At 45.7% G+C, this 144,179-nt stretch overlaps 4 protein-coding genes across 10 annotated transcripts in view; all 4 read right to left on the bottom strand.

Annotated features, from left to right (window-relative positions):
* Positions 1 to 17,463: 17,463 nt before the first annotated feature.
* Positions 17,464 to 62,716, bottom strand: CAPN15 (calpain 15). Of its 4 annotated transcripts, none has more exons than XM_069982106.1 (12): positions 62,565 to 62,716; positions 32,165 to 33,314; positions 30,212 to 30,411; positions 28,328 to 28,511; positions 28,018 to 28,241; positions 27,647 to 27,775; positions 26,910 to 27,062; positions 25,201 to 25,362; positions 20,459 to 20,691; positions 20,202 to 20,374; positions 19,864 to 20,042; positions 17,464 to 18,586 (listed from the first exon to the last, which is right to left on the bottom strand). In XM_069982106.1, the coding sequence occupies exons 2-12, from the start codon at positions 33,299 to 33,301 to the stop codon at positions 18,409 to 18,411; spliced, it is 2,952 nt and encodes a 983-aa protein (XP_069838207.1). In that variant the 5' UTR covers positions 33,302 to 33,314; positions 62,565 to 62,716; the 3' UTR covers positions 17,464 to 18,408. The 4 variants fall into 4 exon arrangements, with proteins under 4 accessions (XP_069838207.1, XP_069838206.1, XP_069838208.1 ...); XM_069982105.1 differs by lacking the exon at positions 62,565 to 62,716 and adding an exon at positions 59,626 to 59,669; XM_069982107.1 differs by lacking the exon at positions 62,565 to 62,716 and adding an exon at positions 58,761 to 58,819.
* A 2,609-nt stretch (positions 62,717 to 65,325) lies between these two features.
* Positions 65,326 to 115,252, bottom strand: RAB11FIP3 (RAB11 family interacting protein 3). 2 transcript variants are annotated; one of them, XM_069984082.1, is made up of 16 exons: positions 109,791 to 115,252; positions 96,625 to 96,718; positions 93,144 to 93,232; positions 82,316 to 82,470; positions 81,596 to 81,772; positions 80,625 to 80,765; positions 79,120 to 79,155; positions 78,603 to 78,693; positions 77,182 to 77,285; positions 76,944 to 77,084; positions 74,394 to 74,475; positions 73,830 to 73,967; positions 72,338 to 72,493; positions 71,649 to 71,789; positions 71,189 to 71,298; positions 65,326 to 67,350 (listed from the first exon to the last, which is right to left on the bottom strand). In XM_069984082.1, the coding sequence occupies exons 1-16, from the start codon at positions 114,801 to 114,803 to the stop codon at positions 67,341 to 67,343; spliced, it is 6,678 nt and encodes a 2,225-aa protein (XP_069840183.1). In that variant the 5' UTR covers positions 114,804 to 115,252; the 3' UTR covers positions 65,326 to 67,340. The 2 variants fall into 2 exon arrangements, with proteins under 2 accessions (XP_069840183.1, XP_069840184.1); XM_069984083.1 differs by lacking the exon at positions 80,625 to 80,765.
* Positions 115,253 to 130,826: 15,574 nt separating this feature from the next.
* On the bottom strand, positions 130,827 to 137,679 carry DECR2 (2,4-dienoyl-CoA reductase 2). 3 transcript variants are annotated; one of them, XM_069982108.1, is made up of 10 exons: positions 137,572 to 137,679; positions 136,097 to 136,206; positions 134,382 to 134,450; positions 134,230 to 134,281; positions 133,984 to 134,119; positions 133,781 to 133,905; positions 131,935 to 132,028; positions 131,758 to 131,862; positions 131,474 to 131,662; positions 130,827 to 131,149 (listed from the first exon to the last, which is right to left on the bottom strand). In XM_069982108.1, exons 2-10 carry the CDS (start codon positions 136,192 to 136,194, stop codon positions 131,115 to 131,117), a joined length of 903 nt encoding a protein of 300 aa, XP_069838209.1. In that variant the 5' UTR covers positions 136,195 to 136,206; positions 137,572 to 137,679; the 3' UTR covers positions 130,827 to 131,114. The 3 variants fall into 3 exon arrangements, with proteins under 3 accessions (XP_069838209.1, XP_069838211.1, XP_069838210.1); XM_069982110.1 differs by having other exon boundaries at positions 131,448 to 131,662; XM_069982109.1 differs by lacking the exon at positions 137,572 to 137,679 and adding an exon at positions 136,903 to 137,062.
* Positions 137,680 to 142,479: 4,800 nt separating this feature from the next.
* NME4 (NME/NM23 nucleoside diphosphate kinase 4) overlaps positions 142,480 to 144,179 on the bottom strand; it is an 8,737-nt gene continuing 7,037 nt past the window's right edge. Inside the window, exons 4-5 of the mRNA XM_069982111.1 lie at positions 143,346 to 143,458; positions 142,480 to 142,769 (exon numbers count right to left, since the gene is read on the bottom strand). Of these exons, the coding sequence (XP_069838212.1) occupies positions 142,649 to 142,769; positions 143,346 to 143,458 (234 nt within the window). The 3' untranslated portion in view covers positions 142,480 to 142,648. The remainder of the gene's footprint in view (positions 142,770 to 143,345; positions 143,459 to 144,179) is intronic.

Raw genomic sequence — 144,179 nt, forward strand, 5'->3', positions numbered from 1 at the left:
AATGAAGACTATGACTGACCCTGCAGGAACCCAGGTGTATACACTGGGGCTTCATCTGTGGAGTCACCAGCTATGAGTTACTGCATGCACACAGCATAATAATGATATTAATATACGGCTATGGTGTGCGCAGCAACTTCCCATGTCCTAGCCTGGCCGGCTCCAGCTGGACGTCTTTCGCACTAATCATAATTGAAGATGACAGAGGCTTCTGACGGGAAATCTGTTTTCTCAGAGAGACAACATGGGAAGAAGTTGCTTTAAGACAGACAGGACATAGCTCCGTCTGCTGAACCCCGCAAGCATTCCCAGGATGGACCCCATCTTATCCCGCCATCCTCTCTTTTTTACTATTACTTTCGCCTCTGTCTATCTTCTCTTTTTCTCTGTAAATTCCTCTTCCCTTACTACCTTCCCATATTCTTTATGTGCGGTGAACATTTTCTACTTAAAGGGGTCTTCCACATTCCCTTTTAGTTAAAATATTGATAGATAAACAGAATGCCCTACTGTTGGGACCTCCGGCGATCAGCTGTTATCTGTGGAGGAGGCCAGCAGAAAGCATTCAGTTATTCTGCAGCGCCGCCACAGGGGACATTAAGCATTACACACTTCCAACTGAAATCAATGTACTGTGTGGGCAATACATGGACGTGCCAGGTCCTCCAGGGTGAGGGACACTCTTTGTGGCTACCTTACTGCTATTCCAGGTAATATATATCAAGCTTAGCCTCCATTCACATGCGTGTCAAGGCTTCTCCTTATAACGGAAATCACAACAGATACTAACAATGCCTGATGGATTCTGTCGACTTACTAGGTGGTCCACCGGGGGTTCTGTTGTGGTAGCCAGGGGGTAATGAAGGCCTCTAGGTCATAGTGCTCCTATTAGGCCTAACAGGATGCCAGTCTGCATTAGCTGACACACATAATACACTGCAATACGGAATTATTGCAGTGTATTATAACAGTGATTAGACAATCAAATGGTCAGGTCCCCTTGTAGCACTAAAAGGTAAAATAAAATAAAAAACGGAGTTCAACATTTTTTTTTCCTGTTTAACATATTATGTTTGTCTCACTAGAATAAAAATATCAAGATCAATTAATTGAAAAAATAAAGTACTAAAAACTATATAAATTTGGTATTAATGTCACTGTGCTGACCTACTAAGAAGAAAAAATTATATTAATATATTAAAAAAATGGCGGGGTTTCCCCAGAAACTGTTAAAGGTGTATCCTGAAAAGGTGTCACGAAAATTATAACTTGTCCCACATAAAAAATAAAACAAAAAAACTTTCTACGCCTACATGCCCTAGCCAGGCAGTAATAGTAGATTGTAGGTATGAGAGTACTCTGGCAGGTTACTGCATAAACAACCAGACTCTTCTAGGGATACTAGAAAAATGTTTTAAAAAATTGCATGATTGGTATTATTACATGCAAAAAGTTATTTTTAAAATTATTTTTAAAAATGTATTTTAAAAAAAAAAGTGAGAATTACAATTTTTGGTCACTGTACATTTTAGAAAACAATGAATAAAAATCATCCAAAAGATTCAATCTACCACAAAGCCCTTCCATTAAAAAATACGGATCCCAGTGCAAGAAAAAACAAGGTCACATGCCACTTATTTTATTAGGGCCTGTTCACACTACGGAATCCACGCCAAATTGTGTGCGGAACCCCTGTGCGCTGACTTCGCTCCGAATCCTGCCTGCTGTCTGTTTGAATAGGAGGGCTCGCAACCTCTGCTCTCCGCGCCTCTCTGCTCAAAGAATTGAGAGGTGCGGAGAGAGGATGCGCGCGAGCCCTCCTATTCAAACAGATTCGGCGCCGAGTCCACACGTGGGGCCCTAAGATGGAAACGTGGAAAAAATTTAAAGAAAGCGCCACTTTTGCACGCAGGTTGTGCCTGGTATTACAGCTCAGCTCCATCCATTAAAGGGGTTATCCAGGCTTAGAAAAACATTGTCACTTTCAGAAGCAGCACTACTCCTGTCCTCAGTTTGGTTGTGGGGGTTTTGCAGCTCTGTTGAAATTAAAATGAATAAAGCTGAACTGTAATACCACACACACCCTGAGGACAGGGGTGGCGCTGTGCTTACGCTAATCCTGGATAAACCCTTATAACTCATATACAAAACAAAAGGGAACTCTAACTCACTATTTCCTCCCTGTCTCTCAGAAGTGAACTTTTCTTCTCTGCGTCTTCGGTTCGCTCCTCTATTTCAGGGTCGTTCAGGGTGATTCTTTTTCATGGAATTATGGAGCGATTTCATCTTCTGATTGATCTTATTTATATAGAATCTCCAGATCCGTACCATTGTATTGTGCTGTATGAATAATTCCTAAGGCCTGACTAACGCATCGATTTGGATCCGCCAGCCAAGTTCCTTACACCGGGCTGTTTGTTAGCAAGTTCCAGGTAAACACTACCGTATACCGCGCGGTTATTTAACCCTTTCCCGCCACACCAATGCTACTCACTTTTTAATCCTAACTTTTGATTTTTCAGTTGATGGAGGGGTATGAGGGTTTATTATATGTGGGACAAGGTGACCTTTTTATTAGTCGTTTACTATATAATGTATTGTGAAACAACAAAACTTAAATGGTCCCTGTACTTTCAAACACCTTCCCTTCATGTGATCCGTAACGTATGTGTAAATCACCGCATTTAAAGGGAAACTTCAGTGAAAATATTTTTCTTTTAAATCAACTGGTGTTAGTAAGTTATATAGATTTGTAATTTACTTCTATTTAAAAATCTCCAGTTTTCCAGTACTTATCAGCTGCTGTATGTTCTGGTGGTGTATTCTTTCTAGTCTGACACAATGCTCTCTGCTGCCACCTCTGTCCATGTCAGGAACTGTCCAGAGCAGGAGAGGTTTTCTATGGGGATTTGCTGCTGCTCTGGACAGTTCCTGACATGGACAGAGGTGGCAGCAGAGAGCACTGTGTCAGACTGGAAAGAAAACACCACTTCCTGCAAGACATGCAGCAGCTGATAAATATGGGAAGACTTGAGATTTTCTAATAGAAGTAAATTACAAATCTATATAACTTTCTGAAACCAGTTAATTTGAAATACTTTCGCCGGGGTACCCCCTTTTTCAAAAATGGCTCCTTACCATAGAAAAACAGCTATACAGGCTTGGCCACTAGGTGTCTCACTTCCCTGCAATCTGCTGTTCACTGCCTCTTGTTAGGCTTAGGCCCCGTTCCCACTGAGGAAAGGTAGCGGAATTCCGCGACGGAATTGTCCGCCGCGGAATGCCGTTAGCCTCCCGCTCATAATGGGAGTCTATGGGAGGCGCGCGCTCCTGCTCTGTACGCGCTGAAGAATGAACATGTTCATTCTTCAGCGTGGACAGGGCAGGAGCGCGCGCCTGCCATAGACTCCCATTATGAGCGGGAGGCTAACGGCATTCCGCGGCGGACAATTCCGTCGCGGAATTCCGCTACCTTTCCTCAGTGGGAACGGGGCCTAAGGGCCCTATTACACCACACGCCGTTATCTTCTATAAGCCACCTGGATGATCCAGGCAGCCCCTGCCACTGATTTAAAGGGGTTATCCAGTGCTACAAAAACATGGCCACTTTTCCCCCTCTCTTGTCTCCAGATTGGGCGGGTTTCAAACTCAGTTCCATTGAAGTAAATGGAGCTTAATTGCAAACCTCACCTGACCTGAAGACAAGAGAGGAAGAAAAGTGACCATGTTTTTGTAGCGCTGGATAACCCCTTTAAGGTCTATTGAAGAGTGAGGTGACCAGCAACAGCAATTCTGTTGCAGATGGTATCAAATTTAATAATTACTTTAATGAATTTTTTTTTTACTAATCTTTTTTTCTTTTAAATGGCAGGGCACAGGGCGGGGGAACAACAATTGGTACTAACTCACCTCCCCCCTTACCTCTTCAGTGCTGGATCACCACTCTGGGACCCCCGCCGAGCTATGGGATCTCTACCAGAGCCGACATCACGACCTGGCTGATGGAGTGGCCGCTGAGCCAGTCAATAACTGGGGCAGGACACTGATTGGCTGAGCAGGCAGTCCATCAGCCATGACAGGCAAATCCCAGCACAGCCAGTGATTGGCTGAGCGGGCTGTGGGGCGTATCAAGGGATCCCGGGGAGGTAAGCATTTACTGTTTATTATTTTTACCAGCCCGGCAGTGAATTAGTTAAATATGGCTCTCAATACATTCTCACAGCGGAATGAAAATACATTGTGAGAAAGCAGGACCATAGGATGTAATTGTACAGAGTATCACAGCAGATTTCACTGGGAAACTTGCAGTGTTAAATCCGCTGAGGATGCAGTACATGTGAACACACCCTAAAATTTTAAGGCCTCATTCACGCGACCGATGACTGCACTACGAATGTAGTCCGCACTAGGAACTGTGCTTTTATTAGTGGCACAGATCACGGACAGAAATGCTGAGCACTCTGTTCAACCATTCTTCTGACATGCTGCTCCACTCCTTCCAGCATCCAGTTATTTGACAGCTCTCTGCCTATATACAGTATAGATAGACAGCAGGCGGTGGGCTGAGTGTGCCGGTGCACATGAATATTGAGGATTACTGAGCGCACGCACATAATGGAGACAACTAGTTTGCCATGTTCAGAGTTGTAATTATTCAGGAGGATATCTCTGAATCAGCTGCACAGGATAATGTAAGTGATACCTCATTCTCTTCAGCTTCTCCTTAGATAGGGCGACATAAACCTGTCTCTTTAACTCCCTCCAACTGACTTTGGTGAAGTTGCCCACAGACATTAGACATTACCACATTGTCTGTGCCAGCCTATGAGAGATGCTCTCTTTTCTCTACCTATTCCTGTTCTTGGTACATACACACACAACCCCTAGGGGACAGTCCAGTCGACAGTCCAGTCTAGTCTAGTGGGGGAGGATAGTGGACAGACACACGTGTATGGAGAACGCAGAGACTTTCTTTTCACAAGCTATACTTACAGACACTATGCAGTGCTAACCACTAGAAGAGGACGAGTAAGAGATCACCCCAGCCCACGCTGAGAACCTCTCTTAAAAGAGCAGGGCGGTATCCTAGACAGAGGAACTGACCCAGATAGAGCAAAGCAACCGTCTAAAGGTCTACGTACTCTATCTCGCAGAACAGGTGACACTGAAAAGATTCAGACACTTATGGTACTTTTACACGGAGCGATAATTCGCCCGATCGCACGATTAACGATTTTGAATGAACAATGTTTTTTTTTACAACGATCAGCGTTTAGACGGAACGATACATCGTACGGAAAAATCGTTATGCAAACGTTTTGCGATCGCTTAAGCCTATCTCACTCATAGGTGAAATCGTTGAAAGACTGTTTACACGGAACCATCTGCGAATTTTTTGCGAACGACCAACGATAATTTGAGAACATGTTGAAAGATCAAAATGAACGATTTCTCGCTCGTCGTTTGATCGTTCGCTGCGTTGACACGTACGATTATCGTTCGAATTCGATCGTTATAGTGCAAAAACGAACGATAAATCGTTCCGTGTAAAAGGACCATTAGGGTGCGTTTACACAGAAAGATTTATCTCACAGATTTTGGAAGCCAAAGCCAGGAATGAATTTGAAAAGAGGATAGATCCCAGTCTTTCCTTTCTGACCTGATCCCTGTTTATAGTCTGTTCCTGGCTTTGGCTTCAAAGATCTGTCAGATAAATCTGTCTGTGTAAACGCACCATATGTTACACTCAGGTAACCAAGACTGGGGTTTGTGTCACCCTCGTAGGATGGGTAACGTGACACTTCAGGGCAGAAGGTGGTTATAGCGACATTCCGATAAACATGGGCACAAGCATTCTTCTCCAAGTATTTTCTTCACAAACTCCGGCAGAACACCAGATTCCTCTTCTCTCCTGACAAACTCCTCTCAACTTCTCTAAGCTGCTCTACTCTTATCAGCACTGAACCAAGCCAGCACTGCTACTCTACCTCAACACTTCGGCATCTCTCAGATGCTGTGAGCTCAAGTTTGTATCTCAGAAGTCACCTGTTGCACCACTATCCTGTATTGTAAGAGACTTTCAGTAAAGATCACTTCATTTATTCCACTTGCACCAGCACCTACACAAGAACCTACACACAGGCTACACCATCTATTTTGTCCATTCTGTGGGTGGCGGTACCGACAGTCCGGGTGGGTCAACATCCCACTCTGGACCACCATGATAAGAGCCCAAGGGACCCATCACAGCCCGGCAGGTCACCGACCATTAGGGATCCGCATAGCCAGCCACTCAACAAAGCAGTTATACCACCACACCTGTGTGCTGACTTAGCACTGGCGTCACAACAGTACCATCACTGGCCGAGCTATACACCAACCACCAGCACAACATCATCCCGGTGGTTGGGCAGCACCACATCTCTCTATTCAGAACACATGAACGCATAGCTAAACTGGGCGTTTGTATGAAGGGAATGGGAGATATAACTGTCAACCAAACTAATATATACACTATGTATGCAGCAGGCCACGCTCCTGGGTCTGCTTCATAGCCCTCCTGACATCATAACTTAAAGGGACATCTTTTTCTTTCAAATCAACTGGTTTTAGAAAATTATATAGATTTGTAATTTACTTCTATTTTTAAAAAAATCTTGTCTTTCCATATTTATCATCTGCTGTATGTCCTGCAGGAAGTAATGTATTCTCTCCAGTGTGACACAGTGCTCTCTGCTGCCCCCTCTGTCCATGGCAGGAACTGTCCAGAGCAGTCACAAATCCCCATAGAAAACCTCTCCTACTCTGGGCAGAACTCCTTTAACATCTTTATAAATTTCTGAAACCAGATGATTTGAAAGAAAAAGATTTTCACCGGAGTACCCCTATAACAGCTAGAGACACAAATTGGAGACCACCTTCCAAATCCGATTCCCTTAAATGTGTCTGAACTGCAATACCATTTACAACCAGTGGATAGGAGTGGCGCTGTTTCCAGAAACAAAAATAGCCAGTTTTTTTTTCTTATTCCAATACCCTATTGTCTATTTCTAAACCTGTCCAGTGAAACTAACTCTGCCCATAGCCGCCACCAAACAACCTGGGTCTTACAGGGTGCCGTGGGCAAAAGATCACATTTCCCGCACACAGACTCATATGGACCTTTTTTTTTATTATTTTTTTTAAGTGTCATAAACAAGTCTGCCCATGTGAATTGCACCCATACCACTCAGTTCTCATTGCAATTATAATCGCGGCTGGACCTGCTGGCGTGCCAGTCTGGCGGTCAGTCCCATGGGCAGCAGACTCCTTAAAATCAATATTTTTGTCCTGCAACCAAACACTGCTGATGGCAAGGAAAGACTGAAAGCCATACATGACACCATGTCCACATATAGGGCATTAACCCTGACTACATCCTGGATCTGTTATAGTCTTTATATATCAGTCCAAGAAGGGGTTAATCTTATCTACCACCAATTCCTCTCCTGTGCTGTAGTCTGTGACTACTCTGGGGAGATCAGTGTTGTATATGGATTGGGAACATTTTCTGTGGTGCAAGTACTCCACCTGCAGGAACGATTTGGAATAACATGACATTGTAAAGCAACATGCCCATTTTTAGCAGTGTGATAAAAATATCTTGGGGGGGAATAAAAATAAAATAAAATAAATATATATATATAATGAAGGAGCAAATATTTTTTCTGTTCACGTCTGAAAGTAGTTGACTGACTGACTGACTTTTTTTTTTATAGTCAAAGGGGTTAGAAAAACATGGCCGTTTACTTCCAAAAAGAGTGCCACCCTTGTCCTCAGGTTGTGTGTGGTATTACAGCTCTGCTCACTTCAATGGAAATGAGCTGCAATACAACGAACTAACTGAGGACAAGAGTGGCACTGTTTGTGGAAGAAAGCGGCCATGTTTACATAATGCTGTGTAACCCCTTTAAGGTTTAGTGCCCCTTAAAGAGGTAATTGCCTACCCACAGCATAGGTTATCTGTTCATAGGGGGTCCAACCACTGGGACCATCACCACTCAAGAGAATGGAGTGCACTTGCCCCAGTGACCCTACACACGTTCCGTACATGGTCCATAAACACAGAGGATACAGAACGGAAGCACAGAACTCCTGGCATCATGTATCATTATGATGCCGGGAGCTCTGAAACAGTTTACATCTTCGTACTACAGTACTGACACAGCTGTGTGGGTGTATCAGTACAGTAGCGCAAAGAGTTAAACTGTTTCAGAGCTCCCGGCATCATAATGACACATGATGTGGTGAGTTCCATGATTCTGGTCCATAGCACATCCTCTGTATTTACGGACCATCTACGAAACGCATGAATGACCCCTAACTGGGCATGGAGAGGGCCCATACTAAAGTTATTTTGTTGCTGTGGAGATTAGATTAGATAGCGATGTACTTAGCTGGGATTATTTTCCTAATAGTTACAAGCCCATTATGTGATGTATTATAGCCGTGACCTGGATGAACCGGTTCCACAACATCCGATGAGAAGCATTCCGGAGAATTTTTTAGAGACTGAAGTGTCCGGCTCAGGAAAAACAATCTTCAAATTTCCAATAAAACACTCCTATAGTAATGAGGTTATATCATGAATCTAGATCCAGGAGCCCATTAAAGGGGTACGCCCGCGAAAAATTATTCCTTTCAAATCAACTGGTGTCAGAAATGTCAATTGTATTGGAATATTTGAAGACTACCAGCCCTTTCTTCTGGATGCCTTGCTTAATCTGGGCTCTACCCATTGACCTCGCACGGGTGACTCCGCCGGCAGTCAGCCCAGGCCCGTGCCAGCCATCGCCATCATCCTTCCCAGCTCGGGCCTGCACCAGCCCCCAAACGCGGACCCTTCCTTTGCCCTTCCCAGACCGGCCCCACCCCAGCCCCCTAACGTGGACACTCTCTTTGCCCTTCCCAGCTCAGGCCCCTCCCGTCACCCTGCCCAGCCCCATAACGCAGGCCCACCGATCGCCCTCCTGGCACCCTTCCCAGCCCGGGCCCACCGGCTCTCCCATCACCCTACCCAGGGTTGCTGTTGGCAACAAAGAGTTAGCATTTTTTACCTGCAAGCAAATAAATTGGGGCAGATTGGTTGCTATGGATTATAAGCAGAGTTCCGTTTTTGAACAGTTTGATAAATGTGTCTTTATTAGTAGAAGACATAGTAATGACGTGGAGGATACTAGTAATGGATGGAGGGCAGGAGGATGAAGGGGGTAGTAGTATAGTAATGGAGGAGCAGGAGGATGAAGGGGGTAGTAGCATGATGATGGAGGAGCAGGAGGATAAAGGGGTAGTAGTTATGATAATGGAGGAGCAGGAGAATGAAGGGGTAGTAGTATGATGATGGACGGGCAGGAGGTTGAAGGGGTAGTAGTATGATCATGGAGGGGCAGGAGGATGAAGGGGGTAGTAGTATGATCATGGAGATACAGGAGGATTAAGGGGGTAGTAGTATGCTTATAGAGGGTCAGGAGGATGAAGGGGGTACTAGTATGATCATGGAGGGGCGGGAGGATGCAGGGGGTAGTAGTATGATGATATGGATGCAGCTGCATCATATGGGCACAAACTACCAGTATGTACAGTCAGTCATTAGCCTGGGTCACAGCCTGTATGCTGCTCTATGGGGTGTGTAATATACTGGGGAGCCGACACTGGGGTGTGTAATATACTGGGGACCTGACACTGAGGTGTGTAATATACTAGGGACCTGACACTGAGGTGTGTAATATACTAGGGACCTGACACTGAGGTGTGTAATATACTAGGGACCTGACACTGGGGTGTGAAATATACTGGGGACCTGACACTGGGGCGTGTAATATACGGGGACCTGATAGTGGGGCGTGTAATGGTCCTTTTGTGTTGTTCTGACTATAAAATTCTAACTGCAAAATTTTGGAAAAAAACCAAACACTGATGACAGTATTCTATAGGTATAGTATAATGTGGGTGTTTATTTACTATTTATAAGCCTATAAAGGGGGGGGGGGATGCATGCTCAGTATGTTTTTCTGGGAAAAAAATAAAAAAGGGGGGGGGGGGTGCTCACATATCAGCTATTCAGCTCCATCCGCACTACACAGTGAATGGGGCTGGAAGCAGTTTATGCCTTTTCCCTGTATAGAGGTCGATACTAGAGATGAGTGTTGCTCGAGAGCGATTGGCATTTGAATACCGGTGGCTGACACAGCCCTAGGGAGTCCTAGAAAACATGGATACAGCCACAGCACTCTGTAGGGCTGCATCCAACTTCTTCAGCCATCGGTATTCAAATGCAAAGCAATCATTCTCAAGCATTGCTTAAATCGCTCTCATCATTTGTAGCGATGTGTAACCACAGATCAGCACCCATTTAAGTGAACAAGAGCTGATAAGTGACTGATGAGCTATCCTGTTGAATACTGAGTTACGAAAGGGTGATCCTTTTTAGTATCCTCATCCCTTTTTCAGATAGGAAAGTGGTTATAAAGAGCGTCTCACTCTCTGGAGGACCCGTCCTGTCCTCTAGTACAGTGTTTCTCAACCTTTTCAAGCCAAGTACCCCCATGCGACGAGTACCCCCAAGGATGCGACCGATTATAAACATTGTTTTAGGGATGAGTCACACGTATGTTTCAAAGCTGAATCCACTGCAATACTCTGTACTGTTATGATCCTACGGCTTTGAATTCTCGCAGCGGATTTTCATTCCGCCGCGAGACTGTAGTCATTGTTGTTTAGCTAGTTAACTGCCGGGCAATCATAGGCCGAGGCTACATTGCCTATTCATTCATTGGAATGAAAATCAGCTGGAAGAATTCAGAGCCATAGGTCATAACAGTACAGAGTATTGCAGTGGATTTCTCTATGATCTCTGTACATCTGAATCTCCCCTCTATTAGGACAGGATCACACTGCTGCCATAGGCTCTGGATGAAACTCTGTCAGCAATTGATTCTCAGATCTGATCCCCCCATAACAATGTGACTGACCCGTAGGACCCAGTAATAATGCTCAAGTAATGTCATATAGTAATGCCTCCTGTGGCCAGTAATAATGCCCACCCTGTAGCTTGATGCCCTGCCTCCTGTAACCTCATATGCCCCCTGCACCCAGATCCACCAATTGCAGTTAGATATACCCCTTTCAGCTAGGTATGTCTCTTGCTGCCAGGTATGATCCATGGAGTCAGATGTGCCCCCGTGGATATGCTGTCTGCAGCTAGGTATGTCCCCTGCAGTCAGATATCTCCCCCCATGTAGTCAGATACCTTATATAGGGGTACAGCAGGAACATTATTACTTTTTACCTTGGGCCCCCTACCAAATAACGTTCTATGAAATAAAAATTTTTTAAAAAACCTCATTCAGTGACCCACAAGTGACGTCTTCTTAGATCTGAGGCATCACTTTTCTTTTCCTCTCCATCCGATTGAGACCACCATGATAATTTCTTGCAGCTATAATTCATCTCCTCAGAACCTGCCAGACAAACATCTTAGGCTCCGCAGTAGTAATAATGTGTCCTGCTGTGCTCTCCATATAGTAATGTCTCCTGCTGTGCTCCCATATAGTAATAATGTGCCTCCATATAGTAATCTCTCCTGCTGTGCCCACCATATAGTAATAATCTCTCCTGCTGTGCCCACCATATAGTAATAATGCTGAGCTCCCATAGTAATATCCCCTGTTGAGCCTCCATAGTAATGTCCCTTACCCTGCCCCCATAGTAATGTCCCCTGCTGATCCCCTATAGTAATGTCCCTTGCCCTGCTCCCATAGCAATGTTGCCTGTCTTTCCCCCATAGTAATGTCCCCTGCTAATCCCCAACCCAAAAAAACCCACAACTTCATACTCACCTAATCCGGGCATGATGTGGATCCCTGTCCTCACTGGGTGCCTGTAACTGCCTGCTGGCACTGGTGGGATGGGGTCGGCGCGGCTTCAGAGGGGAGCTGGAGGGGTCCGCTGGGTTCGGGGGGGCAGCTGACAAAGGGTTGGGGGGGGGGCTGATGCTGGGGGTCCGCAGGATTTGGGGGGGGGGGTCTGCTGATGCTGGGAATCTGGGGGTCCGAGGGAGCTGCCAGCGCGAGTTTTGGGGGATACGGCCCTGAGTGTCTCTTTCCTTCCCCTAGCAGCACGCTGCTGATCTGCTGCTGGGGGAAGGAAGGTGAGAGCAGCAGCGGGGATAGGCGCCAGGACGATGCCGAGTGGTAGCAGTGTCCTGGCACAAAAAATAGTACACAGACACCACACTGATAGGAATGGACACAATGTAATGCTTTATTTCCTTTGTGGTGGCGCTGTAGGAAAAGTATCATCTGCTGCCTACGGATCACATCTGATCACTGGGGGTCTCAGCAGTGGATTGTCTAAAGTGGAGATTCCCTTTAAGCTACTTCATACACACATCAAACCCTCATACACACATCAATACAAACCCACAAGACACGTTTTTAAAAAACAAAATCTTTATTTGGTCCGAAAGAACCTGAGATGGGAGCGTAGGCCACCCAAAATGTATCTATCTATACAATCTGAGTATATAAGTTGATAAAATAGCATTCTGTTTTTATTACAGCTGAACAATATATACAAGTTTCAAATATTTCCCAGTTGTGGCAGACGGAGAGACCAGGGACCCTAATATACAGCTGGCGGGGTGGACATAGGAAGAAGTGGGGGGAGGAGGGTGAACTATGGTGTTCTGTGCTAAGACAACACTCCTATGTACTGCATCTGCCTGCTTGACCTTAGCAACCAATCACCTTCCATTTTCTTAACTGCACTGGAAAGTAGAAAGCTGGATTATGATTGGTTTCTACGAGCAACAAGATTTTTTTTTTCTCTTTGACAATAGACCCTTTAAGTTGTCTTTTTAGCCACTTTGAGTGTGAATTTTAAAAATCTGAAAAAATGTGGCACTGACTCCTCACAGCTACAAGCAGGGGCCGTTTTGGCATCACATTTCCTGTAATGTGCCCTGTAACATTACCAATGGTTTATGTCATTAAGGAAAATAAATAAATGTCATACGGCCCAAAATTATTCAGCAGCTTTGGTAGAAATGACAGGAAAATAAAATAAAAATAAAAAAAACATTGATATCCACTGAATTACACAAGAAATGTCCCATGGTAACACATGTGACCCATGGTAACCAATCAGAGCTCAGCTTTCATTTTCCACACTGCACTGAAGAAATTAAAGCTGCTCTCTGATTGGTTGCTATGGACAAGTTTTATTCTAAAATGAAGCTCATGAAACCCAAAGGAGTGAAAGGCGGCCATTTTGGAGACCGAAACTCTTCAAAGCTCCTGTCCTCAAAATGGCTACTTAAAAAATAGATATATACGTTTCTCTGATTTGTTGCCGCTGGCAACGTGGCCATTTTTTTCTCAGAGAAGTCTAATTACAAATGTCCTCCAATGAATGAAGTATAAAAACATATGGAGATATATAGATTAGCACATGTCATGATATAGTGGGTTTGTACAAATAAATTAAGGAGAAGGAAAAATGAATACACTTTTTTTTCCCAACAAAATATGCGGCAAAGAGGCTGCTGGTGTAAAACAAAATGGCGCTTGGCGTTTAAGGTGCAGTAGGTGTTATGACTGAGAAAAGAAATTATCCTGTTAAAATAATACGAGAGGTATATCTGTTGCTAGGAAAGCTGGGTGGAAATCAGATAGTCGGCCCTTCATTAGACTCCCTATGGTATTCAGCATCTGTCCCAGACCCCTTGCATTTACATAGCTGTAGTTTGGCCCAATATCATGGCCGCACTTTTTTGCAGTAGTGTCAGTCAGAGGATATATGTATCCAAGTATTGCAGCGGCACAATGCAGCATTAGTACCCACTTGCCACCCAGATCTCCCGTAACAGATATAATAGACCTTTTACATGGGCCTTAAAGGGAACCAGTCATTATGAATATGCTGTATAATCTATCGACATTATGTTATAGCGCAGGAAGTGCTGGATAGAACGAATATATATATATATATATATATATATATATATATATATATATATATATATATTAGTATAACCTTGCTTAGGAGTCCTAAGAATAGAACGAGCAGAGATTTCAATCAATAAGGTATAAATTACTCTAAATCTTTTCCTACAAAGATATATATCAATCTGCTCAGCTCTTCTCACTCTAGAACCTCATGAAGATAGCCTTGATGGTATTTTCATGGTGACAGGATCCCTTTAAGAGACAGCTAGGATATTTAGGGTGCGTTCACACGTACAGAATCCGCAGATTTGATGGTGCAGATTTGATGCTGTGTTCAGTTATTTAGATGAAATCGGCTACGGATCTGCAGCAGAAAATCTGCAGCAGATCCGGTACGTGTGAACGTACCCTTAACAATTTGCAGAAGTAGAAGATAACTCAAGGACCTAGATTAGGCTGAGTTCACACCCCAGTTAGACTGTATGTTGTGCCCAAAAGGTACAGTATGCCAAAGTATACCACCATTCACCTGCAGCTGGCCCATAGACTTTAATGGACTAAACATACTCTATTAGTGACTATTCTTGGTCTATTTCCTGTACATAAATTTTAATATTTTTTTACGCTTTTGAGTCCCACAACCAAGTATCCATTTGAGAACGTATGATCTGTCACTAATAGACTACATCTTGTCTATTGAAGGGTTATCCAGGATTTGAAAAAGCACAGCTATAAAAACCCGGCCCCAGGTTGCGTACGGTATTACAATTCAGCTCCATTGACTTAAATGGAACCAAGATGCAAAGCAAAACCACAGCAGGGGAAGGGGGTCCTGTTTTTGGAAGAAAGTGGACATTTTTCTAAGGGCCCTATTACATGGGGCGATAATCTGCTGAATAAGGCCGATCCAGCAAATTGTTGCTCCGTGTAATAAAGACAACTATCATTGGCTGATTGTGTCTGTAGGTCCTGACTAGAGATGAGCGAACCGGGTTCGGGTTCGAGTCCAGCTGAACCCGAACGTTCGGTATTTGATTAGCGGTGGCTGCTGAACTTGGATCAAGCTCTAAGGTTGTCTGGAAAACATGGATACAGCCAATGACTATATCCATGTTTCCACATAGCCTTAGGGCTTTATCCAAGTTCAGCAGCCACCGCTAATCAAATGCCGAAAGTTCGGGTTCGGCTGGACTCGAACCCGAACCCGGTTCGCTCATCTCTAGTCCTGACCTAAAATTGCCATCCGCCGACTATGCATTGCTACGTGTAAAGATCATACATCCCTGACCACACTCCCCACTGCTTCTGCCTGCTCCCCTGTATCTTCCTGGCCCCACAGCTGCTGCTGGAACTTCAGAGCTGGTTTCTGAAGAGACAGACTGCTCAGCCAATAACTAGCTGAGACAGCTGCAGGCAGTGATTGGCTGAGCAGCCTGTCACTCCAGAAGGCAGCTCTGCAGTTCTTGCGGTGGCTGTGGGGCCAGGCAGAAGACAGGAAGATCCCTGGGAGCGGGCAGAAGCATCAGGGAGTGTGGTCAGGTATGTATGAACTTTATCATTTTAGACTAAAAGCAAGGGCTGATATATATATATTATATATATATATACACACACACACACACACACATGTATATCCCTTGCTGCACGACAGTTGTAATAGGCCCAGTAAATCAGTAAGGGGAAAAGTGGCCATGTTTTTGTAGCGCTGGATAGCCTCTTTAAGCCTGGACAACCCCCTTTAAAGTCAATGTGCACAGCCATACCTTGATACCGATATCCCAGCATAAAAAGGTGGCACACAGCTCAAAACTTAAACCCAGCCTAATTCATTACAACTATTTTTTGCTAATTTTAGTACAAAAATGTTCTTGAAGGGTGCATATCTCCCTACGGCTATTTAAAGCCCTTTTATCATGCATAAGAAATGTCCTTCCCCCACCGTGCCAACACCAAGGAGGCATCGGGGTGGTCCAGACATTGTGCATAGTCCTCAATGACCACAGGCTTATTATGGCAAAAGTAAATGGATGGAATTATTAGTAAAATTTGTAGAGAAGAAAAGTAATGGTCCCGGAATGACAGCAATAAGCGCACTGATCCAGTGCCCACAGATGGCAGTCTCTAACCAGGCAGGCGTAGCTGCAGCTATATATATATATATATATATATATATATATATATATATATATATATATATATATATATATATATACACACACACATACATACAGCACGCAACTACACTTCTCTCCAGCATAAATCATAGACATAAACACAACATAGTATAAAAAACACAAGCCAGTGTACGTGAATTCAGCATGTACTAGAGAGCACAAGGTGGGCCCGGGGAGCCTACATGGGATGGGAATGAGTGAGCAGCCCTTCTTTCCCTGAGACTTAAAATGTGAAGCAGCAAACCCCCCATTCCCTGTAAGTCTAGAAATAGTGGGGTTGTATGTGTTGTGAGCCGGCACGTGATGCCTGGGATGTCCAGAGTTTGAAGGGCCTTTATTTTCTATGTTTCTTAATCTTGGCAACTATATGCATACATGATTTTTTGGTTAATATGGGGTATTCTCATCTTAGCAATATGCCAGTGGTGGCCTGACAATTGTGACTCCCAAAATTCTGCCAACGAAGGTATAGCAGAGTCTGTTTTGTGCTGCATCCTTCTTTTAGTGTTTCCTGCCCAGCGTTGCTCTCGACCACCGATTCCTATTCACTTGAATAGAGTTGTGACGCACTGGTGAGGGATGAACGCCACTGTGCAGAGACAACTGTGAATCTAATGCAGCACTGGGGTTGACCCCCATGTTCATATAGTGATGGCAGAGTCTAGCAATAGGCTGTATAATCCTGCGTAAAACTGAGGGTTAGCTACTCAGTAGAGACAAGCGCATCTCAAGTCCATTTGAACCCAAGTGTGCAGCATTTGACTAGCGGCGGCTAAAGTAGTTGGATGCCGTCCTATGGAGCCCTGGAAAACATGGATACAGCTACAGGTCATATCCATGTTTTCCAGGCAGCCCTAGGGTTGCATCCAACTTTTTCAGCCAACGCTTAACAAATGCCGCACGCTTGGGTTCAAATGGACTCTATCAAACTTGAGTTGCGCTCACCTGTACCTAAGCAGTTAGGTTAAGCCTGGTTGTATTTTGTATTCAGATGAACATTGGTATAATGATAAAAGATGGCCAATGTTAATCGATAAGGGGCTATTTAGTAGTCTACACTGATGGGGGAGGGGTTCTGTCTGCTCAGAACAAGCTATGTTAATTCAGACTTAAAGTGACTGTACCACCAGGCCCAGGCAGGAGCACTGGAGGTGGGCCGACCCACCCTTAGTGGAAGGAAACCCCAGCCCCTCTATGATAGGGTTCCATTGATTCTAATGGAGTCACCTCATGGAGGGGCTGGGGTTTCTTCCCACTAAGGGTGGGTGGGCCCGCCTCCAGTGCTTCAGCCTGGGCCTGGTGGTACAGTCACTTTAAAACTTACACGACTTTCTGATAAAAAAGATTTCCTTCCATACTTACCCTGTTTTGCAGATGTGCAGGATTTCGATATCTCCGGTAAAATGGCTGCATTTTCCTTACTGGACTATATAAAAATATGAGATCTTTAATTTATTGCATGACTGTGGGTACGATCGCCCATGTTGTGATGGATGATGGTTAACCTTTATGACTGTGTTCCCCAACCTGCGACTCTTCATCCATGGTACGATGACAACTCCCATCGTACATGTTGGGAGTTGTTGTTGTTGTGTAACAGCTGGGGGGGCCGCAGGTTGGGGGAATCACCGTCCTGGGTGAACATAAAGAATCGGTAAGGCCGTAGGATGCAAATAAAGGAATGTGGCGATTGTTACACTGCGCGTTTCGAGTACAGTCTCTTTACTCTTGTTTCTCCTCCATTGAATTAGTTAAAGCTTGCGTCCATGCATATTCAGGAATGGGGTGTCCTCCGGAGTTATGAAGGGGAAGTAGCAGCCATAGCATCCTGTTTCAGAAATCCAAAACTTATTAAGATGCATTAAAAGAAGAGGCAACAAATCCACATCTTGTAGTAATGTCCAGACTAGGGATGGGACTGGTATCTATTTGAATGCAGCCCACGAAACAACATGGCTGCCTCTATTGTGCGCACTGTGAGATATCAGAGGGGCTGATCTTCAGGATTAGGGGTGTAGGACAGTCCCAATTTTCACTTTTACAGTGTGATACATTAAAAACAAAGATGAGGGAGGGGGATGGGGCAGGATTCCAAGATGGATAGGGTCCCTGTATTACACAGGATAAAAGTCCTGAGTAGATTTCAAGTGTAGTTTTTTTTGGGAATTGTTTATTAGTCAGTAAAGTGCTCCCACTGAACGCAGGCAATCACGCCCCCGCCCCCCCAGGGATATCTCCTGGTGGGTTTGTCAGAGGGGTCGGGGACCATGCAAGCCGGACACCTCTGAAGACAGCGGAGGACTGTGGGTGCCTTTGCTGGACATCCAGTCATTCAAAGAAGCTTGGTTAGCTTTCCGGTGTGCCAGTCGATGAGTAATAGAAAAGCCAGCGTTTCCTTCCAACTGAGACAAAATGACCAGCACCTGCCTGAGGTGGAAAGAGGGGGATACATCCATCAATATAGGGGTATACAGGGTTATATGCTGGATACATACTATAAGGCTATATACACTGTAAGGGCCCTTTAACACCCCCCCGACTAGTGTAGATCAGAGAGATCAATGCTAGAGATGAGCGAACCGGGTTCGGGTTCGAGTCAATCCGAACCCGAATGATCGGCATTTGATTAGCTGGGGCTGCTGAACTTGGATAAAGCTCTAAGGTTGTCTGGAAAACATGGATACAGCCAATGACTATATCCATGTTTTCCACATAGCCTTAGGGCTTTATCCAAGTTCAGCAGCCACCGCTAATCAAATGCTGAAAGTTCGGGTTCGGATCGACTCGAGCATGCTCCAGGTTCGCTCATATCTAATCGACGCTCATTTGTATAGAATTTACAATGCCTCATCGCTGGATTCTTTATGCGCCTTATTAACTTCGTCAAAGTGGCTCACACAATCCAAGTGCGCCTGACTAGGGGAAGATACAACCAGCTGTCTTTCAACAGCTAAGGACCCATTTACACACAGATTTTTGACAGGTTATCTGATAGATTTTTGACGCCAAAGCCAGAAATGGATTTGAAAAGAGGAGAAATCTCAGTCTTTCCTTTATGAACTGTTCTCTGTTTATATAGTCTGTTCCTGACTTTGGCTTCAAAAATCTGTCAGATATCTTTGTGTGTAATTGGGCCCCTAGGGTCCTTTAACACGGCCCCATGCAAGGACACAAATGAGTGCTGATCAGTGAGATCTGTGCTCGCAGTACCTTTAAACATCACGAAAATCGAGTGGCTGCATGAATGATCCTTGTATCGTCTGTGCGGCCATGGAAAATGACAGCACAGATATGTATATACCTGTGCCATCAGTTCCCAGATCACACAAGCAGTGCATACTTACCTTCTGCGCTGCTGTGTGATCCGGCATAGGTAAGTATGCACTGCTTGTGTGATCTGGAAACTGACAGCACAGGTATATACACATCTGTGCTGTCAGTTTCCCTATGCTATTGGCCGCACATCCCCTGTTTACACAAGAAAATGTGCGGCCAATGGAGATACATTTTAAAGCCTCCTCTAAAGGTATACCCATTCTTGGCTGATCGCTGTCGCTTTTACACGGGCAGATTATCATCTGAAGGAGCGCTTCTAGCAACACTCCTGGCCAATAAGCGTGTAAAATGTCCTTAAAGCAGGTCATGGCTGTCATCTATAGGCAATTAAGTGATCTGCCACCTACACTGATGAAGATGAAGCTCACCTGTGAAGAGGGGGAACGCTGTCGCTGGTTTTGAGGCTGCCTCGAGTGGACACCACATTGAAGCTGTCCGTGCAATCGCACTGGATGTGCAGAAAAGACTTGGGATGACGATTTTCTACAACCACAATGAGCCCGGCCCATCCGTGTGTAAGATAATAGCAGGTCATCCCCTCCCGACCCTGTGGGAAGAAGGCAGACACATCTTAACATGAGATCCAGGACTGTCCTTACAGCTCAGAAGAAAGCGGCTGTGAGGTACAAGCCAAATAAAGTCACCGATGTGAGAAATAATGAACTATCGATTTCTGCGGAGAGGCAGTAAATTATCCCGTCTCTACCTCGTGTCGCTCTCCCTTGTCTTCTGTCAGCAGGATAATGGCATCTGCAAGTGTTGTTGGTTGTGCTTCCACTTGTTCAACCATGACAAGCCGGGAACTATAAATGGCCAAGACATATCCCATGGGGTCTGCAGCGGAGCGACGATTATTGCTGCTACCTGTGGGACTGGATGCTGAAATACAAGACAGAACACTTTGATCAGATCTCTCATGAAAGCCCTTAAAATCTACGGATCTGGCAGCGGATCTGTCCTTACCTTGAACTGTAGATGATCCACCCAGGTGTAAGGTCTGCCAGTGGTTGAAGGCACAACACACCACAGCGTACTCTCCAGGTTCCAGCATCACATCGCATCCCACAAATTTTTTTACCGCTCTCTTGCTGTGCACCATCAGACGGCCCAACATGACTTTGCCGGTACTGCTGTGAGATGCCCGGAAAACCATGATGCAGAGGTCCAGGAGGTGACTGTCCACAGTGTCTGATCGTCTGAAGAGACAGAGAAGAAGATTACCACAAGACCATGCAGCAATAAATAAAGTAACAAAAATGGCTACCATCTTAAAGGAACAGCTCCTCACCATTGAAGGGAAAAGGAGCTGATGTGCAATGCCATACACTATCTGTACACAGGGTGGCGCTTTTTATTTTTTAGAAGAAAGATAAGAAGATAGAAGTAATTTCACAACGACTTTCGACATGTCTGTGGTGTCAAGAAGCCACAGGGGGTATGGGGGACAGTCACACGTGAGGTGGGGTCACCTTGGGGTCCAACAGCACGTCAACTATTCATCTGTCCAACTACATAAACTAATGCTGATGATCCACAGCCAAAAGCATACCTGAACAGACTTCTAAAGCAGTGACACCACAAACATAAATTAAAGAGACAGTGCTCTAAATTGTAATTTGAAAGAAAAGGGGTGAGGTGGAAGGGGGGGGGGGGGTAATGTTTGGTGATTAATTTTTCCAAAAATAGTGGTAATATCCACACTTGCAGGATAGGTTTTTTAGCTGCTGCTACAATACAGTGTTGCGGACTTCTACAGCCCTTTGTGCACTTTTTGTGGGAATCTAGTCAACCACAGATTGCCCATATAGGGTCCTCTGGCACAAAAGTAGTAAGATGATTTTCTGATTTACGGTGAATTGATAAAACATCTGCCAGAACCTTTGGATGTGTGTGCAAGACCAAAAACTATGTCTGCCTGAAGTTCATCGCATTTAAGGCATGGATCTGTAGAATAAATGGCCATAAGTTATCCCCTATGCGGGGAAATGTATGCCCTATGTAGTATTTTCAGGTTCATCTCTTGGTATCTGGCACAGGGCAATACCTTATATGCATATTCCAAGGTATGAAGTATAGTTTTAGTATCCAGATCTGGGATGTTGTGGGACCATTGTGCTAGACCACATTCAGTATTTGCATAATCATGATCTGGATGTAAGGGTTTATATAGCCGGATCATATGTCCCTTTGTAGCGCTTGGACTTGTTATGCATTTATGTGATGTGAAAGTGATGGGAGCACTGAAGTGACATAGCTGCGGAGCGGAATTGAGAGTATGTGAAGAGTGGTATACGAATATTTAGGTATATGGATAGTCCGGGGAGCCCATAGGAGATAGTGGTGGTCTGCTGTCACTGCCCCTGCCGCACGGAGCGGCGGCAGCAGATCGTAGCTCTCCACCTGGTTTGCCTTTCAACATGCTAAAGGACAATGAAAGACGACGATCAGACAACATCATTCATGTCAGCTGATCTTTGCCTTTTATTACACAAAGCAATTATTGGCCGATAGTCGGCCAAATACAGCTGATAATTGCTTTGTGTAATAGGGCCTTAAGTGGGCGATAGGTTGTTCTTTTTTCTTAATGTTTGCCAAGCCTACCAAGTGGTCAAGATAAGAGGAAATATTTAGGGGAAAATGCATGTATGATAGTCCACATACTAACAGATTAAGAGCAAACAGTCCCCTACAATTCGAGGTAGATAGGTGGTAATGTTGGGGAGCTTGAGACCCCATGTAAACTGGGAGAATGTGAAGAGCTAACTTGAAAGATTCTTTTCTCCCGTATGAAGGGACGGATGAGGAAACTGATTCGCTTAATGTCCTTTAGGGCCCTATTCCACCGGACGATTATCGTTCACATAATCGTTAACGATTAATGATCTTAAACGACCACTAATGCGAAAGACCTGAAAACGTTCACTCATTTCCATGGAATGATAATCGTTACTTATGATCGCATTTGCGATCGTTTTTCTTCACTATTTCTTCGCTCTTGCGTTCGTATCTACTGCAAACGACCGGACATCTTATTCAATGCGAACGATTTGCGAACGTTTTGTAAAGGAGCAACGATAAAAATAGGTCCAGGTCTTATAAAGCGATCAACGATTTCTCGTTTGGTCGTTAATCGTTAACTGCATTTCAACCAAACGATTATCGTTTAGATTCGAACGATTTAACGATAATCTGAACCATAATCGTCTGGTGGAATAGGGCCCTTAGTCTAAGCCAAATAGGTAGCGTTTGCAAAAAAATATGAGAGCTTTGGTACAGCGATCCTACCTATTTCCAGGTCTCCTGGTGGAAATATAAGGCTCTATGCTAAGGCTATAAAAGGTAGATGGCAGTCTTGGGATGTTGCTCCCCAATACGTGATGGCTTTGGTTTGCCACTTTATAATACTACTCTTTAATTCACCATAAAATGCAATGTTGCCATGAGACGTGAGTAACACCCTGTCAATCAGGTCTGGCATACAGCATCTAAGGCCTAGATGTTGCAGTAGCCATTGACTGCGGTATCTAGATGGTAAATGGCCGGGATCAGAGGCAACTCTGATGTTGCCCACTGATGACAGATGTTTGCTGTACAATCATGTACATGGGTTAAGAAGAGTTTCATTGTTTTCTTTCTTGGGGATGGGGTGGTTGATAATTTGCCCTGGTCATGTGACGGTTGCACAGCTGCACAGCCCATAACAAGGCACAGCTTTGATAACCGTTCTGTACCAAGTCCTGCACCTGTGTGAGCGTCACATGACCAGGACTGAAGAGTGAAAGATGTCATTCAGTGACCACAAGCAGAGATCTGATACCACAAGTGGAAGTTTATCAGAAACTAGTTCTTTGGCTTTCAACACTGGTATGAAGAGTGCAGAGGCCAGGGGAGGTGAATGGTGACCATTAGACACAACCACCTATTACACATACATGCCATACACTATGGGAATACACTACGTATATTTCAGTCAGTATATGTATATTTCAGTCAGTATTGCAACCAAAACCAGGAGTGGATTAAAAACACAGAAAGGATCTGTTCACACAATATTGAAATTGAGTGGATGGCCGCCATATAACAGTAAATAACGGCCATTATTTCAATATAACAGCCGTTGTTCTAAAATAACAGCAAATATTTGCCATTAAATGGCGGCCATCCACTTAATTTCAACATTATGTGAACAGATCCTTTCTGTGTTTTTAATCCACTCCTGGTTTTGGTTGCAATACTGACTGAAATATACTGACTGAAATATACATATACTGACTGAAATATACTGACTGAAATATACATATATTGACTGAAATATACGTAGTGTGAACATAGCCTAAGGCTGCGTTCACACTACGTATATTTCAGTCAGTATATGTATATTTCAGTCAGTATTGCAACCAAAACCAGGAGTGGATAAAAAACACAGAAAGGATCTGTTCACACAATGTTGAAATTGAGTGGATGGCCGCCATTTAATGGCAAATATTTGCTGTTATTTTAGAACAACAGCTGTTATATTGAAATAATGGCCGTTATTTACTGTTATATGGCGGCCATCCACTCAATTACAACATTATGTGAACAGATCCTTTCTGTGTTTTTAATCCACTCCTGGTTTTGGTTGCAATACTGACTGAAATATACGTAGTGTGAACGCAGCCTAAAAGTTCCTTGAAAGGGTCAGGACTTCTTGGATAGTGTACTGTTCCTGTTACCTCCCTGCTGTGTACCATCAGGGAGTGCCTTAGCACACCTATTAGTCAACGCAACGCACTTGGATACCAAGAAGTCGCATTATTAATCTCGTATATGGCTGCAACTACAGGAAAGGGCAGCCATGGAGAAATTATGTTCACTTGTGTAACCCATAGGAGAGTAGGTAAGGGTCTGACACTAAGGGGCAGAGTATCGAGACACCCTGTGATTAAAGCGAATGTACCATCAGGTACATTGCTTTAAGTTTTTTATATGAATAGACCGGATGGGGTCCCTGTGCCGTTGTCCTTTTTTGAATCGTGGCCTGGTTCCCGTGTCTGTTTATTCCTGGGCACCATCCCGAAGCACCGCCCACCCCCAGTGTGACGAAATCATGTCCCCTCCATGACGCGGCTCTATAACAATAAATGGAGCCGTGTCACAAAGAGGGGCGGAAATCATCACACTGGAGGCAGGCGCGCCCGCCCCCAGTGCTTCTGGCCGGGTCGGTACCGTGCATGGGAACCAGGTCACAGTTCAAAAAAAAAAAAAAAAGGCATCACGGCACCGGTCTTTTCTTATTAAAAACTTAAAGTGATGTACCTGATAGTACATGTGCTTTATCATTAGGAGACCCTTTGAACACATTGGGAATTATCCATTAAAGGGACTATCACAAGATTTGAATAATGCCCCATGCACAGGATATGGAATAACTAGCCGATGGGTAAAGGTTTACCACTTTTACGAAAACAGAGGTCAATTGTCTTCCAAGTGAATGGAGCAGCAACGTGCTTGGCCAACCACCACTCTATTCATTTTCCATAGAGTTTAGCAGTCTGTAATGTTCACAAGTTCTATAATGGAGGGGCAGTTGAGCATGCAGGTGCCGCTTTTCTCATTCAGAGGGTATAGGACCTCGATTTTTATGATCAGCAGGAATCCCAGCAATCTGACACCTACTACTCATATCTCCCATTCTGTGGATAGAAGATGACACAGTCTCTTACCTGCTACCCTCCTGGAAAAGTGAGAACTCCACCGCCGTGCGTTCCACCACTGTGAGGGATGTTACAGTCACCGGGGTGGAGGCCTTGTTTGGGAAAGTGCCCTGAACCCTAACTTCATGCCAGTCAGTGTGGATCTTGCAGATATCAACAGAGTCAAAGTACCTGTGGGTGTAACATAGAAATATTAGAAAGGCTAGTATTCCATTATTGCTGGCTGGATACATAGGACTGATGGCTATTTTTCCTGATCCCCCCTCCCTCCTATACACATGAAAGCTCAGCTAAGTGTTCATGTGTCCTCAATGGGGTGAGAGGAGAAAGCGGCTGACAGAATCCTCTGGTGGCGGCTTATCTCCCCAATTAGGATAGGGTGTGTCAGGATACCCTGGCAGTGTTTGTCTACAGGGAATGGGAAGTGGTCTATAAAATTCCTCCAAGACATCCGATCACATGGGATGATGCTGATTTACTGTAGTCACCCAATGCATTAATGGTTGTGGCTACAGCCCAAGCTCATTCCAGCCCATCTGCTATCATGCAGAAAGTCAGAGGAAACCACCTGGGCTTTGAGCACTGTGATTTGTGTTCACATGAAGAACTCACATGGGAACCGCTGCTTTTCTTTACAGAGTAGCAAATTCACTATCATCATCATCATGGAGCTTAATGCACATTACTGTCTGCACAATGAAATAACAGCGCTCCATTAGGCCGCTTACACACAAGTGTATTGCGGCAGCAAGCCTGACAGCTTCATAGGGATGAATGATATGAAGGATACTGTCAAAATGAAGGTACCACTATAACTACTCAATTAAGATTTCTACATCACTTGATTGGACCTTGTAACATTGCTGTCTTTTCCTCCTATAGCCGCCCAGTTTCTGAGATCTACTCTGGTTTGTACTTACACAAATGTCCAGTTTGGTGCCCTGGAGACGGGGCCAGCCTCCCCCCCCCCCCCAGTGCACAGATATCTCCTCCTCAGTGACGTGTCACCTTTCAAATCAAGTCTGTCCCCAGCCTGAAGTACAAACCGGAGGAGATTTCAGGAACCAGATCTCAAGGGGCGGAATGGACGGCACTGCCACAATGTGTGCACCGCCGCTGAACAGGTGATAAGGAAATTAGTGGCACATTCACTTTAAGAACTGCTGTATTTTACATCCTTGTAATATTCTGGGCCGAGCTGGCAAATATATCTTGGAGGGGTCTTCTAATTACAATTCCACATCCAGTGGCATGCTGGGACTAGTTTAGCAACCACTGCCAGCTGCCTTTGGCTCGTCTTGCCCCCTTTTGAGTTGCAGTCTGTTCCTACCGATCCACCTATGGTCCCATGCGACAAGATGTGCTTCTCCATATTACTTCCTGTCTGTAATAGCTAAGTACATGGGACGCATTGGTCTTTCCATTATGAGCATGCTCTATTGGACATTGCTGCCATCTATTTGACCTATGAGGTCTTGTTTGACCTATGGGGTCTTGCCTACCAACGTCACTAGAGCTGACAAAACACTCGCTTTACTTTGGCACTGATTCATTTGTGCCACGTCCCAATTCCTTAGCCGTATATTGGGCTGTGGCTCACCAAAACCATCCATTACATGTTAGAGGCTTTAGGAGCCTACTAGATCATGCTTTGATACATTAGAGATGGAGCAAATTAAATGTGCTTGTCCATGTGGACACAATCAGCGCTCACTTACCGGATAAAGTCGCTGTATTCCATCCAGAAGACGCCTTCACTGCTGCCATGGGGCATGAGTTCATGTTTGAGCGAAGCTGTCCACGTATGCGAATCATCTGACCAGTTTCCATTCCAAGAGAAGCGACCCCAGGGGTTACGGAGACGGAGAAGGCTGCCACGGAAGAGGGGCCGGATTATGACGGGAAAAAGTTCAAGATTCTCCAAACTTGACTCTAATGAATTGGCCATCGATTGACTTATGGCCCTATTACACCAAACGATTATCGGCCCTATTTGGCTGATTACCGGCAATTCCAGCCAATAACTGTTTGGTGTAATAGGTCATGTTAAAAGATTGTGATCAGCCTACATGTAGAATATCGGCGGATCGCGGTCTTTCAACCTGTTGCCGCACACCACTCCGTGTAATACGAGTGGCGGCAGCAGACCACCACTGACTTCATTGGGCAGCCCGGACAGTCTAAGGATCATCTGGGCAGCCCCTCCCGCTGTGTGTGTAATAGTGGGGAATGAGGGGCAAGTGAGCACCGATTTCACAGGTTGGCACTCGTTTCCCACTCACATTGTGCCGTGTAATAGGGCCTTTAGTCTTGAAAAAGCCATTCTGCTTTATCATTACCCAGAGAAGTCAGGAACGGCATAGTCCAGTGTCTCGTTCCAGGAATCGGCGCAACACTTAACAAGACTAAATGGGTCGATGGCCAATCTAGCCTAACACCAACGTCTCATCCTTACCGTTGAGTACCGTTGACATCTCGGACGTCCAGTATGGAGTAGGCATGTCGAGGTCTTAGTCCTACACTTTCGTAGGCTGCATCATCCGCCTTCATGTTCCCACCTCCACAGGATGCCCCCATTAGAAACCTGGAGTAACGTGAAACAAACAAAACTAAGCTCCATGTACCAGATGGAGAGCTGTAAAGCAGCCCCCCGGGCACAGGAAAGCCGATATGTCAGACAATGACAGCGTTCACATGCTACAAAGAGTGCACACTACAATTCAGAAGAAACTGGACTGTCTTTTTGCTGGTCCTGTATAGGGTATGAGCTTAGTGGTAATAGTCGGTATATGGGGAAAGACAATGTGATCATTCTGCTGCTCTCACCCGGCTTCCTTAGAGCTCAGCATTTTGGCCCAGATGAGATCCGTGTCCACCGTCTCCTCTCGGGGGTTAGTGGAGCTGACTTGAAGCATCAGGCTTTCGCAGGGCGCTCCAGTCAGAGTGGCCAGGCCTTCGATAGCACGACCTGCCTGGAGGGCAAAGTAGGAGCCATGAAGCTTTGCCAGAGCCTTTTCGATCAGAGCCACCCAGAGCTGATTCCTTTGGGCCTGTAGGGAAGACACATCACATGCTGCTCAATCAGGTGACTAGCACTAGGATCCTCGGCACTGCAGGGTGTTGGTTTTTTACGCACCTGAGAAAAGAGTAGATACCCAGCTTCATCACATGGCAACATGTCATCCACCAGGACGGTGATCCAGGTGCCATCTTTGCATAGTCGCACCTGGTAAGCTCCTTCTGGGCATATTGTCCTTGTGATCATCACCCTCTCTACCAGCTCAGGTCTTTCTGCCAACACAGCGAGCGCACTGAGAAACCTATATATGTATATAACAAAAGCAAATACGTCAACAGTTACCATCAGCAGAAAGATACCATATTTTATGTTAGATCTCTCCCATACACACACACTCTTGGCTCAGCTAAGTGTAAAAATATTCTGAATGGGGGAAAACCACTGCTAGATTCTTCTGGTGGTGGCTTATCACTCCGAGAACAAAGGGATGAGGCACAAGGAAATCAGCATGGCTGATCCATCTCTACCTTAGAAACAACCCCCCCCCCCATAAACATCATTATATGGTCGACCAATCCTGATGAAAAATCAACAGGTACGGTGATGTGCATGACCAGCTTAATAGTACCACCAAACACCCCTGAACCCCAACAAGGGGATTAGCTATAGTAACTGCAAGGGACTTCTTTTGAGCTATATACCGCAAATCCAATGAGGGTGAGCCACAACATGGCAGGACCCCTATTTTCTGGAAACCATCTGCACTGAAACCCTGATACTCTGCACCTCCAGGACGGGCAAAGTGCCATTTATAAGACTTTACAGACCATTGGGTACGTGAAAGGGGATAAGGGAGCGCCACCCATGGCCATGGGTTGTGTCTGCTATTGCTCCCCCAGGTTCATACATATAACCAGTAAATACCTAATATATAACGTATATCTAGTATAGAGTGTCAGGAAATGTAAAGGGGGTTATTCAGTGTTAGAAAAACATGGCCACTTTCTTCCAGAGACATCACCACTCTTGTCTCTTGCCAGATGTGGTTTGTAATTAAGCTCCATTCACTTCAATGGAACAGAGTTACAAAACCTGCACCCAAACTGGAGACAAGAGTGGTGCTGTTTCTGGAAGAAAGTGGACATGTTTTTGTAACACTGGATAACCCCTTTAAAGGCCCTATCCCAGAATCACAACTTTCTAGCATGAGATCAGGGGTCCCAAGTCCCCCATCTGCATGGAGGAGCCTCTGAGCATGTGCATTGTTGCTGTATTCAAAGTCTACAGAACAGAATCCACGCACCCATCTCTATCAGTCCCATAGAGGAGTAAGGAGTGGTCGAGTGCATGCCTGACCACCATTCTAAATAGGGGACAGTCCTCAGATTCTCTGCGACCCATCATGACCAAAAACTGATCACCTAACAAGCGAATGGGTGATAAGTAGTGATGAGCAAACTTCCCCAACGTAACGGTTTGGGTGGGTTCATACTACGGAATTCTGGTGGATAATGTCTGCGGAATTCCGCAGTATGTCCGCGCGTCTTTCCGCCGGCTCCATAGACACCATTCTATGGGCCGGCGTATTCCGCTATCATGTCACTTCTTTCAGTGGATAGCAGAATACGCCAGCCCATAGAATGGTGTCTATGGAGCCGGCGGAAAGGCGCGCGGTCGTGCGCACGGACATACTGCGGAATTCCGCGGACATTATCCGCGAGAATTCCGTAGTGTGAACCCACCCCAAGTCTGAACCTAAACATGCAGAATTTGACTCCCAGAGACCTATGGCTGTATCCATGTTTTCCAGGACTCCCTAGGGCTGCACCCAACTTCTCAAGCCACGGGTCTAACGCTGAGTGTTTGAGTTCAGATGAACCCGAATGTTCAGTGAGTTTGATCATCAGTAGGGATACGTTGTGATTCTCAAACAACTCCCTCAACTACAGCATTCTGCTCCTCAGAGGATGCGGCCATGTATGATGTGACGTATGCACTTACCAGCAGTTTCCCAGCAGCCCTTGCTGTATGTCGCACGGTCTGGGTGTGCGAAAGACAGACCACTTCACCCCGCTGAGGCTGCAGTTGATCTCTTGCGGTCGCAGCCATTGTTTCACCCTTTGTTGGACGCTATCAGACTCCGGAAAGCCGACAGAACTAGGCCCGGGAGGAAAGCTGTCGTCCACAAAATTCACTCTGTTCTGGGATGGGGACAGCCAAGAGGACAACTGTCAGGAGGGGTATTAGTGTATTGTATCAGGAGGGGACGGAGGAAGCAAAGAACAAGAGATGGTTAGTAGAGGAAGAACCGTACAGCTATGTGCAATGGACGGGGGATAATGCGGGCTGGGAGCACCTGGGTCCACGGCTGCGGTGAAGCAAGGACACGAAGTGCTGCAAAAATAGGAAGGACTGGGGGAATCCAAGGTAAGGATGAGAAGGAAGGTATAAAAGAAAGCACAAACAGTACAATATAACATCACTTAAAGGGGAACTCCTCTTTCATATAAGCCACCAAGATCAGTGTTTTATCGACTCTTCTATAACTCCAAGGGGAGTAGGATGGATCAGTAAAAGATTCAGCGTGGCGCTCATAGGGTTAAGCGCCACACACCACCTCTTTTCGCACGGCAGGTGCACTTTAAATAGAAACCATTGTGTTATTGTGTGCACAACTAGTGTCATGTACTGTATGGCGTTCTAGAACACCGGCAGTGTCAGGTTCGCGTTTGGTGTCAAGTTCACGGTCTAGCGTGCCGACAGCCCTCCCCGGCCACTGCAGGTGCTGCGGCTTTACTGGAACGTGGCCACATTCACAACTGTTACCAAGATCGCTGCTCGCAACAATGGACAAGGGCAGGCCGTGCCAGGGATGAGCTGGAGATCTCACAGAACGGACATTCAGGGCTAGATGAGGGGAGAACAGATGTGGGTATAACCCACCATGACCCACAGCTGACACTGAAAGCGACACGCCACATTTCATAAGACTGGCTACTCGCCATTGGTACGAGCAATTTCTGACATCTCCCCATAGGCAATGATTCACCTTGGGGAGACACAGCTTGTAGAGGTGCAATGCTCCCTGGGAAAAAAGTATGCAAATAGATCCCAACTAAGAAATAGGAAACAGACTCTCTAGCTCCATCTGTAGGTCAATACCCTGTAAGAGCACGTTCAAATGTTGTAGATTTGGGCATAGACTCTGCATCATAATCTGGATGTAAGTGAATGGGGTTTTCACAACCATCTCTGCATCCTAAGGAAGAAAAAAATGCTATATATTTCCATGAATTCAAGCCAGTATATTAGACTCATGGATTTGCGGCACTTCACGCTGCACCACCTCAGCAGAAACCTAAGTGTCAGCATCCTCAGATCCTGTGTACGGCAACGGGGACCACACACTAGATACACCATGTTATCATGTGAGAGAAGAGTGAATGACCCATCATAGAAAGGACTACCATCAGTTCAAAGACCTTGGGCCCAAAGCCAACACATAGTTACTGGCATAGAGAATAATGGATAGAGGATTATGATATGAATCTCTCTTTATTCTAGTGATTGTTAGGGGCCTCCACACCTTTTACCCCACCAATACTAACGTCAATTTTAAAGGGGTTATCCAGGATTAGAAAAACATAGCTATTTCCTTAAAAACAGCGCTGCCCCTGTCCTCAGGTTGTGTGTGGTATTACATCTTGGCTCTATTAACTTCAGTAGAACAGAGTTGCCATACTGCACACAAACTGATGACAAGAGTGGCGCTATTTCTGGAGAAAGCAGTTATCACCTGCATTAAAGTTGCTGTATGAGATTAGAAAAAACATAGTTGCTTCCTTCCGTCTCCAGTATTGCAACTCCATTTACTTAAATGGGGATGAGCTGCAATACCAGAACTAGTCTATTGTCTATGGGTTTATCATAGTAGTCACACATAACAGGGCTCACCTCTCGGCAAAAGCTGACAATGTGTTCCCATAGCTCCTTGGCCTCTCCTTCATCCGTCTGTCTTCTGGTTTCAGCCCTAACGCTCTCCCTGCGACGTAGCATCCGTGCCCCCACGTTCCGGTGCTGGGCCACATAGCCCTGTGCGGTGTGACATGCCACACAGTGAGTGAAGCGAGTCTCATTGATGAGGGTACATGCCGGGCAGGCCCACTCTGTCCTACGAGAAACTGGCATGGGGAGGACTACTGTGCTGGATGGTGATGGCAAGACCTCGGTTCCCGTTGTACTATTGTCACTCTCGCTTGTCCGCGCTGCCCCACAGACACAGCATCGACTGGCACTACCGATGTTACGCAAAGTACATTTCCCACATGACCAACTATTTTCCAGGTTCGGTGGCTCAGCGGGGGATGGAGTCGTCTCAGCTGCCGTTCCTTCCTCTTCCAAGACACCCAGGCGTTTAGGAAGACGACTTGGGACAGAAGGCGGAGAGAGCGGATTATCTGGTGCCACCTCCCTCCGGAATCGTGGAACAGGAATATTATGTGGTCCCGGTGATATTGGTAGTGCAGGTAAGGGCCTGGGAGAGTCCGGCTCACGGAGAGGAGCCGTTACCTGTTCATCTGAGCATGGAAAAGCAGCAGGGGGTGCAGGGACTTCTGGGACTACCAATGCCTCTGGTGGGATTTTGGGCAAGGACAATTTCCGTGGACCACCGCAAGCCGAGCAGGAGGTGGATACGGGAGTGTTATGTAGAGTACAACGAGGACAACTCCAACCTGAATTCAAGGCGGACTGGAGAGTTGGACTGGTTATGTCCTCCGGGTCGGATTCTTGGACTGGGGATCGAGCCTCTTCCTGCGGGCCGCGTGGGATTCCATTGGGAACGGCTGGCGGTGGCAGAAACCCACACAGCTGGCAGCCGGTTGGTGGAGGGGAAGGGTTGGTCGGATTGAGATTGGAAAAGGTGCATCGGCTGCAAGACCAACGCTGTTCTGCCGAGCTCAGTCGTAGGATGTGGTTGAGATCCGGTAGATTGCGAGGAGCTTCACATATAGAGCAATGGCGCTGCCCATGGGGATTCAGAAATGTACAACGGCAGCATGACCACTCCCCACAGGGGGAGGGGGCAGCCATGGGGTCTGGAAGCCTAAGGGTAAGAAAGACAGAAGAAGCATTGGTAACCTATGGACCTCACACATACGCTAGCTCTAACATCTGATAAATCCATAGGCTTTCATTGTAAGTACTGGACATCCGCACATAACACAGAGCAGTCGTAAAGATAAGCGGTGCAATAAATGGCGGAACGGTTACAGATTACTGTAATGCACATAGAGCTGCACAGTCAGCACATGGAATATATAGCTTCTCCGTAATGTAGATTTATTACTGATATTACTCTGGCTCATATCTCTAGTACTCGAAGTGCACAAAGGTGTAAAGGTCCCTATGTATACATTTTAGGGTCCTTTTACACAGCCCAATATGGGGCCGGGCAACTATGCATACAATCAGCTCCTGTACAGGGCACAAATAATAGAGTGGCCAGGCCGCATGAATGATCCATGTATCGTTCGTGCAGTCATGAAAACCTAATGCGCTGCTGCTGTGTGATCTGGCATCTTGCTCTCCGGCTGTCAATGATTCTGGAGGAGGCGGCTGCCGGACAGCGGGATGCCAGGTCACACAGTACGACAACGACAACTCCAACCTGAATTTAACGTGAACTGGAGAGTTAGACTAGTTATGTCCTCAAGTGTCAGATTCCTGGACTGGGGATCGAGACTGCTGTGTGATCCAGCATCCAGCAGGATGGGAGAGCGGGATGCCAGGTCACACATCAGTGCACTAGGCAGGTATACACTACTTGTGTGATCTGGAAACTGGCAGCATGGATATATATATCTACACAGGAAAATGTGCGACCGATAGTGTTAAATTTTAAAGCCTCCGCAAAAGAATGTGATCATCCAAGGTTTAGGCGTTCTCCCGCTTCTCTGCTGTCCCTTTTAAACACATCGATTGTCGTCTGAAGGAGCGTTTCCAGCAACACTCCTGGCTGATAATCAGCCTGTGTAAAGGGACCTTCCAGTATAGAAGTTGGGTGTGATGCACAGCCCCTTTGATCTGGGAGAGATAAGCTGCAGCCAGAGCTATTGCTGCGTCTTAACCTTCCCTGCGTCTTTCTTGCACCCTCACACACCCTCTAAAATGTGACTGAGCTGCAAAATATAAGTAGTAGACCAGGAAACAACCCACACAAGGATCCATCAACAGCAGCTTGTTGACAGCTTCAGTAAAGCAGCAGGATTGTGCACAGTAAGCCTTCCGTGGTCGTGGACCTCCATGAATCATATAGGCAGGGGGCTGTGAGTAAATCCTCAGGATTGTGCGGAAATGTCTACAGCGCACCTCTCGTCTAGAGATTGCCCGGGTAGGATAGGCCTAAAACTGGTCTGGATTAACATCCAATGGCAAAAATTAATGGAAAAAACGGATGCAACTGTGTGCATTTGTTTTTCAATTGACTTCCATTAAAAAAAAAATAAAAAAAAAATGGATCACATGCTTTTTTTTTAGCGTACACAAAAACATGGTCAGCCACGGTTTTGTGTACACTACAAAAAAAAAAAAAAAAAAAAGGATGCATGTAAAGATGTATTTTGATCCTTTTTTTTTCATAATAGAAGTAAACATAAAAACGGATCAAAACGGATCCACTTTTTCACCTGTTTTTTTTTTTTTTTTTGCATAAATCTGATGAAAAAAAAAAACAGATTGCAAAAACACAGTGTGAACGCAGCCTAATCTTGTATGGTGAAGGCATATTGCAGAGATATTTCATCTCGCTTTACTTAACTTAAATGGTTCTGTGCTACAGTTCCCTGCAGGGGGATGACAGGTCACTGTTATGAGACATTACCGTTACTGGGCCTGTGGTTCTCCAGCTGTTGCAAAACTACAACTCCAAGCATACCCAGACAGCCATGCTGGTAGTTGTAGTTTTGCAACAGTTGGAGGCCCAGAAGTTGTGGAACACTGCCCTGGTGATACAAAATGTGAATACCCTTCTATGGGAAGCAGGTCTGCTAGGCGACTTTCTAAGTATCATGTAAATGCCGAAAGGCCATATACATGTACAACCCTATTCCTTAAAAAAAAAATTGCTAAATAGTCCATAATAATCTTATACTGTTTTGTACCTTTATCTCTTAGGCAGAAACTATGTGTCTCCATTAAAGATGAGCGAACCTGGAGCATGCTCGAGTCCATCCGATCCCAAACTTTCGGCATTTGATCATGGATATAGTCATTGGCTGTATCCATGTTTTCCAGACAACCTTAGAGCTTTATCCAAGTTCAGCAGCCCCAGCTAATCAAATGCCATTGGGTTCGGATGGACTCGAACCTGAACCCGGTTCGCTCATCTCTAGTCTCCATGGTTACAGACTACATCAGTGTAGTCTGATCCTGCAATCACCGGCAAATTTTTTTATTAAAGTATTGTATTGCCCCCCCCCCCCCCCCCCCCCCCCCCCCCCAAAGTTATACAGATCACCAATATACACTTATTACGGGAAATGCTTATAAAACACTTTTTTCCCTTCACTTACTACTGCATCAAGGATTCACTTCCTTGTTAAAATGGTGATGTCACGACCCGACTCCCAGAGATGTGTGCTGCTGTGGCTGCTAGAGAGGATGATGGCATGGGAAACACTAAGGGACACAGGGCACTGGAGGGACACTGAGCATCCCTCTGCCATCATCCTCTCCAGCAGCCACAGCAGCACACATCTCTGGGAGTCGGGTCGTGACATCACCATGTTATCCAGGAAGTGAAGCCTTGATGCAGTAGTTAGTGCAGGGAAAAAAGTGTTTTATAAGCATTTCCCGTAATAAGTTTATATTAATGATTTGTATAACTTTTGGGGGCAATACAATACTTTACGCCTGACTTCTCCTTTAAGTAGGGGACAGACGGGAATATAACTTTAGGATCAGAATACACAAGCTTTGTAGTCTGTAGTCATGGAGACTCGTGGGTCAAACGATCACTACCCACCTAACAGTTGTGATTTTTTCGTTCTCAGGTGGCGCGTCTCGCTTGGCATGGTGAGACACGGTCTATAGAAACCAATCTATTTATCTAATTATACTTAATCTACATGTTAACATCCATCCTGTAAGATAAACTGGGTGTGGACGGCGCAGGATTCTGCATAGATTACCTGAGCAAATAGGATTTTACACAGCAAGAAAGGACATTTATTTTTCCCATGAGCTGTCTTGCCAACCTGTCTATATGTCCTTGAGTGGAGTGCGGCTCTGTCCATCACTCATTTAGAGGGAGTACTCCGGAAAAAGTCTTTTCCTTTCAATTCATCTGGTTTCAGTAAGTTATATAGATTTGTAATTTACTTCTATTTAAAAATCTCAAGTTTTCCCATACTTATCAGCTGCTGTATGTCCTACAGGAAGCAGTGTATTCTTTCCAGTCTGACACAGTGCTCTCTGCTGCCACCTCTGTCCATGTCAGGAACTGTCCAGAGCAGGAGAGGTTTTCTATGGGGATTTGCTGCTGCTCTGGACAGTTCCTGACATGGACAGAGGTGGCAACAGAGAGCACTGTGTCACACTGAAGAGAATACACCAGTTCCTGCAGGACATACAGCAGCTGATAAGTATGGGAAAACTTGAGATTTTTAAATAGAAGTAAATTACAAATCTATATAACTTACTGAAAGCAGCTGATAAGTAATGGAAGAATGGAGATTTTTTAAAATACAAATAATGAACAAATTAATATAACTTTCTGAAACCAGTTGATTTGAAAGGAAATCTATTGCACCCCTTTAAATAGCCACATGTAATACCACATTTCTCCTGTAGTGGCCACTGTACAAGAAGTAAGCAGCACTAAATTCTATTTATAAATCTTAAATCTTCCCATACTTATCAGCTGCTGTATGTCCTGCGGTAAATGTTGTTTTCTTTTCAATCTGACACCGTACTCTCTGCTGCCACCTCTGTCCATGTAAGAGACTGTCCAGAGCAGAAGTAAATCTCCTGCTCTGGATCAGACATATATACTGCCGGATGGGAATACCCCTTTAAGAGATTTATATGGAATTTTGTTTATTGCCCCATAATTACTTATTAGCGGGAACTATCTGGCTATTGTCGAGGGTCATAAGGCAAGTTATAGTCTATCAAAAAAAAATAAATGAGGTTTCACTGCTGGGTGGAATTGTTTTCGGATTCTAGGAATGCTGACATGTTATTCCTGGCAGAACCTTCTGATAGCATAATGGAAATCTATGAGACTCTGATATTATTCTTCAGCAACGGAGCAGCGGATAATTACTACTACTGCGGGAGATCTGGGGAAAATAGTCCCTGTGTGCCAAGGGGAACGGTCGTGTGTGAACGTCAATGCACTAATTTTTATTGCTGTGTGCAACCGGTTGCTGCCTAGACGTTGCAAAACTACAACTCCCAGCATGCCTGGACAGCCGGAGGCTGTCCAGGCATGCTGGGAGTTGTAGTTTTGCAACAGCTGGACGGCCCCAGTTTGAATCACTGGTATATGGTGACCATCTGGTTCTGAATGTCCATTTATTACGGAATCTGTGCGCTCACCACATGCACGTCTCGGCCATGACAGCTGTGAGTCCTCGGGGTTAATTTAAAGACACATAAATCCTCCCCTGTCGCAGAACACGTTTTCCTTCCTTAAGCAAAACTGGAAATAGCACCACTGGGATTGTATGAATTCTTGCTTTCTTAAGGTCAGACGTGAATAAGCGGAGGTGTCTTTTTTCATGTGTCGGTGTGTGTGGTATCACTGGATGGGTCATCGCTGATAGAGCAGAGTCAGCGCTTCTTCAGGTGAAGGGCAATGCGGGGGGGGGAGGCAGACAATGGAGCCAGAGCCATTCTGTCTGCTGCATAGCAAGTGACATCACCGAGGCGTGAGGTACCAGGCGCCTCAAGTCTCCAGGATGATACTGGTTCCTAATGACCTTAAACGGGTACTCCAGCAAAAAAAAATAGTAAACTACTTCTAAGAAAATCTTAAGCCGTCCAGTACTTATCAGCTGCTGTATGCCCTGCAGGAAGTGATGTATTCTTTCCAGTCTGACACAGTGCTCTCCGCTGCCACCTCTGTCCGTGTCAGGAACTGTCCAGAGTAGTAGCAAATCCCAATAGAAAACCTCTCCTGCCCTGGACAGTTCCTGACATGGACAGAGGTGGCAGCAGAGAGCATTGTGTCAGACTGGAAAGTATACACTACTTCTTGCAGAACATACAGCAGCTGATGAGTAATGGAAGACTTAAGATTTTTTTAAATATAAGCAATTTACAAGTTTCTGGCACCAAATGATTTAAATGACAGAAAAATTCACTGGTGTACCCCTTTAAAAGCAGGGGTGTCAAACAGCTGTTGAAAAAAACTACAATTCCCTCCATGCCTCCTCTGTTATACCTCCTGGGAATGTATGAATATTAGAGTATGGACAACTGGGTGTTCCCATCATGCCCCTGGGGTCTATGCTAGCTAAGCAGGGACGTGTTCCAATCACAAGTGCAATGGTGGCACCGTACGGGTTACTATTTAAAGGGTTTATCCACGATTTAAGAAAAAAAAACCCCAAAAAAACGCTGCCACTTTGTTGGAACAACAGCGCCACCCCTGTCCTCATTCACTTCAATGGAAATGAGCTACAAAACTATACCCAGGTGTGGCGCTGTGCCTGGAAGAAAGAGGCCAATCCTGTAGAACTCCTTTAAAGGGGGCGTCTGGTTTAGAGAACCCATTTTTGTCTATCCTATTTAAAAAAAAAAAAAAAAGTATGTTATTGAAAAAATTTAATAAAAATACAAAATACAAAAAATAAAAAAATAAAAAAATGTAAAAAGTCCAGAGTGGTTATAAAGAGTGTTCAAACACATCCTGTCCTGCATTCTACTAACAAACCATTGATTGTGTAATACTTCATATCCCCTCTAGAGGCGCTGCAGGGAAATTGTTCACTTACTGCCAGATCTGCCTACAAATACAGATGATCGCTGGAGGTTTCAGTGGAGGGGACCAGTTTATTGTCACGGAACCCTTCTAGTGGAGAACCCCTTTAAGTAATGTTTCAGGAAGAGGCAGAATCATAGCCACTAAGAAGCAGCGGCATAAAGTCACCGCTACGTGCGCACCTGTATATCCCGTGTGTCACGGCTTAGTGTAACTTTCTCCTAGCGTAAGCAATTGTACGGCTCAGAATAATCAGATTACATGGAGGTGGGAAGGGTTAACATGGTGCAGACTGCTGTGTACTGTATAGTGATTATGTAATGCTATATTATATGTGTGCACTGCCCCATAGGTGGGCGCCATACCCCACCATATTACACTCTGTATGGTCCATCTATTACATGGTGACTCTAGAGCAGTAGTCTCCAACCCCTGACTCTACAGATGTTGCAAAACTACAACATTGCCAAACTCTACTAAAACTACAACTCCCAGCATGCTCTGACAGCCGAAGGCTGTCAGAGCATGCTGGGGGTTGTAGTTTTAGTACAGGTTGGACAATTAGACTTATCAAGAATCCAATGTCTATAGGACGCTGGTATGGTCAGTGACTACTGGAGGAGGAGAGGGTGCTTGAATCTTAAAGGGCTGGTTTCAGAAAGTTATGTAGATTTGTAATTTTTAAAAATCATCTCGAGTCTTCCAGCACATATCAGCTGCTGTATGTCCTGCAGGAAGTGGTGTATGCTCTCCAGTCTGACACAGTGCTCTCTGCTCCATGTTCATGTCATGTCATCCCCACAGAAAACCTCTCCTGCTCTGGACAGTTCCTGACATGGACAGAGGTGGCAGCAGAGAGCACTGTGTCAGACTGCAAAGAATACACCACTTCCTGTAGGACCTACAGCAGCTGATAAGTATGGGAAGACTTAAGATTTTTAAATAGAAGTAAATTACAACAAATCTATATAACTTTCTGAAACCAGTTGATTTAAAAAAAAAAAAAGGTTTTTGCTGGATAACCCCTTTAAGGTAGCCATACAGTTTAGTTGAGTGTATATCCAGACCCACTGTTTATATGTACACTCAACTCTGCTAAGCATGCACATACTTTGAATAGAAAGAGAGATGAGTAAGCCCCTGCCAGACTCCTCTGGTGGCAACTTATCTCCCATGAGAGCAAAAGAATCGAGCAGCTGAAACCCATCACGCCTGATCCTACTCTCCTATGACATCTGACATTGGGGACACCCCCATGCACATTAATTCGAAAAAAAGACTGTTCAGTCGAAGTAAAAAAAATAAAAAAATAAAACAAAAAGATGAGCGAACTGCAATCTCTGATGACAGCAGATGTCTGGGAGAAGAGTCGTCAAGCATGCTGAATTTCAACTGCCTGATCTCTTTTGTTCTTTGGGAGACAAGCTGTTTTTAGAGGTGTCTTGTCTGGCAGTGGCTTACCCCCTTTTGTCCATTCATAACACACCAAGTGGATCCAGAACAATAACTGTTTTAATTCTGTCCACAGCTACTGTATGTGTATGGCTACTATAAGCCGCTGCTAGACACCTTTAGTGGCGGCTTATCTTCAGTAAGAGCAAAAGGATCGGCACGCTTAATATTCCGAGTTAAAACACCTTATCTCCTATTGTTCAAAACAAAGTGTTGGGGCCCTGTTCTGAGGATGGTGGTGGTAATGGTGGGGGGTCTTATCCCCTACCCTGTGGAGAAGGTATTTTAAGGCTAGGTTCACGCTGCGTTTTCAGCATCCGTTTAACTGATCCTTTTTTTGCAAAAAACGGATGCATTTGTGTGCATCCGTTTTTGATCCGTTTTTCCATTGACTTCCATTATGGAAAAAAAAACAAAAAAAAAAAAACGGTTCAAAACAGATGCGTTTTTTTATGCACTAAAGTACTGTTGACACTACTTTTTTGACCATCAAAAAAAAACCGGATCCGTTAAACGGATCGCAAAAATGCAGTGTGAACCCACCCTAACTCAGAATATTTCTTTCAAAATTTACATTTGGGAATTTTTTTTTTTTGATGGATGCAATGTTGGCGTCAAAATGCAGCAAATTACGCCTGTAATTTGCTTAAACCAGCGGCATTATGGTGCCAAAATGATGGCCGTCCAAAAAAAAAAAAAAAAACAACGTTGTAGGAGAAACATTACCACACAGCTATCGCACAACTACAACTCCCAGCATGCTCTGACAGACCGCATGCTGGGAGTAGTAGTTTTGCAATAGTTGGTGAACACGGATTGAATGCTTACATCGTTACATGTACATGGGCACTTTTGCATCACAGATCACAGGAGTTAGCTCATGCTGTGTACAGCGCTACAGAACATGTGGGCGCCATACAAGTGAGTCATTAATCCAGCCTAATATTACTTAATAAAGCTGCACCCACAGACAGGCAGACGTGTCAGTCACTTATAAATAGGCCACGGAAAGCATTAGCAGCTGTACGCCTCGATTATTACCAGCCATTAACCCCCGCCACCCATGCCAAGCTCCCCTGGCACATACCACCCACAATTTACACATTACTGTAACATGCTAATAATAAACCATACACACACAGCAGAGGTGCCAAGCGTTCCCATGCACCCGGGTAACACCGGCATCACATCCCAAACCCGGCTATTATACAGACACTACATAGCAAAGCTGCCGGCCTCTTACCTGTGAGTCCTGTACATTGGAATGACTGTGCCCTGCCATAAAGACCCCGGGAGCCCGTTCCTATGCCAGCCCAGCAAGCTGAATCCAGGGTATGCAGTGCCCATGGAGCCATGGTGTGACTTGCCCTCTGCTGCCAGGGAAGAAGCCGAACTCCCCATCCTGACGTGATACAAGTTATCCCGGGCTAGAGCCGAGAGTGTGCCAGGGGGTGACAGAGGGCATCAGAGAGAGACGGGGAGAGAGACTGAGAGCTAACACAGGGAGGGCACAGCTGTCAGGCAGGGAGGGAGGGAGGGACAGACCTTAAGTCGGGGAGGGAGGGCACCAGGCTGAAGGAATCACCTTAAAGGAGGGAGGGAAGGAGAAGAGAGAGAAGTGGGAGAAGTGAGAAGAGAAAACACAGGGCAGAAAATAAGTCAGAGTAGCGGGGAGGACGCTGCCAGGTGACGGTGTGACACTGACGGAAGGCATGCTCCCCACATGTTATGACAGAGGGATGGACGGCCAAGACTCAGAACTCGTCTGTCAGCATTCACATGTAATTACAGGACCCGAGACACAGTAACGTCACACGTGTCAGCAAATAAAGAGACATTAAGAACCCATAAAAAGTGCCGACACCTGCCGGCGACGTGTGAGAAGAAGATTATAGCAGCCACCGCTCTCACAACCTATCATAATGGCGAACGGTTTTCATCCGGGCATCGTCCGGTGTTACATGTCCCCGGGCTCTCCCTGACCTTGGCTGTGTCAGAATAACAGATGTTCATGAACCAGGAGGCTCCGGATGAGCAGTGCTGATGCACTTTTAGGGCCCTATTCCACCGGACGATTATCGTTCAGATTATCGTTAAATCGTTCGAATCTAAACGATAATCGTTCGGTTGAAATGCAATTAACGATTAACGACCGAACGAGGAATCGTTGATCGCTTTATAAGACCTGGACCTATTTTTATAATCGTTCGCATTGAATAAGACATCGTTCAGTCGTTCGCAATAGATACGAACGCAATAGCGAATAAATAGCGAAGAAGAAACGATCGCAATTACGATCATAAGTAACGATTATCGTTCCATGGAAATGAGTGAACGTTTTCAGGTCTTTCGCAATAGTGGTCGTTTGAGATTGTTAATCGTTAACGATTATACAAACGATAATCGTCCGGTGGAATAGGGCCCTTAGGCTAGGTTCACATTTGTGTTGGATCATCCACTTAGAATGGATTTGTTCATGTAGAGTAGGGATGGGGAACCTTCCGCCCTCCAGCTGTTGCAAAACTACAATTCCCATCATGCTTGGACAACCAAAGCTTTATTTAGTTTTGCAGCAGCTGCAGGGCCGAAGGTTCCCTGTCCCTGCTGTAGAGCAAAGGTGGGGTACCAGCGGCCACCCAGCTGGTGTAAAACTACAACTCCCATCATGCCAGAGGCAAAAATTGCTAGGTTAAATCCAGCGATCAGACTGATCGGTCTGTGTGAGATCGGCCCCTTGTAACAGGGCCTTGGGATGTATAATGCTATTTTACATGTAAATTGGATATGCTGCATAATTTCTACATTGACTTGCTTGGTGAAGTAAAAAAAGATGGCCGCCTTCTTTCAGGAACAGCACCACTCTTGTTTGGATGTGGTTCTGCATTTTTTTTTCTAACATTGGATATTCACAGTGTCTGATCTGCCAGCATCTTGTTATACAGGATGAATGGATGAACAGATAAATAGTTATGTAGGAAAAGATTCAGTATATCTTCTCATTTAGACTTTAGGACCGCCTACTGGACTCCTAATCAGTGATGAACAGTCTTCCTTGTATCAATAAGTAGGACTGAGCACCAGACTTCTAAATCCAGAATGAGCAGTGATTCCAGCATCCGATTAGTGGTCCCATTCAATGGCCACCAGCTTTCCCTTTATCAGTATGCAGAGACAGCTGCCTATCCCTAGGACCGCCCACTGGACTCCTAAAACGAGGAGAAGACAGGATCTAAGTCAGACTTATCGTTAAAGGGGTTATCCAGTGCTACAAAAACATGGCCACTTTCTTTCAGAGACAACACGACTCTAGTCTCCAGTTGAGGCGCAGTTTGCAATTAAGATCCATTCACTTCAATGGAACTGAGCAGAAAACCCCGCCCAAGTGGGAGACAAGAGTGGGGCTGTCTCTGGAAGAAAGTGGCCATGTTTATGTAGCGCTGGATAACCCCTTTAAGCTCTTTGCAGACAACATACCACAACCAAGACCGCCATGCTGGAGACCATTCTGGAGGATGGGAGTGCTGGGCCAGTATACACCACTATTATAACCTATGGGAAGTGCTGGAAAAGCCTTTTATGCCTGTATTAAGTGAGTACAACATCCCACGGCTTCCTGTTAATAAATGCCAGTCAGTGCGGATCTAGCAGCTTATGTGTATTGGGGAACACCTCCTATGAAGCTTCTGGCTGGATCACCGCATGTCCATGAATCATGTTCTTAAAGTGCACCTGTCCTAGGAGGTAGGGTCTATACCAGAGATGGGGAACCTACGGCTCTCCAGATGTTGCAAAACTACAATTCCCATCATGCCTGGACAGCCAAAGCGAAGCTTTGGCTGTCCAGGCATGATGGGAATTGTAGTTTTGCAACAGCTGGAGGGCCAAAGGTTCCCCATCTATTGTCTATACAATGACTTTCAGCAATGGTCTTGAGCTACATTGTCTACTATATAGTGTTCCCTAACCAGTGGCTCTCAAGCTTTTGCAGAAGCATATTAGGAGTTGTAGCTTTGCAATAGTTAGAGTGCCGAAATTGGGGGAACATTAATATAGCTGGGATCATTCTACTTCACCACCATGCTTTACACTGCATTGCAGCCATGGTTTAGGGCTATGATCTACAGCAGGGATGGGGAAACTGCGGCCCTCCAGCTATTGCAAAACTGCAATACCCATCACGTCTGGACAGCCAAAGCTAATGGAGAGAATTATCTGACAGATTTTTGAAGACAAAGCCAGGAATAGACTATTAACAAGGAACAAGTCTGAGATTTCTCCTCTTTTCAAATCCATTCTTGACTTTGGCTTCAAAAATCTGTCAGATAAATCTCTCTGTGTAAACGCACCATTAGATTTTAATGAAAATTGTACTTTTACAACAGCTGGGTCGTCCCACCAACCTATGGGGCTCCAGCTATTGCAAAACTACAACTCCCATCATGCCATGGTAGTACTCAACATGATGGGAGTTGTAGTTTTGAAACAGGTAAGGGACCACTGGACTACTCCTCCTATCTGCCATGCTTTACACTCCAGCATCAATCAACCAAATTCAGTCCAAAAAGGCAATTTCTCTTTTAGCAAAGATGGAAACTAGAAAAAAAAAAAAAAAAAAAAAAAAAAAAAAGGTAACAGGGTGCAGTACAGTGCCCCAAATATTTAGAGGTGACATTGGGGCGATGTGTCTTGAGTAGACATCTAAATACATACGGTGAGCAGCCTGCTGACAGATGTCCTAATCCTCTCACACGGTATTTTTTTTCTAACAAGAATGGCCGTTCTTGTCAGAAAAAAAATTACCACCATTGAAATCTATTGAAATAATGGCCGTTGTTCACTGAGTGTATCGAACGACGGCTGTTGTTCAATACGGCCGCACAAATAATTGACCTATCAATTATTTCCGTCCGTTGTTTCATAACAGCAGTCAGAAATGACTGACTGTTCACACAGCGTGTGGCCGTTGAGTGAGTGAGAATCAATGCTTTACTGATTGTCAGTCACACCCATATGGCGGCCGGATCGCAATGATTTTAAAGTAATGTTCAGCCGGTATTGGGTGGATGTACATGTAAAACAGCGGCCGTTGTTTGTCACTGTGTGAACGTAGCCTAAGAGTTCCTTTAAGTCAGGGATGGGGAACCTTCGGGCCTCCAGCTGTTGCAAAATTACAATTCCCATCATGCCGTTGGCTGTCCAGGTATGATGGGAATTGTAGTTTTGCAACAGCTGGAGGCCCAAGGTTCCTCATCCCTGTTTTACGGCTTCAGTAGTCCTTACAGGCAGGAGGAATTGCACTATGGAGGACATTTACCAAGCCTCATGTACACGACCAGTACAGCAGTTGCCCATAGCAACCAATCAGCTTCCATCTTTTATTTTTGAAAAGGCCTCTGCGGATTAAAAGCTGGAATCTGATTGGTTGCTATGGGCAACCGCTCCTCTGTACTAGGCCTGTACACAATCATGTCCGAAAGTGTGGGCGCTGACAGCCAGGCTGCCTGGGGCAGACTTATTATACGGGAATAATACTAAAACCGTGTCGCCGAATAATGCCAACACAAGCAGAATTAGCATTGAGCGCTTGGCATTACCCCCTGACAGACGTATGACAGGCGCTGGCATGGCTGCAGACGCTCCTGCAAGTCTTGGATCTGCAGCCGCCATGCCTCGTACATACAGATTTCGAGGATAAACTGATGTAGAGCAATGAAAAATACATGGCATCCTACTAAAATAAAATATTAACTAACAGCGGGCCCTCAGACGACATACAGACACATGGAAGAGACATATAGAAGAACAGGCATTTAAAGGGCAATACCAGCTATGACAGACGCCTCATTTATGGCACATACAGGGGTTTCCAGAAACAGGATATTTGTTTTTTGTTAGAAACAGCGCCACTCTATTCTGCAGGTCACATCTGGTATTGCAGCTCATTCCTATTTAAGCGAATACTGTAATAACAGACACGGCCACCGAATAGGAGTGGTGCTGTTTGTGTCTAATCCCAGGCGATCCTCCTCCACCGCCATGGGCACTTCAGGTACCTATGGTTGTAGACAGGAGACATTAGTTGGCAGTGCCACCACTTTAGTCAGAAGGTGATGGATCAGGCAGGTTCTTATTGGTCTAATCCTTTGTTCCAGAAGCGTCTGCTTATATTCTTTCCTCAACAGAGCCGAGCGGGCACCTTAAAGGGGTAACCCGGACTATAGCAAATATGGAAAGGTGGTAATACTAGAATGGTGGGGGACTGACTACCAGGATCCCTCACTCAAAAACTTTGAATATAGTGTTCCTTGCAGTGGTTTTGAAGGTGACAAACGCTCCTCTGCCGTAGGGTCCATATTTTACCTGATACATTAAAGGGGTTATCAAATTAACTGATGTCAGAAAGTTATAAAGATTTGTAATTTACTTCTATTAGAAAATATCCAGTACTTATCAGCTGCTGTATGTCCTGCAGTAAGTGGTGTACTCTTTTCAGTCTGACACAGTTCTCTCTGCTGCCACCTCTGTCCATGCCAGGAACTGTCCAGAGCAAGAGAGGTTTTCTATGGGGATTTGCTGCTGCTCTGCACAGTTCCTGGCATGGACAGGTGGCAGCAGAGAGCACTGTGTCATACTGAAAAGAAAATAACACTTCCTGCAGGGCATACAGCAGCTGATAAATATGGGAAGACTTGAGCTTTTAAAATAGAAGTAAATTACAAATCTATATAACTTTCTGAAACCAATTGAAATGAAAAGAAAAGATTTTCGCTGGACAACCCCTTTAATCCTCATACCTTGGCTAGAATGGACACTGGTAACAAAGAGCGTCTCTCCCACAGGAGGACCTGTCCTGTATTACACAGACAACCCAGTGATGTGAATGGACCAATGTAATACCGTATTTCTCCTGTGGTGGCGCTGCAGTGAAAATTAAACACTTAGGGGGACATTTAATAAGTCATGCGTTTTTTACGCCGGACTTATAAATGTCCCCGCATCTCCGGCGCTACAGGGATTTATGTAGAGGCAGACTGCCTCTACATAAATCCCGTGCGTGTTGGTGCGCACAGCCGAAAACCTACGGCAGCTGAGGACTGGAGTAGGTTTTGGGCGTATCTTTTGGCAGAACGGATGGTGAATCGCACGGACTCCGTTCCGCCCCCTTCACACCCCCTCCCCGCCCCCCCGCGTACTCGGCGGAAAGTGCCGATTTGCGAATATTTTATTCGCAAATCGGCCATTTGCGAATAAAAAAAATAAGCAAATCAGCACTTTCCGCCGAAAATCATCCGTACACCGGATGATACATGTCGCCCTTAGGGTGCGTGCATACGCCGCAGGTTATACGTGGCAATTTCGTAGAGTGCACAGACCCTTAGGGGCGGGTTCACACTACAGAATTCTCGCGGACAATGTCCGCGGAATTCCGTCAGCTGTTCGCCCGCACGGGCGCACGCTTTTCCGCCGGCTCCATAGACACCATTCTATGGGCCGCGTATTCCGCAATCCGCTGAAAGAAGTGACATGACACTTCTTTCAGCGTATAGCGGAATACGCCAGCCCATAGAATGGTGTCTATGGAGCCGGCGGAAAGGCGCCCAGATGTGCGGGCGGACAGCTGATGGAATTCCGCGGACATTGTCCGCGAGAATTCCATAGTGTGAACCTGCCCTTACTGCAGAATTCCCACCCCGATCAGCTGATCGCTTAAGTTTCCAGCACAGGGGTACTTTGTGATCAGCTTAAAGGGGTTGTCCAGTGAAAATCTTTTTCTTTCTAATCAATTGGTGTCAGAAAGTTATATAGATTTGTAATTTACTTCTTTTTAAAAATCTCAAGTCTTTCCATACTTATTAGCTGCTGTATGTCCTGCAGGAAGTGGTGTTTTATTTTCAGTCTGACACAGTGCTCTCTGCTGCCACCTCTGGCTGAGACAGGAACTGTCCTGAGCAGGAGAGGTTTTAAATGGGGATTCATAGAAAAACAAGACAGAGTTCCTGTCTCGGCCAGAGATGTCAGCAGAGAGCACTGTGTCAGACTGAAAATAAAACAACATTTCCTGCAGGACATACAGCAGCTGATAAGTATGGGAATACTTGATATTTTTTTTTAATAGAAGTAAATTACAAATCTATATAACTTTCTGACACCGGTTGATTTGAAAGAAAAAGATTTTCGCTGAACAACCCCTTTAATGTTACAGTCTTCCGTCTTACAAGTTTTATTCGTTCGGGGTCTTGGGGCAGAGACCTTCAGCAATCTCTAGATATAGCTGGGAGAAGTGTACAGCTGTGTGCTTCACCCTCTGGCACTCATTCCAGGAGACAGGATGCATTTGCCTATGTCTAATGACTGGTGAGGGTCTCATGTCAAAAGTTGTTTGTTTGTTTTTTTAAAGTGACAGTAATGATTATAAGGGACCCTTTAAGAAGTAGCAGAACGGAATTTTTTTAGTCATCTGAAAGTTGTACATTAACATGAAGAATCCACGGTCCGGACCCTAGAGACGCAGACAGGACTGGCCCCTCTGGTCAGCACATCTGTGCAGGGGCCCATACACTTCTACCTTCTCGAAATGTCATGTAGCCAGAAGACAGGACTCCCCGCATTAACCCCTTGCTGCACTTGGTATCATTTCCTACAATCACCAAGCACAGATGTCTTCCTATAGCTCCGCGAGCCTCAGAGAATGGGGCCCCAGCTTGTGACGGCAGCTGCGAGACCCCACTCCATGCCAAAGTCAGTGTCACAGGGGGATTACAGACACATCTGTACGGGATCTATCTGCTGCTATATACTCCCCTAGGGGCTGCTGTCCTGTAGTGGCACTGCCAACACCTGGCACCATAGGCACATGATCTCATCTGGGGATGCTCCCTGGATCTCTTGGCATCAGCAATAACCATCTTTGCAGTGCTCCATGTAGTCTACTATTCCCAAACCTGGACAACCCCTTTAAGCAGTGCTTTTTCCAAGTGTTCACATGGTTTTCGTTCACTTTACTCTAACTATGGCTTCTATATGTGGTCGGACCGGTTCACTACAATCCTAGTACCCCTTGCCAACAGCGGATGGACTGCTTGCTGATGGTTTCCAGATAACTACAGTGGAACTGTATTGTTTGCTTACAGTATACATATACGATAGGAGACTGAGGTGTTCTCAGGTTGTAAACTAAATATTATATTACTGCAGGGCGTATATTATTCTTTAAAATCAACTGGTGTTGGAACTTGCCAGAAATATGAATTTACTTTTATTTATTTTTTTTAAATCTCCTCTTACGGTAGTTAAAGGGGTTATCCAGCCGAAAATTTATTTTTCTTTCAAATCAACTGGTTTCAGATAGTTTCAGTTTGGTAATTTTACTTTTATTGAAAAATCTCCAGTCTTCCCATACTTATCAGCTGCTGCATGCCCTGCAGGAAGTGGTGTATTCTCTCCAGTCTGACACAGTGCTCTCTGCTGCCACCTCTGTCCAAGCAGGAGAGGTTTTCTATGGGGATTTGCTGCTGCTCTGGACAGTTCCGGTTAGGGACAGAAGTGGCAGCAGAGAGCACTGTCTCTGACTGAAAAGAAAACACCACTTCCTGCAGGGCATACAGCAGTGAAGGCTTGATATTTTTAAATAGAAATAAATTACAAATGTATATAACTTTCTAAAACTAGTTGATTTGAAAGAAAAAGATTTTCACTGGATAACCCCTTTAATGGCTAATGTATGTCCTGCAGGAAGTGGTGTATTCTTTTCAGTCTGACACATTGCTCTCTGCTGCCACCTCTGTCCATGAGCAGTAGCAAATCCCCATAGAAAACCTCTCCTGCTCTCCAGACTGGAAATAATACATGACTTCCTACAGGACATACAGCAGCTGATAAGTACTGGAAGACTTGAGATTTTTTTTAATAGAAGTAAATTACAAATCTCTGGCGCTTTCTAGCAGTACCTGTCCGATAATCCGACATCTAATCATGTGGAAGGTCTGATAATCCTGCATAGATCTGTGATATAATGTGGGACTTCAGAAGAGCCGGGAATAGGCTGTGTGTTCAGACGATCAGGTATCAGGAAGTTTACAGGTTTCATTGAAGTGTGCAAATTAATCATTGACACGAAGGAGGAAACGCAGCAAGGATTCACGGCATGTAAAACTTCACGGATTTTCCCTTCCACTGCCGTAAGTGTGTGAAAATCCAGAAACTGGATATACTGGAAATCCTGTATGTCTGCTACTAGGAAAGCTGGGTGACAGCTGATGACATAGGCGTTACACCCCCCCAGCCAGCCACTATTACATGGAACGATAAGCGGCCGATTATTGTTCTGTGTAATAATGACAACGGTCAGCTGATGATCGTTGTCATCGGCTGATCGTTGATATAGGTTCTGACCTATAATCGTCGGGCGTCGACCGTGCACCCCTACGTGTAATAGCGAAGCACGGCCGGCGCTGATGATTAGCAAAGAAGAATACATTACCTATCCAGGCTGTAGGGCTCCTCTTCCTCTGTGCTTCTCCCCGAGTCCCGCGCGCTCCAGCTTCAGAGCGGCCAATCACAGGCCAGGACCACCACGGCCAGTGATTGGCTGAGCGGCCTGTCAGCTGAGACAGGCCGCTCTAAAGCTGGAGCACGTGGACCTGGGGAGAAGCACAGAGGAAGAGGAGCCCTACAGCCTGGATAGGTAATGTATACAGTTTAAACAAGGGCTGCAAGGACATCGGTAACGATGTCCCTGCAGCCCTTGTTAAACGATTATCGGGCTGTGTAACAGACCCAGTCTAGCAGATCGGCGCTCGTTTACAGGTATTATCGGGCCCCTATCGGCCAGTGTAATAACACCCTTAGTTGTGTCACCCAGCTTTTAATACAGAGCATAACCCTCCAGCTGTTGCAAAACTACAATTCCCAGCATGCCCTGACAGCCTTCGGAATTGTAGTTTTGCAACAACTGGAGGGCCACAAAAGAAAACTTCTCTCTTTCTCCACCATGCTTTAGGGCCCTATTCCACCGGACGATTATCGTTTGCATTAACGATCTCAAACGACCGCTATTGCGTAAGACCTGAAAACGTTCACTCATTTCCATGGAACGATAATCGTTACTTATGATCGTAATTGCGATCGTTTTTTTCTCCGCTATTTATTCGCTATTGCGTTCGTATCTATTGCGAACGACCGAACGATGTCTTATTCAATGCGAACGATTTGAGAACATTTCGCGAACGAGCAACGATAAAAATAGGTCCAGGTCTTATAAAGCGATCAACGATTTCTCGTTCGGTCGTTAATCGTTAACTGCTATTCAACCGAACGATTATTGTTTAGATTCGAACGATTTAACGATAATCTGAAAGATAATCGTCCGGTGGAATAGGGCCCTTACACTGCCATGGAATGGTAGGTTTGAGGTAAACCTGTTAGATCCTTTTCAGACAAAACTGGAGCACTGTTTCATGTCTGAGGGGGTGGGGCATGACACAGGGTTCCATAAGTCATGCTCCGCCCCCTTACCAGACAAACACAGTGGGGGAGATTTATCAAACATGGTGTAAAGTGAAACTGGCTCAGTTGCCCCTAGCAACCAATCAGATTCCACCTTTCATTCCTTACAGACTCTTTGGAAAATGAAAGGTGGAATCTGATTGGTTGCTGGGGGCAACTGAGCCAGTGTCACTTTACACCATGTTTGATAAATCTCCCCCAGTGTATCCATTTCCACATCCTGGCACGGTGACTTTTAATTCCCACCCAAACTGTCTAGACCACGGGCTGAAATACGATAGCGGGACCCTCTGACCTTACAAGTCTTCTCTAGTGTGTACGGTTACCAACAGCTGGTATCTAGAAATAGTTACGTAAGACTTCAGATGGTCTCCGCACCTCTAAAGAGTAACAAGGTGCAATCAGGAAATAAACGGCCTTAATGCTGCGTTTACGCGGAACATTTACCGTTCAAATTTTCGTGATCACAACCGCATTTGAGCGATAATCACCTCGTGTAAACACTGTGCGATCAAGCGATGAGCGAGAAATCGGTCCTTAGGATCTTTCAACATGTTCTCAAATAGTCGTTGGTTAAAAATTCGCAGATCGCTTTGTGTGAACAGTCTTTTACCAATTTACCCTATGTGTCAGATAGGCTTAAGCGATCTTAAAACAATCGCAATAACGATTTTTCCAAACGATATATCGTTCTGTCTAAACGCTGATAGTTACAAAAAAACATTGTTACTTCGAAATCGTTAATCGTTCCATTATCGCTCTGTGTAAACGGACCATTAGATGGAATGATATATCGTTTTAAGATCGCTTAAACCCATCTCACACATAGGTGAATCTTTGAAAGACTGTTTACACAAAGCGATCTGCGAATTTTTAGCGAACGACCAACAACGATTTGAGAACATGTTGAAAGATCACGATGAACAATTTCTCGCTCATCACTTGATAGTTTGCTGTTTACACAAGCAGATTATCGCTCAAATGCGATCGTTATCGCAAAAATTCGAACGATAATTGCTCCGTGCAAACACACCATTAATGCTGCATTTACACGAATTTTTGCAATACCGATCGCATTTGAGCGATAATCGTTCAGTGTAAACACAACGATCAAGCGACAAGCGAGAAATCGTTCATTTTGATCTTTCGACATGTTCTCAAATCGTCGTTCGCTAAAAATTCGCAGATCGCTTCGTGTAAACAGTCTTTCAAAGACTCACCCTATGTGTAAGATGGGCTTAAGCGATCTTCAAAACGATCGCAATAACGATTTTTCATTTTCTAACGATTTATTCATCTAAATGCTGATCGTTATAAAAAACAAATCGTTGCTTCAAAATCGTTAAACGATCGATTGGGCGAATTATTGCTTTTTTTTTTTTTTTTTTACCTCATATTAGAATACCCCTTTAAGTGGTCACAAGGCAAAAAGTTAATATGTCCATATCGCTTTAAAAATACTTTTGACATCTCTGGCCCTGGGTGTTCAGACGTCACCAATCGGTACAATGAGCTGGAAGAAGCTCTTAGCTAAGGGCTTCTCTCTCTCCCTGGATTAATGCCATCTCCATCTTGTTGTAGGAGACAGACTTTATAGGTTTACAATGGAGAGTGTCTGCTGCACAAAGCCAGGGAGTGAAGCGCTTAGCCAGGCACTTCTCTGAACACCCAGACCCTGACAGATCCAAAGTCTCTAGGACATGTCAAAGGTAAAGTGCTCATTTAACCAGTCGGTGGTACAGTTTTGTGACATGATCACTTGCTTGAAAAATGCTTCGGACCACCCTTGTGACCAAGACACAGCCGTATGTTTTCTGAGCCTTCTTATGTTCTGGTCTGGACACCGGCCTATATACACAAGGACTGGGTCACCCTGCACCCTGTAAATCACTCCTCTTCTATTGTAGGCTTCCTGACAGCTGCGTCCACCCTCTGCAGCTTCTGCTCTTTTCCTGTTTGGGTTCCCTTTTTATATTTTTTAGCTTGTGTCATCCATGTTTACTACCTCATTATATGATGGAGGCCCGGACCACTTAAAGGGCTGCTCCACAGGATAGTATCTGGTTTTACAATGTTTTCCAACTTTGTCATTTATCTTTATAAAAAGTGTTAACCTTTTTGACAGCTCTGTGCTACCATACTATCTGTAGTGCAGAGAGGTCTCTGTGCTGCCCCCTCTGGCCATGTTGGGACTCACTGCTAGAGAATCTCCTAAAGAAAACTTGCTGCTATTAAAGTGGTTAACCCGCTAAAAAAATTTCTGTCAAATCAACTGGTTTCAAAAAGTTATATAGATTTGTAATTTACTTCTGTTTAAAAAAACTCCAGTCTTCCCATACTTATCAGCTGCTGTATGTCCTACAGGAAGTGTTTTTTTTCTTTCCAGTCTGACACAGTGCTCCCTGCCACCGCCTCTGTCCATGTGAGGAACTTTCCAGAGCCGGAGATGTTTTCTATGGGAATTTGCTGCTGCTCTGGACAGTTCCTGACATGGACAGAGGTGGCAGCAGAGAGCACCATGTGAGATTGGAAAGAAAACAACATTTCCCGCAGAGCATACAGCAGCTGATAAGAATGGGAAGGCTTGAGATTTTTAAATAGGAGTAAATTACAAATCTACATAACTTTTTTTTTTTCATAAGATTTTTGCTGGAGTACCCCTTTAACCATGCATCATGCCGATTCCTACACAGTAACCATGTCTACAGGAAGGGAGTCGGCATGTAGCAAAGCTGAATAGCAGCAGGGAGATTCTCTAGCAGTGAGTCCCAACACTGCCAGAGGGGGCAGCACAGAGACACCCCAGTACTACAGATAATATGGTAGCATGAAGCTGCCAAAAGCTTTTAATAAAAGACAATTACAAAGCAATTCAACTTTGTTTAGGACCCCATTGACGTAACACGACATCAAGAAAATCTGTGATTACTTCCAAAGCATAATGGTGCGTTTACATAGACAGGTTTATGACGCCAAAGCCAGAAACAGTCTATAAACAGGGAACAGGTCATAAAGGAAAGACTAAAATTTCTCCTCTTTTCAAATCCATTCCTGGCTTTGGCTTAAAAAATCTGTCAGATATATCTGTCTGTGTAAACACACCGTAAGAAACATATATACAATGGTACCCTTGGTTCAAGAATAACTTGGATTGAGAGCATTTTGGTTTAAGAGCTCACAGTTTTTCAAAATTGTGACTTGGTTTAAGAGCATTGCTTTGGTTTAAGAGCTCCCTGTACTGGGTGGGAGCGGGAGTGGGGTCTACAGCACTGTACTCTGACCCAGGAAGTCTCCCTCACCTTGCAAATCATGGCAGATCCACCTCAGGCTGGGGCTTACATCAGGGGACAGGACTGTGGAGGTAACCTCTCTCCCCGGACAGAGAGCGCTGCATGTATGTCCCCACATTTTCCCTGCTCATTCCTTCATGCTCCCTGCAGTCTCTGTCCGCCCTTGTGTTTCCCATCATCTCCATTACTGTACAGTAACTTATAATATCACAGATTCTGCTGTTTCTGAATGTTTGTTTCATTTGTTTTACATGTTATTCAGAATAATAAATCATTATTTTTGGGGTGTGAAACCAATTGTCTGCATTTCTATGATTTTTTATGGGAAATTTTGCTTTGGTATAAGAGTGGATTTGGATTACAAGCGCGGCCCGAAACGAATTATGCTCGTAATCCAAGGCACCACTGTATGTGTGTGTATATATATATATATATATATATATATATATATACACACACACACACACACACACACAGTAGATGAGCCATTTTCCTCCGTTTCTCCATCTCAGTCTGCCTGTACGGTATCTACAGTAAAAGAACCCTGTGCTATATGCTTTGCAGCCCCCTCACCTGTCTTTCAGTCACAAATGGAAGACGAGAGAATTAACCCTGTGCAAAATGTCTCATTTCTGTTCATTTTTTATCACTCAATTACATGTCTCTTGTTCATTTCGAGGGAAAGTCTAGGATGAAGTCTTCATCTAACATCATTGTCACATCTAGCCACAGTTCCAAACCATTTACTTTAATGGAACTGAGCTGCAATATCAGAAAACACTGCTCGACCCTGACAGGGATTTAACATTCACACTGCCTATGCCGCCACGTCACCTTCCTATGCCAGGCGTCTGATGAAATCAACATCAAGGCCTCGAGAGCATTGCCACCCACATGTTACACAGAAATGGATGCAATCACAGTCGCAGTCAGTATCCGGGCAAAATAATACTACCACCACCTGCCCTAAATGACATTGTCAAGTCCACAGGCTCCTCTGTAAGTGGTAAGTATGTGTAGGTGGTTGTCACTCACAGCACAACCTAACCTGATCACTTGTTCCCAACCTACCTGTCCCTTGCAGCGCCAACACACAGGAAACTCCCTAAGGATTATACAGGGAGACACTCTTTGTAGTCCCTCACTGCTTTGACAACCACCCCAAATATTAGCCAAAGTGGTGAGTGACTACAAAGAGCGTCTCTCTCTTTGGAGGACTTGGGACGTCCACGCATTACACAAACATCTCACAGATTTTAATAGGAAGGGTGTAATGCTTCATTTCTCCTGTGGTGGTGCTGTAGAGAAACTACACACTTTTTACAAGGTTCCATAGTCGATCACAGCTGATCTATAGGGACCCCAGCTGTGGGACAAACTGTGATCATTGGAACCTTTTAACAAAAAGTGGATAACCCCTTTAACTTTTTCATCCACATGCTTCAGTGACGCCTTCAGGAATGAATTGCATGTGTTTCCTTTCTCGTAGGCAATGCTTCTGCACATGCACACAGAATCCGCCAAGAAGATGATACCCTTTTATCGCTCAATCGCTCCCTCCCCCGCACTAACCTGCTGGAGACAGCCGGCTCGCATTGTGAGGTCAATACCTCCCCCGGACTCTATTCATGTGCGGTCTGCAATATGGCTTGTCATTGTATCCCTCCCCCTATAGGACCAGCTCACATCTCAACACCATACCTATTCTTCCCGAACATAAAGCACCAAGGACGTGGGACCCTGTGATCACGCGCTTTATATTTTGTGAACCTGTAAGATTTTACCTCACGGCCTCCATTGTCATTGTATTCACCAGATGACACTGCTATATACTTGTCACGAGTCGCGTAATACTACGCAGTATAGACAGGGCTGAATGTGGCCCCCGTAGATGGTGAGGCCGCTTAGGCCAGGTTAACTGGCAGAATTCAGGTATTGAAAAACTACAACTCCCAGTGTGCCCTGACAGCTAAACATCACTAGGCCAGCTGGGAAAGTTAAAGGGCTTGTTCACCAAAATGTTTGTTCTTTCAAATGAACTGGTGCCAGAATGTGCCAAAGATTTGTAATTTACTTCTATTAAAAAAATCCTAAGTCTTCCAATACTTATGAGCTGCTGTAGGTCCTGCAGGAAGTGGTGTATTCTCTCCAGTCTGAGACAGTGCTCTCTGCTGCCCCCTCTTTTCGTGTCAGGAACTGTCCAGAACAGTACCAAATCCTCTCCTGCTCTACAGACTGAAAAGAATACCGCTTCCCGCAGGACATACAGCAGCCGACAGGAGACAAGTGAATTACAGATCTCTGGCACCAGTTGATTTGTAAGAAATTTTATTTTGGTGAACTACCCCTTTAAAGCTCTAAAATGAACCTTAACAAATCCATTACTATTTTTGTGCATAATAAATGTATAAAAACCACATTTTAATATCTCACTTTTATGCTGAAATATGATCATTTGAAGTTACAGGCCCAAAGCCTGAGGCTGCACTACTGAGAGATTCTGAAGAAACATATCACCCTAGCTGTTTTGTCATGGTTACCTTGTATGGCATCAAGCCCTCATTTACAGCACATACTAAAGACGGCCATACACATTAGACGTGTCGAACACGCCGATTTTGCCCACCTAATGTGTGTGGGGGAGGGGCCTCAGCTTAGCCGAGCCGAGCCTTCATGTATATGGGAGAAGTGGGAGACATAGCAGTGGACCGAATGAGCCTTCATGTTGCAAAACTACAATTCCCATCATGCCTGGACTGCCAATGAGTGTCCAGGCATGGCGGGAATTGTAGTTTCACAACAGTAGGTTGTGCGCCCCGGATGTAGATGGTGCTCCAAAGAGATCTCCATGACAACAGAAATTACTATAAGACTCCTCAGTAAAGCAGCCTCAGGCTTTGGGCCTAAGTCAATGAATTATATATCAGTACAGATAGCATACACAACTAATAGGCCTTTAATGTAACCTGTAATATTAAACCCTGTGGCGTGGAGAGACACAGGGCCACGCTGGGTGATACAGTTGCCAAGGCAACCGTACAACGCCCGGCTAGTTGTACCAGTAACATCAATTGCCATAGTGCAGGGACAGGGAAACTTGGCGCTCCAGCCAAAGAGTGTCCAGGCATGATGGAAGTTGTAGTTTTGCAACAGTAGGTTGTGCACCCCTGATGTAGGTGGTGCTCTAAAAAGATCTCCATGACAACAGAAATGACTATAAGATCCCTTAGTAAAGCAGCCTCAGGCTTTAGGCCTACCTCTATGAAGTATATATTGGTACAGATAGTATACACAACTGATAGGACTTTAAAGATACCTGTAATATTAAACCCTAGGGTGTTGAGAGACACAGGGCCACACTGGGTGATACAGTTGCCAAGGCAACCGTACAACACCCGGCTACCAATAACATCAATAGCCATAATGCAGGGACAGGGAAGCTTTGGCCCTCTAACTGTTTCGAAACTACAATTTCCATCATGCCCGGACAGCCTTCGGCTGTCCGGGCATGATGGAAATTGTAGTTTCGCAACAGCTGGACGGCCATAGTGCATTTGCCGTCCATACCTTATTTTATGTGCTTTCCTATAAGAGCCCAATAACACATAATATCCGATAATCTGGCACCTATCAGGTGCCGCTAATTCCATAGTAAAGTAACGTTGACTGTACAGTACTGCTCGCTCCATGGCTTCTCTTACGTAGACATGTCCTGAGGAGCAGCAGATCAGATGGCAGATGACTCAGTATTTTATAGAGATAATACACAGACTTGGTATTTCCTGCTCATACAGCGGAGACTTCTAGGTTTACAGCCCCATAACGTCACACTCACGGGAGTATGGGAAGCGGAGATACGAGGAGCTGTTTTGCAAGGAGCTGGGGGTCAGGGAAGGGTAACCGCTAGTTCTACACTGGGACGACCTTGCTGACAACTCCCCACATAAGAAAGTTCCTAGCAACATGGCGGTCTTAAAGGGGGGTCCTAACTAGGGTGCCACCCCACTTCTAAGAGTCACTCTGGCACTGGAAGACTCAGCACAGCCGTTTATAGACAACATACAATACCACATCTCTCCTCTAGTGGGCACTAAAGGGCACACGGTGCATCCTGCCCCAGCACAATCAGGGGGGCACATATACACCCCACATTGTCCACCAGGACCGATAAATAAACATACCCCTCCATTAGATAGTCCAGGAGGAACCGGACGCCGACTCTTCATTTCAGAAATGGAGAAGTGCACTGGTAAAACCTCCAAGTGTGAGGGGAGATAAGGTACTATGTACAGTGACGGAACGCCCACAACACCCTGTAAACCTCAGAACAGGATATACGACTAACATGAGGGCGAGAGGGGACAAGGACAAGAACCCAATCCCCCCCCCCCACCACACACACACACAAAAAAAAAAACTGTAAACAGCGCCACCCCTGTCCATTGGATGTTTCTGGTATTGGTGTGTTCTGGAATAGTGCTGAGCTGCCATACCGGGCACAGTCCATAAACATGGGCATATAGCACCTTCCTTATGGAGGGGAGCCCGATGTCAGCAAAGAAGTTAATGGCTCTCTGAACTTTACCCGTACACGGGCTCATAAAACATCGTCAGGCGTCACACAAACACACACATACATATATATATTACACGCACATACACGGGGTGGGTGGGGTGTCTTGCACTCAGCGGGTGGGTGGGGGATGATGGGGTGTCTTGCACTTGGGGATAGGTATCGCATGATGGGGTGTCTTGTACTCTGGGGGCTGGGTGTCAGATTATGGGGTGTCTTGTACAGGGGGGTATCAGATGATGGGGTGTCTTGTACAGGGGGGTGTGAGGGATGATGGGTGTCTTGTACAGGGGTGTGTGGGGAATGATGGGGTGTCTTGTACAGGGGGGTATCAGATGATGGGGTGTCTTGTACAGGGGTGTGTGGGGGATGATGGGGTGTCTTGTACAGGGGGGTATCAGATGATGGGGTGTCTTGTACAGGGGGGTATCAGATGATGGGGTGTCTTGTACAGGGGTGTGTGAGGGATGATGGGTGTCTTGTACAGGGGTGTGTGGGGAATGATGGGGTGTCTTGTACAGGGGGGTGTGGGGGGTGATGGGGTGTCTTGTACAGGGGGGTGTGGGGGGTGATGGGGTGTCTTGTACAGGGAGGTATCAGATGATGGGGTGTCTTGTACAGGGGGGTGTGGGGGATGATGGGGTGTCTTGTACAGGGGGGGGTATCAGATGATGGGGTGTCTTGTACAGGGGGGTGTGGGGGATGATGGGGTGTCTTGTACAGGGGGGTATCAGATGATGGGGTGTCTTGTACAGGGGGGTATCAGATGATGGGGTGTCTTGTACAGGGGTGTGTGAGGGATGATGGGTGTCTTGTACAGGGGTGTGTGGGGAATGATGGGGTGTCTTGTACAGGGGGGTATCAGATGATGGGGTGTCTTGTACAGGGGGTGTGGGGGATGATGGGGTGTCTTGTACAGGGGGGTATCAGATGATGGGGTGTCTTGTACAGGGGGGGGTGTCTTGTACAGGGGGGTATCAGATGATGGGGTGTCTTGTACAGGGGGGTGTGGGGGATGATGGGGTGTCTTGTACAGGGGGGTATCAGATGATGGGGTGTCTTGTACAGGGGGGTGTGGGGGATGATGGGGTGTCTTGTACAAGGGTGTGTGGGGGATGATGGGGTGTCTTGTACAGGGGGGTATGAGATGATGGGGTGTCTTGTACAGGGGGGTGTGGGGGATGATGGGGTGTCTTGTACAGGGGGGTGTGGGGGGTGATGGGGTGTCTTGTACAGGGGGGTGTGGGGGGTGATGGGGTGTCTTGTACAGGGAGGTATCAGATGATGGGGTGTCTTGTACAGGGGGGTGTGGGGGATGATGGGGTGTCTTGTACAGGGGGGGGTATCAGATGATGGGGTGTCTTGTACAGGGGGGTGTGAGGGATGATGGGTGTCTTGTACAGGGGTGTGTGGGGAATGATGGGGTGTCTTGTACAGGTGGGTGTGGGGGATGATGGGGTGTCTTGTACAGGTGGGTGTGGGGGATGATGGGGTGTCTTGTACAGGTGGGTGTGGGGGATGATGGGGTGTCTTGTACAGGTGGGTGTGGGGGATGATGGGGTGTCTTGTACAGGTGGGTGTGGGGGATGATGGGGTGTCTTGTACAGGTGGGTGTGGGGGATGATGGGGTGTCTTGTACAGGTGGGTGTGGGGGATGATGGGGTGTCTTGTACAGGTGGGTGTGGGGGATGATGGGGTGTCTTGTACAGGGGGGTGTGGGGGATGATGGGGTGTCTTGTACAGGGGGGTGTGGGGGATGATGGGGTGTCTTGTACAGGGGGGTGTGGGGGATGATGGGGTGTCTTGTACAGGTGGGTGTGGGGGATGATGGGGTGTCTTGTACAGGGGTGTGTGGGGGATGATGGGGTGTCTTGTACAGGTGGGTGTGGGGGATGATGGGGTGTCTTGTACAGGTGGGTGTGGGGGATGATGGGGTGTCTTGTACAGGTGGGTGTGAGGGATGATGGGTGTCTTGTACAGGGGGGTATGAGATGATGGGGTGTCTTGTACAGGGGGGTATGAGATGATGGGGTGTCTTGTACAGGGGGGTGTGGGGGATGATGGGGTGTCTTGTACAGGGGGGTATCAGATGATGGGGTGTCTTGTACAGGGGGGGTGTGGGGGATGATGGGGTGTCTTGTACAGGGGGGTATGAGATGATGGGGTGTCTTGTACAGGGGGGTGTGGGGGATGATGGGGTGTCTTGTACAGGGGGGGGGTGTCTTGTACAGGGGGGTGTGGGGGATGATGGGGTGTCTTGTACAGGGGGGTATCAGATGATGGGGTGTCTTGTACAGGGGGGTATCAGATGATGGGGTGTCTTGTACAGGGGGGTATCAGATGATGGGGTGTCTTGTACAGGGGGGTATCAGATGATGGGGTGTCTTGTACAGGGGGGGGGGTGTGGGATCCTCCATTCAGTAACCCCACAGGAGAAGGTGAAGTCAGAGTCATCCCTATGAGCCGGAGCTGAGATCCGGTGACAGCCGCCCTGCCGTTGCCTGATCTGTCAGTAATTTGCTATAATCCTTGCTATATGTCACATACCGTGAGGACTCCCAGGACCGCTCCGATCGCTGCCGGTTCCTTCTCACCCGGTTTCCTTCCTCTCCTCTATTTCCGGGTCTCGGCAGCTCAGCAGCTCCACCCGCCGGCAGAATGACGCAAGCGCCGCCCTGTGCGCATTGCGAACTACAAATCCCGGCAGCCACCACGCTCAGTATGCACAGCGCGGGGGCCACGAGCGGCTGCATAGAGACGCGTTACCGTCTATGTCAGCGCTATATACCGGCAGCCTCCGCAGCTCGGCCTTACATTCATTTCTGTATTTGGAAGAACATTCCCGTTCCCGAGTACTTAGAGCTTCCATTCAGCTGCTTTCTGGTTCTATCTGTTCCTGGGAAAGCTGGGTGAGAACCAGTGTGGCCGCCATTATAGCTCCCATACTGGAATCAGGTGTCCTCACACCTTGTGTCATAGGATCCGCCAGGGGCTCCATTATAAATCAATGGCGGCCATTGGGAGACTCTAAACCATTGGGGTCCACAGGGATACTGTTTAATAAACCAAGGGGATCCATCAGGAGACTCCATCATAAACCAATCGGATCCATCAGAAGAATCCATCATACACCAAGGGGATCCATCAGAAGAATCCATCATCAACCAATGGCATCCATCAGGAGACTCCATCATAAACCAATGGGATCCATCAGGAGACTCCATCATAAACCAATGGGATCCATCAGGAGAATCCATCATAAACCAATGCGATCCATCAGGAGACTCCATCATAAACCAAGGGGATCCATCAGGAGACTCCATCATAAACCAAGGGGATCCATCAGGAGACTCAATCATAAACCAATCGGATCCATCAGGAGACTCCATCATAAACCAATGGGATCCATCAGGAGACTCCATCATAAACCATTGGGATCCATCAGGAGACTCCATCATAAACCAATCGGATCCATCAGGAGACTCCATCATAAACCATTGGGATCCATCAGGAGACTCCATCATAAACCATTGGGATCCATCAGGAGACTCCATCATAAACCAAGGTGGATGCATCGTTGGACTTTATCATAAACCAATGGGGGTCTAACCAGAGACTCCATAATAAACCAATGGGGTCCACCAGGATACCGTTTAATAAACCTATGGGAACCATCAGGAGACTGAATCAAAAACCAATGAGGTCCATCAGGAGACTCCATCATAAACCATTGGGGTCCATCAGGAGACTCAATCATAAAGAATCTATTAGTGCTGGAAAACTCAGCAAAGCCATTCATGGGCAACACACAATACCACATCTCCCCTCTAGGGGCCGCTAAAGGGGCACACGGTGCATCTTGCCCCAGCACAATCAGGGGGCACATATTAACCCCACATTATCTGCCAAGACTGATAAATAAACATACCCCTCCATTAGATAGTCCGGGAGGAACAGGACGCCGACTCTACAGTCCAGAAATGGAGAAGCGCACTGGTAAAACCTCCAAGTGTGAGGGGAGATAAGGTACTATGTACAGTGACGGAACGCCCACAACACCCTGTAACCCACAGTACAGGATATACAACTAACATGAGGGCGAGAGGGGACAAGGACAAGAACCCAATCCCCCCCCCCCCCCACACACACACACACACACAGAATACCTGGAAACAGCGCCACCACTGTCCATAGGATGTTTCTGGTATTGCAGTGTTCTAGAATGGAGCTGCCATACCGGCACAGTCCATAGACACCAGTATATATTTCCTTCCTTATGGAGGGGAGCCCGGTGTCAGCAAAGAAATTAATGGCTCTCTGGCTCATAAAACATCGTCAGGCGTCTCACACACACACATATATATATATACATACACACATACACTCACATATGCGGGGTGGGTGGGGTGTTGCAGTTAGGGGTGGGTGATGGATTGTCTTGCAGCCAGGGGGCTGGGTGGCAGACGATGGGGTGTCTTGCACTTAGGGGTGGGTGGGGGATGATGGGGTCTATTGCACACTTCATCAGGAGATTCTATCATAAACCATTGGGGTCCAAAGGGATACTGTTTTATATACCAATGGGATCCATCAGGAGACTCCATCATAAAGAATCTGTTAGGAGACTATCATAGGAAAAGGACCCAACAGGACTACCTTAAACCCTTTAAGAAAACTCTATCATAACCCAGTGGGGTCTGTCCAGGGACTCCACCATATCCCAATGGGGTCTGTCCAGAGACTCCACCATATCCCAATGGGGTCTGTCCAGAGACTCCACCATAACCCAATGGGGTTTGCCTGGAGACCCTACCAAAATTCAATGGGGTTTGTCTGGAAACTCTACCATAACCCAATGGGGGCCGTCTGGAGACTGAACCATGACCCAATGGGGGCTCTGTCCAGAGACACTACCATAACCCAATGGCGGCTGTCCAGAGACTCTACCATAACCCAATGGGGGCTGTCTGGAGACTGAACCATGACCCAATGGGGGCTCTGTCCAGAGACACTACCATAACCCAATGGCGGCTGTCCAGAGACTCTACCATAACCCAATGGGGGCTGTATACTATGCACCGCAGCTGCTGAAGAACCTCTTTGTCCTTGCAAACACATACATAAAATATTCTTGGAGAGTTCTCAGTACTGGGTTGGAACCACTATGGCGTCCAGGTTGGGCTCTTTCCAGCATGGTCGGGTCAGACACTGACAGCCACTTCTCTCCACCCCAGTAATAAAACAGCCGTATTCCCCCCTGTCCATGGCTTTCACCCTCCTTGTCCCACACATCACACTCACAGCCAGATTACTGCAATCAAACTGAGTTTATTCCTCACCAGAAATTTCTGAAAATACACAAAGATAAAGCAAATGAATCTTCCATTAAATTAAACAAATGAGTCTTTTTACATGTAATGAACGTTCATGCTCCACAGCGCCCTCTGTCTGCTCAGCCACGGTAACGCAGCGTACGACTGTCATCAGCTCATCTGTATGAAGCCAGCGATGTCACCAAACCGCCCAACCGGGATACGAGGTCCAATTCTTTTAGTTTTTCGGTCAAATCCAGAAGTAGATTGAAACAGACTGGGGAAATCTACGGGAAGGACTTCTCCTTCCTCCTGGTGTGTGATTCCAGCCCTATGTATGCAATAGGCCGGGCATTCAGGATTTCTTTTATCAGTATGAGACACAATCTCACCATAGGATTGGCATCAGAGGGGAATTCACCATAGTGGCGGCCATGATGCCCACAGAGAGGGGGAGGTAGACTAAAGTGGCTGTGTACCTATTCCCTATACATAGTGCGGACTTATAAAGTCTCCCCATCTCCGGGGGCAAAGCAGCATTAGCAACCAAAGGTGGTGGAGGTGGTGGTGGTGAATAGGACAATGGGGGCAAACAAATGCAATGCCCTGTGTGCTGTGGGGTGATCTAGCACCAGGAGGAGGGTCCCCTTTAAGGTGTATGCTGGGAGACCCCCTCCTCCTTATGTGTATTGCCTTGCTTGGAAGCATGTGCATTATTTGGTGATAGAACTACAACTCCCAATGTGCAAATGTGACCAGATAAAAACAAATGGAAAGGAATCACAAAATTTCCCCCTCGAAATTCAGGAAGTGTCCGTCCTAGAGGAATAACCTGTAACCTTCTAGCAGTAGTGTCTTGCGTGTTCCGATAAATCCTCATCTGTAGGACTCTCCACCTAGTTTAACCACGTCATTGCCGCAGAGCCGAACCAACCTCCGGGGTGGAGGGGCGTCGCATCTCTATGCCCCGGGCCACCACGTGGTCAAATCCAGTGACTCGACAAGAAAGCGTCATCCCGGAGGATCCCGTCAGTTCCTTATACCTGTATATTTACAGCTCAATATATATATATATTTATAGAATTTTTTTTATCTACTTATGTACATACACATATAGAAACTTTCTTTAAAAGTGTCCAAAAATGTGATTTGTCTGCATATAAAAAGACAAGGAGAAAGCAAGGATAGGCCCCCAGTATTTCATGAGACCCTCTGGGTGCCGGAATAGGCCGGTCAGGCGTCGGATGCAGCACCATGGAGTCAAATATTAGGGGTTGGGTGATCACAGTAGCGGCCTGCTGTGTATATAGGTTGGCGTACGTGTACGTGTTGTGGAGTTTGTACAAATCATATGCATACGTGGGAGCATGGGGGTCCTGACACTATAGTAAGAATAGGCAGCTCCAGCTTCTCATACACTCATACACTCTTTGCTGGGAGTGCATGCTGGGGTAGGGGACTCAGGAGCTGCAGTTTTCTTACCATGATAGTAAGATCTCACAAGACCTTGCTTAAACTGAATGAGAAACCTGTCAAATTATTACTGTTCGATCCCCCGGGACGCTAAGACATACAGATCCCATGTGCACCTCTATGCATTTGTGCATTGACACAATATATACACATTTGTTCGACAAGTCCGTAGTCCAAGAATCCACATTCGTAGGTATCTCATGAGCCAAGGCCACGATAGTGGACAGCTATACATTCTGATGGCGATCTCTTAAGGTGATGCTTAAGCAGCGAGCTGGGTCTTTAAGGTGAAAGAGATGTCTCCTCAGAGATGCAGCGAGTCTACGATAGGGGCAGCCGCGATGCACTGCTCAGTCTCTTTTGTGCATTGTTTCGGACACAAGCGTAAGACAAGACGACTTTCTGACGCACAACAGCTATCTTCATGGAAGCCCGGAAGGTTCACACGCCACAGCTGATCGGCCTGAGATCTCAGTGGTCAAAGTATCTGCCTCCTCTGCTTTCTGGATCATGGGCAGAGCTGCTTCTACTTGTGGGGTTAATGGATCCTGCAGTAAAGAAAGGAGAAGAGTCTCTATAAATGTATGTCCTACAACTTCTGTGTAAAATCAACCATACAGGAATCAGGTCACAGGCCTTCTAGGCTATACGGGTGCTGGAAGTTCTGCTTTCACTTTGTATGAGGAAAGGGAACAATACCCAGACAGATGTTAGAGTGTCACTGTCGTTTAAATTTTTTATTTTTTTTTGCAGAGATCAATAGTCCAGGCGATTTTTAGAAACTTTGTAATTGGGTTTATAAGCCGAAAAATGCATTTTGTATAATGAAAAAGCAGTTTGAAGCTCTCCCCCTGTCTTCATTGTTCTCTATGAAGAGGGGAGGGGTGGAGGGAGATGAGGCACCAAAAGAGGACAACAAAGAGTTAATTTACAGCTATCACCAGGCTATCTCCTCTCAAGTCAGCACTGACCTCTCTGACCTCTGAATACCGGCTTTCATACAGCTCCCACTGTGTAATCCTTTGTTCTCTGCTGCCAATCTCCCTCCTCCCCCCTCCATAGATTACACAGGGCCCGACTGATGTAAAAGAGTCAAGATTTCTTGATAATGAGCAGTGAATGAGAGAGAGGAGAGGGGGGACCTGGGGAAAGTCTTTTTAAATGCAGATAATGGCATATTTGCCTAATAAACTCAACTACAAAGTTTCTTAAAATCACCTGGACTATTGATTTCTGCAAAAAACAAAACAAAAAAAAAAAAACTGACAGTGACAATTCTAAAGATCAGGTACAGTACCGATAATAGAACATGTAAAATTGAAGAAACACACCCACAAAACAAAGCCTTTATTTCCAGTCTTCAGGTCCTATGTGTCTCTATGGTAACAGACTACAAACGAACTCGGTGTAGTCTGATCGTGCAGTCGTACTCGCTTTCATCTGTCCCATACAATGTGAGGTTAAGATAAAGAGTGAAGGCAATATGACTGCAGGATCAGACTATGCAGGTCTGGATGTAGTCTGTTACCATGGAGAAACATTACACACAAAAATATAGGACCTGTGTCATTTATTTCCCATTTAAGATTAATCAGAGCAATAAAAAAATGTTAGGTGCTATGAGAGGTGCAGCCTTTAACCCCATAGTTACATTTCATTTTTTTAATCACTGTTTGTCCAGAGCCAAAAGTTGTGTAGAATTGAAACAGGTGTAAAATACCAATACCAAAAGCAACCAATCACAGCTCAGCTTTCTAATTTGGTAAAATGAAAGCTTAGCTGTGACTAGTTGTTTTGGACAAGTTTTTTTTATTTTTAAAGCCTCAGTTTTGGGCACATGAGCTATGATTGAGGATTGGGTTTGACTAGAAATGCAGAACTTTTTATTTAAAGGGGTTTTCTGGTTAAAATCAGATTGATGCCTGATCCACAGGATAGCTTACCAGCCAGTGGCGTAGCTACCATGAAGGCAGACCACGCAACTGCTACAGGACCTGTGCACTAAGGGGGCCCACCTGGCCACTGACGCATTATAATATGGGATGTTTGGGTGCCCGCCCAGGAACCCATATTTGCAGTAGTGCAGGCTCCGTCATTCAGGGGCCCCTCCGCGCCATGATTGAACACAGTGAGGAGCCATTGGCTCCCGCTGTGCCAACCTCTCTTGTAGCATTTTGCCTCCGGCCACAAGAGGTCGCTCCTTCCCCCGGTGATCCAGCAGCGCACCAGTGATGTCACTTGTGCGGCCGCAGAGAAGAGAGGAGACGTCCGAAAATAGAGCTAGGCAGGCAAGTATTGTTGCTTGTTTTTTGTCTTGTTTTTTACACAAGAGGTTTTCTACTTGGGGTCCCCGTATAGTTTTTTTGCTACGGGCCTCATGAACACTAGTTTTGTCCCTGTTACTAGTCATTGATCGTCGGAGGCAGACACCTAGACTCCCCCCCAATCACCTGTTCGGCACCCACACATCTGTTTTCTTATCATTGTGTAGTCCAGATCTGATTACTGAGGCTCTGCTGCCATTTACTTGAACAGGAGCTGAGCTGCATTTACAGGTCCCCACCACTACGCAGTGAACACAGCCAAACGGCTTGCAGCCCCATTCACTGTATAGTGCGGGCGCAGTACAGATGATTGGCAGGCATTGATTAGTGACTGATGACCTATCCTGTGGCCAGGCGATCAATTTGTTTTGCCTGCAGAACCCAGCCCTATTAAATATGGTGACCATCAGCCAAGCACAGGGGCCAGCACTCGGTCACTGTCTGATCATATAGTATGCTAAAGACCAAATCCTTCGGGGCTGCACACATCCCCATGTAATAGGCGGTAGGAAAGAGCTGCAAGAACAATGCAGCATAATGGCTTAGTCGTGTACAGGCTCAATATATTATGGCGTTATCCATTTTATAACGTTTTACTACTGTTGCACATAAACACAATTTATTTTTTCAATACTTGTAATCCCGCATAACAGCAGCCTCATCTATGTCTGGTACAGAAGACAATGGGATAAAGCCACAAGTGCGCCGTGTATTCTCTCTACTTTCCATACAATGAGTGGAATAAATAACATATTAATTTTTATAGCGCAGGTTGTTATGGTTGTGGTGATAACCATTATACACCCTTTTTTTTTTTTTGTAAATGCTTAATTGAACTTTATTTTAGATCTACTTCTTTGTCCCCATTGTTCCACTATGGGACTTGGTTATGAGAACATTTACATAATATACCGCAACACTGTAGTGAATGCAGATTAGCTTCCCTGCAGAAGGAAGAAAACTGATTCTCTGGTGCCCCCTAGAGGTAGTTAGCCTGTATGTCAATGATTTACTTGAAGCTTGACTAGGGATATAAGCCAGAACAGAAACCGATATCCCGAATTATCAAGAATCTCAGAATAAACACTGACTAACAGAATAGCTCCCTCAAGGTGGCAGTACAGAGAGCTTCTTTCTTCTGCAGGGAAGCTAATTTGCATATAGTTTCCCATAAAGCACTGCCTCTACTCCAGGGGTAGGAAACCTTGGCTCTCCAGCTGTTGCAAAACTACAACTCCCATCATGCATGGACAGCCAAAGCTAAGGCTCTGGCTGTCCAGGCATGATGGGAGTTGTAGTTTTGCAATGGCTGAAGAGCCAAGGTTCCCTACTAGAGCTGGGTCTCCTCAATGGGAATCAGTACCCCTTAGAACAAAAAACTTTCCTGCTGTGCAATATGGAGTATAAAAAAATCTGAAACTTGTGCTAGTGCAGAAAATTATAAATTTCCCTATGTCTGTAAGTGTACGGTCTAATTAGCAAGCATGGTCTTATGTCTCTAACTGCAATGGCAACCACCAGTATCCTCTTATCATGTTGTGAGGGTCCTGCTGGGGTGACCGAGGGATCCCACTCCTGCTAATGACTGCAGCATATGAGGGGTTAATACCCCAGGATCGGAAACGGTTGTGATCCTGACTGTTGCAACTTTGTGACACTGCTGGGTGTTAAATCTCCAATTCATTGTTTTAGCTCTCCGGTGAACTGGACTTGGGTTATCCAGGATGATAAAAAGCACAGCTACCTACTTGCAAAAACAGCACCAACCCTGTCCTCAGGTCGTGTGTGGCATTACAATTCAGCTCCATCCAATTTAATGGAACAGATCTGCAAAGCCCACACCCAACCCCAGGACAAAAATGGTGCTGTTTCTGGAAGAAAGCGTCTTGTGTTTTTCTAAGCCACTTTAAGGGGCGAATTTATTAATGCTTAGAGAAAACTGTTGTAAAATTTCCGCAAAATTAGCCTTTTTACGCCAGCAAACTGCCAAGAGAGCTGTAAGTTTAACATTTTCTCACCCTAGACAGAATCACTATCATATATGCATGTTACCAAAACTCACTTCACTTCCAGTATGGCTGGGTTGGTCTCCATAATCGCGACAATGATCCGGTCAATATAATCCTGTAATCGCAGGTTGATTTCCTCCTGTTTGTGAATAGCCTCCATCAGCTGCAAAGAGAGGTGACACCATAAGTCATCTGTGGTCGCAGACACTTGTCGGTTATGGGTTAGACTTATCTGGTCCCTGCAGAAATCCCCACATGAGATATATAATGCAAAAGCCAGCAAGGTCATGCTGGGATAAACTGCACTGTATCAGGCTGCACACCATCTCATATGGTACGAATGGACTAAATTAGTAAGAAACTGACTGGCTTTTATTTCCCTCTACACACAGCCCCACCCTTCTCTCCATAGACTATATCTGGTATTGCACCTCAATCACATGCAAATAAATCTGACTTGTCCAGAGTGTAGCAGATACATATAGGTGTGTAGGTTGCTCTGTGTTTTCCTACCTCATCTCTAGAAACGCTGCTGATTTCAGCGGCCAGTGAGTCAGAGAAGGTGGTGGAGAAGAGATTCTTGGCTCCTTGGATGCTGAGGTTAATGATCTGGCCGTTCAGTTCTTCATTCTGTTCCTTGAGAAGTCGTTGCTCCTACAATGAAAGATTCATATTAAACTTCCTTATTTACAATGATTGACCTCCAGACCATAAGAGACGGGAAATGGGGGAGGGGCATAGTCTGCATAGCTGGGGCTTGCATCAGGGGACAGGACTGTGGAGGTAATCTCTTCACAGCTGTAACCCCTCTCTCCCCAGACAGAGAGCGCTGCATGTATGTGCCCACATCTGTCCTGCTCATTCCTTCCTGCTCCCTGCAGTCTCTGTCCGCCCTTGTGTTTCCCATCCTCTCCATTACCGTACAGTAACTTATAATATCACATAGTCTGCGGTTTCTGAATCTTTTGTTTTATTTGTTTTACATGTTATTCAGAATTTTTTAAAAAATCATTATTTTTGGCATTTCTATGATTTCTGCTCATAATCCAAGGCACCACCATATATATATTACCACTACTATGCAGCTATTGCTTTATTAACATTACCCCCCCACACACTCTAAATGCCCCCATTTATTGCTCATACTATATCTATTAGGTTTGCACCTACACAGCCATATAGTTATGATACAATAGTAATACCTGTTTAAGTCTCCGGACTTCTTGTTCTAGCTCGGCTTCCCTGGTGCGGCTGTTGTACTCTTGAAGGGCGTTACTATTACCCAGTCCTAATCGCTGTTCCATTTCGAGGCGCAATAGCTGTGTCTGTTCTAGCTCCCGCCGGAGCTCCTCTATAACCTGGTGTGACAATAACATGAAAAGGATAAAGAATTAGCATTATGGTGCCTTATACTTTTAGCGTCAGTGTATACTCCCAGCAAATACGTCAAACATATTCATAGGGCCATTATTTAACCAGAAGACATTGAAACGTTCCTTATGGCCTCCACTAGGCTGGTACACATTGGTATACTTTACTGCTTTATATAATAGTACAGTTGACTACTTTCTTCTATAAAGAGTATACAGCATAAACTTTTTTTTTTTCGCGGAGGGTTTAATTTCTATGTTGGCTGGCACATGACCCACAGCTCCATTCATTCCTATGGAGCCGATGGAAAGAGACAAGTGCTGTACTTAGCTCTATCCTGCGGCTCCATAGAGAATAAATGAAGCTGTAGGTCATGGGTCTCTATTCAAAACCAAGGAGCCATGGGCCAAAATGGAGATCACCGGGGGTATGGTGGTCAGACCCGGGATCTCTTACTTATTCCTATCCAATGGCTGCTGAGAGTCCACCAATAACTAGAAGGAAGTCCAGTCTTGACAGTCAGAGACTCACAGACACAGTCATGGCATCTGTCCTTCTCTCACTGTGGTCTAGCAATCAGTGAGGTCCCTGCAGCCAGTCACGACTTGTAATATGTCTCTATGACATGTCACTAACACTTTACACATGGACGCTTATGGGCAGTGAATGTCTATACAGTGTAGAGAAAATCCCGGCACTCACCAATAGCAGATGCATTAATAGTTATAATCAGTACACGTTTTGGCCAGGTATGGCCTTCATCAGCTTAGATTTGGCCGAAACATGTACTGATTGTAACTATTGATGCATCTGCATTGAATAAATTATAAAATTATTGGCGAGTGCCGGGATTTTCTTTAAATATGTCTGGTTTCCCCACCATGAGCCCCACCGACCCACGGACTGCCGTCCTTCGCCTTTTACTACGCCTATACAGTGTCATACATCACAAAATTCTCTGACATACGCAGCAAACACAATGTGAACACAGCCTTAGCCTTACCCTGATCTATATAAAGTGAAGAACACCACTTTTTTCACGGAACATTAGAGTACCCTTTCCTATACTAATCTGCTTGAAGTTTCCAGTCCATCATCATAAATTTTCTTCCTCTGAATTTACCCTGGAGATAAGCAGCATCACGGACAAGTCTTGTTGCCGCTTATCGCTGCATGTTATTTCCAGGATAATTCAGGAATATTAGACAATTGCATTTTTTACACATTTTCAGCACAAAAAACATAAAAGCTGTAGTTGTCCTAAAGTGAGAAGTAAGAGTGGGATCACTTGGGGACACTGGCAGGCGGCACGCTCCCCCTCACCTCTTGGCACCTCTCCTTCTCAAGCTGTTGTTTGTGTTTCTCCTTGCTCAGCTTCCCTCCCAGTTTCTTGTTCTGCTCCTGATGATCTTTAAGCTGACGCTGCAGTTCTTCCACTTGATCCAACAGTTTATATTTCTCCTACAGACAATAGAGAAGTCTTAAAGGGGATGTCCACGTTTTATGTACAAATTTAGTGTTTGTATGTGGGTATAAGGGCATGTAAAACAAGGAAGTTAACATTCTCATACTGCAAGTCAATCAATAGCTAAATAGGTGAGAAATTACCTTTAGGGTATAAACCCACACACCGTATAAGCAGCAGATATGCAACAAATACGCAGCAGATTTGTTGGTACAGATTTGATGCTGTGTTCAGTTATTTAGATCTAATCTGCTGCGAGTTTGTTGCGTATCGCAGCAGTAAATACGCTGCATATACGGTGTGTGGGTTTATACCCTTAAAAAAAAAACACAATACAATTGCAGCCCTGCTTACAGTCAGTGAATGGAAACCTTGTAGTTTACATCCAGTGGTGTAAGTGGCCGGGCTCAGCCGTCGCTCACCTCTTCCAGTCTCTGTGTTGTAGCCTTTGCGCTGGGCAGCTGAGATCGCAGCTCCGTGTTCTCATTCTCCAGTTCTTGAACTCTGCAAAACAACAAAGACCATTATACTATCAGTGGTGATATCTGCAAAGGCGGCTATGATCATCAAAACATCCGTCCTCAGTCTCTAAACCATGTGACATGTCTATTGTTTACATCCAAACCAGCCTTGGTCACATCAGAGGTTTTGTTACAATGTATGAGTCTAATGTGCTAAAACCACCACTACAGGGTAACAGCACCTACCTGAACCTATACTTTGTAACAAACCCGCAGCTTTATCAGCAGGGCTAGCTCATTCACGGAGAGGGAAGATTTTAAAATTGGAGAAGAGATCAACCCCTTCCTGGCCCCCTGAAGATGATTTTTAATTCTTTTATTTTTCTCTTCGCTTTCAAAGACCTGTAACATTTTATTATTCCAAAAACATTTTTTTAAGGCCTATTTTAGAAAGCCTCATTTTTATATTGTATTACATATATTATGTCGTATTAGGAGTCAGGGGAGGAAAGGACTTTGATTTGCAATAATTTTTTTCTCCAAAAAGAAATAAAAAATTATATATATATATATATATATATATATATATATATATATATATATATATATATATATACACACGATATATATATCAGTGCATTGACTGTCATCTTCTGACCCCTAATGCTGTGTTTCACACAGCGATTTTGCCATCTGTTAAAGGTATCCGTTTTATGGGAAAAAATGGATGCAATGGTGTGCATCCATTAGGGTCCTTTCTGAAACCTTTCTGAAAAGTGTACACTAGATATGAGCGAACCTGGAGCATGCTCGAGTCGATCCGACCCCGAATTTTCAGCCTGTGTATTCGATTTGTTACAACATGCATGGAGGCCTAGACATCCTGACCTCTTAAACAACCAAAGATGCAGTTTATTACTATATAAATGCTGCAATAGCTATTGATTTCAGCAACTATAGAGTTAAATGACTGGCATCAGATTGTATAGAACGGGCCCAGCTGCTGAGCCAGCACCAGACATGTGCACCTGACACAGTCAGGGTCAGGAAGGGGTTAATCTCAAAGGGACAGATTGCCCATTGCAACTTTCTCTCTTTTTTAAACGCAAAATATGAAGTGAATGCTGAGCCGTGATTGGCTGCTATTGCCAATATAAGAGTTTCATTACATGTTTTGTGTTTTGTTGTACAATAATTATAAGGAGACCTATATGACATAGTCTTTTATGTATATTATTGTTAAGGCGAGATTTGCTTTTTATTTGCCTTATTTCCAAGTGACTATCCCTGTCCAAATTAAGTAAGCTGAGCCCTAGCGACAAGGACATGACATCAGGCAAAAAGACAGTATAACCTCCTCTCTCAGCTGGGTTTAGGAGTGCGCACTCAGAGCTGATACAAGGCTGAAAGTATTTTAATAATTACAATGTTTTTTCCCCAAGTAACATCACCTTTATGGTCACCATCACATTATCATCCCTCTATGTGGAAATATAAGCGTATAAAGTTACAGGCCCAAGAGCCCAGGCTGCACTACTGAGCGGCACTGATTTCTGCCCTGTGCTTTGGTGCTGTTATGGAGAACCTGTGTGGGTTCAGTCACCACATACATCAATATCTACTCTAGTGGAGTTATTTGTGGGGAAATCTATTTGATGCTTTCCAACCACACATAAAAAAATCAGAAGGGAACATATAATCATTAGAATGTCTCAGTAGTGCAGCCTCACACTTTGGGCCTGTAACTTTGAGCCATCATATCTCTAGAATTATTATATTACAACACTGATTTTACGCTTTGTGATGATCACTGAGGGGTCCTTTCATCTCATGTCATTTAGCAGATCTCATTTTAAACTTGCATAAATGACATGAAACTGTATACATTACCTCTCCACACTCCCGTTGTTGTTCTGCCCTTTGCTCGCTTCCTGGAGCTGCCGCTGTAGCTTCAGAGCAGGCCTCTGAAGTGACAGGCCGCTCAGCCAATCACTGGATGATATCATCGTGGCCAGTGATTGGCTGAGCGGCCTGTCAGTTCAGAGACCTGCTCTGAAGCTACAGCGGCAGCTCCAAGAAGTGAGCAAAGGGCAGAACAACAACAGGACTGTGGAAAAGTATGTATACAATTTACTTTATTTAATTTACACAATCATCAGCCGTTGGCCCTGCATCTCTATTACACATAGCAATGTGCGGTCAGCGCCTGATGATTTTAGGTCAGGACCAAAAGACACGATCAGCCGATGATCATTGTCGTTGGCTGATTGTTGTCTCTATTACACAGAGTGATAATCGGCCTGATATAGACAATTATTGCTCTGTGTAATAGGACCCTCAGTCCTTCTTGCGACAATGGAGCTAAGCTGCAATACCACACACAATCCTAGCACAGAAGTGGCGCTGCCATTTGCTTTCAATCCTTCAAATCCTAAACTGTGCTTATTAGTTCACAATCCAGTGCATCAGACAGTGTTTTTGGGTCCTTGTCTGTTCCCCCTACGTTCTTACCTGGCCTTCAAGCTGCTCAATCGAAAGCCCCGGTCGCGTTCCATCTTCCGAAGCTCGTCTCTGTGTTTCCGCGTCTCCTCGCTCTGCACCTCATCAGACCGTTCTTCCTGATCTTTCAGCTGCTCTTCAAGAGCGTGGGCTCTGCTCATGAGAAAAAAGGAGTCAATAGAGGGTCAAAAAAGAGATGGACGATTGCTATAGGTAGCGGCTCACATGGTAACTAGGAAGACATACTCACCTATGTAACAGGTGTAGGTTCTCCTGTCTGAGGCGATTTTGCTGTTCCGATGTCATGGCAGCGTCTCTCTCAAGTTCAGTCACCCGCTGTTCAAGGTACAGAACCTGTAGGTGACAAAATCATGTGATGTAAAATGTGATCACGTATGTCTTGTTACCAATAAATATCAGTACTATTAACTATTAAATGGTCACAGGCATTTCAAACAACTTCCTCAATCACTTCACTTACACCAGAAAAAAAAACTAAAAAAAATTCTTGGCCACTAGATGTCTCAGTTTTCCGCAATCTGCTGTCCACTGACTGTTGTCAGGGGAAATCTGTCTCTAGTAACAGCGAAATCAGGACAAATTACAGCAAGTGGGAATGGGGTTTAGGATGTGCTATATGCAGGTTATGTCTTCAGAAGCAGCAGCACAGTGCTTAGTGTAACCCATTCCTGTCTGTGCTGCTGCTGATTCTTTCATTCCTGCTCACATAGCACCCTGAAAACCCAGTACATCAGTAATCCCTTCTCCTTCCACATGCCATCTATAACACTGCACTGTGTATATCTTTTGCCCAGTGTAGTGCTAGTTTGTTCAAGTAAACTTTTATCAGAAATATATATCATGGGTTAGCAGATAGGCATAGGTGCTGTGCTGTGACAGGTAACTAACGGAGGAAGTAACCGTGAGTGTACTACTGGCAAAAAGAAATAACTGTGCACCGTGGTGGAGACTCTTAGAGCCTCGACAACAGCAGCAAGAGCACTAAGATTACTTTGTCACCAGTATAAAAGGTTCATCTAAGAAAACAACATGTAGTTTAAGGGTCCCTTTACACCTACAAATCTTCGACCGTCTGCAAATGAGCACCGATCAGCGAGATCAGTGCTTGTTTTCTGTGTCTTTACACACAACAATTAATTGAGTGGCTGGGCCGCACAAACCCACCTTGTATCATTCGTGCAGCCATGGAAACGGACAGCACAGATATGCATATATACGTGCTGTTAGTTTCCGCATCACACAAGAAGTGCAAACATACCTTCTGAGCTGCGCTGCTGTGTGATCCGGCATCCCTGCTGTTCTGTCTTTACGTTGCCCCGCCACCTTCGGCTGTCAATCATTCTAGAGGAGGCGGTGGCCTGAAGATACAGCGGCGGCCAGAGAGAGCAGGATGGGAGACCCGGAGAGCAGGATGCCAGATCACACAGCAGCGCAGCTTGTTTGATCTGGAAACTGACAGCACAGAGGATACGATATTTTAAAGCCTGCACAAAAGATATGATCAGCCAAGTGTCAGGCGTTTTTCAGCTCCTCAGCTGATCGCTGTCGCTTTTACAGGATTATCGACTGAAGGAGAGTTTTAGCAACACTCCTGCCCGATAATCAGCCCGTGTAAAAACCCTTAAGACAGTCCGGAAATGGTGGTACTACCTTGTCTGTGAGATAGGTGTCATCAAACGACATGTTGGTGTGCGGCTGCTCTTCTTGGTCTTCTCCTAAGAATCCACTATGATGAAGCCTCCTAGAAACAGAAGACATAGATAAATACTTGTGTCATACAGAGATAACATACATCCTGCTCGCTGTTTGTATTTCCTTATCAGCGACTAGTTGCTGTATTGTAAAATATTACCTATAATTTAGAGACCGCTCTCTTATCAGGATAGGCTTTCTATGCTACAACCACCTGCAGAGCATTTCGCCCGTGACCCCCAACATAACTAGACTATGGCTCAGGGGTAGGGAACCTTGGCTCTCCAGCTGTTGCAAAACTACAACTCCCATCATGCCTGGACAGCCAAAGCTAAAGCTTTGGCTGTCCAGGCACGATGGGAGTTGTAGTTTTGCAGCAGCTGGAGAGCCAAGGTTCCCTACCCCTGCTATAGCTGACCTTCAATATGGTGCCAGCATGCAACATTAACATCAGAGCATTTATTGCCGCACTCACCGTGCCTCCTTTCTGCTTGAAGGCCTCTTGTCTGGGCTGTGGAGGAAACAAAAAAAGGCAAATATGAATAAGCGAGAGTGAAAAATACGAGGAGAAGGGAAGTATGAAGGGCAAGGGGAGGGAAAACCTGCTGATAGCGCTTCACACATTGTAACAAAAACAAGCTCAGACACCAATAGCATGCAAAGCCCGGAGCGGGAGAGCGGTGGACGCCACTCCAATGTCCTGTATATGACGGGGTTAATGCAGCAGCGGAGGAAGTGGTGAGTGACAGGTGGAAGGGAAAATGCTGATATAGCACATAGCTGAGGCCAGGAGAGAGTTAATGACTTCTGGGATTGCTCTATCAGGAGAAGAGCTGGGGTGATTCCGGTTTCCTGCCCCAGGAAATAACAAGAGGGAAGTATGTCCAACCACACGGCCACACACCCCAGCTCTCCTGTCCGCCTTTGAGTCATATAGGGTTGCTGGAGGACCGTCCCAAAAAACATCATAGGCATCATTTTAAAAGAGACCATCAGACCAAGAACTGAGTATAGCGCCCCCTACGTCTAGAGAGCCACAGGCGATGAAGCGGATGAGGCAGAACCCTTTTACATGCGATGTCATATACATGCACAGCAAGCCCAGTCAATACGGGACGGAGGGAGGCACAATGGAGACCCTTCACAGGACCACTGGAATCTGGGATCGACTTCCTAATAAAGCTTTGTGACAACCAATATGGCCGCCATCATCTCTAAATGAGCTGTAATGCCAGCCATATTGTTATCAACAATTTAGGGGGATGCTTTCAAGTGAATGACAACCCCTTAAAGGGGTATTCCGGCGAAAAAGGTTTTCTTTTAAATTAACCGATGCCTGAAATTTTTACAGATTTGAAATTTTCTTCTATTTAAAAAATCTAGACATCTTCCAGTACTTTTCAGCTTCTGTATGTCCTGCAGAAAGAGTTTTCTTTCCAGCCTGATATGGTGCTCTCTGCTGCCACCTCTGTTAATGTTAGGAACTGTCCAGAACTGGAAAGGTTTTCTGTAGGGATTTGCTGCTGCTCTGGACAGTTCCTCGAATGGACAGAGGTGGCAGCAGAGAGCACTGTGTCAGACTGGAAAGAATACACCACTTCATGCAGGACATACAGCAGCTGTTAAGTATTGCAAGTCTCAAGATTTCTTAAATAAAAGTAAATTACAAATTTATATACATTTCGGAAACCAGTTGGTCTGAAAGAAAAGCAGTACTCTGCCATATTTTTTTTAAAGTGCCATTAAGCGCTACTCAGAGTTTTGTCACTGCTCTTCCCCCATCCTATGGACGGGCGATGCAAATCTCTTTTCCAGTCACAAGACCAAGCATCCTGTGCTGGTTATTTTGTTGGACAAATCATGGTAGTGGATTTAGGGACAAATCACGGAACATTTAGCAATAATAAGTAGCTGTATAAGAGTCTCCATCCATATAGCACCTCTCCCTGCCCCTTGTAGGTAGCGGGCATGCAATGTCACCTGTCCATCTCAAGGTATCGGAGACGGGTGGACAGATCTTCCAGACGGTTGATATGTTTGTGGCATTGGCTGCAGTACAGCCCCCCCAGGCCTGTGCAAGGTGGTGGTGCCAAGAGTTGGCGCTCTGACACAGGTGCACCACTAGGGGGATGTAAAAGTTACGTATCATGAGCAATATACCAACTTATTGTATGGACAAAGAACATACAGAAATTAATCACCATTATCACATTGTCTAAATTCGTTTATTAACTAAACTGTTGCATTAGTTATATCCTGCATTGTACTCCATCAGCAGAATAGTGATTACAGCTCTTTAGTATGATACAGGATGTAACTCAGTTTTGTGTGGCCGCTATTCACTGAATAACGGCTGCACAGAACTGTCAGTTCACACAATGGAAAGTGCGGCTCTGGACGCACTTTCCATTGTGTGCTAAGGTGAATTTGGATGTGGGTGCACCCGAATGCGCTCGCATCTCAATTCAACATAAATGAAGTTGATCCGGCCGGTACTGCAGTGCCGGCCGGAATGATCTTTACAGAAAGGCCTGTGTCATACAGTGTGTGAACCCGACCTAATACAGGATGTAACTCAGGATCAGTAATGTATGTACACAGTGACCCCACCAGCAGAATAGTGAATGCAGCTCTGGAGTATAATACAGGATGTAACTCAGGATCAGTACAGGATAAGTAATGTAATGTATGTACACAGTGACCCCACCAGCAGAATACTGAGTGCAGGGATGTAATTGGAAGCTCTGGGGCTACACAGGGTCAGTTGGGCCCCTAAGGCACTATAGCTGGGGAGCACCTGCAAGCTCTGCACCCCCTACAGTCCTGCATCTGCTATTTGCCTTTATCATCATCCTTTAATAGATATAACCTGTTAGAATGTGACAAGCTGCGGCAGGTTACTGCGCATTCTCCCCTGTAGTATCAGTCTGAGGGAAGTATTATAATCTCACCTGGAGGTGAGACGGTGGGAGGTGTTTGTCGCCTGGGTGAAGCTCTCCTGCTCTTCCTCGCAGTGGCTATTGAACAGGTCCGGCTCTGCTCCTTCCCCAAAATCTTCAAACTGTTCCTCCTGTCCAGTGACCGTGACCCCCGAGATATCGCACAGGGACAGCTCCAATCCTTCAGGTCTGAAACAGAGAATATTAAAGATGTACATAAGATATGAGGACCTGGAATCTAATATATATAGGGCTTTCAGTTTACATTAGGGCCCTATTCCACAAGACAATTATCGTTCAGATTATCGTTAAATCGTTAGAATCTAAACGATAATCGTTCGTTTGAATAGCAGTTAACGATTAACGACTGAACGAGAAATCGTTGATCGTTTAATAAGACCTGGACCCATTTTTATCGTTGCTCGTTCGCAAAACGTTCGCATTGAATAAGATGTCGTAACTAACGATTATCGTTCCATGTAAATGGGTCAACGATTTCAGGTCGTTTGGATCGTTTATCGTTGACGATTATGTGAACGATAATCGTCCCGTGGAATAGGGCCCTTAGACATATAACACTCCGTGGCTCTCCAGCTGTAGCATAACTACAATTCCCATCATGCCCTGACAGCTGAAGGTAAAGACAGACTTAAGGTAAAGACTTATACAACCTCTCCCCAAACTCTGTACTCAAAAATTGAAAAAAAAAATAAAATAAAAAAATCGGCTTACGTTGCTGATGCATGTCCACGAGAGCCGGCTCCATCCCCTTCAGTCTCAGGGTCTTCCTGTGCAGCCAACCCTCCAGTATCTTCATCTGTGAAGGTCTCGCACTCACTATAGGCGCTCTCCGAACCCACATAGGCGCTGTCCGTCACCTCCGTAACCTGTCGGGAGACACAGACGAAATCTGTCACCACCAATGTAGAAAGTCCAGACACAACCCACCATCCTGTTCTACGGACTCTCCCTACCTTACGGGAGAGTATAGACATCTCATTCACCCCACCAGTACTGGCAATTTAGGTGTTAATTCATGCCTGTCCGGCACAACAAGTCTTCTTTATGACCCTTGTAGAGTCTTTATATTTAACAGGATTAACAGAGTGGGGTTTATTATTAAAACATTTTGTGCCGGAGGGTTGTGGATGGCTCCCCGAGCAGCCGGTCGTCCTCACTCAGCAAAACGACAAACCCCTAGGAAGGATAAGCCTCTCGCTGCCCTTCCTGGCCCTATATGATGTTCTTACTCAGCGTTAACTTTATCAGAACAAAGTTCAGTGCTGTGAAGGAGATGTTATAACCCTGTTCCCGGCAAACGCCTCTAGAAAGTATAGACAGTGCAATGTGAAAGCAAAGATTATATACAGGTGTAGAAGAACATCCTACAACATCGGGGGGGGGGGGGGGGAATAAAAAACAAAATCTGGATTATGCTAAGAATCGGTGGGTTATAAAAGTCTATGGGACCACTGGATGGACACCTCCCCGTTTTTCTTAAAGAAAACCCAGCTACAAAAATTTATTTGCAGAAATCAATAGTACAGGCGATTTTAAGAAACTTTGTAAATGGATTTATTAGCCGAAAAATGCATTTTTATCATGAAAAAGCAGTTTAAAGCTCTCCCCCTGTCTTCATTGTTCTCTATGGAGAGGGGAGGGGTGGAGGTAGAGGAGGCACCAAAACCAGACAACAAAGAGTTAATTTACAGCTACATCACTGGGCTCTCCTCTGAAGTCAGCACTGACCTCTCTGACCTCTGAATACCAGCTTTCACACAGCTTCCACTGTGTAATCCTTTGTTCTCTGCTCTCTGCTAGCGACTAATCTCCCTCCTCCCCTCTCCATATATTAGACAAGGCCCGAATGATGTAAACTAGTCGAGATTTCCTGATAATGAGCAGTGAATGAGAGAGAGGAGGAGGGGGGGACCTGGGGAAAGTTCTTTTTGAATGCACATAATGGCATATTTTGCTAATAAACCCAATTACAAAGATTGTTAAAATCGCTTGTACTATTGATTTCTGAAAAAAACAAAAAAAAAAAAACCCAAAGAAACCCGACCTTGACGACACTTTAAAATATATTGGATCCGGGTCCATACACTACTTCTATCTCCAGTTGACACCAGTCTCCTCCCTCGCAATTCAACTGGTTGTTCTGGCTGGGGGCCTCCTGTGGACCACAATGGCTGCCCTGTTTGTGCTCCTGTTACAGCATTAACAGACAGGGTATAATACAAGATAGTATAAAATAAAAGTACATGGTAATAGATTAGTACTGAGTGTCCCTGTCACTTGATAAGACGTTTGACATGTTGCAGTGATGGGTCGGGGATCTGGGTGTTCAGACCTGCATTGATCTCTAGCTGGGAGAAGTGCATTCCTAGGCGCTTCTCTCTGCCTTGCTGCAGGAGGCAGATTCTATACGAAGTCTATGGAGCCCATCTCCTGCAGGAAGACAGGGAAGGACATGCTCAGTTACACGCTTTTCTGGCTCATTTTATCAATTGGTGAAGTCTCAGCACGCCAGACCCAACTCCTACTATTAAAATATATCTTTACTTATCCTAAGCAGCAATCGCCATAAACAAAAAAAAATAACAACAAAAAAAAAAAACAATGAAGTACAGATTGTTCCAGAAAAAACAAGCCACAATATAGCAAAAAATATGATCAAAACCGATGTCAAGCTTATCAGTTGCTATGGGCAACGGCTCTATTCTTCCCTCTGCATTAGTATTGTTCTATTTTCGCTATATTGAAGAGATTCTTAAAGGGAAACTGCACAGAAGAAAACAGTCTCCCATAGCAACTATTTATTCATGAAAAATGTGTGGTTAGCAACAAACAGCTTCAGTAGCGGGTGACAACTTCCGTCTCCGTGCTGAACTGACCGCTGTGTATACTGATAAGAGACACAAGCAATTATGGACACCAATGACCCAGAAGGCAAGATGGCGGCACAATCTGGTTGGATACCATATACACCTGTATACACCCAGCACCTACAGATGCTTAGCGAACCATTGATCTTTGTACACTGAGGTAAATTCACAGCGATCTCTGAACATTTGCTGGAGGAGAATTGTAAGAGACATTTAATCTGAGTGCAACAAGATCCTCTGGCGTCCGAGCTTCCTGCAGAGCAGCGACACAGTGATATGGACTGTGCTGTGCCATGGCTGCCTCCACCACAACACCATCACACCCACAACAACGGCCTGGAGAGTGATATGGCTGCCTCCACCACAACACCATCACACCCACAACAACGGCCTGGAGAGTGATATGGCTGCCTCCACCACAACACGTACAACAACGGCCTGGGGAGTGATATGGCTGCCTCCACCACAACACCATCACACCCACAACAACGGCCTGGAGAGTGATATGGCTGCCTCCACCACAACACCATCACACGTACAACAACAACGGCCTGGGGAGTGATATGGCTGCCTCCACCACAACACCATCACACGTACAACAACAACGGCCTGGGGAGTGATATGGCTGCCTCCACCACAACACCATCACACGTACAACAACAACGGCCTGGGGAGTGATATGGCTGCCTCCACCACAACACCATCACACGTACAACAGAGGCCTGGGGAGTGATATGGCTGCCTCCACCACAACACCATCACACCCACAACAACGGCCTGGAGAGTGATATGGCTGCCTCCACCATAACACGTACAACAACGGCCTGGGGAGTGATATGGCTGCCTCCACCACAACACCATCACACCCACAACAACGGCCTGGAGAGTGATATAGCTGCCTCCACCACAACACCATCACACCCACAACAACGGCCTGGAGAGTGATATGGCTGCCTCCACCACAACACCATCACACGTACAACAGAGGCCTGGGGAGTGATATGGCTGCCTCCACCACAACACCATCACACGTACAACAGAGGCCTGGGGAGTGATATGGCTGCCTCCACCACAACACCATCACACCCACAACAACGGCCTGAAGAGTGATATGGTTGCCTCCACCACAACACCATCACACGTACAACAGAGGCCTGGGGAGTGATATGGCTGCCTCCACCACAACACCATCACATGTACAACAACAACGGCCTGGAGAGTGATATGGCTGCCTCCACCACAACACCATCACACGTACAACAGAGGCCTGGAGAGTGATATGGCTGCCTCCACCACAACACCATCACACGTACAACAGAGGCCTGGGGTATTGATTGGCGTGGATGATGTGACTATCTCACCTGTAAGTGGCTCATGCTATTAGAAATTACGAAGATGTCAGCAATAGATAAATACAACAAATAAGTGTATATGGCAGCCAATCAGATCTCAGCTTTTATGTCTACACAAGTACTTTTAAAATGAAAGCTGAGCTGTGATTGGCTGCTGTGGGGTGAAGAGACAGTATGTCCTGGCAACAGTCCTGGTATGTCCTGGCAACAGTCACACCACCCCTTCATTACCGTAACCCCACAAGAACGTTTGCCACAGTACCCCCCACACTAGTGACCCCCTACAATGCCCACACACATCAGTGACTACTGCAGTCCCCCCCCCAATAACCCCTACAGTGCCCCCCCACAAAAGTGACCTCCACAGTTCCCGCACACTAGTGACCCCCCTACAATGCTCCCACACATCAGTGACTCCATAACAAATTACTACAGTGTACCCCAGCCCCAAACACACACTTCAGTGACCGCCACAGTACTCAGAGCATGGACAACAGTCACACTACCAACCAACAATGACTGCCACAGTGCCCCTCCCCATGCCAGTGAATGCCACAGTACCTCCCTACATCAATAACCGTGCACCAACAATATGCATATCAGTGTCCGGTCTTTAAAATACGAACCCATCCTGGCACAGTCGTGCCCTCATAGGCAGGTTAGTGATGGCAGCCAAGACCATGCACAATGGTGGGCACAGACTTTGTACAACTACATTACTACACTGAGGGCCCCAGAATACCCCAAATACGGACATGACCACCCACCTGAAAACTGTCAACAACCATGATAATCAGCAAAAATGATCAGATCCTTTAGATGTAGCCTGTCCTGTTGAGACTGGCGAGTGTAACAGCAGCCCAGCCAGGTGTTAAAGGGCCAGCGCCGAATAAAAAAGAGAGCAATGTACTGTATAAAAGCACAGCAGGACGCAACTGCTATCATTCACACCTATGGATGTAAAGGACAAAGTAGGGATCATGGGGGGCAGGGATCTACCTATCTTCACTTCCTGTCACATTGAATACAATAGTCTTCCCTCTCCTCTGTGTGAAATGGCTGATAACAGAGAGCAATAGAAACAACAGATAGTGAAGGAAAAACTAATTCATCAACTGTTGTATGACAACAAACATGGCCACCATTACCGTTCGCCCAGGCTCCCCAATGACAACTTTTTGGGGGCTCCATGGACTCCATGGAACATTTTAATAAGATATACCTGAACGTAGGGAATTATTAGACTACTGGCACGGTCTACAAATACTATTTACAGTGCATGCAGATGTAGCAGAGCTGAATACGTGATATCGCACAGGACTGCGGGGAAACATCTCGCATTCTATTTGTTGGATGATGACAAACACAGCTCTGCTACATCTATAGGTGTAATATACAAAACAGATACTCTACAGAAATACCCCTACACATACATAACTTTTTTTACACGTGCCATGTACACAAGACGCTACACCGGCAACAGCTGTGAATGCCAGACAGCGCAGGTGCCCCTTACTGGGTGACTCACCTGTAGTGCCATCCTCACTGGGGTAAGGGCTTGTCCTTCTCGCACCAGCATTGCATCCCCGGGAAGGACTCTAATAGATCCGCTGTGGGGGGCTGACTAAAGTCTGGGGGGGGAATAACCAACAAGTAGAGAGAGCAGGAAGCGTCTGCAGGGAATACAGTGGCTTCTGTTTCTGACCTTGCAACTTGGAGCAGCGTCTCTTTGGACTGGGAGGGGACAAACCTGTCCGGAGTCACGTGCACCCAGGTACACTCCTCCTGCACTTAACTCCTCCAGTACAGGGCTGGCCAGCCTCCTGTATACCTCCTATATCTCTGTTTCCATTCACCCATCATGACTATTAGACCACAGTAGTAACCTGTGGGTCTGCAGAAGTTGCAAAACTACAACTCCCATCATGCCCTTACAGCCTATTGGCTGTAAGGACATGATGAGAGTTGTAGTTTTGCAACAGCTTAGTGAATGTTATCATGGACAACTGGGACTGCAGTGTAAAGCATGGTGGAAAGAGAAGAGTGGAACCTCTTAGACGAACAGAGTTCCCCAACCTGACGTTATCAGAGCATAATGAGTGTTGTAGTTTTGCAACAGCTTAGTGAATGTTATCATGGACAACTGGGGCTGCAGTGTAAAGCATGGTGGAAAGACAGGAGTGCAACCTCTTAGCCGGCTAATATTCCCCAACCTGAGGTTGTCAGAGAATGATAGGAGTTGTAGTTTTGCAACAGTTGGTAAACATTAGTCTGGAGAACTGGTACTGCAGTGTAAAGTATGGTGGAAAGAGTGCAACCTCCTAAAAGACCAGTGTTCCCCAACCTGAGGTTGTCAGAGCATGATGGGAGTTGTAGTTGTGCAATACCTGGAGAGCCACATGATGAGAAACATTGAATCAGACAATGTTCCATGAGTGAAGTGCACAGCAGCACAGATGATGATGATGATGACGATACACTGATATGAAATGATATGATGATACACTGTAACAAACCATCAGCTGTTATCGTAAATGAAAGCTGTGGAGGGGCCCATTCTAGGGGCCCAAGTGAAGAGGAGGGGAAGGGCCCGACGCTGCTCTCTGAATGGCTGCTAGGTAATACTATACACTTCCTGCAATGGGTCCCGGCAATAACAGGGACAATGGTAAACAAATGGGATGCCAAACGTTCTGTATACGTTTCTGGTGTGCAAATACAATTAAGTAGATTTCCATTCAGTGAGAGCAAGCAGAGATCTAATAATAGTGAGGGAGTGACCCATACTACAAAGCCGCAGAACTTCTTCTTACACAATAGGAGTTACATAACACTGGTCAAGCCACAGACAGGGAAGGATATTGTGCCAGGCCTGTAGACAAGATCATAGTAACCCCTCGGATTGCTGTGCACCTGATGGGAGGAGATCCCTGTGCACCCCAAGGAAGGAGATCCCTGTGCACCCCAAGGAAGGAGATCCCTGTGCACCCCATGGAGGGAGATCCCTGTGCACCCCAAGGGAGGAGATCCCTGTGCACCCCAAGGGAGGAGATCCCTGTGCACCCCATGGGAGGAGATCCCTGTGCACCCCATGGGAGGAGATCCCTGTGCACCCCATGGGAGGAGATCCCTGTGCACCCCATGGGAGGAGATCCCTGTGCACCCCATGGGAGGAGATCCCTGTGCACCCCATGGGAGGAGATCCCTGTGCACCCCATGGGAGGAGATCCCTGTGCACCCCATGGGAGGAGATCCCTGTGCACCCCATGGGAGGAGATCCCTGTGCACCCCATGGGAGGAGATCCCTGTGCACCCCATGGGAGGAGATCCCTGTGCACCCCATGGGAGGAGATCCCTGTGCACCCCATGGGAGGAGATCCCTGTGCACCCCATGGGAGGAGATCCCTGTGCACCCCATGGGAGGAGATCCCTGTGCACCCCATGGGAGGAGATCCCTGTGCACCCCATGGGAGGAGATCCCTGTGCACCCCATGGGAGGAGATCCCTGTGCACCCCATGGGAGGAGATCCCTGTGCACCCCATGGGAGGAGATCCCTGTGCACCCCATGGGAGGAGATTTCTGTGCACCTGGCATTTCACTTAATCTTGTATTGGTGTTCTTTTTGGAGGGGTTTTATTCCATTTACTCAAATAGAAAAAAAATGTGAAAATTAAATATAAATGTGACCTCACTAAGGTAGAAGACAGAGAGGCCTCTTGTATAGAAGAGTTAGCAAAGGATTGTGAAGAGCGGCCAAATTCCTCATCTGTCTCCGCAAGTGTTTATATTCTACTACAGGCGGATAAAGAGGGAAGTAGTCTGAGATACAAGAGCAGCTCACCCGGCCTGTATATGGAGGTAACAAGAGCAGGGAGACATCACACAGTGCACTGTCTATAGGGGGCAGCACTATGGCATTTATATTTCTGTATATAGGAGCAGTATTATAGTAGTTATGCGGTTCAGGGAAGAAACAGAGTGCTGCACCTCACACCTATGGCTGATACTAGTGCCGCTAGATCGGATGTGCAGCGGTTCCATTCTCTCCAGTTCATATTATATTAGTTATATTCTTGTATATAGGGGGCAGTATTATAGTAGTTATATTCCTGTATATAGGGGCAGTATTATAGTAGTTATATTCCTGTATATAGGAGGCAGTATTATATTAGTTATATTCTTTTATATAGGAGCAGTATTATAGTAGTTATATTCCTGTATATAGGAGCAGTATTATAGTAGTTATATTCCTGTATATAGGAGGCAGTATTATATTAGTTATATTCCTGTATATATGGGAGGCAGCATTATAGTAGTTATATTCTTGTATATAGGGGCAGCATTATAGTAGTTATATTCTTATATATAGTAACAGTATTATAGTAGTTATATTCCTGTATATAGGGGCAGTATTATAGTAGTTATATTCTAGTATATAGGAGCAGTAATATTGTAGTTATATTCTTGTATATAGGGAGTAGTATTATAGTAGTTATATTCTTGTATATAGGGAGTAGTATTATAGTAGTTATATTCTTGTATATAGGAGCAGTATTATAGTAGTTATATTCCTGTATATAGGAGCAGTATTATAGTAGTTATATTCTTGTATATAGGGAGCAGTATTATAGTAGTTATATTCCTGTATATAGGGAGTAGTATTATAGTAGTTATATTCTTGTATATAGGAGCAGTATTATAGTAGTTATATTCCTGTATATAGGAAGCAGTATTATAGTAGGTATATTCTTGTACTTAGGGGACAGTATTATAGTAGTTACACTACTATGATACAGTGTCACTTCCCTTACTCAGCCCCTCTGGGCACATCATGCAAAGTACATTACTCAACAGGGGGCAACAGTGAGCACAGGTGAAGTGGAAGTTGCACTCCACAGAGATCCTCACTAGCACTGTGACGCTTCCCTGTTATTACCTCTGTGAAGAGGAACTTATGTAATGGACGGTGATTTCCATCTTCCTGTGAAAACCTACAGATTTGCATATGTCCACAATGGCCTGCGCTTAGGTAATTCATTACTGTCAGGAGGGACATTGTATGGATCTGTATCTCCTTACACTCTTATGTACACATAGGCATGTGGATATACAGTATATGTGGATGGTGATATGAATCTCTGGCAAAGCTGAATGGCAATAACACCAGTAAGTGTTGTCATGGGGACACAAGCTGCAGATTCTGGGGATCACCTGGTGGTCCTTACAGCGGGACCTCCATTTGACAGGCCTATTACCATGTTAACCCTTACCTGGACAGCGTTTTGAATCTGGCAAACCAACCAGTCATTGTGGAAAGAGGAACCATGATTAACTCTATGGAAAATCCCATTATAAATGGCTTATATAAGTTAACCCGTTGTCTGCTGTGGTGGAGATGGCATAATAACTACCGTAGCAGAGCGTATATTGTCAGCAGATGATGCATGACCGGCCTGCTCTCTCTCAGGGACAAGCTATTATGGAACAGGGTCACCGCTGACATATTTCACTTTATAACAGCAGATGGCAGCAGCGGTGAATATAAGGCGTTCAGTACGGAGCCTATGGTAACAGATGTGACAGACAGGACTATTTCCTCGCCATTCAAGGTGACACAGTCACTGATATTATCACCTGACTAAGAACAATAAATACTTGGAGCAAATTTCCACAGTGTACACTAAATACACCTGCACATTACAATGGAGTACAGTGCAATGTGACCATTCAGTGTAGTCATAACACAGGGGCAGGCATAGCGCTCAGGTCTTCAGATACCTATGGGCTATGTCTGATAGGCACTAGAATAGGAGATGCAATACCAAATGTGGACAGGAGAGGCACTGTTTCTGGAAAAAGGACAGATAACCTTTGTGGTGAGCACATCATAATGGGGTTACTGCAGCTGACCATACGCTTGGAACACTGACTGAACCCAATGATTTTGGGGGTATCAGCCATATGGGAGCCTCCCAACTCTCTTGATGGTAGATCAGAAGGATCCTCTTGATGGATTTCAATTGCCTGATCCTTTTGGTGTCAGAAAGATAAGCCACTGCCAAAGGAGTCTGGAAACAGCTTTAAGAATACATGGTTGCTTGGTATACAGCAGGGGTAGGGAACCTTGGCTCTTCAGCTGTTGTAAAACTACAACTCCCATCATGCGTGGACAGCCAAAGCTTTAGCTTTGGCTGTCCAGGCATGATGGGAGTTGCAGTTTTGCAACAGCTGGAGAGCCAAGGTTCTCTACCCCGGGTATACAGGGAGGGGATTGGGAGAGATACTGGTCAGACGAACGATGGAGGACAGCTATCTTATGTCTATGGCCAGATGCCAGGCGTATGCCAAGGTGTATGAGGTGAATGGATATAGCTGCCATATAATACCATCCATAATCACCACTAATATTTCACTATGTTCTACATCTCAGCGTCTATCGGCAGCTGTAAAGCTCATCGGAATTTGTAGTTGCTTTATAATTAAACGTAATGAAAAGAAGGTCAAAGGGCAAAGACAAAAGGGGGTCAACAATGAGGTGGGTGAGGGGGGGGGAGTGGGAAAACAGACGGAGATTAAAGTGATGGGGTGGGGGGGGGGGCAGAGAAAAAAAGATAGAGTTGTGTCTTTATGGGGGAAGGGATGGAGGGGAAGATGGGTTTAACAGAGTGGGGAAAAGACAGACAGCATTGTTCTTGAACAGAAAACTATGAGGACGGCGGCCTTTCAAAGGTTTACGTGACTGAGTGATCATACATTTCTTCATGTGACAGACACTAATCCACTTATCGAAAATGGCAGACCTCTTAAAGATTAAAGATTATTAGCTTTTCCCATTAAGAGTCCAACTCAGGCTTCATAGTCATTTATACAATTGTGGCCATCAAACAATTTCAGTGTGATGTAACTCAGGACCAGTATGGTATAAGATGTATGTACACAGTGACTCCACCAGCAGAATAGTGAGTGCAGCTCTGGAGTATAATACAGGATGTAACTCAGGATCAGTACAGAATAAGTAATGTAATGTATGTATACAGTGACTCCACCAGCAGAATAGTGAGTGCAGCTCTGGAGTATAATACAGGATGTAACTCAGGACCAGTACAGTATAAGATGTATGTACACAGTGACTCCACCAGCAGAATAGTGAGTGCAGCTCTGGAGTATAATACGGGATGTAACTCAGGATCAGTACAGGATAAGTAATGTATGTACACGGTCACCTGACCAGCAGAATAGTGAGTGCAGCTCTGAAGATAGAAATGTAATGTGTTTACAGTTACATAGATTACCTCTACATAGAAGCCAGAAAAACTAACCTCAAATGCAGCCAGGTCATCGAAGTCCACAGAGCAGGCGGGTTCCTCCTCAGAGGGGTATCCCATATCATACAGCTGCATGTCCAGATCTGTACAGTAAAACAGATGTAGGAACACATTAATAATAAGGACCGTTCTCTGGATAACATTAAGCAGAAGTCAGTTCTGGCAACACCATTCATAGCAACAAATAAGATGTCTGTCAAAATGCTACAACCATCCAGGACTTAAAGGACAACTCCGGCGTCAGCAAAAAAACAAAACAAAAAAAAAAAACACTAACAGACACAGACCCTATACTCACCATCCCTCCTAAGTCGATCACCAGTCGAAAATCCCACCGGCCGTGGTCCTGATTAACCCCGTCCGAGTCTTCATCTTCTTCCTCACTTCCGGGGTCCCAGGGCATGAATGAGAGCGAAAAGGCTGCCGATGCAGCCTTTTTACTTCCGGGCTTTTGGGGGGGGGGGGGGGGGGGGGGGGGTGTGAGGCGGAAAGGCTCCAGACAGGTGGCTAACACACATTACAAAGTTATATAACGCGGGAGTTGTCCTTTAAATCTGTAATGTATCTAGAAATGAGGGGGGGGGGGGATTTAGGACCCTCAATATTTAGTGACAGCAACTGGAGGACCCTGCCTGGCCATGAGCATTGCTTTTAATGCAGCAATGTGTAATACATCATTTCTCCTGTGGAGGTGCTGTAGAGAAGATGAACACACTGTACTTCACCCTTTAATCCACAAACACTGTGTGGTATCTACTCATTCTGCCAAGTTTAGCAAATCTGCAGACGCCCAGGAGAAAGTGGCCCCATGTCAAGACAATCTTTGTACGAAGTATAACTATAATTATGCTAATATACTCTGAGCAAAATGTGAATAAAATATTAGAATTTAGGAGCCCCCCTTTTTGAAGCTGGAGAATAGAACATTCAGATCTACCTAAATTTCCAAACCGGGGGCCAGAAATAATATTTTATGATATATGGCCTCCAGACGTTCTAATGCCGGCTTTAAGGAAACTTCAAGTCATAAGGGCGAGGTAAATGCTGCCAGGTCTGTGGTGGTTTCCGTTGTAGATAGAACGTAAAACGCCATGTACAGGAAGACGTTAAAGTCTCCTTGTGGGTTTTCCTCCCCCACCCAATTGATGTGGTACAAATTCAGTAAACTTCTAGTCATATCGGTGGTCTCCTTCAGGGTGCTGTACTTTTTTAATGAACAATGTTTTCCAACCTATGGTTCTAAAGCTGCTACAAAACTACAACCCCATCATAGAAAGATAGAAGATTGTCATCAGAAAAAGACCATCTGGTCCATCTAGCCTCCCCTTCTTACTATCTTGGGATAGATATAGGTTTATCCCATCATTAGTTATTGTAGATTTACCTACCACATCTGCTGGGAGTTTGTTCCAAGCATCTACTACTCTTTCAGTAAAGTAATACTTTGTGTTGTTTCTGATATTTCTTTAGTAACCTCAGATTGCGTCTGGTTACTACCCTCCTGAACCTTATTTAGTCCAGTAACACATATAAAGGTCCTCCAGACCATACACATTTAGATCCTTAAGTCTTTCCTGAGATGTTTTCTGCAGGGGTGTAACTAGAAATGGCTGGGCCCCATAGCAAACTTTTGATTGGGGCCCCCCACCCAGCCCCAACTGAACACTAGGCCATCAAGTGTAGTCATAACTGTATTTACAGAACCCTGATGCTGTGGCCCTGTAGCAGCTGCTATGGCTGCTACAATGGTAGTTAGGCTCCTGGTTTTATGCCTCACACCCTCCACCGTTTTTCTAGCCGTCTTTGGACCAATTCTATTTTATCAATATCTTTAAGTAGATGAGGTCTATACAGCGGGATCACAATCACCCTCTTCCTACTGGTTATACCTCTAGCTACACAGCCCTGCATACCATTATACATATACAGCCCAGCATACCATACCTATATATATATATATATATATATATATATATATATATATACACACACATACAGCCCAGTATATATATATATATATATATATATATATATATATATATATATATATATATATATATATATACACATACACACAAAGCATACCATTAGTTTTTCCTACCGCCTGGTTGCACTGGTGACTTATTGTCAGTGTAAGAAATCACTACCTCTAAATCCTTCTCTTCTGAAGTCTTTGTCAGCACAGAACTGCCAATATGATACTCGGATAGAGAATTTCTTCTCCCCATTTGCATTATTTTACATTTGGAAACACTGAACTGCAGTTTCCATTGTTTGGACCACATAGTAAAGCTAAATCATTTTCCATATTGCCGACACCTCCAGTAATGTCAACCCTATTGCTTACTTTTGTGTCATCAGCAAACAGACAAACCTTACCTATCATGTCCTGACAGCCTGAGAGCTGCAGTTTTGCAACGGTTCGGCTACAATTGGTATGGACAATGCTACATTAGAGAGTGTAAGTACCATATAAGTGGCCCATGTGGCTGCATGATATGCCATACAGTCGTAAAGGACTAAAAAAGACAAGAGTAATAACTCCTGTAACAGCCATTTTTCTTTTTTACGCACAGCTCTCCTAACCAGAGAAGACAACCCACCCATGTTAGAAGACGTAAGTGCTTTTCTCAACTTTCCTACGGATAAGGGAGTGTATGAGAAAGTGAAGAGCCTAGCTGCTGATCGTATCGGTCTTACAACAAACCACTGACTTGTTCACTTTGTAAATGCAAATGTAAGCCGCTAATGGATTGCGCGTCAACCTCACGTCCTCAAGAGGAATGAGGATGAAGCCAAGAGCAGGCAAATATTTCTGACCTCAGGAGTTTACAGTGGAAATAGCTGCACCTGTCTGCAGTCCGCTGAACAGTAAAGAAGTCAGGACGGAATTTCTCAGTCAATACTCATCAGCCGAAACTATCCAGATACGTAAGAGGTTACTGCTGTATCTATCTGCCAGAAGACAGCAATTTTGGCCTGGTGCAGGTCCTCTTTATGTACTGCAGTGTGTAAGTAACCCAATGTTTACTTACATGCTGCAACACAAAAAAAAGGTTAACAAGCAGAAGACAGAGATCGCTGCTTCACTGCACTGATAACCTCTGTTCTCCAGCTGGCAATCAAGTAGGAAAGGAAAATGTGCAGAGCTCCTTGCAGAGGTCAGGGGTTATAAGTGCACCAGCAGTAAAGCAGATATAGATATATATATACACATACATACACGCAGTGCTTTGTGTTGTGCTTAGGGGAGGGGGGCCCCTTAAATTTTGCTATGGGGCCCCGTGAATCCTAGCTATACCCCTGGGATTGGGATAGATTATCATCAGCTAGACACAGACAATACAATGTTCCCATGCACCGACATAAAGTTCTTAATGTGGAATTAAAACACAATGCAAACCAGAAACTAGTTGCATTAGTTAATACATGTAAGCCATAGACTATGGGCGGATACAGATATAGCAGCACTCACCTTCATTTTGGATTTCGGAAATGCCTCGATAGAAGTCACGAAAATTTATAACCCCCAGGCCAGCTGGATCCAGATAACCTGTCAGATATTTCACCTGTTAGGGGAATAAAACATGAATTAATTGCAGGAATTGAAGCAGATACAATCCAAGATCTGAGATTACAACATCTCAGGCTGCCCATAAACTTTTCATTGGACTGTGCAGAGAACAAGAGGAGATAAGCGGCTGCCAGGTGTCCTGTCAGATTTACGTTTCCCTCAGTGGCTGCACTTGACTGAGGATCTATAAGGCCCATGTATATATCAGATCCCCAGGAGATCAGTGGTGACAAGGGTCTGGCAGTCGCTTCCCCCCAATTCTTATAAAATAACATGCACATTCTGCTGACTTTACTATACGTCTAACGTCTATGGCAGTATACACATTTTCCAGGACTCCCTAGGGCAGCATCCAACTTCTTCAGCCACCGGTAATCAAATTCTCTACACTTGGGATCAGACAAACCCAAGTGTGCTTGAGGTTCGCCAATCTCTAGTGACAACCCCTGTGGTGGCCTTAATAGTTAACCTTATCCTTGCCAGTGCAAGATGTATTAAGGTTGTACCTCCATGCCCAGGCTGGCACCCTCCCGCCCACCTCCGCTGATCACATCTGCCCTGACATTGCACTGGATGGCATTGTAACATTATACACAGCCATGTAAATTATATTCATTAAATCCGGGCATGTTGCTGTGGGCAACAAGCACAATTTCTCTGTTCGTTCTGAGTTGTGGCTAATAACAAGTTATTAAGGGGGTTGTTCCGATAAGCATACGGATGTCACAGCCAGGGGGTCCTCCTCGGGAGCCCCGTCTATGAGCCTGAGATGCTGGAAACTATGCTTGCCAATGTAAACGGCACATTGTAAATAGGGGGTGCCATAGAAAATACAAATCTAGCGCCCCTTATCCCATAGACACCACTAAGTCACGCATCCTGCATACATCAGATTAACGGGCGACCAAGTAGTGGGGTCACTTGTACATAAAATCTTTGCTTCGATGGTCTGTAAACCGTATACTTCAAATAGTGATATATTCAGAATACATCAACTATGACAAGCCTGATCTGTTGTCTGTAAGCGCCATTTTTTCCTCCATCAATGAGGCGTATCGGTGATGAATGTGCTGAATTAACTCATGTGCTGGGAGTCCCTTACCAAACCCCTTCCTAATGGCTTGGAGAAAAAAAATGGTCTGACTAGTAAGGTGTGCCGGATAGTGGAGTCATTTAGGTGGATATAATGCACAATGAGAAGCCATTTTCTGTGGAACTGGTTTCTTATTTTAGTCTGATAGGGCCCAGTCTTTTTTTGCTGCCATAGGTAGGTCTAAATGGGGACCAATGGCAGACACCTTTAAGAGCCTAAGGGCCCTATTCCCCTGGACGATTATCGTTCGCATAATCGTTAACGATTAACGATCTCAAACGACCGCTATTGCGAAAGACCTGAAAACGTTCACTCATTTCCATGGATAACTGTTACTTACAATCGTATTTGCGATCGTTTTTTCTTCGCTATTGCGTTCGTATCTACTGCAAACGACCGAACGATGTTTTATTCAATGCGAACAATTTGCAAACGAGCAACGATAAAAATAGGTCCAGGTCTTATAAAGCGATCAACGATTTCTCGTTCGGTCATTAATCGTTAACTGCATGTCAACTGAACGATTATCGTTTAGATTCGAACGATTTAACGATAATCGTTCGGTGTAATAGGGCCCTAACATCCTATAAACCAGGGAAAGGGAACCTTTGGCCTTCCGGCTGTTGCAAGACTACAATTTCCATCATGCCTGGACAGCCAAAGCTAAAGCTTTCCAGGCATGATGGGAATTGTAGTTTAGCAACAGCTGGAGGGCCGAAGATTCCCCATCCCTCCCTTATACAGACCAGTTTGTATGGTTGCCCTGGCACAATCGACACTATTGGCAAATTATATATATATATATATATATATATATATATATATATATATATATATATATATATAGGTCTCAGAGTAAAAATTACCCTTACTGCCCATACGCAGCCAAACTCTGATTGGTTGCTATTGGCAACAAGACCCTTACGTAACCCAGTATGTGCGGCTCTCCTCATAAATCAACAAAATGGCTGCCTCCCTCATCACAGGCCATAGGTGTCCCTGACTAGAATATCATTGGACAAGGTAACGGTGGAACAGGATGACGTTTTATTCTCTCTCTGGGGGATCTCAGTGGATAAAACACAAATAACGTAAAAAAAATAAAAAGAAACATGGCCATGGCATCTCAGCGGATAAAACGCAAATAACGTAAAAAAAAAAAGGAATGAATTGATGAGTCAAGCGGTTTGTCATTGACCTAGTCCTGTCAGGGACACGTGCAATAAAAAAATCTGAGTCTTTATCCCACACAGCGCCGCAGCCTAGCAACGCAGCCGGCAAGAGACACGGCTCTGGAAAGCAGCGAGATGGCGAACACCTCCTGTGTGAAAGCAGCTTGTCTACATCTCCTTACTGCGCCGCTGCCTTCAGCAGAGAAGAAGCTCGAGAAACATCTCGCATCTTAACATCGCCGTGTTAATCCCGCACGGGACGCCAGACAACAAAACCGATTCCGCTCACAATCCATGTATTCATTAAAGGCCCGCTTACTAAGCCTGTCCAAACGAACGCAGATCCGTAACGCTAATTCCTCTATGCAAATGAGCAAGACGATCGGTGATGAACAAAAACTATATCACCGGGATAAACATTTTTGATGGTCGCTGACTGTTTTAGTAGATATTTGTATGCCACATGCATCGATTCATAGGCCCTGTTCACACAGCTAATCTGGGTGCAGAAGCCGTGCCTATTTTTACATCGAAACATCCTCCTATTTCTATCATGTCAAATAGATATGGCCTGACCGTGATACAATGCTAATTATTTTGCAAGCTTTTCCGATTTAAAAAATAAAATGCATTTCGGCATGTTTTTTCCCCCTCAATATCTGGAAAACAATGGGATCTTAAGAAAAAATCCACATAAATACTATTTAAAATCCAAAGCAGGAATGGGGAACCTGTGGCCCTCCAACTATTGCAAAACTACAATTCCCACCATGCCTGGACAGCCAACGGCTGTCCAGGCATGATGGAAATTGTAGTTTTGCAACAGCTGGAGAGCCACAGGTTCCCCATCCCTGATCTATAAGAAACAAACATGTTTTTAGAGATGAATTGTTGACTTGTGCATCTTATTTTCCAGCCCAGCATCCAGCTCTGAAAACTTCTGTTCCTCTAATATTCCTGTATGAATAAATTGACAACTAGGTGTTAGCACCCCATTGTCAAGAGGTACCAGTAACCTAAGCCCCAAACCTGTTACCCCTTCCCCACCTCTTGAAAAACTACAACTCCCAGGACACCCTAAGGCCCTAATCTTCCTGATGCAAAACTACAATCCCCAGCTTACCCTGGGGTCAGTCTCCAAAATCAGCTCATACAACTAAAATTGACATCTGGGTGTTACCGTCTAACTTTGTCAGTTAGATGCGTCCCTATACCAGTGATCCCCAACCTATGTTCTCCAGCTATTGTAAAACTACAATGCCCAGCATGCCCTCAGAGTCTTATTAGCCTTATCAGCATGTAAATTAGCCCTCTTTAAGGGCCCTATTCGACGGAACGATTATGGTTAAAAAAAAAAAAACGTCAGATCATTTGTAATTGAACGATAATCATTTTGTGTAATAGCAGAGAACGATTAAACGACCAACGACAAATCGTGGGTCATTTGGTAGAATTTGGACCTATTTTTATCATTGATCGTTTGCACATTGTTTGGTTGTTTGCAGTAGTGACGACAGGAAAACCGCAATTACGATCATAAGTAACGATCCTCGTTCTGTGTAATTGGGTGAACGATTTCAGGTCGTTCGCCATATCGGTAGTTTGAGATCGTTTATTGTTAATCGTTGAAAAATCACTTCGTGGAATAGGACCCTTAGTCTACCAGGAAACATCTATACTGCACGTTACCATTCCCTATGCCAATAAGGCACGTCCCTCTAGCAGTTGCAGAACTACAACTCCAATCATTTCCTGGTATTTTCGGTTTGAACAACACTGCTCCCTATGCTATGCAGCCGCATCTGACGATTGTCTAGGCCATCAATTCCTAACCTATGACCCTCTAGCTCTTGCAAAACTACAACTCTCAGCAGTTTTGTTAAAGCTGGAGAACAACAGGTTGGGAAACACTGGAGTAGACAATTCTCAAATGGCGCTGCAGTGTAAAGTATGGCGGAGAGAGAGAGCGACAGAAAAAGTTCAGTCTTCAAGTAGACATGCTTTGCCCAAACTATGGTTGCCAGGAAATGATGGGAGTTGTAGTTCTGCAACAGATAGAAGGATACAGGTCAGGGAACACAGGCTGACACTGACTGGTCACAATATATATGGACCCACCCTGTAATAAGGAAAATGTCAGCGTTCAGTTAATTTATTCCTATATTTCCAGGAACAATAATAGAGGAAAAACACAAAATATTCAGGGTTTTTTCCCCTAATCCCATGCTATTCCCAAACCTATTTCGATTCCACATTCATCCAGCGCAGATGTGTATGCGGCTCACACCAGCACTGCTATTACCAGAGAATGAGGAAGGATAAATATAGCCGCCACCATGCCCTCTATGTACGACTCAGCGGTGCATGAAAAAGACGGATTCATTGGTTTTTTCCCTATTCAGCCGGGCTGTATAGAGGGGTCATTGTCACAGGATTACCGTATATTCTCATGCTAGGTGATACCGCACCTCATCCATACACTGGCCCCATTCAGTCTTCACATGCTCATGTTAACCCAGTAGTAACTCATTCATCCTTACTGCAGGCCCGGACGGTGACTACACAGGACATACGCTGACCTGTTAATTTTTAAAGAGTATGTTCACACTGTAAAAATTTCAAGGTTAGGATGAGTGAACATGGCCTAGTATTCGAGCTACTCAAATGGTCAATACATCTTTCCACACATATGCACATTAAGACACCCAAGACGGATGGCACTCGTATCAGCTTGTATTCCAACAGTGAAGTGCTGGCACAAATTGGCGCCGTGCCCGTCAGGATGTCATAACAGCCTCCGTCTCCAATACAATCTGCCGTCTGCTTCTTCAGGGCAGCATTAGGGAATCGGAGATATTATTGCAGAGCTCCTTCTTGTTACAAAAACGAGGTTCCCATGATAACATTACATTAGGGGATTACCAGTCAAGCCATTGCCTAATAGGAGCAGGGGAAGTGGCACCATGGCAAGGGCATCAGTGTGGGTGGAGGGATCTTAAACAACCCTCTGGCCCCGTTTCCCTGCCATGACAGTATGTTAGTCAGTGGTTTAGGTCTTATGGTAATGCTGATCCGCTGATCCTGGCGTCGCTTATTAACAATCTTCACTCTCCCGTAATTGCCATCAGATTAAAATACCGCTTCTCAGAGTCATCATTCATTCTGCTCGTATAATCCCACTAAAAATATTCATCTAGCGTCCTCGAAGGGAACTCGTCTGCCTTATGCATGTCTGCTGAAGGTGACAATGCTGATCATCCTTTTTTTTAGAATTGCACTGTACCGTTCCTCTTTCGCTTCTTCCTGGAAATTTATGAATATATTGACAACTTGGTGTCCTCATCCTTCCCCTTCTATACAATCCATAGTGACAGGGTATAGCGGCCATACCTTCTCCTTCAGTATTAGTGTATCTTCTATCACCCCCTGCCCATTCACATGCACGCTCAGCTTGGTCGAGCATACATATACATAGATGTAACTACTGATGGTCTCAGAGGATTATCTGAGCATGCATGTTGTCTGGGGATGGGGACATCTCTGATCTCCCCAAGAGCAAAAGATCAGGCATGTTGAAATCCAAAAGGTCCAATACTTCTCTCCCTGACTTAGGGTATAAACACACACACCGTATACGCAGCGTATTTACTGCTGCGATACGCAGCAAATACGCAACAAATACGCAACAGATTAAATCTAAACAACTGAACACAACATCAAATCTGCTGCGTATTTGCTGCGTATCTGCTGCGTATACGGTGTGTGTGTTTGTACCCTTAAAGGGGTTATCCAGCGCTACAAAAACAAGACCACTTTCTTCCAGAGAAAGCCCTACTCTTGTCTCCAGCTTGGGCGGGGTTTTCTGCTCAGTTACATTAAAGTGAATAGAGCTTAATTGCAAACTGCACCTGAACTGGAGACAAGAGTAGTGTTGTCTCTGAAAGAAAGTGGCCATGTTTTTGTAGCGCTGGATAACCCCTTTAAGAACTAGCATGCTGCCTTACATATTAGATGGGCAACCAATCGGGGGCTGATCCAACCTATATCTAAGGGCCCTATTACAGTAACACAGAAACACAAATAACACAAATGAGAACAGAGAAACACAAATGATTTTTTTTTTTTTTACTCCACCACACCATTGTATCATCTATTTCTGCTACTGATCCTTTTACCCTAGCTATGGCAGATATGTATGGCATGCATGGCACTTCTGCATAGGACCAGTTAAAAGAACATGGTGCCAGTCAATTCCTTTCTGCCAAAAGCTGCAGCTGTCATGACGTTGCAAACCAGAAGCGAGTCAAATGACCCCCCTGCAGGGTGAAACAGACAAGACCACCTAGTGAGTGACAGATGTTGACAGCTGGGCAGTCAGTGGGTAACCTGGCGGTGCCCTCCCTACCAGTTATCCTCCACTAGTCACATGCCTGTGTTACCTCTCCCCCTCCTCTTCTCCATAGCACAGCTACGTGTGTACAATGACAATAGTGTAGAAATCAGATCCTCTCCCACTGGGTTCTCATTACCTCCCACAATTCCTCTGGGCATTACAAGCATAATACTGATGCCCAGCGGAAAATAGCAACGCTTAAACCAGTGTCCCCTAAGAGCAGTGCACCATCTGAAATGGAGATCTTTTCACGCCAATTCATGCAATTTGCCCGGTTATTGCTCCATTCATTGCCCAACATAAATGACAACGATGCGTGCAATGAGAGAAAAATATCAGGATCCGGGAAAGCTGGGTGGCTACCAACATAATTGCCATTCAAAAAAGGCCGTCATACAGTTCTGTAGTCCATACTGATACATATCATGTTCTCAGGTGATTGTATAACTAGTCATCATTGTCATTCTAGAATCTGGGAAAGCTGGGTGATGCCCCCCAGGGGAGAAGATCTGTTACTGTGGAAACAAAACAGAAAATTTCCATAGAAATATATATACATGTGGCACGAGTAGCAGCTTACTAGGCATGTCGGCCGCATCAGGATACCGCATATAGGTTACATACAAACATGCAAATTTTTAGTGGCACTCGTATTAGGTATGCAGCACCCCGGGCCAGCAATGCAGATACAATAAGCAGCCGTGACCATTACGTTGCGTCTGCTTCCCCATTCCTTCTATATGGGGTTATGCAAATAAGTATTAAAAGGGGAATTCCCTGGGCTTTTTCTATACAAGGATTAAAATGTCCCATGAATAGGAACTTCTAACTTTGAGAGTTAAAGGGGTTATCCAGCGCTACAAAAACATGGCCACTTTCTTCCAGAGACAGCACTGTTCTTGTCTCCAGTTTGAGTGCAGGTTTTGTAACTCCATTTGTTCCATTGAAGTGAATGGAGTTTAATTGCAAACCGCACCTGACTTGGAGACAGGAGTGGTGCTGTCTCTGGGAGAAAGTCGCCATGTTTTTGTAGCACTGGGTAACCCCTTTTAGCTGGTCATATGGCCAACTAACGTATATGGGGTCCTGCTGACTCTTCCTAATGATGTGTGGGATTTCAACTGTTTGATCTGTTACTTTGAGGTATCTGGCAGCGGCTTTTTCCATTCTACCTATGTATACCACATGCATGTTTAGCTGAATTGAGCATACATGTAGGGATTGGGAAAGACGGCCGCTGTATAATGTGCAATCGGGACAGATGGCTGTAAAGTGTATGGTCAGTGTAGGAGGTTGGTGTGGCTATGGTTAACAGTGGTAGATGTGTATGGTATATGATTATATATATAGCAGCTAGGCCCAGAGGTTTAAAGGGGATATCCAGCACTACAAAAATGGCCACTTTCTTCCAGAGACAGCCCCACTCTTGTCTCCAGTTCAGGTGTGGTTTGCAATTAGTTCTATTGAAGTGAATGGAGCCTTATGGCAAACCTGAACTGGAGACAAAAGTGGTGCTGTCTCTGGAAGAAAGTGGCCATGTTTTTATAGGTCTGGAGAACCCCTTTAATGGGTCCAATCAGGTGTGTCAGCTGCTATCCATCCCAATCCCCAGATAGACATGCACACTTTGGTATGAGAAGATGGACGCTTCCAGACACTTCTGGACATAGCTAATCATCATTTCCAATTCCACATCATCATCATTCCACATGTATCACCGACATCACTAGTAATCAATGAAGATTCTCCTGCCTACCATTGGGTCACATGTTAACCTGCAGGGTTAACAGCAGCACAAAGTATTTCCGGAGTGTGAAAAAATATGTTATCAAAAAGTTGCAAAAAGCTTTATTTATAAATTTGTTTCTTACACCTTGGGGGAGATTTATCAAACATGGCGTAAAGTGAGACTGGCTCAGTTGCCCCTAGCAACCAGATTCCACCTCTCACAGACTTTGGAAAATGAAAGGTGGAATCTGATTGGTTGCTAGGGGCGACTGAGCCAGTTTCACTTTACACCATGTTTGATAAATCTCCCCCAAGGCCTTGTGTTTCCATTCTCTCAGCAGCGCAGAGTATTTGAGGAGAAGCCTGTGCCAATTCTTTGTGAACCATTCATACATACACGTGTAACCGTGTTACAGTCCTCCTCTGATTACATATTACATATAGATATGAGCGCACTCCTCTCCTGAAATACTCTGTGCCACTGTGGCCGGGCTCAGAGAAGGACAGCGCAAGAGAAAAAAAAGAGTTGCCAAAGCAGCACAGAGTATTTCAGGAGAGGAGTGCGCTCATGTCTGTAAACGGAGCAGGACTGTAACACAATTACCTACGGAAGTAGTGGCGTAGGGTTCTCCTGAAATACTCTGTACTGCTGAGAGAATGGAAACAAAAAGGTGGACAAAACAAAGTGTATAAATAAAGCTTTTCTTATTGAAGACACAAACCCACTAATCTGTGCTCAGCAGGTAATTGTTAGGAGTCACAAAGAAGACAAAAGAAAGGTATTGTATGGACGAATGGGGGAAAGGTTACAAAAAGCCAATGACAGAAGCTAAAGCTCCGAGAAGCCATGACGTCACTGAGACCCGGCGCACGGAGGGCCCATGCCAAGAACACAGCGTTTACTCTAGGATGATTCAGCACCGTGTCTGATCCATTGTTACGAAATTCACCTGTATGGACAAGAACGGGATAAACGAAGGTGTCTGACGCCAGACATAAGGCTTCATTGCATCTGTAATGGGACAGCTGGTGCAAAACTACAACTCCCAGCATGCCCTGACAGCCGAAGGCTGTCAGGGCATGCTGGGAGTTGTAGTTTTGCAACAGCTAAAGAGGCACACACTGCCTATTGAAGGGGTTATCCAAAATTAGAAAAAACATTGGCAGTTTCTCCCATAAACAGCGCCACATCTACAGGTTGTTTGAGGTATTACAACTCAGCTCCATTCACTTCAATGGAACTGAGCTGCACTACCACACCCAAACTGAGGACAGATGTGGCGCTGTTTCTGGAAGAAACAAATGACCCTCTTAAAGGGTTCTGGCGGAACACGGCCGAACCGGCAGTAGGCCGCAAGCCCGAGAAGGAGCCCAACGTCTGGACGCCCTGCCGGAGGGGAGAACCGGAGGCCAAAGCACAGTAATCCCTGTGCGTCCCGCCACAAACAAGAAGAATGGCGTGCAAGCGGGCCTCTCCTACCCCGATCACAAGGATCACCAGCAGCCTTCAGGAAAGGAAGGGGATAGATCGATCCCACTAGTAAGGGAACTTCATCGTCTGGGGATCTCCTCATCTTCACACAGATCCCCCACCTCTCGTGCCTGCCCATTGGGGACAGGAAAAGCACTGGTGATAGTGGGAAGGGGAGGGGCTTTTAAAATCTCACAGTGTGCTTTTCCTGTCCCTAGGGTATGAGTTAACACCTGTGGTGCCGTCATGAAGGTGAGGAGAGAAAATATCCAGTCCTCCAGTACTAGTCAGCTGCTGTATGTCCTACAGGAAGTGGTGTATTCTTTCCAGACTGACACAGTGCTCTCTGCTGCCACCTCTGTCCATGTCAGGAACTGTCCAGAGGAGAGGTTTTCTATGGGAATTTGCTACTGCTTTGGACAGAGGTGGCAGCAGAGAGCACTGTGTCAGTCTGGAAAGAATACACCACTTCCTGCAGGACATACAGCAGCTGCCAAGTACTGGAAGACTAGAGATTTTTAAATAGAAGTCATTTACAAATCTATATAACTTTCTGACATCAGTTATTCTCCAGAGTACCCCTTTAGACAATCAGTGGGGTAAAGTTTAGTCACGCTACGTCATAGCCCAGACTACCAAGACACAAAGTCCCGTTTTCCTGATGCAATTGCAACGACCACTTCAGCTCTGATAGAATCTCACACAGTTTCCCCCTATTATAAAAGCAGCAGATGCCATAGCATAGCCTGTGGCTTCTCTAGCTGGCGTGGCACTACAATATCCAGCATTCTATGCCAATCTCTGGCCGGAAGTCGCAACAAACATTGTTGAAGTTCAGGAAATCCACCTTCTTCCCACTTGCAGAAATAACCGGAGCTAAAATTAGCTTTTTCTTCACAAGCTTTATCGCCTTAAGACTGGAGGTTTTCTACGTAAGTGTTGAGCCGACAATATAAAAGATTCCACTGGCAGAATTGTACGGAATTTATATAGAGGTAGAAAAATGGCCGCCTGATATACCTGATCAATAGAGACCACATTCAGTCTGGCTGTCCCCCTATATATAAGGTGGTCAGAGGACCCCCCTCCGCCATGTCAATATCTGTCAGTCCAGATTTAGGCCTACATAGGGCAACCTATATAGCAAAACCAGTATATATATATATATATATGGCCACGTAGTTGTGCATAGCCATCAAACATCTGATTCCTGCCCTTTTGGGGGAAGGGAGGATGATGCTATACTGGGAGAACAGGTTCATAGCTGGGGATGCAGTGGGTCAGAGGTAGTATATAGTATTCTGATATATAGGTATATACACAAACAAACACACATATATACATAGACTGGGGCCACATCAGGGGAGGGGAACCTTCGGCCCTCCAGCTGTTGCAAAACTACAATTCCCATCATGCCTGGACAGCCGTTGGCTGTCCAGGCATGTTGGGAATTGTAGTTTTGCAACAGCTGGAAGGCCGAAGATTCCCGATTCCTTAGCAACATGTTATTACACAGTATAGTAACCACCATGTCGCACGTCTCCATCACTCATACAAGTGATTGGGGCCCGCAGCCCCTTCTGAGTTGCAACGTGACCTTCTTCAATACTATGAGTGATGGATTAGCGGGAATTGGCATGAAGTCCCAGCCTTAGTTATGAATGACTGATCAGAGATACAGACCCATGGTACTATCAAAGTGACTGTACCACCAGGCCCAGGCTGAAGCACTGGAGGTCGGGCCGACCCATCCTTAGTGGGAGGAAACCCTAGCCCCTCTATGATAGGGTTCCATTGATTCTAATGGAGTCACGTCACGGAGGGGCTGGAGTTTTTTCCCACTAAGGATGGGTCGGCCCGCCTCCGGTGCTTCAGCCTGGGCCTGGTGGTACAGTCACTTTAAAGGGGTTATCCAGCGCTACAAAAACATGGCCACTTTCTTCCAGAGACACTCTTGACTTCAGCTTGGGTGGGGTTTTACTGCTCAGTTCCACTGAAGTGAATGGAGCTTAATTGCAAACCGCACCTGAACTGGAGACAAGATATGTGTTGTCTCTGAAAGAAAGTGTCCAAGTTCTTGTAGCACTGGATAACCCCTTTAAGTTCAAGGATCAGCTATGTAAAGGGTTTCCTCTAAGCTGCTTTACTCTAAGAAGAGCGCCGCCCCTTTCATCAGGTTATTTATGGTATTACAGCTTCATTCACTTCAATGGAGCTAAACTGTAATACCACACACAAACTGAGAACAATAGTGGCGCTGTTTCTGGAAAAAAAGCATCCATGGTTTTTTTGCCATTGTGGATAACACAAATTATATATATATATATATATATATATATATATATATATATATATATATATATATATATATATACACACACACACACAAACATATACATAGAGAGAGAGCTTTTCTAAGGCAATAGGACGCTACAGAAAAAGCCATCCATTTCCATATAATTTGCAAAAGAAGTAAAATGTGGGAAGATGGCTCAGCGTTATGGGCTATGAAAAAAAAAACAACAAACAAACCAAAGACACACAACGAAGGCCAGAGAGAACAGAGCAAGTAAATGTCGCCATTGTATGCAAACAAGAGTAAGTAATGAGTCAACACTGCACAGTTCCTTAGCCCATTGTTCTCTATGGTGGAAGCTGATAAGACCAAACACACATGGACGCTGTAAACACCGCCGAGGGGGGGAAACACGAAACCACCCACCGAAAATAAAGAGTTTCTATATGTGACTGGACAGGACAGAACTATCATCCTATGATGCCTCAGCAATGTTGGATTTTACCCTATATTTGTTCTTGGAGAGATAAGCCGCCAGTCTGGTTGCAGCTTTTCTCTCTCCTCTTCTGAATACATGTATTCTTACCTAGGAGGAGTGTGCATGTGTATTGGGGGAGGGGAAGATCAGGAGACATAGCTGTCAACCGAACTAGCAGCTCTCTTATATGAATGGCTACCTTGTGATTTTTTTTTTTTTCTACAGATTGTGTAGATTTTTACCAATTGACCATAAAAAAAATATACACTGATAAAACCATTATGTGACTTGGTAACTTTTTTCTCCCAAAAATAAATTACATTCATAGTCAGTGCAGCATATGCTTCATACTACAACCGCACAGATGGTAAGCACCTATGTATCGGAGCTCTATACAAATATACATTACGTATACAACTCAACAATGTCGTCTTACCTGCTCGGCTCCATATACTGTAGCAAACTGAACAAAGTCCTCCATTTTCACAAAACCATCTTTATCTCTGTCCAGGGCATCGAACACCGCTCGGAGACGGGCCAGCTCGTCCCCAGCACAAGGAGAGTCATTGTCCAGAGTAAATGCCAAAAGTGGATCGCCCTCCCCGAAGGGCATGAGGGCAGAGGCTGAATATTGGGAGTCCCGAGATCTCAGCTTGATACCTTCAAAGGGTGACCCCATACGTGTTAACTGCAGCTCTCCGGGGGGCATAAACGTGGGCAAAGCAGTCCCAAGGATGGAGTCCGACTGAGGTTGAGGTGACGGAGCAGGACCATCTCCTACGAGCAACTCAGAGGACTCTAGACAATCCGTGGGCAACTGGTCCAGCTTGAGATCAGGTGGCTCTTTCATCTCAGATGATGGCACCTCCACCACCTCGCCATGGGCATCCAGTTCAAGCTCTGCTGATGTAGGCATTTCCAATGGTAAAGCATTTGGAGATTTGGCCAAAATAGTATCCGGGTGGTCATCCGAGGCACTCAGCAACTCCAAGGGATCTGTTACCACGATGACCGGCACCTGTGTGCTTTCAGCAGGTGGTTGTAAGGAGACCAGGTCAACTAATAGCTGGGAACTGGACTGGTCAGACCGGCTTGAGATAAGGGAAGAAACTGAATGAGACACTAAGGAGTCGTCTGAGTTGTTGGTAGTGCTGGGTTTTTCCATAGGTGGTGAGTCCACTACATCTTCTGTAGAGTTCCTCGAGGGCTCAAACAATAAATCCAAACAATAGTCGTCTGACTGGTCACTCTCAGAATCAAGGAGACCATGGTGGAAAGGTGGGCTGGCACTATGACAGGTATAGGATTTGGATGGTAAGTTTAATTCAAGGTCTTTTTGGAAAAGGAACTGGTCGCCTTCAACATGGTAGTCTGTGTCACCATTGGTGGAAATGTGCAACGGGTCACTTTGTGAGTATAATATATCATCAGTTTGTAAATGTGCAAAAACATCACAAAGGGAGAGTAAGTCATCTGACAGGGCGAGGTCAGCCTCAGGGGTCGTGTGGCTAGAGTCTGGAGGGGTGTCGAGACAAAATATGGAAAAGCAGTCCTCTGGTTTATCATGGTGCTCGGGAGAACTTTGTGGGAGCTCACAACTAAGACTCGTCTCTGATAGGGGCAACGTCCAGTCCCAAGGAAACTGGAGTTCCTCTGGAACACTGGGCAAATCTGTGTTAGATGGTGCACTGGATATTATGGAGGAGTCACACAAGGGTGTTTTGGTGCTGTCAAGAGTCCCAGGGGTTTGTGATAGGGGAGAATGGGGTGTTGTGTGTGACTCAGAGGTTTCAGGAGAGGTTGACTGGTCAAATAAGGGCAAATGTATGGAGCTATGTAAAGCAGAAGGGTCAAGTGGTGCTATATGAGTAGAAGTAAGTGGCGCAGAGGATTGTAAGGACTCATGGTGGTCAGGGTGGGAGGTTAATAAAGATTCAGAGGAGGGCATTTCTACAGTGACAACCGTGGTAGGGTCAGACAAGGGGGACGTATTTAAAGTCGGGGTCACAAAGGATTCAGATAAAGGAAAATGGTCAGTATCTTGGGTAAGAGGGGATTTGGTTGGTGAAGCAACTAGATGTATCTGGTCGGGGGTACTAGTTGCCTCAAAAACATTTGGTTGAGTTGTGTCAGATGCTTTCTGGCATTCAGACTGGGGAAACTGGTCAAAGTCTTGATGGAAGAAAGTCTCTAACTTGGTCATGTGGTCAGTATAGGGGTCTGAATGTGGGTGTTCAGAATGGGATTCATCCTGGCATAGTTCTTCACTCTCAAGGCCTAACTCCATTTCAAGCTGGGGCAAGAGATCACTATTTGGGACCAAATGAGAATCGCTCTGGGCCCACTGGTCACCACTGGTACAAATTGGGGTCTCAAAATTGGAAAACTGATCACTATCAGAGCCCGAACAAGCATCAGATGTTGACAAATAATCATCATCCAGGCCCAAACCAGATTCAGACTGAGATACATGTTCATTTTCTTTGCACAAACTAGATTCCAACTGGGGCAACTGGTCAATATCAGGCCTCAAACTGGATTCTAACAAAAGATCATCTTCGGTGTCTAAATGGGGCTCACATTGATCTAAGTACTCATTGTTATTTTCTTGGGGTGTAAAAAATTCAGTCGTGGACATCTGGTTCGTAATGGGGACTAAACTGGATTCAAACTGGCGTAACTGGTCATTATGGGGGATCAAGGGGCATTTAGGCATGGGCAACTGGTCACCATTAGACAAGGGTAATTGGTCATTGTCTGGGCTCAGACAGGTGTCAAGCTGTGATCGGTCACAGTCAAGGGGTTTACACGGTTCAGCCTGGTCACCATCAGGCATCGGTAACTGGTCAGTTTCTGAAGTCATGTATTGATCTAGTAAAGAAATCTGGTCCATGTCATGAGCCAAAAAAGTTTCCGACAAAAAGAACATGTCGTCATCTGTGGTCAAATAAAGCTCAGTCTCAGGTCTACCATCAAATTCTAGCCCAGTACCCCGTTCAATGACAAGAATACCAGATAGTGTGGGAACAGGTACACTGTCCAAAACACTTTCAACAATAGGTAACTGGTCATCACCCAAGCCGGATTGTTGTAAAGTGTCCACATTGTGTTCCATAAGAGGACCAGCCATAGCTTTATCGCCCATGTCAGATGATTCACATGTAGGTGGCTCCAAATAAGTGTCACCCAAAGTCAACCGTTCAACTACAGATTTAGATACAGACTCGTAATGGTCAGGGGCCAAAAATGGGTCACAGAGGGATAATTCATCGGCCTCATGGGCCAATGAGGACTCACCCCCATTAAAATTGTGCGTAGTGAAAGGTAATTGGGTAATATCGGGGCACATAGAGAGTTCAAACCAAGGCAATTGGTCTGGATCAGGATCCAGAAGAGATTCAGAATTAGGCATCTGGTCAACAGATAATTCAGGGAGGGGCAATGGATCCCTGCTGGGAATCTTATCGGACTCAGGATGGGGTAAGTCTTGTAGCTGCCCATCACCTGGGTTTAATTCAGGTAAGTTCAGGTTAAAAATGGGGTGGGTCAGTTGGTCAGTGGTGGAGACCAAAGGGGACAAAAGAGCTAAAGCTGTCTCGGAGTCATGGGCCATAAAAGATTCACCTAGGTTAAAGTTTTCGATGTCCGAGTCTAAAAAATGATGTAATTGGTCAACAGAAGAGTCCAAAAATTCACTGGTTCCCAAATCAGACTCAGGCCGTGGTGTCTCAGGGCAGAAATATTCTAATTGGTCAGTATCAAATTCTACGAGGGGTTGGGAAGGGGGCAAGTTCTCATGACTGGTAAGTTGGTCGTAATGAGGCAATGTGTCAGTATTGGGGTCCAAACAGAATTCGGAATGGTCAGAGGTCACAGAGTTTTCAAGTGAAGGCAACAATTCAGGCTTTGTTGTGTCCACATGGAGGCCAAGGGAGGCCACAGAAGGACTAGGCAGGTTTAGATCAGGGGTCAACCATGAATCAGTTTCAGAATGGGGTAAATGGTCAGTCTTGGAGTGAAAATAGGATTCAGACTGTGCCACCATCTCAGTGTCCGGGTCTAAATGGGATATGGACTGGAACAAACCTTTAGTGACCACGAAGGACTCAGTCAGGGGCAGTTCTTCAAAGTCAATGTCAACCTGGGCAGCGCATAGGGGCAATTGCTCAGTGTCAGGAGGGCACAGCTCTCTACTGCAGACAATGGACCTCAATGGAGACAAATGTTCTGGGTCATGGTTCAAATTTGGTTCAGTCTGGGGCAATATTTCATGGTCTGGATCTAAGTTTGGTTCATTTTGGTGCAATAGTTTAGTGTCAGGATTGAAATTTGATTCAGTCTTGGACAAGTGTTTAGGGTCTGAGCCTAATGGTTTAGTCTGGGACAATATTTTTGGGTCAGGGTCCCAATTTGGTTTAGTCTGGGGCAGTTGTTCAGGGCTGGGATCCAAACATGAATTTATTTGGGTATCTACAAAAGATTCTGTAACGGGCACATTTTTAGAGTCAGGTTCCCAATTGTATTCAGACTGGGGTAGCTGAATAGGAATGGGGTCCACACAGGGGGCACACTGGGGCAGCTGGTCAGTGACAGCAATCAAATGACATTCAAGATGGGGCAATTGTTCAATCGCACCATCCCGCACAGCAACTAATGTTTCAGACAGGGGCAGGGACAGACTGGAATTACAGAGGGGCAAAGGTTCTACATCAGGGTCTAACAAGGGTCCGACACAACGGTGTTGGTCAATTTTTAGAGGTAGACAGGGGGTCATTTGGTCACTGGTGTCCGGTACCACGTCACTCGTAAGCAGCAGCATCTGCTCCAGATCTGCCGATAAACTATTTATGGGCTCGGGGACCTGATTGGGGTCTAAGGCCGATACCTGGGGGTCTTGGTTGGATATGTGGTTGGGAATGAACAAGGAACGGACATCTAAGAGGTAATCAGGTGGCGGGGAATCTCTATGGAGAATGTCATCTTCAAGATTCTGCTCAGCTTCTTGGCTGAAGAGGGCCGGGCACAGGGGCAGGTGGGCATTTTCAGGTGGAGCAATAATAAGCGGTGGCAGCTGATCATTCATAGAGGGCTTATAAATAGGAGGGTTCTGTACATAGTCCGGGGGTCCTATATTCAAAGTGCAAAGTGTCAGCCTACCGTCCTCCTCCCCGGTCCATGGCTTAGCGGTGGCGCTCCGGGACTGGCAGCGTTGGCCCTCTCCTGCCCCCGGTAAGGGCTCATCGTGCTGGGACAGGAGAGGGTGGGGAGCAGACATGAGCTCACCCGGCTCATCCAGGATTTCTAGCCTAGGCTGCAGTGCAATGCAAGCCTTCTCCTCCGCATTCAGGAGCAACAATCCCCCCACTACCTGCTGGGGGGTGATCAGGTCCAGAGCTTGCCCCCTCATGACACCCCAATCAGTCACATGAGGGTCCCCCTCCATCTTCATCAGTATTAGGGAGGAGAAGCAGTGGTGGTGGGCTCAGCTCACATCATGTCCTCAGCCAGTGCTCTCCATCATGCTCCATGCTCACAGACAGTAGCTCCTCAGCAGATGCCCCCCACCTCCCAGGGCACAGGCAGGGGGGTCACTACCAGGGGCCCTCACCTGTCCTGGGGGGCCATCCTCTTTGCAGCAGAGCAGTAATCCAGGTTGCAGCGTCCACGATCGCTTGCAAGGTGCAGCAGATCCAAGGGTGAGAGCTCTGGCGCCCCCTGCCGGCAGGGTATAGGTCACAGCAGTGGGTCCAGGGCCTGGCACACGGGCTTACGGGCGTCCCGGCGGGTGAGAATGACAATCCAGCGGCACCTCCATCCGATAGACTGCAGGATACTGAGATAGGGAGGCTGGGAGAAAAAGGAGGAGCTAGAGGAGGAGGCAGGGAGGAGGGGGCAGGGGAGGAAGATGGGCACAGATCAGGGGGAGCTACCCCCCTCTCCTCCGGTACCGGCACCTGCTGCGGCTGGATCCCCACAACCATCCCTGTAAGGATAGACCGGGATTAGCTATGGCAGAGCAGGGACTCAGTGCATGCACCTACTGCACCGCTGCATGCAGGAGAATGCAAAAACCACGGAGCATATATGCAAGGATTGCAGTGCATGGCAGCACAGGATTGCATTGGAACACAATGCATGCTATGTGCAGCTGTGAACGCATAGGTTTCTAGATGACTGATCACACGAGGAAAATCATGTGCGATTTACTGTCAGGATGCGATTTGCTGGTGAAACACACGTCAGTTGCATAGAATGATGCCACGTTCACCTGTATGTAAGGCTACGTTCACACCTGTTCACATTCTTCCTTGGCTTTTCCAGTCATCCGCTTTGTATGGGAGAAGAATGGAAAAAACTGAACCGGTGGATCCAATGCAAAGTGGTCACCAGCAGAGACCGATGGACCCATGGTGGAATTATCGAACATGATGTTATCGAATCAGATTCCACCTTTCATTCCTCACAGACTCTTTGGAAAATGAAAGGTGGAATCTGATTGGTTGCTAGGGGCAACTGAGCCAGTTTCACTTTACACCATGTTTGATAAATCTCCCCCATTGACTTCAATTGAATTTTAAATGGACAAAGAATATTGTTAAGGCTGCGTACACATGTCCGGGGGTCTCCATCAGAGATCTGACCGGACCCAAAAAAAAATTAAAAAATAGTATGTGCCATGTCCGGTCAAATCCTGCCAATGAACAGACTCCAGAAGGAAACCCAGTGGATCCCATTAATGCCAATCCAATTGGATCCACTGGTGTCCATTGTACAATAAAGCACCTAACCCAATTTTTTGGCCATAAGCGAAATGATACATATCACTATGCAACATTGCAATTCTCGGACGTTAAAATCCACCGTCGGTACTTCTCTTATTAACTCAAATTAACTGGAAAGTTATACAGACTTGTAATTTACTTCAATATAAAAATCTCAAGTCTTCCAGTACTTATCAGCTGTTGCATGTCCTACAGGAAGTGGTGTATTCTTTCCAGTTTGATACATGGCTCTCTGCTGCCACCTCTGTCCATGTCAGAAACTGTCCAGAGCAGGAGAGGTTTTCTATAAGGATTTGCTACTGCTTTGGACAGTTCCTGACATGGACAGAGGTGGCAGCGGAGAGCACTGTGTCAGACTGGAAATAACACACCACTTCCTGCAGGGCATACAGCAGCTGATAAGTACAGGAAGACTTAAGATTTTTAAATACAAATTTGGCTAACTTTCTGACACCAATTGATTTGAAATAATTTATTTTGCTGGAGTACCCCTTTAACCTTGTGTGCATGGAGCCTATATGGCAGCACATAGATTCCTCTTTAACCTTGTGTGCATTGGGCCTATGTGGCAGCACATAGATTCCCTACAGCTATTGTGTGCCTCATTGCAGCACTTTATGACAGGGATCTGTTCCTTATAAACATCTAATGGAGCAAGCCTTAATCTCAGGGCCTTGTATCTCTGTAGAAGGTGGCGGCAGCCCGAGGCGGGCACCTGTCGCTGCCGGTATCCTGGGTACACTGCGTGTTTGGGAAGCAGCACCTGGGAGTGGAGCAGCTGGATGTTCAGTGTAAGATTCCATTACATCATTTCCCAGGAGATTCCACGTGTATCTCGATACCTGCGCTGTTATATAACCCCGTCCTCCTGTGCCATGATGTGAGCTGACAGCGCCGCACGTTCTGCCCTGATATATAGAATATTACAGGCTGACAACAAAAGAACAACAGTTTCATCTAGTCCGCCCCTGTCTTCAGCAGAAATATTCTCAGCATGTCAATTCTTATTCGTCAGCGTCCATATCGGAGCTGCCTGAGCCGGAGTTATAGCACGGTCCGACCTGATCCTCTGCCTGGTGTATGAATAGAATGCGAGAACTGCAGTGAAGACTAACACAGCGGCGGCAGGGACAGCCAGAGCTAAAGCTTTGGTTGTCCAGGCATGATGGGAATTGTAGTTTTGCAACAGCTGGACTGCCAAAGGTTCCCTACTCCTGGTCTAAACCCATGCACTGTGACAATAGGAATACAATACAATGTCAGGGCATGCTGGGAGTTGTAGTTTTGCAACAAGTGGAGAACAGGGATGTAATAGGTTGACACGCCAGGTCCTCCAGATACTTCCCCAGAGGATCATGTAATAACATGTACTACCCAACCTGTCGTCCTCCGGCTGTTGCAAAACTTCAACTGGAGAGTCACAGGTTAGAGAACACATGTAATACAAAGACACGGTCTTAGCTGTATCAGTGCATGCTGGGAGTTGTAGTTGTGCAACAGCTGGAGAGCCGCAAGTCATGGAACAGTCATGTAATGCATGGATATGACCGTCTGCTGTCGGCATGCTGGGAGTTGTAGTTCCACAACAGCTGGAGAACCACAAATTAGAGAACATGGCTAAAGCCCTGTCCTTGTGTTACATCGCTGGTCTCCATTGTGCGACTCTCCAGTCATTGCATAACTACAACTCCCAGCATGCGCTGATTCACCGAAGACCATGTCCTTGTATTACATGTGTTCTCTAACTTGTGACTCTTTAGCTGTTGCAAAACTACAACTCCCAGCATGCAACAAAAACCTTTATATATAAATTCATGATTGGAGTTGTAGTTATAGAGAATACATGTTTTTCAGTGTATCAGTGCATGCTGGGAGTTGTGGCTCTGCAGGTCATTGCTAAACTACAAGTTGGAGAAAAGTGATGTAACACAAGTACAGGGCCTTTAGCTGTCAGAGCATGCTGGGAGTTGTAGTTTTGCAATGACCTGCAGAGCCACAACTCCCAGCATGCACTAATACACAAAAAAAACATGTATTTTCTATAATTACAACTCCAATCATGTCTTGATATATAAAGGTTGTTGTTGCATGCTGGGAGTTGTAGAGTCCCAGCATGCCCTGACAGTGGTCATATCCATGTATTACATGACTGTTCCATAACTTGCAGCTCTCCAACTGTTGCAAAACTACAACTCCCAGCATGCACTGATACACCAAAGACCATGGGGGAAATTTATCAAACATGGTGTAAAGTGAAACTGGCTCAGTTACCCCTAGCAACCAATCAGATTCCACCTTTCATTCCTCACAGACTCTGGAAAATGAAAGGTGGAATCTGATTGGTTGGTAGGGGGCGACTGATCCAGTTTCACTTTACACCATGTTTGATAAATCTCCCCGAATGTCTTTGGATTACATATGTTCTCTAAAACTACAACTCCAATCATGTCTTGATATTTAAAGGTTATTGCATGCTGGGAGTTGTAGTTTTTCAACAGCTAAAGAGTCTCAAGTTAGAGAACACATGTAATACAAGGACATGGAGAGTCAAACTTTCAAAACGTAATGTAATGCAAAGCAAAGACATGGCCTTCAGCTTTCAAGGCATGCTGGGAGTAGTAGTTTTGCATTAGCTAGTGCACACTGAGGTAGAGCATTCGGCATGGGAAACCTTCAGCCCTCCAGCTGTAGAAAAACGACATTTCCCATCATGCTTTAGCTTTTTTTTGTCCAGGCATGATGGGAATTGTAGTTCTGAAACAGCTGGAGAGTTGAAGGTTCCCCATGCCTGTAATACATGGACAGGCCAGGCCCACCAGATACCCAGCTGCCCCCCCCCCCCCCCCCCCTCCAGATAGGAATCCCCCTCTATTGTGTCCATAGGGCACAATAGACAGCAGGAGGTTAAAGGGAATAATCTTATTAACAGATTCCAGTAGATCTAGTAACAATTACATCCACAATCCTCACAGTCATGAATGAGGATCCCTGCCGGATAGCGGGTGTTGTCTGAAACGCTGTATTTAGTGGGTGTAATAAAAATTAAAAGTGCTTGCCCTGGGCACAGAAACTCCCGGCTATGTCTCCGGCATCACCCAGCATGTACAGACACGACCAAGAGCTATATAAAATCATGGGACCATGATGCTTTGCAGCAGGCAGCCGTCTTGGATCGGTCTTCCATCGTTACTAGGGTTGTGGAGAAAGGAGCCATTTTGTTTGTTTACTTAGCCCTGGTTGGCACTGCCCACCGTCATCCCTATGACATGGGTCCGTTCATTTCCAATAGATATACCTATATATTATCCATCACGGCCCCTTTCACCCACCACCAAAATGTCTTGTTTTTCCCACGTTTTACTATTCCGCCAACCCGAGCTGAATTAATTGATTCCTACGTGTCACATCAATTATTCAGAGCGTTCCTGGTTCTCTGCAACGGGAAGTGGAGAGACGGTGTAGATCAGGCCTCTCCTGTGAAGGAGGATTTTACTGCCAGCGGCAATCACGTTACAATGTGCAGCCATGGAGGTCAGTGGGATCCCGTCATATCACTAACTGCCCCCACACACACATCAATAAAGAAAGACCCCATAACTGGCCAGTGCAATCCCGCCATATCACTAACTGCCAACACCACCAATAAAGAAGAAGACGACCCCATAACTGGCCCTTGTGATCTCGCCATATCACTAACTGCCCCCCCCCTCCCCACTCCCCACCAATAAAGAAAGAGACCCTATAACTGGCCAGTGAGATCCCGCCATATCACTAACTGCCCCCCAATAAAGAAAGAGACCCCATAACTGGCCAGTGCGATCCCGCCATATCACTAACTGCCCCCCAATAAAGAAAAAGACCCCTTAACTGGCCAGTGCGATCCCACCATATCACTAACTGCCCCTCCCTCCCCACCAATAAAGAGACCCCATAACTGGCCAGTGTGATCCTGCCATATCAATAACTGCCCCCCCCCCCCAATAAAGAAAGAGACCCCATAACTGGCCGGTGCGATCCCGCCATACCACTAACTGCACCCCCCCCCCCCCAAGAAAAGAAAGAGACCCCCATAACTGGCCAGTGCAATTCCGCCATATCACTAACTGCTCCCCCCTCACCACCAATAAAGAAAGAGACCCCCATAACTGGCCAGTGTGATCCCGCCATATCACTAACTGTACTCCCCCCCCCCCTTAATAAAGAAGAAAACAACCTCATAACTGACCCCTGCCCCATTCAATAAATAAGAAAACCCCAAAACTGGCCAGTGTAATCCCATCATATCACTAACTGCCCCCCCTCCCCACCAATAAAGAAGAAAACATCCTCATAACTGGCCCCTACCCTATTCAATAAAGAAGAAAACCCCATAACTGGCCAGTGTAATCCCGCCATAACACTGACTGCCCCCCACAAATAAAGAAGAAGATCCATAACTGGCCCATGTGTTCCTACCATATCACTAAAATCCCCCACCACTAAAGAAGGAGACCCCATAACTGGCCCATATAATCCCACCATATCACTTACTGCATAAAGAAAGAGAAGACCCCATAACTGGCCTCTGTGATCCCACCATATCACTAACTGCCCCCCGCCAATAAAGAAGACAACCCTGTAACTGGCCAGTGTGATCACTAAATCTGGTCCCCACAAATAAAGAAGACCCCATAACTGGCCAGTGTGATCACTAACTGCCAACCCCTCCTCCCCCCTACCCCCCAATAAAGAAGGAGAAGACCCCATAACTGGCCCGGGTGATCCCGCCATATCACTAACTGCCCCCTGCCAATAAAGAAGACAACCCTGTAACTGGCCAGTGTGATCCAGCCATATCACTATCTGCCAACCCCTCCCCCGCCCCCCCCCCCCAATAAAGAAGGAGAAGACCCCATAACTGGCCAGTGGGATCCGGCCATATCACTAACTGCCAACCCCTCCCCCAATAAAGAAGGAGAAGACCCCATAACTGGCCAGTGGGATCCCACCATATCACTAATTCTCCCAACCCCCCACCAATAAAGAAGAAGACCCCATAACTGCCCTGGGTAATCCTGCCATATCACTAACTGCCCCCCTCTGAAAAAGAAGATAAGGACCCCATAACTTGCCAGTGTGATCCCATCATGTAAATAATTGCGTCCCACCACCACCAATCAGGAAAAGACCCCATGACTGGCCAGTATGGAGGGGCTACACAGAGATGGCGTGTACGTTCTGTTAGAGAACGGTGTCTCGTGGAGACAGGACATGGCATGTTTAATGAATCTTTGGTCAGAGGTCACACCCAACTTTCGTCACGGGTAATAAAGTAACACACACACATATATCTTTACGGTTGGTCTAAGTGAGACTTAGCCTAGGGCTACACTAGGTCACATGACCACAAACCACTGTGTCACACGACTCTGACTCTCATTCAAGTGAATGGAGTTGTGTTATGACCGACAAGTGGCAATGACCCCCTAGTCGCAAAAAATTCATCCTGACTGCGGGGCCACCACTTGGGAGTCGCAACATTCATTCAAAAGAAAGACGTAGTCGTGTGACTCCTGTGGTTCCTGGTCACGTGATGGTAGTGTTGAGTGAACATGCTGAAAGTTCGGGTTTGGCAACGTTCTTCTTAACCTGAACACTCAGCTTTTGACTCCCAGAGTTTAGAGAAGATGGATGCAGTCATAGGAAGTCCGGGAAAACATGGATACAGCCTATGACTTAAACCAATGTTTTCCAGGACTCCCTAGAGCGGCATTCTGCACGCTCGTGGTTCGCTCAACTCTAGTAAACACAATCATTAAACACAATCTAGGATGATGTTTGCCCTGTATTTTGGGCTTTTTTTTTCTTTTTTATAACCCATATTAAAGGAGAAGTCCAGCTAAATATATTATTAAAGTATTGTATTGCCCCCCAAAAGTTATACAAATCCCCAATATACACTTATTACAGGAAATGCTTATAAAGTGCTTTTTTCCCTGCACTTACTATTGCATCAAGGCTTCACTTCCTGGATAACATGGTGATGTCACTTCCTGGATAACATGGTGATGTCACGACCCGACTTCCAGAGCTGTGCGGGCTGTGGCTGCTGGAGAGGATGATGGCAGGGGGATAATGAGGGACACAGCGCACTGGAGGGACACTGAGCATCCCTCTGCCATCATCCTCTCCAGCAGCCACAGCCGCACAGCTCTGGGAGTCGGGTCGTGACATCATCATTTTATCCAGGAAGTGAAGCCTTGATGCAGTAGTAAGTGCAGGGAAAAAAAACACTTTATAAGCATTTCCCGTAATAAGTGTATATTGGTGATTTGTATAACTTTTGGGGGACAATACAATACTTTAATAAAAATTTTCTCCGGACTTCTTCTTTAACAGCTGGAAAAAAAAAAACAATAAAAGTAAACCTAAAAACAGATGAGAATAAGGCCTAAAACAGTGGGTGTGAACACAGCCCGAGGACATGTTCACATGTTTTTGAGCTCACACAGATTTCAGAGCAGGAATATACGTAAAGTACAAAGACAAACACATACAAAGTCATGTCGCTGGGATTTCCGTGTCTTTATACAGACATTGCGTATTGTTTTCTTACAGCTTTTAAAGGGAATCTGTCACTATGAAAATGTTATCTAATCTATCACCATCATGTTATAGACCAGGGAGAGCCGATCAGATTGATATATAACTTTGTGGGTAAAGATTTAGTATAACTTATAACTTATTGATTGAAATCCCTGCTCATTCTATTTAATGGACAATGACAGAACCGCCCACTGGACTCCTAAGTATGGAAAGATCAGAGATTTTAACCAATAAATGACAGGTTATACTGAATCTTTTTTTACAAAGATATATATCAATCTGTTTGGCGTCTCCTGCTCTATAACCTGATGCTGATAAATCGGATAGCACTTTTATGGTGACAAGTTCCCTTTAAATCCACGAGTGAAAAAACATGTCAGTATCTTCAACTTTATTGACAATCCACACTGTAATCTGTGTCTTAAAGCGAATCTGTATCACCACACACCGCCCCAAACCCCTAGTACTGTTCAGTAGTTCTTCTCAACTCATGCCTGGTCCGGGGCTTCTCTTCCCTCCTGGTGCCGATATTTGAGTAAAAAATTTACTTATCTGACGGGGCAGTGTCAAAGGGGTGGGGCCTAGAGCATCTTTGTTCTAGGCCTGACGAAGATGAATATCCAGCCCAGGGGCATGCTAACAAAGAGGAAAGGTGGGAAGAGAGATGCTTCAGCACAGATGCTGTAGGCCCCGCCCCTTTGACACCACACAGTCGGAATAAGAGAAGTTTTGTACCCACAGGCACCAGGAGGGAAGGAGTAAGAAAAACTACCAAACGGTACCTGGGGTTAGGGGCAGCAGTGTCCGACGATACAGATGATTCGCTTTTAGGTATATATGCAGTATACATGCAAATATCCTTGAAACCTGCATCACATGTAGAGCTGGAGCTTTCCATCACCCCTTTAAAGGAACACTCCAGATTACGCCGATACATAGTTATGTCTAGACTAGTGCAGGGCCTGAGGGGGTGGAGCATGACACAAAGGATTTAAAGAACGCCAACAAGAATTGTGTCATGCTCCGCCCCCTCAGGCCCTGCACTAGGCATAACACCGTTATATAAGTTTTGCCTGGAGTGTTCCTTTAAGTAAATTTTTGATTTCATATTAATTTATAACCCAGGGCCGCCTGCAGTGAATATACCCGGCCCTCTTAGAATAATTACACGCGTGTCATGCTAATTCTCGGATACGCATAATGCTCATTATTGGAATCGCAGTGACACATGCGGCCCCCCCTGCAGCACATTTCATGCTGGCTGACTGGGTGAGGAAGCAGTCACTACCAGACATGTCTGCTCCAGAACACTATTCTCTATGTAAAGCTTGGTACTCAGTGTCACCTCTTCTATACATCATACCTTCTCATAAGAGCCTGTGCACACGGCCATTGTTCCAGGCTTAGCTGCAGTGAATAGAGCTCAGGTGGGGCTGTCATGTACAGAAAAGGACGGATAAGTAGATGTGGACACAATGCCAGGAGCCCATAGGTCAGAGCTGGATCTATCCACACAGATTCCAGGTCTTATATAGGGAGGAAACAAGGATTTACACAAATCACCTCACTTTATGGTAAAGCAGTGATACTGTAGTATTCGCCAGTGGAAAATTAAAGGGGTTATCCTGCGCTACAAAAACATGGCCACTTTTCCCGCTCTCTTGTCTCCAGATTGGGTGGGGTTTCAAACTCAGTTCCATTGAAGTAAATGGAGCTTAATTGCAAACCACACCTGAACTGGAGACAAGAGAGGGGGGAAAAGTGGCTGTGTTTTGTAGCGCTGGATAACCCCTTGCCTAGAAGTCCTCAACAGGGATCCTTGCTATAGTCTCTATTGCTCTCTGTTATCAGTAGTGTTCTTCAATGGCGTTACGAACAGGACACCCAGAAACACCCCAGTCCATGAACATTATTTCCAGTCATTGTTCAACAACAACGGCCGTTCTTTGTGATGTTTAGCACGTCATGAGAACATAGCCAAACACTTTTTGTTATCACTTTTTTTTGTATATTTAAAGGCTGAAATAGGACCTTACACCTTAAGGGGTAGTCCAGTGCCCAACATTTTCCTGGTCTGTGTAGGTCATGATGGGTCAGCCCCTCTGGCTGTAGCAGAGTCCCGCCAGAGTACCCCTTTAAAGGAGTTATCTTTCTTTCACAACCAATGCCACCCCTGTACCCAGGTTGTGCGTGGTATGGCACACTCGCTTCACTTCAAAGGAACAGACCTGCAATATCACAGTTATGTTTCATTTTCTAATTCTGAATAACCCCTTTAATTTTATAGCTAATAGGAATTAACAGCAGTTTTTCCATTAAGTTCAATAGAACTCAGTAAATCAAGATACAGTTTACAGCTGATTTAATGGCCCAAAATACTGTGTGTGGACACAGCCCTTAAGGGTATATTGGTAGGATATGCCATAACTAAATGATCAGTGGGGGTCCGACCTCTGAGTCTTGAGAATTGAGCTGATTTAGCTGTCTCTCAGTGACTGTTTCGTTCCGCACAGACATCCCGACCACCTGCTGCTCAGAGAACCACAGCATGACGCTATTGAAGTAAATGGGGGTAGTTGTAGTAGGTGGAAAAAAAGAGGGTAAACATTGTCTGGATCAGTGGGGGATTAATCCCAGGGGTCAGACCCTCATCATTTATCATATAATGACAGAAAATCCCAGCTCTATGCCATCACTTTAGAACAGAGATGGGGAACCCACAGCCCTCCAGCTGTTGCAAAACTACAACTCCCAACATGCCTGGACAGCCTTCGGCTGTCCAGGCATGATGGGAGTTGTAGTTTGCAACAGCTGGAGGGCCACAGGCTCCCCACCCCTGCTTTACAAGATGGGAATACCCCTTTAGCACATCCAGCTGCAGACCACAGGAGTGCACAGACATCCATGCAGCACAGAGTGCCGTCCCCGCCTTATATAACAGAGGCGTCATTCTGGAGTTCGCTAGGAACCAGTGACTAAGACATCGGGTATCATTATTTAGTTCTTGATCCGTTGTATAAATAGAGGTTAATGGAGTATAATTACGACAGACACACCCGGGGATAATGGACGCCTGAGAAACGTTATATATATATATATATATATATATATATATATATATATATACTCCAGGTAAGGGCGGGCTCACCCGTTGTGCTACTGTACAGAACGGACAACTTGTCCCAGGTTTGTGAGACATAACTGACCAAAAATATTTTTACAGGTAAAGTGTACTATAAAACGTACTGCACAGCCACGCCAAGGCTTCATTCACACGTTCAGGGTTTTTTTCAGGTCCACAAAGTCTCCCGCTATTTTTCCTCCGCGATGCGTGGAAATTCCTCTGTAATTGCATCTGTGGTGTCTGTTGTTTTCACTGATATTTAGTTCCCCCTCCCCCCTCAAACCTTGCAGTGCATCAGCACCCAAAGATGGCGAAGGAGGCAGCGGGGGACTTTGCCAGCTGAGCCGAGACCTGAGTGGGTCCTATTATGCTGCGTTTACACGAACGATAATTTGCATGATCGTACCATTAACGATTTTAGAAGTAACGATTTTTTTTAAAAACGATCAGCGTTTAGATGGAACGATATATCGTACGGAAAATTCGTTTTGCTATCGCTTAAGCCTATCTCGCACATAGGTAAAATCGGCGAACGACTGTTTACACGGAACGATCTGCGAATTTTTTGCGAACGACGATTTAAGAACATGTTCAAAAGATCAAAATGAACGATTTCACGTGCGATTATAGTTCAAATTCGATCGTTATCGTGCAAATTCGCACGATAATCGTTCTGTGTAAACGCAGCATTACACTGAGCGATTTTTAACAATTAACGACTAACGATAAACAATCGCAAACGAGATTGTTTATCGTTAACCTGAAATCGTTCACCATATTACACAGAACGATAATCGTTAGTTACGATCGTTACTATGATCGTTTATTCCTTCTGATCCCAGCAAAAACAAAGAACAATGTGCAATTACACTGAGCGATTAGTGAAAAAATACGGAACTTGAGCGAACGAATGTGGAATTACAGCGAAGGTTAAACGATTTAGTTCAGATCTATATCAATGATCAACATCATACGAACGATTTTTTGATCGTTGCCTGGAATTACACAGAACGATTATCATTTAAATTCAAACGATTTAACGATTTTTTGCACGATAATCGTTCCCTCTAATAGGGCCCTATTCCACGGGACGATTATCGTTCACATAATTGTTAACGATAAACGATCCAAACGACCGCTATTGCGAAAGACCTGAAATCGTTCACCCATTTACATGGAAAGATAATCGTTACTTATGATCGTTCTTGCGGTCGTCTTGTCGTCGCTATTGCATTCGTCACTACTGCGAACGACGTCTTATTCAATACGAACGAGCAACAATAAAAATAGGTCCAGGTCTTACTAAACGATCAACGATTTCCCGTTCAGTCGTTAATCGTTAACGGCTATTCGAACGATTTAATGATAATCTGAACGATAATCGTTCCATGGAATAGGGCCCTTAGTCTGGGTGGTGATGCACTGCCAGGTCCAGGGGGGGCCTTTTTGGGTGGAGATGCACCGGCAGGTTCAGGTTGGGGGTCTTCTTTGGGCGGTGATGCACCGGCAGGTCCAGGTTGGGGGTCTTCTTTGGGTGGTGATGCACCGGCAGGTCAAGGTTGGGGGTCTTCTTTGGGCGGAGATGCACCGGCAGGTCCAGGTTGGGGGTCTTCTTTGGGTGGTGATGCCTTGGCAGGTCCAGGTTGGGGGTTTTCTTTGGGTGGTGATGCACCGGCAGGTCAAGGTTGGGGGTCTTCTTTGGGTGGAGATGCACCAGCAGGTCCAGGTTGGGGGTCTTCTTTGGGTGGTAATGCACCGGCAGGTCCAAGAGGGGAAGGGCACTCATCTCTGAGGTTGTGCTGTCAGGTCAGGGGTGAGGACATGGGATCCCTATTTTTCACATCAGTGTAAAACACAGATCCCATAGAGTCCTATTGAGCAGTCCGTGCCGCAATCCGCGTCCGTACTAGGACATGTTCTATTTCTTCGTGTTGCGGTATGTATCATAGTAGTATTGAAATCAATGGCCCAAAAATATTGTCCATGGTCGCGAACACATGCAAATTTATGTGACATCTGAATAAGGCCTTAAGAGAACGCGCGTCACATGGCTCTATATAGAGCTGCATTCACACAGGGTGCTTTGTTTTGCAGTTCTGTTGATACAACAGATAGCAGGAGCCCATAGCGGAGTGCAGGATTTCAGTGCTTCCAGCAGAGAGATCTCTGACCCCCTAGTGGCTAAACTGTACATAACACCCAGACAGAGCAGACAGATAAGCTCAAGGACCCTTCCGCTATCTTGGCAGCAGTGAACTCTGAGCTTACATGTTCCATCGACCTCAACACGGCCGATAATGTGAGCAAAGTGATCCCGATACGCTCTCTGTATGGTCTTCACGTTTTACTGAGCGCTTATCTCTAGTACTACGTTCGCTACTTAAAGGAGAAATACAGGCAAAGCTGATACATCATGCTGTGCCTAGGGAGGGGGCGGAGCATGACACAAGCATCCTCTCTTTGGTGATCTATGTGTCCTTGTGTCAAACTCAGACCCTCCAGCTGTTGTAAAACTACAATTCCCATCATGCCTGGACAGCCGTAGCTAAAGCAGCTGGAGGGCCTGAGCTTTACAAGAACATGCTGCTGTATAGAGGCCTGTAATGCAGCTGTTGTTTCTAGCAGTGGCCATATTTCATGTTCTGCTGGGGTGAGGGTGGAGACATATAAAAGGCAACGCCAGCAATTTTAATTTACTTCTATTTAAAAAAAAAAAAAAATCTCGTCTTCCAGTGCTTATCAGCTGCTGTATGCCCTGCAGAAAGCGGTGTATTCTTTCCAGTCTGACACAGTGCTCTCTGCTGCCACCTCTGTCCATGTCAGGAACTGTCCAGAGCAGGAGAGGTTTTCTATAGGGATTTGCTGCTGCTCTGGACAGAGGTGGCAGCATAGAGCACTGTGTTAGACTGGAAAGAATACACCACTTCCTGCAGCACATACAGCAGCTGATAGGTACAGCAGCTTAATAGAAGTAAATTACAACTCTGGCTCTTTCTGACACCAGTTTTTTTTTTCACTGGAGTACCCCTTTAACTGAACGGATCCATGCAGTAGATTGTTTCCTACCAAGATCCCTTGTCTTGGCAGAACCAGCCATAGGGCCACTGCCTCATGACAGGCAACCACAGGGCCAACAACCAACCATAGAAGACAGCTACAGGGCCATCCCTCTCAATGAGAGGAACCAACCCCCCCCCCCCCCATGACAGGCAGCCACGTGGCCATCCCCATAGGAGGCAAGCACAATGCTGCCGATCAAGGGCGTAGCAAGGATTCACGGGGCCCCATAGCAAAAAATTTTAAAGGGCCCCCCTCCCCTACACACAACATAAAGCATTGTGCATATATATATATATATATATATATATATATATGCACAGAGCTCTGCACATTTTCCTTTCCTACTTGATTGCTGCTGCCAAGAACAGAGGTCAAGGGTTATCAGTGCAGCGAGGCAGAGATCTCTGTCTTCTGCTTGTTAACCCTTTTTTTTGTGTTGCAGCATGTAAGTAAACATTGGGTCACTTACATACTGCAGTACATAAGAGGTTAGGCAGAAGGACACACACTCTTACCTTCTCCCCTGGGCCCCCCTCCTGCATGGGCCCCATAGCAACTGCCTAGTCTGCCTCTATGGTAGCTACGCCACTGCTGCTGATCAACCATAGGAAACAAAGCCACCACTCCATAAGAGACAGCCACAGAGTCAGCAACCAACCATGAGAGACAGCCACAGTCAGCAACCAACCATAAGAGACAGCTACAGAGTCAGCAACCAACCATAAGAGACAGCCACAGTTAGCAACCAACCATAAGAGACAGCTACAGTCAGTAACCAACCACAGGAGACAGCTACAGTCAGCAACCTACCATAAGAGACAGCTACAGTCAGCAACCAACCATAAGAGACAGCTACAGAGTCAGCAACCTACCATAAGAGACAGCAACAGTCAGCAACCAACCATAAGAGACAGCTACAGAGTCAGCAACCAACCACAGGAGACAGTTACAGAGTCAGCAACCAACCATAAGAGACAGCTACAGAGCCATACCTCTAAATAAGAGGAACCAACCCCCCCATGACAGGCAGTCAAAGGACCACACATATGTGAGACAGCCACGTGGCCACCCCCATAAGAGGCAAGTACAGTGCTGCCAATCAACCATAGGAAACAAAGCCACCGCTCGATAAGAGACAGCCACAGAGTCAGCAACCAACCATAAGACACAGCCACAGAGTCAGCAACCAGCCATAAGACACAGCCACAGAGTCAGCAACCAGCCATAAGACACAGCCACAGAGTCAGCAACCAACCATAGGAGACAGCTACAGAATCAGCAACCAACCACAAGAGACAGCTACAGAGTCAGCAACCAACCACAAGAGACAGCTACAGAGTCAGCATCCAACCACAGGAGACAGCTACAGAATCAGCAACCAACCAAAAGAGACAGCTACAGAGTCAGCATCCAACCACAGGAGACAGCTACAGAATCAGCAACCAACCACAAGAGACAGCTACAGAGTCAGCATCCAACCACAAGACACAGACACAGAGTCAGCAACCAGCCATAAGACACAGCCACAGAGTCAGCAACCAACCATAAGACACAGCCACAGAGTCAGCAACCAACCATAAGACACAGACACAGAGTCAGCAACCAGCCATAAGACACAGCCACAGAGTCAGCAACCAACCATAGGAGACAGCTATAGTCAGCAACCAACCACAAGAGACAGCTACAGAGTCAGCAACCAACCATAAGAGACAGCTACAGAGTCAGCAACCAACCACAAGTGACAGCTACAGAGTCAGCAACCAACCATAAGAGACAGCTACAGAGTCAGCAACCAACCACAGGAGACAGCTACCCTCCCAAATACATAAGAAAGCCATAGGACCCCCTCCATAACAAGCTCACCCCACAGGCACCAGTCCCAGTAAATCCCCCCATACTCCCAGCATTACATGACAAGTAGTCAACAGTCTATAGTTTTATTTGTTAATAATTGTCCATATTGTCTTTACATATTCCCCCCAATCTGATATGCAGGATCATGTGACCTACATTACCAACCCAGCGGGATACCCCCACCCTTGGAATAACTACAGCGGGGGCTTCTTATTAACCATTTCCTGTCCCAGTAAGGACCATTATGACCACTGCGATCTGTAATACAATCAGTTCTGCAATAGTCCGGGGTGAAGGAGAGGGAGTGTTGAATTAGCATTGATCACGTTCGGCTCCATCGGCGGCTGCAGTCATTTCAAGTGCTTTTCCTCATCTCAGAAGACCAGAAATCTGTGAAAGGTGAAACGGAGATCAGAGATGTGAGGGAGGCCATGACACATGCTATAGGACAGAGGTAAGAAACCTTGGCTCTCCAGCTGATGCCAAACTACAACTCCCATCATGCCTGGACAGCCAAAGCTTTAGCTTTGGCTGTCCAGGCATGATGGGAGTTGTAGTTTTCCAACAGCTGGAGGGTCGCAGTTATAGAGAATATACATTGCACATTAATCTCACTGCATGTAATAGCCATAGGGGCTCAGTCCGACCTAGTTCTACCCTTACTGCATTACTCCAAGAATAACATCACCTATAGGTGAGGAGAAGGAGGGGTACCCAGCTGTGCTGCCAAGTGATTGGGAGAGGTCATCCAGGAACCGCCATCCATCACCAGGGTAGTGCCAGTCACGTAGGAAGCCAGAGGGCTCGCCAGGAAGAGGGCACCATGTGCAATCTCAGTCTTATTTCCCATCCTTTGTAAGGGAATGGTATCCCACACGCCCGTTGCCTCTGCGACGGCTCCACCTATGACATGGCACAAGTTATACGTTTAATGCCAAGACTGGCAAATGCACAACAACTACAAGAACTTCTGTAATCTATAGGAAACAGGCACTTACCTAGTCTACGCATCCCTTCTGTGCCACCTATGGGCCCAGGGGCCAAGCCGTTCACTCGCACTTTGCTTGGACCCCACTCCACTGCCAGGTGCCTTGTCATGGCATCTGTATAGAAAATGGGATGGTAAGGGGCAGCCTGGATAACAGTCCTTTATACAAACCATCTATGTTACCAACCTATGGCGGCCTTGGCGCTCCCTGCGTGCACTTGCAAGACGGTTCCCTTGTAGGCCAGCGTTGCTGTGATGTTTAGGATGACCCCACCATGATCCTGTAAGGAACAAACACCCATTTATAAGCGCCCATTACAATATAACATGCGCATAGCCGTAGCCTGTCGTGTTCTATAGCTCAGTCATTATAACTCAACCCTCCCATTCACTTCAATGGAGTTACTGCTCAGGTGCGGCTACAGCGCCATCAAATACTGGGAACCCTTTTCTAGGGATCCACAGGGTCTCATTGATTGGATGTCAAATCCAAATGGCCTATGGTGGGACACCCCTCGAATAGGGTGTTACAGGAAGAGGCGGCCTAGTATATATGCTCATAAATGATTACATGTAATTGAAAAATATATATACAGTTTAGAAATATACTTCTCTCCAGATTTTCCTTGAGTACATTCTACCTGGGAATGATGTAATCTAACTAGAGCAAAATAATGATGCCACAGCGACCCCTAGTGGTCATCTACCATAAAGACAATCAACTAGTGACAACAAAAAATAACTTCTGGAAATATCTGCATTGGTGGCGCTTTATAATTTGGCTCCCCCACTAATCGAAGATCATGGCTACAGGTTTATTATAAGACTTATCTGTAATGTGGGGGAGCATTTATTTAACTTATTTAATTATTATTTAAATTATTTAACTAATTTAAATGGGCGCTGTCACTACAAATATTGTCTGACGTGGCATCAGACATGTGAAAAATTCTTTCAAATAAATTGGGCCAGAAAGTGTCAGAGATTTGTAATTTACTTCTATTAAAAAATCTCCAGTCTTCCAGTACTTGTCAGCTGCTGTCTGTCCTGCAGGAAGTGGTATTATTTCAAGTATGGAGAGCAGGAGAGGTTTTCTATGGTGATTTGCTACTGCTCTGGACAGTTCCTGACATGGACAGAGGTGGCAGCAGAGAGCACTGTGTCAGACTGGAAAGAATACACCACTTCCTGCAGGACATACAGCAGCTGATAAGTAGTGGAAGACTTGAGATTTTTTTAATAGAAGAAAATTACATATCTTTGTCATTTTCTGTCATCAGTGGATTTAAAAGGGAACATTTTTTGGTCAACAACCCCTTTAATTTTGGCATAACAGCCTTTAAAGGAACTTTAGTGTTATGCATAGTGCAAGGCCTGAGGAGCCAAGCATGGCAAAGGGATATAAACACCACCGAAGAGAGAATCCTTAAGGGGTAGTCCGGCGGGGGGGCATTTTTTTCCTGACACCGGGGAGGAGGTGGCTGAGGGAAACGACGTCCACTCACCTCCCCGGTTCCAGTGGCGGGTCCCGCATCACGGCGCTCCGGTTCCCGACCGCTTCCTGGTGTCTGACGCGGGCCCGAGACATGACGTCTCAGGTCCGCTCAGCCAGTCAGTGACGGAGGCGGGATCCGTTTCAAGTCCGCTCAGATCCTGCCTCTGTCACTGACTGGCTGAGCGGACCTGAGACGTATCGCCGGAGTACCCTTTTATGTCACGCTCTCCCCCCTCTAGTCAGCGACTGTTGGAAATCCCATAGAGAGTGAATGGTGTCAGCAGTCAGAGCAGAGATACGTTTCTTACCTTCATCCTCGGAATATTAGCAGTTTATTTAATATGCTAATGAGGTGTTTTGGTGCACTGGGGCGGGGCTGATGGTAAGAAACATATCTTCATCCTCAGCGCCCCATGCCCTATAGGCAGATATCAACAGCTTAGATTCTTCTAGATTCTGCTGATAGTTTCCCTTTAAAGGGAACCTGTCACCCCCCTCTATGCACATGAATGTCCTGCAGATGGCGCTATACACCTACCCGAAAGTATCGCTCAAATAGGATCTTGCTGGCATTGAACGTGCCCATCGTGTCTATGTCCAAGACGGTCTTAAAAGCGTTAAAAGACAAACTGCTGGCAGGACAGAGGAAATTCCCAGCAGCGTCTATAGGAGAAGGAGCAGATTGTGACACAGGTCCAGGGCTGAAGACACATACTGACCAGAGATGGAGGGAATACCTACTGTTCACGAGGATGTCTATCCTGGAGAAGGTCTTCAGCGCTTCCTCCACGGCATCAGAAAGAGTCTGGGGCTGCCTGACATCTGCCGACAGTGCGAGACATTGGCGGCCAGTCGCTGCCCGTAACTTCTCCGCTGCCTGGGGAGGAGATGTGGAGGATTTATTACTTTGCCCCTAATGTCATACTGAATCCAGGAGGACAACATGGCGGCACAGAAAACAATCCTAAAGAAAACAAATGGAGTTACCTCAGTCACCCTCTGCAGGTTCCTGCTGACAATGACTGTGTCACATCCATGTCTGGGGGGGGAAGAAAACATATTCATAAGTGTCCCATAGGACTGTGGGGAGGGGGGTTACAGGAGGACGGACAGACAGACAGAATGAGAGAACTTTATACCTCATGAATATTTCAGCAATGCGGAATCCAATTCCAGAGCCCCCTCCGGTGATAAAGGCCACTCTGCCCCTATAGTAAACAAAGGAAGCCATTACTACAGTATATGTGCTATATGGGGGACATTATATACTAGTATATAATATATATACTGACACAGAGATGGGATCCATCAGAGATAGCTATCTAACAAGGTTTCCCAGGACTCCCTAGGGCTCCATCCAACTGGTAAATCAAATGGCGAACGATCTGGCGAACTGGTAAATCAAATAGCGAACGATCTGACTCGAGCATGTGCTTATGTTTAGTATCTATAGCTTACGTCAATGAATACCTCATCCACAGGATAGGAAACAAGGGTCCAATCGCAGGGGGTCCCAAACAGGGAACAGCTGTACACAGCTGCTCTATTCATTCTCTATGGAGCCCCCAGAGATAGCCATGCGTTGTGCTCCAGTAGTTTTATAGAGAATGAATGGAGCAGTGGGTCATGTGTCACTGCTATTTTTAAGGGGTATTCCACTCAAAGATAACTTATGACATGTTCCCGCCCATGGTGAGCCTTACAATTCATTCCATACTTGTTATTATCTATTCAGTCTCCTTCCCCCAGTTCTGAGCTGCTGCTTTCTGCTGAAAACACAAAAATCTGTGTGTAAAGCTGATGTAAACAAGTCCCTATCTGTAACTTTGTAATGCCGGGAGGGTTATTCACAGTGAGTTCATCAGCAACTTGACCTCAGAATAACCGTCCCAGTATTACAAAGAAACTACAAAGTTGCAGATACAGCCAGTCAGGGAGTTGTTTACATCAGCCGTCTCAGAAGGGAGGGGAGGAGGAGGGGGAGACAGAGAAAAGCTCACACACAGATTTTTGTGTCTTTAGCAAAAAGTAGCAGCTGAGAACTAGGGGAAGGAGACTTAATAGATAAGTATGGAAGGAATTGTTAGTCTAACCATAGGCAGCAACATATCAAAAGTTATGTTGGAGTGGAATACCCCTTTAAGCAATAACCTGCTACGCAATATCCTGCATGGAACAGCTAATCCAGAGCTGCAGTTTATTATCATCATCTCCCTAATATTTCCCTATTGCCAGTATTCTGGGAGTAGTGCATTCCCGATTGTCACAGTGTACATGAGGAAGGTATCATCAGGATTGCTAGAAGAGTGTTTACACCGGCCGTTTTATGACCCGGCCGGATCACAGAACGGCCGGTGTTACTGAAGATCATCCTGGCTGCTACTGCATTACCGGCTGGATGATCTTCACTTCTGGTGAATTCGGATGCAGGCGCACCCGTATCCCAATTCACCGCTGCAAATTGCAACAATGGCTGTGATTTATACAACATAAACGTTGTGTGAACATGGCCTTATTCTACAAACTCTGCTATTCATAGAGCCAGGCGGACCTAGCTATACCTATTAGAGATGAGCGAACCGGGTTTGGGTTGAGTTGATCCGAACCCGGTCGTTCGGTATTTGATTAGCGGGGGCTGCTGAACTTGGATAAAGCTCTAAGGTTGTCTGGAAAACATGGATACAGCCAATGACTATATCCATGTTTTCCACATAGCCTTAGGGCTTTATCCAACTTCAGCAGCCACCACTAATCAAATGCCGAACGATCGGGTTCGGATGGACTCGAGCATGCTCCAGGTTCGCTCATCTCTAATACCTATACATGGGGGAAGGATTGTACAGATAGTCCTTACTGGAGTAGACTGGGGCTGTAGAGGTAGTTGTAGGACAGGAGGCAGTCATCACTCTCTACATCCTCGGGAGGTTGGTCTGGAGGTGGCAGCGCAGACATTGTGTCAGATAGCTGGGAATGACAACACTGTAGAGTTTAGTCCTGTTCAACGCTGTGTGTAAAATTTAACATTATACAGCACCAATGAATGGTCGGCCAGAGCAGCAGATGCTATTTGCAGCAGCTTTTAGGGTCTGAGGAGATGCTGAGCAGCAGACCCCTCCTTTATATTCCCCAATATAGACTGAGGTTGCTCTAATACAAGGATAAGGAACCTTCAGCCCTCCAGCTGTTGCCAAACTACAATTCCCATCATGCCTGGACAGCCAAAGCTAAAGCTAGAGGGGCCGGAGGTTCCTTATCCCTCAGGACAGCCCCTATGGGTATGTGCACACTGCTTAAAAGACGGAAAATCTGTCGCGTAATCCACCGCTCGCGGACTGCGGCAGCCGCGCTTGTCTCCGCTCGTGTCATAGACTCGATTCTATGCACGGGCAGATCCCTTCTACTTGATCGAGCCCGCACGAGCGACAGATTACGCGACGGAGTTTCCTTCTGTTTTAAGCAGTGTGAACATACCCTATAAGAGGACTACCATCATTGTAAATACCCTGCAGAGTGGGGCAAACCCAAACACCCTATACTTTTGTTAGCCCGACTAAAGATGGATGGAGAGGCATGATGGAATATCAACGGCCGACCACTTTGCTCTGGGACAGATAAGCCGCTGCCAGAAAACACAGGATTGCTTGGCCATGCCACACGTACCTGTACAGGGCAGGAGGGGGCCTGACAGGAGAGAGAAATGTTTGCTGAACAATTGTTCGGCCATGAGTTATTAAAGGTGTATGGCCACCCTTAGACCCCACACGTCTCTGATTCTCTCCTCAAAGATCGGACCCCATTGGTGCCACACGGAGACTTCTTCCTAAAATATAGAATCAAGTTTTTACCAAATTTCAGAAATATCTGAGAGGCACCAAAGGGGTCAGAGGTTTCTATGAAGTAGTGTTCTCCAACCAGTGATCATCCAGCTATTGCAGAACTACAACTCCCATCATGCAATGACAGCAGAGATCGCAAAACTACATCTCCAATCATGCAATAGCTGCAAAACTACAACTCCCATCATGCAATAGTAGCAGATGCTGCAAAACTACATCTCCCATCATGCAATGGCAGAAGAGGTAACAAAACTGCTGCTTCCATCATGCACTGCAATACATGACAGGAGCACTGCAGCAGCTGGAGAATCACAGGTAGAACACTGCTATACAGCCTTGCCATCAGGTTAACTGGTTTTCCCCTTTAAGTCCCCCGGGTAATAAGCCTGCAATATCCTTGCTATGCATTCAGCTATTTCTATGTCTATTGTAACCCCAGACATCAGTATACAGGGAGCTGAAGCCCCTCCGAGCCCACAGACCACATACTCACACTTCCCGAAGCGCTGGACTTTGTACGGGGCCACCTGGCTGCGCCTTTAACGCGACCGCTAAGAATTCTGGGAAATGTAGTCTTCAAGGTCAATGTCTTCTGCTTCCGCGCGGACTCGCCAAGCTAGTAGTGCGCCTGCGCAGACTCCGGACTGTGAGCGCGGTTACCATGGAGATTGATAGAAGGCGCTGATAACGCTGACAGTTCTCTTGTATGCGTCTGTTATAATATATGGAGTCTGTTATAATAAACCAGAGCAATAATAAAGATAATCACCACACCAGGTTCAACCACCTCCAAACTACAACTCCCATCATGACACATAATGAGGGTTGTAGTTGTGCAATAGATGGAGACACACAGGCTGGGGGACATTGAACTAAGTCAGGATGGGGAGCCTCCAGTTGTTGCAAAAACTACAACTCCCATCATGCCTGGACAGCCAAAGGTTGTCCAGGCATGATAGGAATTGTAGTTTTGCAACAGCTGGAAGACCAAAGGTTCCCATTAAAGGGGTTATGCAGCACTACAAAAACATGGCCACTTTCCCCCCTCTCTTGTCTCCAGATTGGGTGGGGTTTCAAACTCACTTCCATTGAAGTAAATGGAGCTTAATTGCAAAATGCACCTGAACTGGAGACAAGAGAGGGGGAAAAGCGGCCATGTTTTAGAAGCGCTGGATAACCCCTTTAAAGCGTCATTGACCTCTTGCTGGTGTTATACATGGCCAGATGTTTTGCACCCATTGTATAACATAACGTGACCACAACACAATGGTTGTCCAAAATTCAGGTTTCATAGACTTCAGTTTGGCTGATCGCAACTTAACTGAATTCAGGGCCAACTGCACGGGACTGTGAGCTGCTCGCAACTCTTTAATAAAGTCCAATCCCAATGATAACAAAGCTGGGCAAGAGCAGATTGCAGGCATATCGCTCAGATATTATGGTGGTGCAATTTATACGTGATTAGCAGTTCCGCCACTCTCGTCTCCATTCAGCCATGTTTTTTTTTTACGGCCAAATCCTGCAGAATAAACGGACACCAGACGGAAGCCCAGCAGTCAATGGGGTCTCTCGGCATCTGTTGTTCAATGGACCGGCCTACCAGAGCGCCGAACAGAACCCCAGTGTAAGTGTGAAGCCTGCATAAAAAAAGCCCATCAGTTTTCTGAAAAACACTATGGAAGAGATTAGTAAGGGCAATTTTTTTTTTGCAGAAATAGTACAGGCGTTTTTAAGAAACTTTGTAATTGGGTTTATTAGCCGCAAAATGCTTTTTTATCATGAAAAAGCAATTTAAGCTCTCCCCCCTGTCTTCATGGTTCTCTTATGGAGAGGGGAGGAGGGAGATGAGGCACCAAAACAGGACAACAAAGAGTTAATTTACAGCTACATCACCGGGCTATCTCCTCTGAACTCAGCACTGACCTCTCTGACCTCTAAATACCGACTTTCACACAGGTCCCACTGTGTAATCCTTTGTTCTCTGCTGCTGACTAATCTCCCTCCTCCCCTCTAAATCGGTTACACAGGGCTCACTGATGTAAAAGAGTCATGAGCATTGAATGAGAGAGAGGAGGGGGCGGGACCTGGGGAAAGGCTTTTTGAATGCAGATAATGGCATATTTGTCTAATAAACCCAATTACAAAGTTTCTCCTGTACTATTGATTTCTGCAATAAAGAAAAAAATGACAGTGACACTTTAAACCAGTGCTTCTCAATTCCAGTCCTCAGGCCTCACCAACAGGTCATGTTTTGAGGATTTCCTTAGTATTTCACAGGTGATATAATTATACTCAGTGCATCAGGTATTATCACAGGGGTTCTTTGTATGGGATATCCTCAAAAAAAGACCTGTTGGTGAAGCCTGAGGACTGGAATTGAGAAGCACTGCTTAGGCCTTAATCCTTAGGCCTGCTCCAACTTCTCCAGACGACGGAACATTTGGGTTTGGAGAATCGGAGAAAGATGCCAAACTCAAGTCTGTTCAACACTAGCCAGTACCATTAGTGATAACAGTTATATTGTAGTAAGATATATCAGCAAGTTATAGATTTTGGGGTGATATTTTTGACTGGGGTGACTATTTTCCGACACCGGAATACCCCTTTAAAGGACAACTCCAGGCAGGGTGATTTTTTTGTAAAAGTGCTGGAGAGGGGGAGGCTGAAAGAAATAATGTGCTCTCACCTCCCCGGCTCCAGCGCTGATGCTGCATACCACCGCTCTACTCTCCCAGTCTTTCCTGGTTTGAGAGGGGTCCAGGGACATGATGTGTCAGGGCTGCTCAGCCAGTCAGCATCCGTAACGGGGTCCCTTCTAGGCCGCTGACTGTGGTCCTGACACGTCACATCCCAGATCCCTTCTCTAAACAGGAAGCGGCTGGGGGACCAGAGTGGCAGTATACGGCATCAGCGCTGGATCCAGAGAGATGAGAGCATGTTATTTCCTTTATGATCTCCCCTTGCAGCACTTTTCAAAAAAAAAAAAAATTGTGCTGCCCAGAGTTGTCCTTTAGAGCAGTGATTTTGAACCTTTTTTGAGCCGCGGCACACTTTTTATACTTAAAAAATCCCGGGGCACACCACCAACCAAAATGGCACAAAATGACACTAAAACAGTACATATTATACATATAGTTAATAATATAGATTCTAAATGTATTTATACTCACTCAGTGTGAAACCTGGGCCTGTTTTCTTCTCCCCCCTACTTCTCTCCAGTGTTTCTCTCCACCATACTTCTCCCCCCTGCTTCTCTCCACCATACTTCTCCCCCTGCTTCTCTCCTGTGCTTCTCTCCCCCATGCTTCTCTCCTGTGCTTCTCTCCACCATACTTCTCCCCCCTGCTTCTCTCCACCATACTTCTCCCCCCTGCTTCTCTCCTGTGCTTCTCTCCACCATACTTCTCCCCCCTGCTTCTCTCCTGTGCTTCTCTCCCCATGCTTCTCTCCCCCATGATTCTCTCCACCATACTTCTCCCCCCTGCTTCTCTCCACCATACTTCTCTCCTGTGCTTCTCTCCCCCATGCTTCTCTCCACCATACTTTTCCCCCTGCTTCTCCCCTGTGCTTCTCTCCACCATACTTCTCCCCCCTGCTTCTCTCCACCATACTTCCCCCCCCTGCTTCTCTCCACCATACTTCTCCCCCCTGCTTCTCTCCACCATACTTCTCCCCCCTGCTTCTCTCCACCATACTTCTCCCCCCTGCTTCTCTCCCCTGCTTCTCTTCCCCATGCTTCTCTCCCCCATGCTTCTCTCCACCATACTTCTCCCCCTGCTTCTCTCCTGTGCTTCTCTCCCCCATGCTTCTCTCCCCCCCCCCCCCCCCCATGCTTCTCTCCCCCCCCCCCCCCCCCCCCCCCCATGCTTCTCTCCCCCATCCCCAGGTTTTTCTCCCCCCCCCCCTTCCTCCTCACCTCCTCCGAGATGGTTGCAGCTGCTGTCCGCCTCACCTACTGGCCGCCCGTAGGGCCCGGACGTGCTCCTCCAATCAGCGGAGATCGGGAGCGTGGTGCGCACCACGCAACCGTCCACATTATAATCCGCCACTGATCGCTGCGCATTGCCGGGGAACAAAACACAGGGGCACCATAGTTTGGGGAACTTTCCCCGCGGCACACCCGACCATGTGTCGCGGCACACTGGTTAAAAATCACTGCTTTAGAGGGGTTATCCAGTGCTACAAAAACATGGCCAGTTTCTTCCAGAGACAACTGGAACCCCAGAGTTGTAGTAACATATAAAAACAAAGGATAGTTGTGGGACTGTTTTGGGGGGGGAAAAACAGCCATGTTTTTTTTTTTTGGTTTGTTTTTTAAGCCTAGTATGAAAGGCAAGGCCAAGTCTACCCATCAGTCACTGACCTTTTAGATACAATTACCATCATGGCACGACAGACAACACTTTAGCTGTCCAGGCATGATGGGAATTGTAGTTTTGTAACAGCTGGAGGGGTGCAGGTTGACACCTGTGGTGTAGTGCTTATAAAAGGGAGAATATATTTGCTGGGGTGATGGTTAGGAAGTGTGGTGCATGAAACAGCATTTGCATCATGGGCCTAGGGGCATGGAAGTTGTAAGAGGAGGAAGAAGGGAAATCATGCCATCTCCAGCATAGACACCAACACACATAGAAGCTCTGTTAGTCCATCAGTCTACATATACAGTGATCCCTCAACGGACAATGGCCTCAAGATACAATGGTCATCCTGGAACCAAATAATATCATATGTTGAGTGACCACTTGTATATAAAATATGTGGGTGCATACACCATCCATTAACATAACCAAAGCATGACAGATAATGGAGTAAGGGGGAGTGGGAGGATGAGCAAGCAGAAGTCACTCAGGAAGCAGCTTGTCCCCTGCACGTGTGTTGTCAGACTATATATATAGCCTGGGACAGTATACAGACTGATCTATCATACTCGTGAGCACCACAGCTGCATAAAACGGAGTCCATTGTGATTATGTAACCGCAGCCTTGAAGACATGACTGTCAGGATCAGAAGTAGTGATCATGGGCTCCAAGGCAAAAACTATACGAGAAATAGAGAGATTGCAATGGAGACATGCTTTATGTAATGCTATAATAAATGGTGCACCTTGCCTGAGAATTCCACCATTTATGTTTTTTTTTTTTTTTTAGTTTATGTGATTTGTGCATTTCCATCAATTAGGAGTTTGTGCTTTTATCCCAGTATTACGTCTGAATCTAAGAACATCAAGGACGTTGTATTCAGATATAGAAGGGTTAACATAACAGACACCTCGCAGGCCAGACACAAGATCATGACATTCCCATGGGATGGAGAGCAATGGAAAAAGCACAGCCCCCCCTCCCCCCTACCGGAACGTATAAACAGGACGCTGGCACACGGCTCATTTTGTATAAAGGCAATGTTTATTGAACAGTAAGAAGAGTGGCTGGTGGATTCAGTCAATGCCCAGAGAGTTCACAACCCAAACCTAAGGGCAGGATTATCTCCTCATTGTCACCCTCCATGAGTTTTTTGGTGCCCCTCAGTGAGTGTGAGGGTCAGTTCAGGTCTGAGGGGTCACCAAGCAGCACTAAACTTGATACAAGTCACTATGATCATTTGTTTCCCAGTCCATCAGTTCCGCACTGTGAAACCACAAGCCGATCTCCTTCTCCGCTACCTCCACAGAGTCGCTGGCATGGACGATGTTCCTGCGGACATAAAGCACAGCAGTTTACACCTTATGGTCACAGGAGTCAGCCTTGTTCTATTAGTAGACCATAGAGAATAATAGCAGCAGAGGAGGCCGGGATAGGTGGTCCTTGTGATTGGTCCCAGGTGGGAGGGGCATAAAAAGAAGTCCAGCCATTTTTAAAATCCAGCAGTGGCAGGGGGGATTTGAACAGGAGTAGGAACTTAACTCTCCCTGTGCCTGCGGTGAGCAGCGGGACCCCCGGCCCTGACATGTCAGGACCCGGCTGATGGACTGGTCGCTAAGCCAATCAGTGACTGGTGCAGGACGCCGCTCCAGTCACTAATTGGCTGAGAGGCCAGTCCATCAGCCGGGACAGGCATTACAAGAGTCGTGACGTCATCACAACTCGAAGGAAAACGACGTGTCAAAAGTATATTTTTTTTGTATTTTATTTTTTTTAAAGTGACAGGCACCCCGACAGACAATGAGATAATACTACTAAAAAAAAAAAAAAAATTTGCTTTAAGTAAAGAATGTCCATTAAACACTTGGACTTTAGGCATAATTTCCACATATATGACCAAATACTCACCTGCTGATATGGACACTGAGGTCTCCTCGCACAGTACCAGGCTTGGCCTGAGAAGAATCCGTTTCCCCAACCATGAGACGGGAAGATCTTACTACATTGTGTCCCTCCCAAACCTGGAGAAAGAAAGAACACAGAGGGGATTTTAAGGATGTGGGATAAACTTACTTCATCTAGAGCACAGGTGTCAAACTCCGGCCCTCTGGCTGTTATATAACTACAAGTCCCATCATGCCTGGACAGCCAAAGCTAAAGCGAATGATGAGAACTGTATTTTTGCAACAGCTGGAGAGTCTGATCTAGACCAACATCCAGTATAGGTTGAGTATTAGGGCCCTGTTACCTGGGGCGATTATCATCCAAACCAGTAGTGTCAAACTCTGGCCCGCGGGCCAAATCTGCCCTGTGGTGCCATTATTTTTGGCCCGCCAGGCAATTCAGAGTTTGAATTACATCTGGCCCCCCATGGCTACTATATGAGACTGTGGGGGAGGGCTGGCTACTATATAAGAGACTGTGGGGGAGGGCTGGCTACTATATAAGAGACTATAGGGAGGGCTGGCTAATATTTCACAGACTATGGGGAGGGCTGGCTAATATTTAAGAGTCTATGGGGAGGGCTGGCTACTATATGAGACTATGGGGGAGGACTAGCTACTATATAAGACTATTGGGGAGGGCTGGCTCCTATTTGGGCACTAGTGGGAGGGCTGGCTAATATGAGAAGCAATTTTTTTGGGGGGGGATTGGCAATATATGGGTTGGGGTTTAATAATGTCATAGCAATTCATCATGTCATGTATCATAGTCCACAGCTCTGACAGCGCCAGCACCGCG

This window comes from Dendropsophus ebraccatus, chromosome 9 (genome assembly GCF_027789765.1).
Source record: "Dendropsophus ebraccatus isolate aDenEbr1 chromosome 9, aDenEbr1.pat, whole genome shotgun sequence".
Taxonomy (NCBI): Eukaryota; Metazoa; Chordata; class Amphibia; order Anura; family Hylidae; genus Dendropsophus; species Dendropsophus ebraccatus.

Excerpts from the sequence above, each read along its gene's own strand:
- RAB11FIP3 (XM_069984082.1), bottom strand. The coding sequence starts at position 114,803 with ATGAAGATGGAGGGGGACCCTCATGTGACTGATTGGGGTGTCATGAGG. Across the intron at positions 79,156-80,624 it reads CGATACCTTGAGATGGACAG|CCCAGACAAGAGGCCTTCAA; the intron begins GTGACATTGCAT and ends TTTCCTCCACAG. Across the intron at positions 74,476-76,943 it reads TTGAGCAGCTTGAAGGCCAG|AGTTCAAGAACTGGAGAATG; the intron begins GTAAGAACGTAG and ends GTTGTTTTGCAG.
- DECR2 (XM_069982108.1), bottom strand. The coding sequence starts at position 136,194 with ATGTCTGCGCTGCCACCTCCAGACCAACCTCCCGAGGATGTAGAGAGT. Across the intron at positions 134,282-134,381 it reads ATTGCTGAAATATTCATGAG|ACATGGATGTGACACAGTCA; the intron begins GTATAAAGTTCT and ends TTCCCCCCCCAG. Across the intron at positions 131,150-131,473 it reads TCACTTGGCAGCACAGCTGG|ATTTCTGGTCTTCTGAGATG; the intron begins GTACCCCTCCTT and ends CACCTTTCACAG.
- CAPN15 (XM_069982104.1), bottom strand. The coding sequence starts at position 42,050 with ATGGGGAGTTCGGCTTCTTCCCTGGCAGCAGAGGGCAAGTCACACCAT. Across the intron at positions 28,512-30,211 it reads GGGCTGCTGGGAAACTGCTG|GTTTCTCAGTGCGCTCGCTG; the intron begins GTAAGTGCATAC and ends ATACATATATAG. Across the intron at positions 25,363-26,909 it reads GAATACAGCGACTTTATCCG|GTACTTTGACTCTGTTGATA; the intron begins GTAAGTGAGCGC and ends TTACACCCACAG.